The 108537-nt window shown below is 41.0% G+C and overlaps 6 protein-coding genes across 10 annotated transcripts; 3 read left to right on the top strand and 3 right to left on the bottom strand.

Annotated features, from left to right (window-relative positions):
* Positions 1 to 5385: 5385 nt before the first annotated feature.
* Positions 5386 to 64109, bottom strand: CELF1 (CUGBP Elav-like family member 1). 5 transcript variants are annotated; one of them, XM_062494642.1, is made up of 16 exons: positions 64030 to 64109; positions 47781 to 47821; positions 30355 to 30542; positions 29496 to 29578; positions 29046 to 29094; positions 25780 to 25914; positions 25509 to 25588; positions 24944 to 25105; positions 23455 to 23536; positions 20397 to 20525; positions 14719 to 14721; positions 14377 to 14490; positions 14010 to 14195; positions 13012 to 13155; positions 11190 to 11358; positions 5386 to 5501 (listed from the first exon to the last, which is right to left on the bottom strand). In XM_062494642.1, the coding sequence occupies exons 3-15, from the start codon at positions 30530 to 30532 to the stop codon at positions 11231 to 11233; spliced, it is 1473 nt and encodes a 490-aa protein (XP_062350626.1). In that variant the 5' UTR covers positions 30533 to 30542; positions 47781 to 47821; positions 64030 to 64109; the 3' UTR covers positions 5386 to 5501; positions 11190 to 11230. The 5 variants fall into 5 exon arrangements, with proteins under 5 accessions (XP_062350626.1, XP_062350623.1, XP_062350624.1 ...); XM_062494639.1 differs by lacking the exon at positions 14719 to 14721 and having other exon boundaries at positions 23455 to 23524; positions 25780 to 25911; XM_062494640.1 differs by lacking the exon at positions 14719 to 14721 and having other exon boundaries at positions 14377 to 14487; positions 23455 to 23524; positions 25780 to 25911.
* Positions 64110 to 64440: 331 nt separating this feature from the next.
* Positions 64441 to 66459, top strand: PTPMT1 (protein tyrosine phosphatase mitochondrial 1). Its single transcript, XM_062495119.1, has 4 exons — positions 64441 to 64611; positions 64687 to 64767; positions 65257 to 65448; positions 66263 to 66459. Exons 1-4 carry the CDS (start codon positions 64441 to 64443, stop codon positions 66392 to 66394), a joined length of 576 nt encoding a protein of 191 aa, XP_062351103.1. The 3' UTR covers positions 66395 to 66459.
* A 679-nt stretch (positions 66460 to 67138) lies between these two features.
* On the bottom strand, positions 67139 to 74610 carry KBTBD4 (kelch repeat and BTB domain containing 4). Its single transcript, XM_062494655.1, has 4 exons — positions 74486 to 74610; positions 71506 to 72126; positions 68890 to 68996; positions 67139 to 68314 (listed from the first exon to the last, which is right to left on the bottom strand). The coding sequence occupies exons 1-4, from the start codon at positions 74502 to 74504 to the stop codon at positions 67454 to 67456; spliced, it is 1608 nt and encodes a 535-aa protein (XP_062350639.1). The 5' UTR covers positions 74505 to 74610; the 3' UTR covers positions 67139 to 67453.
* An 81-nt stretch (positions 74611 to 74691) lies between these two features.
* On the top strand, positions 74692 to 78898 carry NDUFS3 (NADH:ubiquinone oxidoreductase core subunit S3). The gene is made up of 7 exons (XM_062494656.1): positions 74692 to 74747; positions 74824 to 74886; positions 75655 to 75752; positions 76010 to 76159; positions 76915 to 77040; positions 77331 to 77450; positions 78660 to 78898. The coding sequence occupies exons 1-7, from the start codon at positions 74699 to 74701 to the stop codon at positions 78825 to 78827; spliced, it is 774 nt and encodes a 257-aa protein (XP_062350640.1). The 5' UTR covers positions 74692 to 74698; the 3' UTR covers positions 78828 to 78898.
* A 4815-nt stretch (positions 78899 to 83713) lies between these two features.
* On the top strand, positions 83714 to 86862 carry FAM180B (family with sequence similarity 180 member B). The gene is made up of 3 exons (XM_062495362.1): positions 83714 to 83780; positions 85718 to 85785; positions 86416 to 86862. Exons 1-3 carry the CDS (start codon positions 83714 to 83716, stop codon positions 86860 to 86862), a joined length of 582 nt encoding a protein of 193 aa, XP_062351346.1.
* A 3014-nt stretch (positions 86863 to 89876) lies between these two features.
* On the bottom strand, positions 89877 to 90989 carry C1QTNF4 (C1q and TNF related 4). The gene has a single exon (XM_062495695.1). It carries the CDS (start codon positions 90978 to 90980, stop codon positions 89877 to 89879), a length of 1104 nt encoding a protein of 367 aa, XP_062351679.1. The 5' UTR covers positions 90981 to 90989.
* Positions 90990 to 108537: the final 17548 nt, after the last annotated feature.

Below are 108537 nucleotides of genomic sequence, written 5' to 3'. Positions count from 1 at the left end.
AATTCTTAAATGTCTCTCTGGTTGTAGGTGGTAGGATGGAAACAAGATGCAGATCAGTCCTCATGGAAAGCATTGATAATGGTGAGGCCATTCAGATTTCTAGACTTCAAGAAGAGGCCAGGAAAGCAGCCACTGGAGCCTGCTACATAACAGAATCAAGCCAGGATCCAGAAATGGGGATAACAAAAATTCTGGGTAGATCCGACTACTTTGAAAAATTAACCTTCCACAAGTGAGCTGCCTGTGACTCAAAAAACTCATCCTGAGATTCTTTTGGACCACATCGGCAAAGCACTGCTCCCTTCCCCACACAGCATAGCCAAAATGAAAAGAGGGTGCCTTGCAGCCTGACAAAACCCATCTAACGTGCGATGTGTTAGATGCAGTTTATAAACCTCACTTCGCCTCCTTGCTTTTGAGCACTATGAAACAGTGCTTATTTTCTTAAGAATCAATCTGTAACTCACCTGTTGAGATAAAAACACCCCAGTAAAATAAGGACTAAATCCATCAAGTTCAAACTGGTCATTTACAAAAAACCAGGAACATGCTATGATATGGAACATACCACTCTGAGCCCAGCTGCAGCTGCCTAAATATGGAGGGATAAAAAATCAACACTGACTGCCTGTGCTACTTCAAAAAAAGCAGCGGCATCCGTCTATGGCTCAAGACAGCTGTAATTCACACAAGATTCAGGTACAGCTTCTACAGTTTAAAATCCACAGTTTCTCCTCAGGAAGTACAAATCAAGGAGCCTGAATGGTGCTTGGCAACATCAAATTAGGGAATCTTACCTGTCATACATGCAGTGAGGCTCATCATGCACTCAATTCTCCAGAGTGACCACACTGACCTGCTTCTCCTTCTCCCCACTGCTCTTCATAATGTCTCTGGTGACTCCTGGCCGTATGAAGAGAGCAGAATGTGGTGGGTAAAGTCAGGAAGACTGGAGTCAAAACAAACAGTGAAAGGTGGAGGTGGATGTGAGAGGAAAAAGGTTTCTCCTAAAACATTCAGCATCAGGATTTCATCTACAGCTTTGTGTATTTCCTACAAATGCTGATAAATATAACAACTAATGTGAAAATGCTCATTATTTTCGGAGATTAATACACTGGCTCTTAGGTGTAATTTGATTGTATACTGATTGGTGGTGGCCTTTTAAATTGAAGAAAAAGTCTTAAAAAAATAAAAAAGCCACTGACCCAAGAGGGATCCGGTGTCAGTTCTGTAAGATGTAGCTTACAAAGCTATGGTTGTGTAAGACAAGGTGAGTGAAGCTGGAATCTTCCATTCTGCTTAAACAAACCCTTTTTCTGATTCAATTGTTTCTCTCCATCCTTGGCCTCAAGTTGTATCTAAACTGAAACCCCTCCAGCCTCTCTTCTCAACAGCTGCAAATTAACTGCAGGGATCCCAGCACAGTCTGTAACAGGTGGCTCTGTACCTCGTGCCGCAATTGGTGTGCTCAGGGTAAGGAATGCAGCACTGAATCCTGATGCTCTGCAAGTGCTCTCAGATTTACAATCATGTAGGATGTGATGGGGTGAAATAGAGTATGCCAGATAACACAGGAAAAGGACATGGAGGAGAAAGAGAGCTGTCCCATAAATGTTTGCAAGTCTCCAAGATGCATGACAGCAGAAGGAAGAAATAACATCAGGGAATTTTAGAAGCTTTCAGAAATGCAGCAAAATCATGGCCATTGTGGTACTTTCCTTATGAGAGAGGCACTGTTCGTGTCAAACTTGTGGCAGGTTTCTGAATGAATTATGCTTTAGCTATGCCAAATACTTTTAACTAATTTGAAATGAGATATCATAAAAGGTATTTTAGTTCTAAGAGTAAAGCAGGTAGCCTTTGCTTATCACTAGAAAGTAATCCAAATCCATTTGCAGTTTCCCTGTGTACCAGGAGAACTGGGGGCTGCAGGTACTTCGATGCTGTAGAATCAGGATAGATTCAGCAAGCTTGGCTGTGTTCCTGGAAGGGGAAGGAGGCGGTGGCAAGTGCCGGACTTGTGAGAAAGGCATCAGCTGGTGCCTCTCTAATCCCACACAGCACCACACACTCTGCTGCTCCTGCTGAGCTGAGGGCTGCTGCACTGCCCAAGGTATTGAGCCCCTGAAACACCCTGAAGCACAAGGGCATGGGCAGACAAGTGGCTGCATGGCACCAGTTCCTACTCCTCACTCCCAAGTGTTGCACATGTTTGTGTTATCCAAGATCCTCAGCTTTTCTGTATCTAAAGGTGACTTGACTGTCAAATGACCCAAAATGGAAGTATATCAAACATAAAACCTTTTCCATTTCTACTCAAAAGTAGCTCATCTACACAGAAGTAAAAATCCAGGGTGATACTGTACATCCAGAACAAGTGGTATTGGGCCATGAATATTTTTGTGCCTCACAGCTAAGAAACTGTAAAATAGTTCTCTCATCTCTCTCTTCATCTTCTCACAAATGGACCCCAAAAAGAACCTCATGTGTAAGACACAAATACAACACACAAGGACTCTTCTCAAACAGTTTAATAGCAAATAAACAAAGGAAGGTACCACACTTGGCATATACAAAATGACTTGTTGTCGGTGTGTCTGTGCAATTAAAACAGCTTTAAGTTGCCCTTTGGGACAAGAAAAAAAAACACACACACACAAAAGGAAGAAAATTCCTTTAACACATACTCGCTTGTTCCAAACTTGTAACAAATCTTTTCATTTTTAAATCCACTACACAAACTCTGTGATCAGATCAGAAAAGCAACACGCGCTCCTCTGCTTTTTAAACCATTAAAGTAAAACCTGTAATTCTCTACAGAGTACAACACAATTTCACACAAAAAGACATTTTGTTTTGCAAATCAAAACAAGAAAAAAAAGGAACAGCTCAAACAAGGTAAAGAAAAGCATTTCTATGACTGAACCACGACTTCGAGTTGATTAAATCCTGTTAACTGCAGAACAGACTCTACATTTGGTCATAGTGGCAATTTGTTTTCTCATCACATTGTGAATCACTTTACATTGTTTTCTAGTAGAAAAGGCAAAAAACTGTACAAAACCCCTAGTGTTAAATACAATGTTTGTACCAATAAAAAAGCCCACAGGTTTGTCTCCAAAATGTAAATTTTCTTTTTAAATTATTCACAAAAAGCAGCCAAAAATCAGAAAGGCAGCTGCTGCTCCACTGTCTCAAATCCATTAAAACCACCACAGAACAATTAAAACAACCAAAGGAAGAAAAGGAAAGAAAAAAGGAAAGAAACACCCAACATTTGGCATTTTGGTTTTCTTCAGATAATTTTTCCACAGGTTTCCCCCAGGGTTCCTTATGGAACCAAATGCACACGTACAGAAACGTACTGGCAGTTCCTCCATACACTGCAGGGTATCAGTGCCCCCTGGCACATGGCCCTGTGCATTCAGACTGTGGGACTAACAGCAGCCAGCCCCCAACCCTACTTCCCAAATAAATGAGTCTCTACCCTTTTTCATTCAGCCTCACAATTCACTCCCAGGTACATCTACCATATTCAAACTGTTCTCTTTTGTAAGCAGATTAAGGACTGTCTACACAAGTCTGGTCAATACCTAGTGAGAATACAGTATCCTCAACCAACTCAGAAGTAGGATAGAAAACAATCTTTGCATCTTTACATTATCTCAAACACTGGACAAAATTAAGATTTCTATCCAATCAAACTCTACTTGTTTTCTCAGCAAAAACCCTTCTCCTGGAATTCCATTTCACATTATTTCAACTGTTAAGATACCTACACTAGCTTGCTGCTGCTTCTGACTGAAACTTCATCACAGCACACACTCTTCAGGTGCCTTCATCTAGAAGCTACTTCCCAGTTTCTACCTGTGCAGATGGTACATAGGGCAGGGGAAGCCTGCTACCCAGAGAGCAGTAACCTCTTCTAGTTCATCCTGCAAGCCAGAAAAGCTGCTCAGCTCATTACCCAATTAAAAACTAAACAAAAACTAAAAAATCTCCGCAGAGATTCCCCAGCTAAGGCCCTTGAAAAGAGAGCTGGGGATGGTACCCTGTTCAGGTAACAGCTTCAGAGGCTGTTGTATTGTGCTTGTCATTTGGGAAAGAGCCAGCAGTTTTAGGACCGGTGTTACAAATGCTTTCTCTGGGAAATTTAAAACACTTTATTTCATGAGCTAAACTAGATCCTTCCAGAATCCTGCCACCAAACTCTGACTGATGGTATTAAATTGGGGCTGGACTTCACAGAAATGTGCCCTGAGTTGTACAAAATGCTCAGTGTTTGAAATGAGCCCTAGCTTCAGATAGCTTTGGAAACAGAAATACTGTGAGTTCCCACACCTTCCTGCTCCCAGCTATCCCCTTCCATTGAATCTTCCACTAGGGGAACAGTGTAACCAAGCACCCTCAGAGCTTCTGACAGCACTGGAGATGGAGCAAGGACCAGGTGCTCTGTCAGGCAGACAGTCTAAGTGCACAGGTAGATGCCATCAGGTGGCTTCTGACCAGATATTTGTCATACCAAAACCACCAGTTTAAAGGATACCTTTGAAACCCATTAAATTGCTCAGTTTTTGCACAAACTATAGAAAACAGAGAGGTGAAGGTGATATATACGAGGGTGTGAAGAAAACAGCAGGAAACATGCACAACATTTCTGGGCACTATCTTAGTTTGAAAGATTAAAACAAAAACATCACATTTTGCTGAGGAGATTGTAGTTACAAAAAAACCAAGCATGCCAGAGCTTAACAAAATACAACATCAACTTTGATCAAACTTTCACTGCAGACTGATAATCACACAGGGAAGCAGGGAAAAAATAAAAATAATAATAATTAAAAAAAAATCAGTAAATGCCAGGGTAAAAATGTAGCTACAATCAGAGGAAAACATAGTTCAAGTGTTTTCTGTTGATGCCACTTCAAGTCACAAGTTTGAACTCATAAAAACACATGCTGTCTCCTCAAGCACAGAAACCAGATCAGCAAAATGTGACTAGGAAGTCTCCTGAAAGATTGAGTCACACCATATAACTGACTTTTTCTTTGAACTGTGTTTTTAAAACTAAGCACACAGAAAAAACTAAGTCTAAAGTGATTGGCTGTATGTTCACAGAAATACAAATACTCCACAAGGTATGCTAGCAAGGCTGCTCTGAAGACAAATTACAAAGAATCAGATTCACAAAATCAAGTGGTTATCTTACGAAGGTCTAGAAAAATAGAAATTCTTTTATATTCAAATGCAGGTTTAAATATTCCCCTTCAGCAGTCTTTCTAGCAAAACCAATTTGGCAGCACAAAAAAAAAAGAAAAAAAGAAAAAAAAAAGAAAAGAAACAAACATAATAAAAATACACATCAGCATCAAAGGTCAACACAAGGTCAAAGGTGAGAGTTCAAGCATCAGAGAAGCTGAAGAGACAAGGATTTGGACGATGTACTTGAACGCCACATCGACATGCTTTAGGCACAACGATGAACAAACGGCAGGAATCTAGAAAAAAAAACAAACCAGAAAGAGGGAGACCCACTGAGTTACACAGAGCAGTACATCCAAACACGGAGAGAGAGAACAAGAATGGGCACTGTACAATGAGATCTCCTGGGGAAGGGAGTTGACAGGGAAGGGCAGCACATGCCAACGATGGACAAGTAAAAGTCAAAGTACATGAAGGACACCAAGTAAACATCAAACTGCCAGAAACCAAATGGAAGCAGAGGCCTGGATTTCCCTCTCAGCACCCAGTCTGTGGAGCATTCCACAGCCTAGTGACACACTGGTTAGCATGTATTCACCTTCCCCTGTGCCTAGCATGCCTACTACCTCTGTTTAGAACAGAATTAAACTCCCTCCCCAGGAGACCGATTCCAAAAAAATATGACTCCAGGGCAAACACTTGCCCACAGAGACTGAGACCATGAGAGACACGACAGAGAACACAAGGGATTCACAGGTGGTTTGACATTTGAGACTTTTCTTGCACTCTAACATGGGAAGTTCTTAGGCAGTAGTAGCCCAGGAGATCCACATTCTTTCGTTTAGCTACAGCTTCTTCTCATTCCCTAGGAGCCCATGCAACTAGCGAGGGGGTGTAATTTGGAAAAGGGGAAAAAAAAAAGATTATACAAGACAAAAAGCTCACACATCAGAGAAGAATTCCTTAAGACTCGACTGCAAGTTAAGACTTGTCCTAGCTGAGCACTTGTCATACCATTAGACCTGCACAGGGATTTTCCATTCCCAACCTTTTATGTAACAGCCCTCAGCTCCCTGGCTTCATGAGGAGGAGATTCTGGGCTCTGAAAAGCTCTACAGTCACTGTTGCCAGCTTGATGAGCAGAAATAATGTGTTTCCTGAAGAGTTTATAAAAAATAGTTCTTATATTAAGTGACATAAATACCCCTGTTTCCTTCCCTCACCTTGTGAGCTGCAAGAGACAAGGAACATTTTGGGATGAGAGTGGGAGGCAGAGGAGAGAGGAAGCGGTTTGTTTTCTTATTCTGCCTCTCCACACCTCTAACTCCCCTTAAGATCCTGTTTGTGGCCTTAATCTTCAGCACATCTCAAAGCTTTTGGTTACAGACTAAAACAAGATGAGATTTGCATATTATTTTACATAATTTGAGAATAGCAAGTGTTGCATTCTCATTTCAAAGCAACAAGAAACACATTGTCTACTAAATCAGCAACACCCCTCTTATTAGAACTGCTGAGATTAATTTGCTTTTCATACTTTCCAATAAAGGGAAATTACTTGAGTACAGAGTTTAAACCAACTCCAGCAAACAGAGTACAATGCAACTCTTGCACTTATTTCTGTATTTCAAGGAATACTCCAGACAATTTGCAGACAGGTGCAAGATTTCACTCTTAATCCAGAAAAGCAAATTCATCATGAACTGAGGCATGAGAAACAACAAGAAGCATGAAATAAAAGTGACATCTTAGCATACACCACTGAAATCCTCTGCATGATTTGTCTGGGGATTTTCTTGATATGGATTTTTCAAATGTTTCACTCAGCTATGTTGAGAGCAAAGACTGAATTTTATCAAAGTGCCATGGAAAGACTGGCCTATAAATACAGAACTGTGAGATGCTGGACAAGATCTTAAATGACTTGGAGAAAGTTATTCCAGTTTGTCCTTGTTTTATTCTTACAACAGTAATAATTCTGCCATCTGTGTTTTATATTTTGTGGCAGGTATGCTAAGGTTATCAATCATCTTTAGGTTTACATGTCTGCAACAAGAAGCTTTCAAAGCATTTTACCTGTTCAAAGTTGCACCCTTCCTTTGCAATTAGCTTTATCCAAGTTGTTTTTAGGTATTTCCAAATAAAATAGGAACAACTTCATTCTGCTTTGTTGTTCTTCCCTAATCCACAGCCATTACCAGTTCAGTTAGATTCAGCTTGCACAATAGAATTACCATAACATGTGACTCTCAGCATTCAGGTGAAAGGCTTCTTCCTGATAGATGCAATTGCCAGTGAGATTTTTCTAACCTGGAATTTTTTAATAATGCCAGCTTTGTATTAAAAAAAAAAGCTGAACTACAAAGAGCTATCCTATTTTGGACTGTTGGCTATCTAGGATTGAAGAAATGATGATTTCATTTACTATAATACTGACACTAAGCAGTATCAGACTAAGTTCATAATTCTTTCACCTTATTACAGCAGTAAAATCACATATCTCCTGAGAAAAAGAATAAATTTATGAAGTAGACCATTTCCACCTTGTAAGCTAAAAATATTAAAAATATTTCCTGGTGGCACACATAATAAGGAATTCTATTTCATCAGAAGTTCTTTTAGCTTTCCATGTAGAAAATCAGGTTCTTTGGTTTTAAGCATACAGCAAGCATACTTTGTCCACATGGCTGCTTCAGCCAACCTGCAGTTTATTTGAACTCCCCCAAATCTTATCTTACTATCCAGGAAATCGAGCATTTGACACTGATTTGATTTGCACTTAAATGAGAGCATTATATTAACTAAAAATTTAAAGGTCCCAAGTCCCCAAAATCCCAGACTTTCCTGCCAATAAGTGAGGAAGAAAACTGGCTTAAGACTGAAAGGCAAGAGCAGCCTAAATCCCAACAATCAGCGGCAGCCACCAAACAGACACAGAAATGTTGACTTTATCTGATCAGTTTTGTTATCAGAAAAAAAAATCTGCCCAAGTCACAAACTTGATGCATTTATTAACTTTGGCAACATACACATTGATACACCAAGAAAGGGAAATCTGAAACAAATACACAAAAAGGGCAACATCTTCAGCTGGTGAAAACTGATGCCGCTCTACTGCGTTCGGAGAGCTGAACTGCATTGATTCAAACCATTTGAGGATCACATCTTTTAAAATTTAACCTGCATAGATTTATTTCTTTTTTTCTTTTTGGCAATACTTATAGTTACGCCAGTAAGGCACAAGAGCTAGCCCAAGTTAGGTGTCTTAAGGTGATTATGTCTGGGAGGAGTCACTGATCAAACTAAGCCACAGTGTAAACTGGTGAATCTCCTAAAGTTAATAGGAGTTACACCTATTTGCAACAATGCCAAGCTTGATTTGTAAGTTACAGTATTGAGGACACACTATAGGACGAAGAAGCTAAAATATCTAATTTTGGGCAACTGAAATGACTAATAAAGAGGCCAGAGCATCAGGTTAAAAGAAAAACAGGACAAAGGTATTGGATAGTACAGTGGGGTAGGGTGCAAAGAAGGTAAGAGTGACTGTAGAGACCCCAGAGCACAGTGCTCTCCTCCACTGGTTCACAGCATTCATCTTCCTTGTTTAGCAGTTGTTGGGCTGCAAACAGGCCACTGAAAATCAGTAGTTTCAATCATGCACATCATTATGTGTGTAAAACAATCACATTCAGGATTCTACAAAACCCTGGCCTTTTTTCCAGTGAAATAATTTAGGTAATAAATATTCTCCACCCTGGAGCGGTATAAAACTTCTATAAAAATAGAAACAACATTCTTGGTACAGCAGGTTGCACTTGGAGCAGTTGCTCCCAACTATGGTTTTTTATGTTTTTTTTTCTTTTTTTTTTTTTTTTTGAAAAGTATATAATTTATATATATATATAAAAAATCCCATTATCACCCTGGAGGCCTTCACACTCCAACACTCTATTCTCAGAAAACCAGGACACATCTTTCCTGTGGTGCAGAATTCAAGTGTACATGGTTCACTTCAGTGTATGTTTACTTTTCTAGAGAGATTCAAATAATTAACATAGAAGGGTACCACATGCCAGCATAACTGGGAAATTTGGCAATCTGGCCTTTGAAACTTTGCCACCACAAAATTATTTAAATAATACTGACAGATTTACCTGTCTGCCATTAGTATGGACAGACTGACATCAACTGTTTGATTTTCAATCTAAGAACTCCCCTCGGATGTTACATATCAGGCTTTGTTCTAATTCTGAGGTTTGAGATTCCGGGGTCCCAGTCCCTGGAAATGCCCAACAGATTACGGCACACAAGTGGGGATTCAGACCTGAGCTCTCAGGTTTGATGGGTTTAGTGCTCCTCCTGCTGGAGCAGAACACAAAGTCCTGACCCTACGTCTGACCCACACATGGCATTTAGCAGCTGGCTCCCAGACTGCAGTGTTAGCTAGAGCCCTGGGAAACAGCCTTATAACCCAAGAATACAGAGAAAACAAGGAAAAGGAGATATTATGAGGTAAATTGAACTTCTGTTAAAGACACAGAAATTGTAAACTTCCTCTTGTGACAGAGGTGGATTTTGGTGGTAATAAAATGGAACTCTACACTGATTTCTTGAAACAGCTCAGGCCAGAGTGTCAAAAGTCCTTTGAGCCCCCTAAAACCAGTGACTATTAAAGGCCCTTAGCACTGCACTAACAATTCCACTGGTGTGCAGAAAAAGCGTGTGTTCAGTTAAGGGGTGTGTTCAATTTTCCTTCAATATAAAAGATAACATCTTGTACCAAAAGACAGAAAAAGACTGAATGGCTCAATACTCTGATTCTGCAGTTCCTGGTTTAGCCTGTTCTGCACTGGTACACACCACCTTAAAGGAAAACTGCAGTAGAGAGATACACCTAATTATTAGACCAAGTCACTGCATGAGTTTTGTTCATTAAAAAAAAAAACAACAAAAAACCCCAACAAAACAGGAAGTCATAATTTCAATAAACAATCTGCACTTACACTATGCTCATGAAAAGGAATTCATAGCAATCTCTGCAAAAAAATAAAAGACATTACTCCACAGTAATGGGGAAAATGATCAACTGTTAAGAAGAAAAATTGTCAAAAATTTCTGCAGGTTACCAAGGATCTAAAGTTTCTTGTTTCCAGACCCAGATGTATTCATCCAGACTAAGCTGCCTTTACCTTTCCACAAAACCTAGATGAAGTACATATGTTTTCTTATACATGGAGAAATTCACTGCATCTCAATTAATATTCCACTGTAGACAGAGTGAAATTTTCTGGGCAGAGACATTATCTAATAGTTTTATAAAGTGCTGTGTACATTCACACTGCTATATAAACACTAATTTATATACAGGAAAGAAAAAAAAAAATCACTGCAGTTTTCCTTTGGCTGGTTAATGTGTTCACCCATTTAGCCTGTCTCCTGCTTTAGAGATGATTTAATAAATCCCCACCATGGCATACAGTTAAGGAAATTTCAAAGAGTAGATGGGGCATGACAAAGGCTACATGGACTTAGTTCTTTCTCACCCAGGACTCTGTACTCCTTGCCATCTTTGTTTTCATCAGCTATTCTGTGTTATTTCTGCTTTCCCTTCTCCTCTCTACCCAAAGCAGCGTGGTGTCAATTTCTGCTGCTTTCTTTAACCTTCTCTCCCCACCCTCAAGGAGCTGGCATTGGTCCTTCTCAACACACACTGGTTACAAACACAGCAAACTTCAAATAAGGGAAAAAAAAACAAAACTAAACAAAAAAAAACCTCAGCGATATGGCACCTAAACTCCAAAGTAAAACACTGGAAACAAAAGCACAAACTTGTCCTCCATCCGAAGCGGGATTCTCAGCAGAGGCTGCAGCAGAGTCTTCAAGGGAAGATGTGCCAGATAGAAGGCATGGATCAGCTTCCAGGACTGTAAAAACACAGCCTTAGGGCTTCGAATCACTAAGTGCGCTCCTCTCCAACTTACCAGAAGATCCTTCTCACTCCAGTCCCGGAGGGGAGGGGTGCTCAGTATGGCTTGCTGTCGTTCTTGGAGCGCTTGAGCTGTACTTTCAGCCGCTTCATGCCGATCTGGAAGCCGTTCATTGACTGAATGGCAGCCTGCGCAGAGACGGGATTGTCGTAACTTACAAAACCTGAGGAGAGGAGAACGCACAATTACCCCGTGCCACAGCTGCCCACAATAGCTACTCACAACTGGAAGTGCAGGCACTCACAAGGTCAGAGGGGCTTGCATGAAGTAGCGTTTTCAGAAGCTCACAACCATTTTAGACTCCTCATAACAACTTCTAAAGGCTCTCAAACAAAGCACTGTTTGCTGACATATGAAACTTTGGCCAGAAGTTATACAGAGAAGTTAACATTTTCTAGTCTATAAACAAAATAAGTACTGCTATTTATAAGAACTCATACCTGGGAGAAAACCGAACCTGGAAAATGTTCATCCAGATGCAAAAGCTCATTAAAGATACAAGACTGAAATCACCCTCATGATATTATGGGAGCAGATTTGTTTGGAGTGAAACAGGTGCCAAGGAAGGGTAGCACTGGTACCACTATTGTGTTTAGGTTGCTCTCAGATGGCAGGTTGCATATCATTCCTGGAAAAGATTTTCCTGAAAATAAACTTCTCCAGTGTTTTGAAGGAGCCTATTTTACACAACTCCACTCAATGTCTGGAGTGAGAATAATTCCCACTCCAGTCAATGGCTACGTGTCCATAATAAGTAGGTATTATAGCTGAATGATCAGCATATTTCTATGTTCTCACAAAGCATCAGATTGTCCACATCTTTTGGCTGAAATAGGAAAAAATTCAGGATTTTATTCAGACACAGTGTTATCAAAACCATAGAGAAAGGCTCACCTCTCCTATTCCATCACAAGAAATCTCTATCTATCAAAACAGTCACAAGAGCTTATGGCACTACAAAAATGCAATATGGTACCCACAATAGTTACTTATAAAAATATTAAGAGAAAAAAACTCATAATCATTATGTACTAAGTAGTATATACAAATTATTACTGAAATTATTGAAAAGATAGGAAGAGGCAAGAGAAATAATTATCGCAGGATTACAGTCTGCAAACACAAATAATTATCACAGAATTTTCTGAGTTAGAAGGGATCCACAAATATCAAGGAATCCAACTCCTAAGTGAATGGTCCAAAGGGGGACTGAACCCACAACTTTGGCATTATTAGCACAGTGCTTTAACTAACTGAGCTAATCTCAGGGAGAATTAGCTAGAGCCAGAACACTGTCATAAGGCACAATAGTATGAAACTGCGAAAAGCAAAAAGTCACACTGAAAATCAGGAAAATATAGTTTATTGCTGGAAGTGTTTGGTTTATTTATTTTTTAGGAATATATAGAGATTCCCAATGTACTTAGCAACTAGACTAGACAATATACTGAAAAAGAGATTACTATAAAAGCCACCTTTATACAGATAATGATTTATAGAATGACAAAATATCCTCAGTTGAAATGGATCCACAAAGATCACTAAAGCCCCTGCACAGGACTGAGAATTACACTGTTCGTCTGAGAGCACTTTCCAAACACTTCTTGAACTCTGTCAGGCTGGTGCTGTGACCAATTCCCAGGGGAGCCTGTTCAGTGCCCATGCCCCATCTGGGAAGAAACCTTTTCCTAATATCCAACCTAAACCTCTCCTGACTCAGTTTCAGGCCTTTATCTCCAGTCCTGTCATTGGTCACCAGAGAGAAGAGATCTGCCTTACTCTTTCCCCTTGTAAGGAAGCTGTAGATCCAACATACCAAAACACTTGCTTAGATTGGTCTGCTTGTCAATGAAAACCTTGGCAGAGACGACATTTCCAAATGGCATGAACATCTGCAGCAGATCCTGATCCCCAAACTCCTGGGGAAGATGGTAGATAAATAGATTGGCTCCTTCTGGACCTTCAAACAAGTAGGAAAATAAATTCAGAAAGAACATGGATACCACATACCCCCTGCACAAAAAAAAGGTGGAAGAGCCAGTCAAGACAAATTTTCTAGATAAAACAATGAAACTGCTATTTACAGTACTGCAGAGCACTTGATTCCAGAATAAATGAGCATGACCCCTTGCTGGGACTGATCACTCAAATAATTCTCGCTCTTTCTGTCCACTTTTGTTTGTACTTCACACATTGTACTAAAACTGGTTCAGGGACATTTGCTATAATGACAGCTGAACAGTAAGTTTGAGTGCTAGATGTTGACTGAACAAAAAATGGCTACACAAAACTTGTGGTCCCAAACGAACTAAGTAAATTTCCAAACAAAATATGAATAATCACATTGTTTGTAATCTGACAGATTCTCTTCTAAACATGCTACATTCTGCTGAAAACTTACTCCTACATTCTACATTACTTTACACTATATATTAAATTTAACCTGAATTTGAAGAGTGAAAAGACTGGCATAAGTAGCTGTTGGAAGAGGTGAAGGAACCAGAAAATAAAAATTAATAAAACCACATCTGATTCTCTGACAGTGGGATATATCAGGCTGTAGACTCTGAGAACATGCAGGAATATGATTAAGGAAGCACTTAAGATGAAACAAACCCCAGGAGAAACATCCTGTATAAAATCTACTTTGGGCAGCCCTTGGTAGAAAGATCCCACAGACCTTTTTTATCACCAGTAACTCCTGGATTCTAAAAAATGACACCAAATAAAAGATCTGCAGGTAAGGTAGGTGCAAGGGCTAAGCTTGCCCTTTTGAAAACCCCTTTCAAGTTGTTTCTACAGCTTTCTGCCTACCTTCTTTTTGACTTCCTGCTGCACCAATACTCTGCTGTGTTAAGAGACTCTGGTTATAGAGTGTGGGCAGTGCAGCAGCAGCATATTGCTGGATTCCAGAATAAGCCTGTGTGAGGGCTTCCATTGTGCTGCCTGTTCCATTTGAGAGACCACCACTGCCAAGTCCTCCATTTAAGGCTGCCATTCCTGTATAAGAAAGAAGAAATAAAAGATGGCTGAGTGCTTCCACTGAGCCAGATCAATAACATTCCAAAGGCTCTGCATGATTACAAAAAGGAGGGTGCAGAAAAAATCACCCCAGAGACCTATCACAGGCTGAGGAATGATAATCAGCTATTCCCCCAAGCCACCACTACACACAACTTACCTGCTAAAGAGCTAACGTTGAGACCAGCTGTAGCACCTGCCAGTGTCTGCAATGCTCCAAGAGAAGCCATTGGATTAACAGAGGAGCTGCTACTGGAACTAGGTGAGGAACCTGCTATTAAAATAAAACAATTAAACTTCAACTAATATTTTTTTGTCCTGATAATTCAACTTCTTCATTATGTTATTCCAGTAGAAAAAACTAGTAAGGAACAAATTCAGGCAACACAGGATATTTTATGTAAAAAAAAAAAACCCAAACCCACACAACTTGATTAATCATACTGCTTATATGTTCTAAGCCCTTCCTACATTTTAAAAAATTTCTACTTCATCATAACACCTACTCTTTGTAGCAGTAATCATGTCAGTAAGTGTAAGACGTGTAAGATTGAGACATAATATAAATGTTGGCTAAATTCTGTATCTCAGCATAAGGTAACCAGCAGCGATGCCCTCTTTCCTGCTGCCTAAAGTAAGAGTCACTTGCTATGTATTAACATTTATCCTTGAAATGTCACTCAAGGTGAAAAAGACCTGCAACATAGATACTAGGGACATTAAAGAAGGCTGAACATATGGTTTTCCCATACTGCCACACGCCCAGATTATTTTGACACATTAAACAATTTTCTATTAAAAATCCTGCTGCCACAGCTGGGGCTAGGACTGGGAAAAGTCTTGAAATGTACATCCAAAAATAAGTAGTCTGTCCTCTATTCCAGCAACATCTTCAACTATATCGACTCAGTAAGAGAAGTATACCAATATAGTACCTAGGACAGTAACAGCTTACATAGCCCACCAAATTCTACACGAGGTGGAGTTAGTTCTACAGAAGTCAACATCGAAATCACGAGAAAAGAAGTTTTCAAAGCTCGTATGTCAAAAGAAAAAAGATCACATTGAGGTCAACTACAAAGATTTATGGACATGATAAAATAAGAAATGCACAGTATTTTTATGATTATTATACAGCAGTGTTTTTTCTAAAAGCTTTACTACTACTACAGAAGAAAAGCACTACTACAGAAGAAAAGCTATCTGTATTGCTATTAATCAGGAAGTTTATATTTGCTGCACAAGATGCACTAGAAAATATTTATGGCTGCTAAAAATTAAAAGATACTGAAGACTGATGCTATAAGGGCATCTTGTACTCTGCTTGCAAGAGGAATTTATCAGTTTGACCAAGGAGGTAAGAGAAGAACTGAATTTGAGGCATTTCAGTTTTCCTCATGTTTTTGTGATTCTTAATTATGCTATATACATCCATTAAAACTTATAAAACAATTGTTAGCATCTTTCAAGAAGTTTCACACACACACACAACATATTTACCACTTCATGTTTGTGGCACAGTCTCTGCTGGGGTAGGATACTGGAACTATTTAAATGAAATACAGCCTAACAACCCCCTAAAAAAAGTAGCTGTATCTAACCAAAGCTGAGAGCTGCACTTCAAATCACTTTTTGTAATAACAGATGGAATGACAAACCTCCCCTAACACATGTTAAGACAAACTCTCCAACTAAGTAAAAAATTGAAAGACAATGTCCCAAACTATTTTAAGATGCTTACTTTGATGAAAAGGAGACACTTTTTGTCTTACTATCAGTAGTATATTAAATGCTGGGAAAAACCAGAAAATAAGTTACAGTATAACCCTCAAGCTGGTAGAAAAGTTAGCACAGCTGGCTGAATAAAAGCCAGAGTTCAGAATCATACAGTTACCTTGATTTTAGAGTATCACTTGTTTCTGCAACATTTCATTGCTGATCTTTATAATTCAAACAGACACCATATTTGACAGATGAGACCACCATTTAAAAGCCCTTCCAAATGTATCCCCAATAAAATAGCAGCAGATAAGGATAAAAAGGCTAGAGAACAAAGTGAGAGAGAAAAAGGATACCTTCCCTACTTTAAAAAGCGGTGATTTTAAATAATTTAAGTTAAACCACTAAAAAAGCTGATCACACAGTTATTTTTAGTTTGGCTCTTTTATCAGAAATTTCTTTAGGCAAAACAAGAAAGCTTTAGTAGTGAAAATGCCAAAAAAACTGAAGACTCATCTGTATTTTCTTTATCCTATGTACCTAGGAATTGAAGACAGCATCCCATTTCTGATGATGACAAAAGGCAGATAAGTAACAGTAGAGAAGAAATAGAGGGCAGTTACAAAGGAATGCCTCCTGTGTATAACCTATATACCAACAGAGCCATTTGTGAATCCAGGATTTTTTCAGCCAAAATCAATGTCTCTGTAAAGTTACAATTTTCATTCATTAATTTCAGTGCAATGTGAAAACCAAACTGTTGGACTCCACTATGTTCTAAGGCACAACTTCTGCAATTTAATAATGCACTATGCTAAGAAAAATCTGGTTTTTATTTTTAAATTATCAGGTGACAATCTGATATCCTGCAATTCTGTTCTTGAAATATCTAATGACTATTTTTTCCCTATTCATCTTCATCACAGCAGTAATGTATTTGTAGGTCATAATCATATCCTTCTCCCATGTCAGTCTTACATTTTTCAGACTATTCCTAGGGAAGGAGTTCTACCGTTCTAGTCAGCATTTCTGTTCTTCTGTTTTCCTTGTTATATTTGAGATCAAAAAAGAGAACAAAGCAATGGGGATGGAAAATCAATATTATTTTATATGTGTTCTTGATTCCATTCTTAATTCTTTACATTGTTTCTATGCATTTTTTTGTGGGTTGCTGGGGTTTTTTCTTGCTACTAAGGCTATGTTTTCTTAGATCTATATACTGAATAATATCTAGTAAAAAAGGTTAACTCTAACAGAAGTAGCTGAAAATACTTAAGAAGGTTTTTGGCAAAGTTGAATATGTAATTAGGAACAGCTTTGTAGAAAGATACTGGAAGACATATTATTAGCAAGATAATGAAACTTTGACACAGACATGAAGTAACAACTTGTGGAGGTAGGTAAACTGAGAGAACAGTAAGCCTGTCCTAATTGAATCACATAGACCTGAAGAAAAGTTAAAATTCAGGCAATGAATCTGACCGAACTGTACTTGAACTAGTTCCAGTAAAACAAGAAATGCTCTGCAATCTCTGAAAATAATTTTGCCAGAAACACATCAAGGCCAGGAAAATCATCTAAGCTTTGTTGGACTTCCAAGGTTGCCTTTAGAAGGAAGAGAAATGGAAACACACTTCAGTATTTGCAACCATTCTATTTTGTTCTGCCCAGGTAATTCTTCTTGGTGTTCAAATCAAAAAGATGGCAGACAAGACATTCCTTGTATCCTGAGATACAGTGCAGATGAAAGAAAATCAAAAAGGCAACTATGCAGAAAGACTGTCTGGATTTTTCCACCAATTATGCAATTTGAGCAGAGATGTCCAAATAAGCATCAGGTGAACATTTGGACGACAGATGGAGAGAAGTCAAGGAGTTAGTCACCTCACCTGCAGTTAGGTTTTAAGAGGTTATCACAGTAGATGTTGCCATATATCCCTCAGGCACTTACTCACACATGCTACTGAACTGCTTATATACTGGGCTTCTTCAAGGTCTGGGTGTGGTTCAGGAGGAACAGATGTTGTCTGTGCAGTGCCCAACAGCCTTCTATGTGAATACATAGATTCCTTGAAGACTAAAGAGTTAAAAACCTGTATAATTACAGGAAGCATCATGGGATCGAATGTGTCTGTACACATTGAGGCTTCCACTAATCCCAGTTTGAGTGTAGTTTTAAAAGGTGAAACATATTTATACCTCCAACAAAAAGCATTGGAACTGTTTCAGAATTTGGTGTCAGTGACTACTTATAGACTACATGCTCTCCAAAACTTTTTGTTACTTTTGAACAAAGCTAATCTTTACTCTTTAAAATTGTAATGAAATACAATAGTGCGGGCTTCATGTTACAAGCTTTTAAAGAGTTAATTGATAGATCTGTATAGGATATAAATACAAATGATCCATCATGATAACTGAATTGCTGACACACAACCATTTATTGATATTACTGATGATCAGAAGGTTATTTGAATTTAGCACAGAAAGCATTGACAAATGGGCTGCTTCCCACCCCGTAGCCTCTCCGTGAGCATGAAAAAAACGGAACAGAGTCCAGAAGTGTATCTCTCATCACAGAAAAAGGAACCTGCATAATTTTGTGGAACAGCCAAAATTCACAGAGGGGAAGCCAATTCCAAAGAATCCCTCAGTAACAGCATAACTTCATTCGAAAGGGACCTCTGTGGATCATCCTGTCTAACAGTCTGCTCAAAGCTGATCTAATCTGAATCTGAAAAAGTCCTTTCCAATTGCATTTCTAGTCTCTGAAATGATGGAGATTTCACAGCCCCTCTGGAACCTTGTTCCTGAGCTTGATCACTTTTGCCATTAACTTTATTTTGCTATCAAATCAGAATTTTCTCAGCTGCAACTTCTGTCCATTGCCCTTGTCCTTTCACTGCACACTTCCAAGAGGGGGCTGTCTCTTCTTTTTCTAGCACATCTGACATTTGAACTTTACAACTTTTCAGCCCTCGTCCACCTCAACAAAACAGAGAACAAACTTGATGCAGTCATCAGACAAGAGAGCCGAAAAATGCCAGTCACAACAAAATGTAACCTGACAAAGCATGAGGAAATGCAGGAGAAACTGTCAGATATATTCACTTTCACACTTCCCTTATGATAAAAAAGCATTAGTGGGTTACGAATGCAGCTATTCTGTAGTCTGAACTCTTCATAGTTTTTTGTTTCCTTTATTTTCTATTAAATTATGGAATAGGATACATAGCTGTTAGTCAAGATAAATTTTAGTATCTCAATCTTTTAAGGATTGCAGACCACAATGTTTTTATGTAAAAGATCTCTTGCAACAGAACACTCCTTGGACTAATTCTTTCTTGGGTATTTCTTTAAGTGGAAAACTGTGCAAAGCACCCATGGTTTAACTCCCAGTCATGTGACAGAAGGTTTTCTCAACAGCTTTTCCTTGTAATCTCTTTATAATCTCTTGTCCAGGCTCCTTGGTCCTCCTACGCAATTCAAAAACTACCTGTGGAAGATTAAAACCACCTGCCTCCAACCCTCTTTGGTCTGTCACAATCACAGGTGAGGATGCCAACTCCGTAGGACAGAAGCCAGAGATACTGGAAAACTGACATCCTGAAAATACAGGGTTTCCCTTGTATGCCAGGATTTAGTAATAACTCAAAATAGGATAGAAATAACTGAGTGGAATATGGATCTTCATGTGTAATAAAACTTAGAATGCTTGCCATAACCATAACCGAATTTATTTTTAGTTTTTTGCTTGCTGCATTTAATGATCACATTTAGCAGTAAGGCAGCAAAAGAATGCTACCTGGACATTCTAGTATCTCTGGTTAAGGTATATAACCTGAAGTTAACAAAACCCAACCCAAAACAAACAAAACACAAAAAAGCAACACAAAGGGAAGATACTGATTTTTATGTGCGACACATACACTAAATTCTAGAGAACTGCTTCCCAGGAAAAGTGCTAGGTGCCTGTTTATTCTACTTTTATGAGGAAGTTATAATATTCTTGTCTTCACTAATGGAATATAAACTGTACTGTTCTAGTGCACAGAACACATTACCTCATGCTAAAGACATTTTCTGTTTCCATACTGAGAGGAACAGGGTGTATTTACCACAGTGCCTGCCTAAAATGACAGATAAACCAAATATGCGATGAGATAGTAAATGACACGATTGGAAGGAGGTCACCTACCTTTCTGCTTCATGATGACCTCAAAAATTCTTTTTACTCTAAATTAGTCTGACCATTTGGAGGAAGAGATACAGCAGGTAAAAAAGCTTTTGCTGGTGGCAAAGATATCTACTCTAAACAGAGGCCAGTAAACTGTTCCTCTATTAAAGACCAACACAAAACAAATACAAAAATGCCAAAAAGGGAGAGACAAAACAGGTGACGTGTCCTGAAAGGACTTCCAGGGCCATGCACGTCAGGCTACAGCACGGGCAGTCTCTTACCTGAGCTGGTGAGCACACTCAGGGGGCTGCTGGAGGAGGTGAGCGCAGCGGTGCCGCTCGGCGTGTTCTGAGCTGCGCTGGCCGCAGCTGCCAACGCAGCCAGGTTCTGTAACTGCATCGCATTCAGTCCTGCAACACAGGGAACAACGCCGAGTTTCTCCTGTCACAGCCACCATCACCCAAGTGTAACAGATCCAGAAAGCTCATCACAAGGCACGGATGGGAAGGAGCTTAAAAGCAACAGGCTTAATACTAGTTTACCAATCTTTTCTACATTGCAATTCCTTGCTATAATTGAAAATCTTTTTCCCTGCCCAGACTGATGTGATTTGGGAAAAGGCCAGTTAGTCATTATGCCAGATGGAGACTCCAAAGTACAGGAATTTTCAAGCAGTGTTCGCTCCAATCAACAAAAGCATAGGAGTTAAATCAGGGTCTGAGAGCTCCTGTGCAAGCTAGAGAACTTGCCCAGACACCAGGCCAATAACTTCTCCCACTCTCAGGTCCCTCCACACTCTTTGTATGGGGACAGCAGTAGTGGCAAAATTCTTTCACGAAGGCCTCAAACCACAGAGGCCACAAAGTCATAGCTTCAACCCACCACCAGCTGAGCATCAGCACGTTTTGTTTGGTCCCCCTGGCAGCCAAGAAGCAACAGTCAATTGTGAGACAACTGTTAAGTGGCAGCTCGTGACCACAGGATCAGCCAATGTATGTGTAGGCTGGTCAAGCTCACTGGCAAGAAAAACAGGAAACTTCAGGCACGTTGTGTGTAGGGAGCACAGAATACTGCAGGGGGAGGAAGGGACCCCTGTGTTCATGAATTTTACTGGTCAATTTATTAATCTGACTCACCTTCATTTTGAGCCACCATTTTTGAATGAAATTATTTGGTCAGTACTGACAGTATTTTGCCTCTTTTTCTGCCAGATGATTCATTAAAATGGATCTCCTCCTGAATTCTGTATTCTAACCATCCTTTGGTAAACTAGCTCCATTCTTTCAATTCTGCCTCCCTTCACTTTTCTCTTATATTCCATTCTTTGTCTCTACCTTTGATTATTTTAACAATTCCTCCTCTCTTCATCTGACTTCAGAAAATCTCTTAATACTTATTCCCAACATAACTAAAAACAAAACTAAATCAATCACCCTTCATTTAACAACATCAGAACATCCTAAGCAGAGGTGCTACCTCATCTTTTGGATACTTAGTAAGATCTTGAGAGCAAAGCACACTAATTATTAACTAATTATTTTCTAAAGTACTTTTAATACCTTTAGTATAGTTTGTTTGGGTTTTTAAACTCTTTTTCAACTGTTTTTTGTTTGTGGCAGGACCTGTTTTCTTTGGCAAATTCAGTTTCCAAAACACGTGTATTCTGCCTTTATTTAGATTCTCAAGATTCCATTGTAACATAAAAGCATGAAGTTAAAATCAGAAAGTTTTCTAATTTGCTTTTGTTGTGCTACAGAGGGTTAAAAGTACAAGTGTTGGAGGTAATGAAGAACAGACCAGCTTGTTCCTTAGTGAAGCAGTTTGTCATGTGCACACTGCACCTGTCCTTTCGTCATCACACTGTTTTCCCATCTGCTTTCAAACAGTGTCGAGATTAAATTTTGTCTACAAAGTCTGATATAGTTTGGGATCCAATTACCTACTTAATTTTTCTTTCTATGAATTTCAAGAAAGGAGATCAGCTGAGATATTATCAAGACCTTAGAACTACAACATTTTTGGTAGAGAATCACAGATTTGGAATAACCATGCAACATACTACCTGTATGTCTGGTTTCTCATTTTTTAGGGTTTGTTTGTTTTCTTTTTTTTTTTTTAAATAGTGAAGACAGAATTACCCTGGGAACTTCTAAATCTCAGCTAGTTATGCCCTTCCCTCTGCCCCCAGTCCTTACTGCTGTACTTTCTTCTTTATTACATCTTGTTTTTAAGCAGACATGAGAGGGGGGAAAAAAGGCAAGATCTTGTGCATAACAACAGGTCATCCCCACACAGGATATTAGTGAAATTTAAGAAATAAGTGAAGTTTTTAAAAAAATTGCTATTTGCAAGAATCTTAGACCTAACAGCTCTGAAGAGATCTAACATAAAAGTCAATGTAGGAGGATGAATTTAGAACCAACTTCCAGTATACATCAAAATTCTTAAAAATGAAAATATAAGTTTGCAAATGCTTGTAATTGTCACTGAGGGATGCACCAGCCAACACAAGTCAGATCTACAAAGACACTTTTGGATGAACTTCTGCACAGAAAGGGCACGTGATATTGGCAACCACCGTTAAACTCCAGGAGGCAATTTGAGAAGTTAAGTCTTCAGTATTAAAATCAAAACTATAGCTTTTTCTGCCAGCAGAAGAATTTGGAGAATGTGGTGAATGGAGTTGCTAACATGTGTTTTATTATTCCCAACGGTGTGAAGACAAGTGGGACAACCAATTTTCAGCCCCAGGACTGCTATACTCAGTGAATATTCTAACTAGCAGACCACAGCAAGGAATTTGGCTCATATTTGTGAAGCTGATTTTCCCTAATAGTAAGGTATAATTAACTGTAATTCAAATTAATGAATAAAATAATCTGAATCACTAGCTCACATTCCTAACAACAGTGTATTTCCAACTTAAATGCTTTGTCCTTAAATGCATTGAAAATGGGAAAACTAAAAATCCAGAATCACTGAAAACATGTGTATTAGTAAGTGCCTATTTCACAACACAGCTCTTCTTCACATATGCACTTATTTGGATGAAAACAAATACAGACAGCATTCTTTTTGCTACCCATAAGGGAAGATAATTTTAAATTCCAAAGGCTGGGGAGATACCACCACTTACCTTGGGGACAACAGTTAGCTAAGATTAAGAAGGAACATCCACACTTGTAAGCAGAGAATTCCTGTCATTTCAAAGGAGTAGGCAAACTCAGGACTACTTATTCCAAATGAGATTAAAATGCCTACAAGTCTTTTGGCTACTTTGTCTACCCATGTTCACTATTGTTTGGCACTGAATCTGTCTTCTGGTGGAAGAAAACTCACCTCCCATTGGGTGGAGGCTGCTTAGTGTGTTCAGGTTCCCAGATGAAGCAGCTGCTGTCTGCTGAAGGAGCTGCAAATAAAGCTAGACATTACACCAAAAAACAAAACAAGAGTGAGAGTGAGGGCTGGCTCTGCTTCTGGGAGAAACTGCATCACACCACAGCCAGAGCGCCGTCACACATGAATTCCTGCAGCCCATGCACCACATCATAGCAAAGCATTAAGAGAATTCCCCAAACAACACAGCCAGAGCACCACCACAGTGAAGCTCCCTGTAGCCCATGCAGCACACTACAGCCAAAGCAATAACACAATGCTTTCCTCACTCAACACCAGCAATGCTGAGGGAAAATTATAGCCAACACATCAAGACAAAACCAGCAGAATCAGAAGTGAGAGAGAATTCTTATTCAAACCACTTAAGGCAGGATTGCCATCTCTAAGGATATGCTACCTCAAAAAAGACTTTACAGCTATCACTGCCAGCATGGGACAAATGGCAATGCCATGACAAAACCAAAGAGCCACCAGGAGAGGAAACCTCCTCTACTTTCCTTATGCACAATAGACATAAGAGACATTTCAAGCTTTAGCTCAGAAGGCTTTTAGAGATTTCCAATTCCTTCTTCCGTTAGCTAGCTGTTATTAAAAAAATTATAATCTACCAAAACTAAAAAAGTAGTAAGAGAATTTCCCCATTCCAACTATACACTGTACCAAGAATGAGACTATATTTTCATTTTCTCTTCCTCAGACTTTATATTGCATGAATACAGTTGTCAGAGCTACTCTGGCAACCCTCCTGAGTCACAGCACATCAGTTTTTGAAAAGTTCATCCTTTAGGGACCCAGCAAAATCAACTGAAATGAAACTGCATTCTACCCTCTGTTACATCATTTTTGTTAAGACAATAGCTTCTCTCTTTTTTTCAGTAGGGTTGGCTTTTAATTTTTAATTTTTAAAAAACTTTTAAATTTTTAAAATTTAATTTTTAATTTTTTAATATTACTATTTTATATTGGCTGTTGTTTGGGTTTGATTTACTCTGCTTCCAATCTGATAATCTTTTCTATTTGGACAGCACCAAGTACTGTTCCAGGTTTCACTGGAAAAGGATGACAGAAATAAAGGAAAATTATAAAGGAATACAAGAACTGTGTCATCAGATAGACAAGAAAAAGACATTTGTATGGTAAACGTTGAGGCAATACTGTATAAACAAAAAACACATTCTACAGAATGCAGGAGAAAAGCCCAAGGTTTCAGTAATTAGGGCTACTGTGACTGGGGTTGAAATCTTCCCATAAAAGTATCCCAACTAACTGAGAGCACATAATAAAATTCCATCTTTCTCATCTACAAAATGGGGCTTAAGAATCCAACTCCTAACCACCAGGAGCCTTCTAAAAATTAATATATTAAACACTGCAAGACAGTCAGACACTCCAATCCCTGAAAAGATGAAAAGAACCCAAATGAGAAACTCACTGCTAAGTACTGGGGTCCAAGTGTGTTGAGACCAGCCAGGTTTCCCCATATTGAGGCAGCACTGATCTGTTGCATTTGTTGCTGAAGTTGCTGAGCAATTCGTTTCTGCTCTTTGTCCTTCTGCGTGTCTGCAAATTTTACAACAATGGGAGAAGAGCAACCCTGCAAACAGCAATTCAAACAATTACATACCTGCTATCCCCAGCAGTCACAAAAACACTGAATTAAGATCTAGTGATTGGAAGCATTCCCCTCCTTCTCTAAGCATACATACAGACATATATATATATATATTTTTTTTTTTTTTTTTTTCAAACAGCACATTTCATCAAAAGGCTCCAAATCTTATTTGCTTTTAATTCTATTTTGTATTGTGGTATTTTCTCTGCAGATGAAGCTTCTATCTCAAACTCTAAAAATAGAGCAAAACAAACACAAAGGTCCAGGAGCAGTTTTTGTGAAGAAACACCAACTTGTCTTTTTCTCTGCTCTCTAGTCCCTGAAACTCCATAGTGACTGCCTGACAAATTACATCTGCTCCTGACACCCACTAACTTGTTTTTACCTCCATGGTTTGTGCTTGGTGCATTGCTTTGATTGCTGTTTGTGCCATGGCTCTTGTTGTAAAAGTCACAAATGCACAACCTGGGAAAGAACAAAAAGGATCAAGTTGTTCACTACCTCCACAATTATTGCGATGAATACAGGAAAGAAAATGTAAGGGCAGGGAGGGGGTGTAGGTGGGAATCACAGAAAAAGCTCAAATGCCAGGTTGATTTGCAAAAGGCAGCATCCAGCATCCTCAAACTGCCAAAGAAGCCTTTTGCTTTGCTTACCTCGGCTCAGGCCATCCGGGCCCCGTAATATCCTGCATTCTTCAATCTGCCCAAAGGGGGAGAACATCACTCGAATATCATTTTCATTGCACTTCTTGGATATCATTCCAATAAACAACTTCCTATCTTCTACTGCTAAGGAATTGAAAGATAAATAGTATTACCAGAAAATATGTGCTTACTAGATCTTAGGTCTTCTCCATTAACTGCAGTTATTTCCCTTGTATTTAGGTATGGGGTTATCAAAACCAGATTCCCAGTAATGGACTGTGTCTTCAGTTCAAGAGGATGAATAGGAGGTACTTCAATGAACCTGAGAGATGTCTGTTTTATGATTTTATGTTTATGATTTTCTGACTAATTTTAGCTTGTGAAGTCTGTGAAAAACAGGAATAAAAAAGAAAAAGGTATGTCAGATTCAGCATTTCCCTGTATCTCCTCAGTTCTAGGTGAGAGAAGGCTTAAATGTGGTTTATTGGACTATTTTCAGTCTTTCCTCTGCTTATTCTACTTTTAGACTACCAACGTATACCTAACTGCGTATAAACAAGAAAGTGAACTGCAGAAAGCTTCTTTTTAGCCTCATGCCAATCACCTAAATTTAGATATGCCCACTTCTTCATGCTCCTCTCTCAACAGTAGAAGCAACAGCAGTTGCTGAAACAGAACACTTTTACTTCTGTTAGTGATATGCCCATTCTGATCTGCACCAAAAGCACAAAAATAACACCTCAATCCAAACCACAGACTGTGTGGTACCATTTCTTGGCTCTAAACACTGATGCTATTAGATATATTAGAGTTGAAGAATACCTTTCAGTGTGCAGACTGTTTTAAAATAAATGGTTCAGAAAGACATTTCTCTCAAGTTTTCAGCTAGCTGTTATCAATATCAGCTGAGGGTCACTTGAGTGAGTGGGGCAAATTTGAATTCAGAGCATAATTTTATACTCTTGATTTACTTATTTAAGGATGCTAATCACCTCTGAAACACTTTCTTTTAAAGGATGAAGTGAATTATTCAGAATATCATTTGCAAATATAAAAACAGTTTAGATATACAATATTCATCACAGTATAAAATATAGTATGATGAAGGCTCTAGAACACTTTGAAGCTTCAATAAAGTCTTCTCCTATTCAGTGCTACAGGTGAGGGGAAATCAACTTATTTGTTGAGTCTTCTATGATGCTGGAAAGAAACACTCCAAACTATTCCAGCAGACATGACATGGCTTTAACTGGCCATTAAATCTTAACGTTGTACCCAATTCATTTTCTGGTCTTAGAGCAGGAAGCTGCTTTCAAATTCTTCCAGCAGTCCATTTTAGTTCAAGAGATCCAGAATCCCTTGTCTTGGTGGCAAGCTCTAATACTTTCATAACTAATGCTTTCTTGTTTATTGTTGCCACCTTCACTTTTTATTAACACCAGAGTTAAATAATAGCCTCAGAATTACCATCCTAAAATTCCACTGAATACTTTTTTCACTTTCCATTATTTTCCCAGGATATTTGTATGTGTGTTTGTATGTAATGCAAGATCAGTTCTGGTTTGGAGAACATATTCTGCCCTTCTCCCAAAAATACTTCAGAAGAATTACTCCTTTCTAGATATATTTACACAGGAACATGTCCTGTATACCCAAGGAGGAATCTGCAGATGGAATTGCTTCTACTATATGTTACCCATACATTCCATCTTCTGTTTTCAATTATATTAAAAGGTAAGCTTTCTCAAACCAGGACTATCTTCTCCATGATGCAACACAAACTACTGCAAATGAAGAAAATAAAATTTGGCTGAGCCTAGAAAGGCTAAAACTACAGGATGGTAAACACTTTCTTTGCTTAGGTTGCAGCTATACAGATACACACATATTTGAACATGCATGTGTGTATGTACATAAGCTCACAAGGAAATGCATGGGTAAATGATCATTTACCCAGTGGTAGGTGCTAAATTCTTAATCCATCTGAAATGGCCACTGTGCAGAAATACTCCGTTTTTCTTCTCTACTGAACTGCTGTTAATTCTCAACCTCTCCTTTATGCTACAATAAGTATTTTTGACTCCCACCCTAGCTGCAACAGGCCTTGTTGCACATCGGACAAACACCTGAAAAAGCATTTCTAGATTTCATAAAACCATAGAACAGTTTGGTTTGGAAAAGACCTTAAAGATCACCTATTTCCTCTGACTAGACCAGGCTGCTTAAAGTCCCATTCAGACACTTCCAAGGATGGGCACCCACAGTTCCTCTGGGTAATGTGTTCCAGTGTCTCACCATCCTCACAGTAAAGAATTTCTACATAAAATCTAATCCAAATGTCTTTCAGTTTAATACTGTTATCCCTTGTGCTACCACTATGCTCCTGGATAAACAATCCCTCCACCTCCTCCTTGTAGGCCCCCTTCAGGTACTGGAAGGCTGCTAGAAGGCCTCCCTGCAGCCTTCACTTCTCCAGGTGGAACAGCCCCAACTCTCTCAGCCTGTCTTCATAGGGGAGGTGTCCATCCCTCTGATTATCTTAATTGCGCTTCCCTGAACATGCTTGAGCAAATATATGTCTTATGCTGGGGGTTCCAGAGCTGGATGCAGTACAACAGATGGGGGTCTCATGACAGCAGAGAGAGAGAATCACCCCCTCAACCTGTTACTCCCTCCTTTAGATACAGCCCAGGATATGACTGGCTTTCTGGGCTGCAAGTGCACACTGCCTGTTTCTATTCATGTTTTTCAGCCACCTAGTCCTTCTCTGGGCTGTCCTCAATCCACTCATCACTCAGCCTGTATCCATGTGCAGGATTTGGCCTTGCTGAACTTTATGATGTCGGCACAGGCCCACCTCTCCAGCCTGTCAAGGCACCTCTGGATGGCTTCCTTTCTCTCTAGGGTATCAACCCCAGCACTCACCTTGACATCACCTATAAGCTTGCTGAGGATACATTCAATCCCACTGTCCATGTCCCCAACAAAGATTTAAACCACCTTAGTACAAAGAAGAACTCACTGGATGTTTCCCTAACTGACAACATGGTTCTACACAAGCAGCAGCAGGGGAGATACTCTGAGTCATGGAATTTGAGAGACATCACTCACATTACCTATTACTGAAAATGAACCCTTCTGTTTCCATTTTTTCTTTTAATAAAACAGGCCACCAATTCAAGACTTCATAAAAAGCTGTTAAGCAAAAGGGAAACCCTCAACATTGCTGAATAGCACAAGGGATGACACCAAACTGGGACTTTAGTAAAGCTTACCATTACTCTTTTCACTGTCAGCTGGTTTCATCTGGATAGGATGGTGCATCTAAAACGTAAAAAGATTATTTAATCCCAGATACATTCAGTTCGTACTATATGAAATACATCCCATAAGAACTGTGAAAGAAAGAAATTATAGTCTAAGTTGCCTCTAGAGAGGTGCATATATAACACTACAAAAATTCCAAGAAGAAAGGCTTTGCTAATCATATGCCATCATTCCTCCTCAGAGTATTATAAAAGCCATGCCCACCCACTTCACTACTGTATCATTCTTTTAAATACTCCAAAATTCTCCTAATATCTGTTATCATATAGCTCTCATATCACCAATCTTTTGAATAGAGTTTTACATTATTTTAGGTCAACATAATGTGTTTGTGCTTCAGTGGTGCTGAAGCTCAGAGAAATAAGACAGTTGTGAAGAAAGCAGGGCTCTGCTCTTACCCCTGGGAGGATCTTCATGTTGTGAAGAGCATTCTGTGCTTCTAGTGCAGCTTTACGGGTATAAAATGTAACAAAACAGCACCCTGCAATTGAAAAAAAATGTTACCCAGGAAAGAACAGTCAATCTTGGAGTGCTGTACAGAAATTGCAAGTCCCACTTCAATCATTCCAATGTAAAATGTATGATAAATAGAAGAAGTTAGGCATTGAAACAAGTAGGTGCTACTATTCGTGACAGTTTAAAAAAAAAGATTTGCAGGTGTAATACAATAGAATATGTTTAGAACTGACCCAGCATCACTATTACACCATTAAAACAAATACTTAGATACATCTGTTGGCTAGTTCATTTTCAAACTCAATTACTTCCTAGTAGCAAAACCACACCTAGCTTCATAGGAAATACTGAATATAACTGAACTGCAAATCCAGGCACAAAATTTAGTAAGGATTTAATTCAAGTATTCAATTAACACAAACAACTAAAACCCCAATTTCATATTTATCTGAACCTGTGTCCCATCCAGCAACATTATGGTCATATCACAGCATCGCAGTGATGTTCTGGAGCAAGAGTATTATTGGATGCTCTGATTTGCAATTATAATCCACACTCCTCAAGCACCTCCATCATGCTGAGCTCTAAAAGAAATTATGATTTTTCTGAGCTCATGTAATAACTGGTTCACAGTTCAAGTACAATTAGACAAACACACCTAAGACTTCATGAAGGCTGGGCCTGCATGCACACCTGGTCACACAGAGTTCCTATGGGGCTGCATGAATAAGCACACAGCTAAGAGTGCAGCTATGTCAAAGTGGCTGAAACCCCAAGTCTCACAAGTACAGAAGTTCTCACCTTTGCTTTGAGGAGGGTTTTGGCTCCTGTCCCGCAAGACATTGATTTCATAGACAGCACCATACTGTTCAAAAAGTTCTCTTAGATCCTTCTCACACCAGCTCCGTGGGACTTGACCCACAAACATTTTGATAGCATCTAAATCAGGTTGGTCTGGGTGGTCCAGTGTGCCATTCATTTTCTTTGAGCTACAAAAAACAAGAAAGAACTTATGGTTTATATCTTCCTACAGATTCTAAACAAAAGCATGCTTACAGCAAAATTAAAGAAAAAATTATTTTCTGCATATAAAAATGTGTATGACGAAAATATACACACAAAGAGAAACTCTTGCACATTCCCATTATGCATACCAAAGTACATTCACATTCATTGGCAAGCTGTGTGCATGGAAACCAAACACACTTACACAGCTGTTTAAAACTTTGTCCCCATAATGAAGTCAACATCTGGAATTCAGGATATAAATTTGCTGAAATAACTGAAAAATATCACTAGTGCAACCACGTAAAATTTTACAGAAGAAACCAGAACCATAAGGAACCTAAGCTCAGTCTACCTACAAACTACCAAAGTTATCAGCAATCACTGAAAATCAGAGAATGTTATTACAACCTTTTTAAATGAGACTAATTGTAACCGCTTCCCAAGGTGAAGAGCCATCTTAAAACAGAGAAACAGAATCAGTTGATCCAGTGCTAAGTTTCTTCAAAGGTTTACAAGGCAATACTTCTTTGTGAAACAGGTTCAATAATGTCAAGATTCTAACACAGAAAAAAAAAGTCACTTCTTAGACTACAACAGTGAAGTTTTGAGTATGGGAATATTAAATAGGTTTCAAGGCATTCTGCCAGGCCATATGAGCAATTTGCATCTTATTCATAAAAATAGTGTTATGCTCCACCCAGCTGACAAGTCCTATACTGCTCACTGTATTGACTCCTTATTATTTGTTAGGTGCAGCATGATGTCTGTTATCAGTACTCCCAGCCTGGTTCACCCGAGCACCTCTCCCTGCAGGAGTCTGACTGTAATTACATCCTATTGTAGCTATAGTGATTAGCTAGTTAAAATTGCTGACCAATCCCTGCATAATCTAGAAATGACATGGCGAGTGGAACAGCAACTATACAATGATTCCCCCTACTTCCAAACTCTTTGTTGAAGAATACAGGTGGTCTTCTTCCAGAGCAGTCAGTTCTCTTGTTCTCTGCTTTGTTGTTCTGAAGATAGTTTGAATAGCTTATTAACTACACATGATAGTAAACAGTATTCCTCTCATTGTCCATATGAAATTGTATCTCTCCCCCTCCCCCCAGAGAATTAAAAACAAAAAAATCCAAGCCCGGTACTTTTTAGTACTTTTCCCCATCTGCTGTTAAGAGCCTAAGGAAAAACTCATTTTAGGGAAAGCTCGCAATTTTACACCTGTATGAACAGACCTGAAAAGCAACAAAGCTTCTTACTAGAATAGAAGGGAAGGGAATCATCATAAATCCTTTCATCATCTCCACCTTTCCACTCATAAAAGGCCAGCACCTCTCCAAATAGCCAGTGGAAACAACACCTTCTACAAAGATGCAAACTTACGTTTCAGTTAAGAACAATTGGAAATTGTTTACCCTCTCCAATAACAATTTTCAGCCCTGCCTTCCATGGGTAGCTTCAAGAGCATAACATGGCTCCTGCTAACTGGGCAACTCTTAACATGACCTCAACAGTATTCAAGGAATATTTTACTCCAAATTAAAAGATTTAGTCTGGAGTCATTAATAGAAAAGAACAGAAACAGTTCTTCCCACAAGTGATTTCAATAATCCAGTTTATAATATCAGCACCTGTAGCATACTATGAACAATATATTTAAGCAGCTTTATTCCTCCTTAGTCCTTATTGCCACAATTATCAGACCATTTCCCCCCATCTAGAAACCAACATTCATCTTCCATGACCACTAGGATTTCTTCAAGAAAACAAACTGCAGGCTCTCCTATCTCTCCTTCCTGTCCCCTCTCTGTCCCAAAAGACAGCAGGGGCTTGAGACAGCATTTCCAATTATCATTTTAGCTATAACTTAGACATGAAGAGAAAATACTTACACAGGGCTTGCATTCAAGGAGCAATGGTCCACCATCATCTCTGGGAGAAAATCCAACTTGAACGCGGCCATCACCTCAGCCTATGACAAACTACTAACACTAAATCAATGTACTGCCTAACCCCCAAACAACACCACTTCCAAAAGTCCTGCAGGTCTTAACTCTCAGCCACACAAAAAACACTCAAACCACAGAAACAGAAGTTCAGGGAGACCAGCAATAGACACCACAGAAACAGGCTGGACTGGGAAAGGGACATGGAATCCCAGATTAAAAAGGGGATGTGACCATGTGAAGGGAGGCTCAGCTTAATACACAATGAAAATGCTGATGCACTAGGCTTGTTTTGTGCAATTTTCCCTGGCGAAGCAGTACTGAGTGCACTGTCAGATAAACAGAGTGTCAGATCCATGAAGATAGCAATGGGTAACAGAGCAGAAAGAATACAAGCTCCAGTCTTTCCACCCCCAACTAACTCCTTGTCTCCCAAAATGGCAGACCAAGACCTTGAAGTTCAGACAAACACTTTCCAAATCGTCAATACTAAGATGTGAAGTCAAGAGGTTCCTTCACTATAAAAATTTTTAATAGCCGATTTCACTCTCTTCACCTTGTGCTCTACTATGGACACTCTCAACTTCCATGGCAAAAAATGCCAACTACAATTTTTCTCCAAACCTGCCAAAAAAATCAAAGCTAGGAAGATCTGATTATTCAAAAATTCATTAAGAACCTCAGAACATCAAAACTTTTATAGAAACAAAACATGCACTGTTCTTTGTGAAACAGTACTTTGTCTAAAAATCCAGATATACAGAGTCTATAAATGACCAAGAAAGGGAAAAAACCCCGTGATTACTGAAAACCATTTTATAATCTTCGAGAACACTGATCAGAACACCTCAGCTGCTTCATCATTAAAACAGACATAGCCTGTTGATCAAGGAACTGTGAGATGCATTTATATATGCAATACAGGCTTCTTGTTAAATCTCCAATCCCCAAACTAATGGAGACATAATCTGGATAAAACTGGATACACTGTGAAATGCAGAAATATTTGACTGTGTGGGGTGAGTGCTGCAGAGGCAGCTGGGTGTGTTGGAGCACTCAAGGAGGAATGGTTAATTGAGTCCAACATGAGACCAGAAACCTTTATATATGGTTCATACAACCACAAAATAACCTCTCAGGGCACCAAGGACTGTATGCTGGAGCAGCTGTGATCACATATTTCTCCTCTGTCAGTGACTGCAATACGTACTTGCAGTTACATATACACAGTCAGTATAACTGTTCAGTTATACTGGCTGGCCAGTATACACAGCTCCATTTAAACTTGCACAGTTAGAGCATGTCAATAGTTTTCTTCATAAATAATGTTTCCAACCTCTGAAAAAAAGCTTAAAAAGAGAACATTTCTTATCTTTTGCCAGCAGTGAGGTTAATTTAAAGGAGCTAGGCCTTGTAATACAAAGAGATATGCAGAAACTGCAAAATAAGAGAGGACATGAATTTCTCACACATCAGATATTCAACAGTAACTCCTTCATGCATGCTCTTACTATGTGACAAATGCAAGTAAGCCTTCTCTTTAAAGAAAAAGGTGTAAGCTATCAGCCAAGCACCACTGTTAGGAGCATGCAAATAAGCATTAAGGAACACAGGTCAATTTTTCAGCTTTCAGTAAATTAAATTATTCTATCTACCTTAAGACACATATTACAGGCTTACCACTTGAAAAATGCTATGTTGAGTAAAGCCCCACCATATTCATCATATTCAAATGTTAAATTGATCACAGAGCCCATTTCATGCATTTGTCTAAAATTAGACCACAGAGAAAAACTTTTCAGATTTATATGATTAGAACAACAGATTATAGGGTATGATTCCTAGATGATACGAATCTATAGATCAACACTAAATTCTAGCCCTATCCAGGAAGACCAGAACTCATTCCTTCTGGTCTTTCACTCATCTTTAGCTTTTTCCAGCAGCCAGTAGAATGCCCCACCTGCCATGCTCACAGTAGCTTCGATGAAAGACAATGCTGGCAGCACAAATCTAGAAAATGGGTTTTAAAAATGTTACTGAGATTGATTAGTTTGCTGAAGAAAATCACTACACCATTATGATTTGATCCTGTGCCCATCCTTTCCCTATTTCTCTGCTCCTCAAAATCGAAGTCCTATCTTCTTGTTCCATTAAGACAAAACTTCAATGTTATAGGCACAATTTGTCAGAAGAGTCAATACTAGAATGGTGAATAAATACCTGCAGATATGCTAGCCAAGACTCAGTGCCTCCGGGTGCCTTACTTCTGATGTAATGATAGCAACCTCAGTGACAAAACTGTATGTAAATGGTTTTGGTTTAGTGCTATTTAGCTGAAGGCTTAAAGTTAGTGAACTGAAAAGACTTACAGACTTCACTTATGAAAATATCAGAAAGAGTGGAAAAAGATGGTATTTCACTACTGTACAGAAATAAGAAATGAGGAAGAAGTGTTTCTTTAAAATTAGAAAAAAACAAAAATCATCCTAACCATTTCTCACAAAAGAAAGAAAAATAAGCGAGCAAAAGACACTTATTTTTTTGCTCAGATGTCAAATTCCTGCTGGTTTCCAGATCCATTCTTTTACTGTTTCTATTCAAAGGATAATAGAAACAATGTCTGAAATTCCAAGCTCCATGGACTGTAGCTACACATTTAAATGTGGTGCTCATCTGACAATATGAACATTAAAGAACTTCTACATACTACACATTAGATCTCAATTTTTACACCTCTGAAGCCCTAGATGATGCTGCAAAATGTGCCATTATGTTATGACATACTCCTCAGAGACTCCAGAGGTCAAATGTTGAAAGTTTTTTGCTTTTAAGTTTACAGAATTACATCACATCCTAGGGCAAAAGAATCCCAAAAACTCACCACAAAATCAAATATCCTGTATCATATTTTCTTTCCTAAGAAAGCCCAGTTCTAATGAGCAGTTAACTCTGAAAGCTGAAGATAATACCATCTTTTATTTTATACATTCTGTACTCAGACAGCATACACAAATCTGAAGCTAGGGGACTACTGGCATGGTGAGAGCAAGCTATGGGAAAGGATGTAAGCTATGGGGAAATCAGACACTGTGAAGCTCTGAAGGAGACAGGTCCTAGAATAAACTTCCCCTTGTATTATCTGTGCATATCCAGATTCTTACAGTGCTGCTGAATTGCAGTTTTGTTTTTAAACTGATAACCCCTAGGTTACATGCATCAAAATACAGTAGCTGCTTGTCAATATTTTGTTGTTTCATTGTTGATGGTGTAAACATGTGCTCAGAATGTTTTCTGCCTGTGCTGAAATCCAAACTGTCTCCCCAAGCCTCACTGGGTACAAAAACCCCATACCTAGTTGCCAAAACTGCAGTTTCTTCCTCTGCCAATCTTTTGACTGTTATGCACTGTGGGTACACAAATCTGACACATTGAGAATGCTGAATTTACCATCAAAATACGTGAAGTTCTTGGGCTGCCTGCAATTCAGATTAAATTAATTGAAAAACATTTCTATTTATATAAACTTTTACAGAAGTTCCCAGGTGGAGAAAAGCGATCGGGGGGGAAGACAACTGCCTTTACCTTGGAAATACTGGAGTTTCGCAGTGCTCCCTTTTACATGTTTATGTGAGAGCAGATGAAAAACATCTATATGCAGATGGATTTTTATAAATTAGGTAAGTACATTTAATTCTAAAAATAGATCCTACTATAAGCATTTTTCCCCATCACCTTCCTCAAAATATTTCTGGGGAAAAAATTTTTGAGGTACATCAATACATTCTTGATCCACTTCTCTGGCTTATGAATGAAGGCCTGTAGCTTCTACTTCGATTAATTCTGCGAAAGCTCAAAAGGAATCAATTATGACCTTTCGCCTGGCTGAAGAATTCCCAGGACTCACAGCTCTCTGCCAGCAGATGAAACAGCAAGTCACACAGCCTTCTGCCTTACAGGATGAGGCTTTCTCTTCCTAAGTACTCTTAGAAAGAGAAAAATAAAACAGCAGCTAAACATACCTTTGTTTGGTAGTAAAGACAAATTAACAGTAAATAATATAAAAATTATTTTTAAAAGTTAGGCAATTTTTTTCTTGAAAAATTAGATGAAGCTTTGCACCAAAGTGAACAAATTTGTTACTCTAATAAATTCTAAACAGTGAAGCTTGTAAAAAGATAGACAAGAAACACATACAGGTACATTTTTCTCTCAAACTGCTTATGGGCCTCCCCAAATACATATGCTTATCTGTTCTTCCTGCTATGCAACATTCACTTCACACAGAATCTCCTTCCCCACAATTCACAAAGCAGTTGGAGTTTCCCAGCTTCATGGGAGTAAAACAGGAGTCTAGGCAAACTGAAGCTGTTAAGAGGGAACACTTCTTACTAAATTCTTAGACAAATATTTAGTGGTGGTGACTTTTGTAATCCTGCCAAAGCTTGCCAAGGCTTGAAAAAAATTTGATGTATGCAGGAATATTTTCTCCACTTTTATTTACTGCACATATATAAAAACCCAACTATTTTTTTAGAACAGACAACCCAGGGGCTATCTGCCTCAAAATACTGCATATAAGAATTACACCTTCTAGTAAACATTAGGAAGGAACAACTAAGTAACATCATCTTTCAACACAGCCTAATCAACAAAGATTTTAGACCCGTTTGTCTAATGCACATAGTACTAGGCATTATCAGAAAGAAATCAAAAACCAGAATATGTCCAGTCTGGCAGTTCTCAATGTACCTAGTCACAACTTTTTACCATTCTAAATCAATACATGCAGCACAAAATCTTCATATGCAAATAGATATGGAAGACAATGTTTGAATTAACCACACAAAAGTTATTGCTTCTCTGTAGACACTGATATCACAACTATGAGGTGGCAAAGGAGTATATAAAGTCCTATACCTCTGTAAGCCTGTTGGATAAAGGGGTTCTGAACTAAGCTGGTCAAGAAAGACCTGCTGCTTGAAAATGCTGTTTCAGAGAGAAATCAAGGGATTGAAAGCTGTGGTAGAAGAGAAGGCTTTGTTACCAGCTTTGTACCAACTCTGCAAAAATCCAAGCAACTTTCCTTAGTTCTTCAATTTCCAGACATCACACAGGCAAACCAGGAAGCAAGTGATGCTTTCGTTAAGGAGAGAGAATTGAGAATACTGTTTGCTATACAATAAACCCATACACTAGAGAGATGACCCTTAACACAAATATGTCAATCATTACCAAAAGAAGAATTTTTTAAAAAAAGCTCTTCCTATGGATATGTCGTACCTTCTTAGACTAAATCCCATATATCTCAAGATCCTTCAGTGATTTCTCCCTGTTTATTTATAGACCACAGCCAACAGCCAGTCCAGTTCAGAGCTACTTGCACATTGACGGGAAAAGATCAAGAGCTGAATGTTCTGTTTTCACTTCCCCTCCACTCAATGCTGAATTATTAGCAACTTAATGCCTTGACACATTTATTGGTCTGACAAATTAATTTGAATATGAACAGTGGATCTAAGTGTTTTCAAAAAGGAGTCATACAATTACAGAATTGTAGATGGGCTTGGGTTGGAATGGACCCTTAAGCTCAGTTATTTCCAACACCCCTTATCATGGACTGGAACATCTTTCACTACACCAGGTTGCCCAGAGCCCCATCCAACCTGGCTTTGAACATCTCCAGGGATGGAACATCCACAAAGTCTCTTGGCAACCTGTTCCAGTACCCCACCACTCTAATAGTAAATAATATTTTCCTAACATCTGATCTAAACCTACTCCCAGTTTGATGCCATTCCCACTCATTCTGTCATTACATGCCCTTGTAAACAGTCTCCCATCTTTCTTGCAGGCTCCCTCTGGGAACTGGTGATGCCAAACAGTTCTGCTTTGACAGCCATACATTGTTTGGTCTGAATAGCCTAGGTGTCCCTCTTGCTTTTACTTCAAACAACAAGAAGTGAAGTGAATGCATGTGACTGCACAGATTGTCAAAGGGCATGTGTGGCTATTACTTTAGGCAGCTTGTATCTCCAAACCAACTTTTCAAATGACGGCTAAGAAAGCAAAATCATAATGACTGATACAACAGCATTCCCCCTCTGAGAAAGAAAGAAAGAAGATGTGTTTCACACACAGGTTAGTACCTTTCTGGAACTCCTTGGCAGGATAATGCAGATGCAACAAATTTATGCGAGTGGAAGCAGAGACAAGTACTTGGAAGAGACCCACGAGAGGCTACCAGACAAACCACAACAGGTGAGGTTCTGAGCTTAAAACAGCCTGAGAGACCACTGAGTCAGTTTTGTGGTGATAACAAACACTAGGGGTTATTAGCCTCTGTGAATAGGAATGATAGGCCTAGAACATGCCAAAGAGCAGGAATTTGCCTATGCATTTGTGTTAGGACAAAACAAACCACACTACATTAAAAAAAAAAAAAAGAGAGAGAGAGAGAAGAGTTGTCCTGTTAAAGCTACTGAAGAACTGAACTATACACATATGATGCAAATCCTCATTAAAAATATCCTGCACTATTTCTTTAGTAAGTAACACTAAACCCTCCCCAATAACTCCCCCAACACCAAAACAAAAAAATCCAAACCCTACACTTCTGGATATCAGGAAATGTGAAAGTACATTCAGCAACCAGTATATACACTTTTCCTTCTTTTTAAAATGCCTTGCAATTGCTTTCACTATGCCACCACATAACTGATGAAGAAATTCAATCTGTGATATACTCAATATCTGTCACACTCCTGAGGACAATTTACACCAAGTGGCAGACAGTAGCTCTGCAATATAAGAGCTTATCTACCAAGAAACAGGTTACAACATCTGTTCAAATCTGAGAATTAAAAAAAAAAAAAAAAAAACACACCCCAAACTGCAACTAGGTCCCGCTCTGCCAGTAACTACTACTGACAGCATATCTAATGAGAACTTGGAAGAAGACGAATTACCAATTTTAGGACCCTCTTATAACACACGAATGAAGTCCACAAAGTTTAAGGCAGTGGCCTACTGACTTGTTCTATTTTCCTTTCATCTTCTGATGCATCGCTTCCTCTGCTTGCCTGAGAGGGGACGCAGGATTGTGCTGTGAATATCCTGATGGAGCTGTGTGTACTGAAATTCTGTGATGGGAGCAACCCACAGCTCTGCAGACAATGATCTGCTTCTCTAGGACAGAACAGCTGCACAATGCCACCCTGAGCTTTAGTGCACAGCTGTCAGCTAACACAGTAGCATGAGGTTCCTAACCCAGTGCTTGACCCACTGCAGCTGTGTCTGCTGCTTCAGTGATGATGCTACAGAGGCTTGCACAGGCATTACCAAAGACAGAAAAATGGAGTAGCCTGGCCATGAGACTACCTCCTGACAGGGACGTAAAACACCCATCTCTAACTATAAAATTTTTCATTACCCTGTTGTTGAAAGCTGATAGCTTCCACAGCATTACCTTGAGGTATATCCAACTGTTCTTTCCAGAACCTGTATCTGTTTAATTATTTTTTTTTACATAAAAAAACCTTCCAAGAATTTCAAACACCTCAGTCTGCTACAGTGCTATGTATAGAGTGAGAGACAACTTCAGTTAGTATATGAGGATTTTTCCAAAGGCACGCAGTATGGACTCACCCAGTTTTCAAGGAGAGTAGTTGTGCATCACTAGGAGAGTAGACCACTACACTAGCACAGTGAAATAAGGATGAAATATGCCTATATGTAAGTAAAAATCTTCAAATTAAGACCATTTCATAGAAACTTCATCTTCTCTTTGGTGTCTAATTATCTCCTTCATATACCCATTCCTCAATGATATATTACATATTTACATTAATCTTCATAGAAATATAAGCAGTGGTACCTGTATTGTTTTCTTTTCCTTATATTGCAATATATTTTCTTTTGTTGCTTTAATTTTGTCATTAAAGTTCTCAATTGTTAACTTCAGAATAGTGATCTGAAATTTATGTTACATTTCTGTCATTCCCTGATACATTTTGTTTGTTTTGCAGATTTCTGTATCTTTTTCAGACTATGGGAATGCAGAGGGAGTTGAGAATGCAAATTGTAGCTGTGAATTTAAAGCTAAGGCACAGGACACAGGAAAACTTAGTGTGATGCAAAGAAGACAGCAAAGGTCTGGCTGAGAAGACACTCTATTAAAAAGCATATATGCAAACAAACTACTAAAAGACCAAATAATGAATTTGAAGCAATTAATGCAGGACAACCCCTAAGAACACCAGTACCTGTAGAGGAGATAACAATAAGCCTTAATGCAGGTTCCCTATAAAAATTACTTTTTTCAAATCACAGACAAGGAGTAAACATCACATAAGCCTCTCTGCAAGACATTTTACAATTAATAATTGATGTTAGGAAAAAGCATTGATGCATCCCAGGGCAATTGCTTTTAAAGCAGGCATGTACGGGTTTCCTCCCCTCATTCTAGTATACAAAAGACAACAATAACAGAAACAATTTAAAAAATTAAAGCTCTGTACCCTTACCTCTAGGTTTTTTATTTTTTGGTTTGTTTTTTTTTGTTTGTTTGTTTGTTGGTTTTTTTTTGTAAATAGATGTGAAATGTCTATTTCAGGTACTGCTTAAGCTCTACAGTAAGGTATGCTTTCACTTTAAAATTTTATTTTAAAATTTAACTTTAAAATTTTATTTTTAAACATACGCAAACATGCCAGTGGTTTGATTTTGAGAAGCATTTTGAATTTTTATAATCACAATCCTAGAACATAAAAATCCTTGCATTTTGCAAGAGACAAAAAAACTATGTAGAACTTAAGTACTTAAGAGAGTTTGGAAAGACCAGTAGACACTGGCACTGCAGACAGAAAAAAACTTCTTGAGAAAGTAGGAAAAGTGGCTAGGTCACAACAATAATAAGAGGAAATGAAGGCAGCTGTATGACACGGGAGACAAAGCAGGAAATTAGTATAAGTAGAGAGGACACACATTTCTACCCTGTAGAAGGATAGGGGACAGGATGGAACATTTAAGGCAGCAGCAAGGTTTGAGTTTTCCCCTTGTACCCTTTTCGTTTATTGACTGAATTCAGACCCTGAGACACAAAAATACAGAGGACAAATCACACTTGCACTACAATGTTCAAATCTTTACTGTAAGAGAATAAGAATATAATGCTTGCAAGCAATCTTGTGCTGAAGGAAAAGAACAGTTCCCACTTAAAGAGTGTCTTTGCTCTCTTTCTCTCCCCTAAATGTTGCCTCTGAGTTTGGTTTGTTTGTTTTTTTAACGATAGAAACAGCTGAAAGTAAACTTCTGACCATCTTTTTCTGCAAGAAACAATCCAGCAAGCAATTCTACAGAACAGAAAACTTTAAATATGCTTCGACTTTTTTACCTTGTCAATACAAACAAAGTACCTATTAATCTCATTTCAGATATCCCTGTATTTTCCTGTACTTTCCTGTATGACATGAATCTGCAGCTCTGTACTTAAGTCAAAAAGATGCACTGGAAAGAAATGTTTCGCAACCTCTACAATATTCTCCAGATTTTTAAGGTCCCATATACACGTTTTAGGTCAGTCTTCTGACACTGAAACAAAGCCAGAAGTCATTCCTCTAGTAAGGACCTGGAAATCCAGTCATTCTTGGAAAGCTCTCAACAGTCTGCTTGTCCTCAAGCCAAACATGCCATAAAGCATTACAGCAGGCAAAGCAACCACATTTACATAGTGAAGGCTGTGTGGTCGAATATTGGACCCAAGGGGAACAACAGAACCAGCTGTACAATTCCAGGACAATATCATGTACAAAGATTGTTATATTTTTGTATTACTTCTATTAAATAATATTTTTATATTATTTCTATTATTTCTGCCGGAGGAAAACCTCTGAATCAAAAATGCCCTTAAATTTATGGCAAGCAATGCATCTTGTGCATATGTAAACTAAAACCTTAAAGAACTGGCCAGTCACTTTTTTTACTTAAGAAATGTAATATGGTATCTTAACTCAAAGGAACAAGCCACAAATTATTATTCTTCTTACTGAAATGTCTTAGAATAGCAGTTAGACACATCTAAATTTTTTTCTGATAGCCTTTTTTCTTTCTTCTTCTAAGTTCCAAGAGACCTTTTGGACTAAAAGCAACAAGTCTCAAGTTTCATTGTCCTTTGCAGCCATCAGAACAGCTGCACAAGTCATTTTGAGGAGTCCTTTAATCTCAAATTGTTTTTATGAATAGTACCAGACACAAACAATAATCAGTTAATAATATACTACAAGAAGCCACTATTTCTTTCTCATTTCATTTTAACCAAAGGAAAGCTTTTTGTTGCATGTTATCTGAAGAAAGTTCAAATGTAACCTAGACAGGGGCTCTCCAGGAGAGTTCATTATGCAGTTCAAATAGTAATTGCTGCAATAATAATTTTTATGTTGAACACCAACTTAGAACACAGTAAGGTATCATTTCCCCTTGGCATGAGGCTACACAGGTATAGCTCCAGCAGTGTCCACAAGAAGAGTGGAATGGAAGTGGGATGTGATGACCCTGAAAAGACAAACAGTTCAACCTACCACATACACTGTGAGGTAAAAACAAAAAGCAACAAGAGAAGTTCCAGGATCACTCCTGGTGCAGAACAAATGAGATTGATTAAGTTGTTATTTTGACTCTTAATCAAAGCTGGGACTCCTGCTGCCTATTTTGGGTAAGAGGCCACGTGCAAAACTTCACTAGCTTTTAAGCTACTCAGGACCACAATCTAAGTTCCAGACAGCATATTTCTGAAAAAGTATCTCTAGAGTCAAAAGAGAATCTCAGTTTTTCTACATATCTCAGTTTTTCTAATCAACTAAGAAAATACAGCCACGTCGATTTAAACATTTACTCTTTAATAAGATCTAAAGAACCATTAGTAGGCTTCAACTTCAGGAAGAGCTAAGCCCAGAAAGAATGAAGAATACTACTCTGATCCAGTTCCTTCAAACAAGCAAATAATTCTATCATCAAATGAATTTATATATACTTTCCTAAACTATAAATGGCTTTAGAAGTATTGAAGAAGAATTAACTTTTTACAGCAGAAGAACCAAAATGCCTTCTAAATTTCCTGCAGGAATTACAGCTTCTCTACCTGAAAAGGCAGCAGGATTGACAGCCCAACTGAAGTGCATCTACACCAATGAAACTCACTATCGCCAGCCTTTGTTCTTGTGGAGGACTTCAACTTACCAGATGTTTGCTGGAAATAGAACACAGCAGAAAGCAAACAGTCTGGGAAGTTCTTGGAGCTGCGGATGGTAGCTTCCTGACACAGTGAGGGAGACAGCAGGGAAGGCATCCCACTGGACCTGCTGTTTGTGAGCAGGGAAGGACTGGTGGGTGAAGCTGGAAGCTGTCTTGGGCATCACAATCACAAAATTATAGTTTTTGATTCTTGGAGAAGTAAGAAGATAACACCAGCAGAAATGTCACCCTGGATATCTGGAGGGTAGACTTTAGCCTGAGGAGGAGACTGGTTGATGGAGTCTCTTGTGAAGCAGTCCTGAGGGGCAAAGGAGTCCAGGAAGGCTGGACCTGCTTTATAAGAAGGAAATCCTAAAGGTTCAGGAGCAGGCCTACGTGCTGAAAGATGAGCCAGCGAGGAAGAAGACCAGACCGGCTGAACAGAGAACTTTGGCTGCAACACAACAGGAGAAGGAAGGAGTGTATCACTTTTGGAGCAGGGGCAGGCAATCTGGAAGGACTATGAAGATGTCCTGAGGTTATGCAGGGAGAAAATTAGAAGGGCCAAATCCCAATGAGAACTTAATTTGGCTACTGCCATAAAAGACAACAAGAAATGTTTTTCAAAATGCATTAGCAACAGAAGAAGGGCTAAGGAAAATCTCCATCTGGATGCATAGTCCCAGCTTACTAGAAGTTAGCAAATGTTACACCACATCTACATGAAGGGTTGATAGGAGGATCTGGGAAACCACAGACCTGTGAACCTGACCTCTGGGATGGGGAAGGTCATGGAGCAGATCATCCTGAGTGCCATTACACAACACACAGAACAAGCAGGGGATCCTGCCCAGACAGCAGGGGTTTCTGAAAGGCAGGTCCTGTTTGAGCAGCCTGATCTCCTATGTCAAGGTAACTTGCTGAGTGGGTGAGGGAAAAGCTTTTGATGTTGTCTACCTGAACTTCAATAAAGCATTTGACACTGTTTCCCATAGCATCCTCCTGGATAAAGTGACTTTCCATTATGTGAATGGGTGTACTCTTTGCTGGGTAGAATTTGGCTGGATGGCTGGGCCCAGAGAATGCTGGTGACTGGAGTTCATATCCAGCTGATGGTCAGTCACCAGTGGTGATCCCCAGGGCTCAGTATTGGGGCCAGTCCTGTTTAATCTCTTTATCAATGATCTGAATGAAGGGATCAAGCAAGTGTGCAGGCAACACCAAGTTGGGTGGGAGTGTTGATCTGCCAGAGGGTAGGAAGGCTCTGCAGAGGGATCAGGGTAGGCTGGATCAATAGACTGAGGCCAGCTGTGTGTGTCTCAACAAGGCCCAGTGCCAGGTCCTGCCCTTGGGTCACAACAGCCCCATGTAGCACTACAGGCTGGGGGAAGCAGGGCTGGAAAGCTGCTCAGCAGAAAAGGACATAGGAAGGTTGGTCCACAGCAGCTGAACATAAGCCAGAGATGGCCAGGTGGCCAAGGAGGCCAATGGCATCCTGGCCTGTATCAGCAATAGTGTGGACAGCAGGACCAGGGCAAGGATTGTCCCACTGTACCCAGCACTGGTGAAGCCACACCTTGAGTGCTGTGTCCAGTTTTAAGCCCCTCACTACAAGAAGGACACTGAGGGGCTGGAGGATATCCAGAGAAGGGCAGTGGAGCTGGTGAAAGGTCTGGTGCACAAGTCTTATGGGAAGAACTTGAATGAGCTGGGGTTGTTTAGACTGGAGAAAAGGAGGCTGAAGGGAAACCTTATTCTTTTTACAACTACCTGAAAGGAGGCTGCACTAAAGTGGGGGTCAGTCTTTTCTCCCAAGCAACAAGACCAGACAAAATGGCAAGTCATACCAGAAGATGTTTAGATTGGATATTAGGAAGAATTTCTTCACTGAAAGGGTTGTCAAGCATTAGAACGGACTGCCCAGAGAAGTGTTAAAATCTCCATCCCTGGAGGTACTTAAAAAATGTGTAGATGTGAGCTTATGGACAGGTTTAGTGACAGACTTGGCAGTGTTAGGTTAATGGCTGAACTCTGATCTTAAGAGCTTCTCCAACCTTAAAGATTCCATAACTATCATTTAACAATCTACAATCTTTAATGCCTATTTTTATCTCCATGCCAAAGAATTTCATTTTGGAAGGGGCTCATATCTGCAGAAATTTTATTTGAACACAGACATGTTTCATCGTGGTTAATGTGTACATGACAAGAGTCAATACAGAGGTAGGACTGACTCCTTATCTAAAAGCAAAACTGACTCCTCATTTTTATTCTCTGTACCAGATCAGAAGCAGAATGCCATCAGTTTTATTCTGATATATCTCTGTCGAGTTAATCATGATGAGGCATTTCATACTGGGATGTACAGAAACAATTTTACATGCCATTATTAGATGTTCAAGAAAAGACTCCGTCCTCTTCCATTTGGACGCCTTTCTTATTCACATTTAGGCAGATGAATTCAACTTTATTTCACTCTTAAGATGAGAAACCACAGATCTTACACTGAATCAAAGTGACTTACTTCCATCAACCAGAAACTTGGTGATTATCTTGCTATTTAAATAATCTGATTGTTTTATTATTTAAATAATCCAAATATATCGATTCTGGACCTGAATTTTGCAACTGGAGAATGCCATGAGCTTGAAAAACTAGACCTAATCAGCTAAGTCTGTCTCAGAATAGGCAAATCCTTCATAAAAAAGCCACAAACATAACGATCAGTATTCTTTCTTTCTTTCTTTCCAATCCTCTGTATGGACCTAATGGACAGCAAAGGAGAAGGAAGTACAAAGTGCAGAGCACCAGTCATTAGAAAAGAAATTGAGTGTTTTGCAACCCGCACAATGCCTGGAGACAAATGCCCTCAAAACCAGTACTTCCAAACACAGAGGTCAATCACCAATTCTCTAAAAATGAAGGTGTTCCTGGATTTCTTAAACCAACTTTAGATCTTTCTACCCTGATGAGTAACATATGGAAAGACAGGATATCCTGCACTTGAAAAAACAAATTTGTTTTTCTTTCTGATATGGACATAACTAAATCCTTCCCAATGTGTTCATGAAAACTGCAGCAAATGCCTGTCCATAGCAGAAAGCAATTCTTTCCTCAAGACAATATAAAAGCTCAATTCTCCCTAGTTGTCTACAGACCAAAGCAAGCCTTAAATATTTCTGCCATAGAAGAGGTGATTCCCTGGAAGAACAAAAATCACCAAACTTTGGTTGTGGTGATACTGATAGTGTTACTTAACACAGCAGTTACAGGTCAATTGTCTCAGAAGTGAACTGAAACTCTTGAGGTGCCCAGTACGAACAGTCTGATATGTTCTTTTGTACTCCTCTGACCACAGTGTAAATCATTCCAACTTCCTAAACCAGACAAACAACTAGATCACAGAAGAGTTTTTTACTGGGTTGTCAAGCTGACTCCATCTATAATGCAAGCTACCATGAGAACCAAACATAACCAAAGGACACAGCACTAAACTTTCAGCTGGAAACTGAGATGGGGCAATTGTCTCAGCTGTCACATGAAACTACATCTGTACTGGACTTCTAGCGCTAAGATAATTGCAGCAAAAGATCCTCACATTTGACTCCATACATTTTCATACTGGACTATGTTCCCCTTCTGCTGCATATAAGCAAATTTGTCTCAGCCCAGAAGGAGTTTTTCCACTAATACTCACCTTTAGGGTTTCATGTATTACAGAATACTGCAGATTTTTTCTGGTCCAGAAATTACTATGAAGACATGCATTTCTACCTTGCAGTTATGCTTCTAAAATTATTAAATTACAGATGGAGTTAAAGATGTCTATTGACTCAGTACTCACAGTCCTGAACTGTTAGCACTCCCAACCCCCTTTGGCAGTACAAAGGCAGGAAACTGCAGAGTTTAAGGTTCAGGGAGCACTGCTCACTGCAGTGGAAAATGACTGCTTTCATCACTGAATGTAAAAACAACATCTCTGTAAACCTTTGAAAGGAAGCTCTAGTACGCAGCTGAGGGATATAAACTTTAGTTGGCTCATACCTGCAGCTATGCACCTCCCTCCAGCCGTTCCAGTCTTCACTCTAAAAGATAAGGAAAAACACACATTGAGGATTCCAGAGTTAACATCAGATAATAACAATCATCACATGAACTCTACCTGCTAAAGAACTGAGGACTGGGAAAGCAAAGCATATTTCTACTATCAGAAGTCATCATGAGGTGGTAACAACCCTCAATAGAGTCAAAACTGAAGCTGCGTATTTCAAATACACAGGGTAAATGAAAAGGTGCACAAAAATGGACTGCAAACACAACATGGCTGAAAACAGAAGTCTTGGAGCTTCCCAGCAATGCTCAGTGGACTTATGCCACCTATCTGGCCTTTTGGCTGTCACAACAGAACCAACTACCAACAGCACTAGCCACAGTCCTAAACTCTGTGTGACATTATTTTGACAGCTGCAGCACTAACAGATGACCATGAACCTGTAGAGGGGAACTCTCATGTACAACTGCATAAATAAAAATGTATCAAAAAGTGCTGAATTAGGGAACACAGAAATGAACAACACAAGGAAAAAATGCTTTTTCTACATCTTGAACAAATCAGCCAGGAACCATACAGATTTTCTGTACTAGCACCTCATAAATACGGGATACTACTTCATGATTCAGAGTTCTCTTGCAAACTCAGTAACAGACTCTCAACACAAGCTAGTCCATATTTAAAAACAAACTTGGGATTTTTTATTTGTGAGGTTTCCTGACTTTTTGTCCCACAAAATAAATTCTTCTCTGCCTCCTCCTGTGTTATTTTGCAGAACTACACTCATGTCAGTCTAGCAGTATTTTAAAGAAAATCCAAACCTATTTACTTATCTACAGTTACCAAACTAAGAACTGCATCCACCAGCAAAGAGAAGAATTATAGAAGGCTATCTGAGCTCCCATGTTTTGACTGCTTTGCAGGTCCCTACTTAACCTTTGTTCTATGTATTTTTTTAGTAAGTGAGAATAAGTGCGCCACATCCTCTTCTAACTTGCCATGTAATATACTTAGTTATTTATCATGTACTCATGCTCTCTTTTTCAAAGAGAGATCTCATGAGAATTTTCAATTCTAAATTCTTCCTATTTGTTCAATTTATTTAATAATGTACTAAAGCTTCTAAAGGAACAAAGAATCCCAAACACAAGAACAAAATTAATTTTCTTGTCATATTTGTTGAAAACAAAATCCAATCCATGAATCCTGACAAACATAATGCAGTTAACTGAAATGTGTATTTTTAAAATTATGAATTTTATTTTCCTAGAATATTACTCAAAACTGACTATGGTTCAGGGAGCACTTTACATATTTATTTTTGTTCTGTTTCACAGTAACATTCTGGATTATGAAGCTCCAATTAGTGATAGAGACGAACATTACCTTAAAACACTTCTTCCACCTCAGCCAGATTCCTCTGTTTATCTGAAGTTTAACTACAAAGTATTTGTTTATGGCCAAAAAAAAGTCTCAGATTCCTGCTAACAGATGTTCTTCATGCCTAACTTCTAATGTCTTCAAAACAACATGTAATATAAATTTTTTGCTTATATGCCAAGTTATACTCCTTTAATAATCAGCTTTCAGAAAAAAAATTAAATGTACAGCTACTTGATCTTGTGAATACTTAAGAATATCTACATAAACAACTTTTTGATGTTAAAAAGAAAATCTTCAGTTTGCAAATGTAATTGTAACATGCTAGTGAATTAATTTCAAAACTTCAAAGAAACCAAAAGCACAACTAACATAGCCAGAGGAACCCATAATTCTTGGATACCTTTGGGAAAAAAAAATGCACTTCACTGAATCAAAGGCAAAATCCAAGACAATACAAACTTCAAAAACCAAGCATCAAAACTGACAACCACTCATAGAAAGCCTGGGAGAGCACACTTAAATCACAAATTGTTTTAGTATGGTTTATTTAATTGCATGCAGAATATAAATACACAGAACAATTTATCCCAGTTTACACATCAGACAATCCTGGCCAAAAGGCCAAAGAATATGGTAACTGAGTTTCTTCTCAGGAAAAACTGGGTTTTGGATCCCTCAAACTAAGGTATATATATCCATATAACTGAGTGTGCTAGCCACATGTGCAGCATAGTCACTTTTGTAATTAACTGATGGGGCAGTAAGCTCTTCTGCAAAGTAGGTTCTCCCCAGCCAGCATTTGATGCTCACAGCCAACTGCTTTCATAGCTGCATGAGTGCTCTTAGAGCAGTCAGCAAAACAATTAATGGGGTAAATTCAGATCTCTCATCACAGCATTTACAAAATTTTTCCTGAAGTTGTCTAAGGTGTTGCAGCCGAGTACAGGCATCACTTACAACTACTGCACAAAACTGGGAGGAACTAAAGACACTACCTGAGTAATCCATGTAGAAAAACAAAGGTTTAACACTTAGATTTAACAGCCCTGCCAGATCTAAGGGCGGCAAAATATACTTTCACTGATAAACAGTTGCAACTTTTGCTATAAAATATAATATAAATAGAACTGCAGCTGGTAATGAAAACAAGTGGCTCTACCCACTAAGTACTAGACAATGCATATGAGCCCAATAAATCCAGTAATACTGCTTTTCTACTAAGTGGTAAAACTTCTGTCTCACCAGCACCCGGGACCATCTAAGAGAATACCAGATCATTTAATGGATTCTGATCAATGAAACTACTGTCTTGGTCTAGACCTGTTAGTTCTGACTTCTCATTACACTTTCCAGGAACTAATGTTTATGGGATGTCAAGGTTACCACTGGCAATTAAAGAGGCCAACAGATCAAACAGACCACATAGCTCAACCTCAGATACATCCTGGCGTCAACAGTCTCTCATATAAATCAGCATTCAGTCTGGACTCACTGCAGATTTACATACTTTAGGAACCTGTGTGATCAATAATGAAAATTTAAAAATAGAGAAAGCAGTATGTCTTTGGAAGAAGTACAGGAGGGAGATAATGATGCATGAAAGAGCTAGAGAGCAAGTGCAAGTGCACTACACAGATTACAAACCCAGAATCCTACAGGAACCAGAGGAAGTTTCAATGGCTGCACAGCTCAGGCCACAACCCACAGAAAGAGTCACTGTGTAGCAGCCCTCACTAAAGAGACAACACAACAGAGACAGCAAGGGTAAACTCTTATGGTATAAAAACCTCACCAGAGAATATGCACTTTTTTTATGTGAGAAATGCCCTTCTACTGCAGTCTTTACACCACCCAAACCTCTCAGCATCAGAAGCTACTAGTTCAATGTGAGGCCACAGCTCAGTCACTGCGCCTGCTCAATTTATTTTGGCAGACAGAGCCATCAGATACTGTTTTTTCCTCAGTGCTGCCAGCACAAATACTAAAGGATATACAGGATAGCAGACAAACTACACAGTTAACAAGTTGAATTACTCACGACAGTATGTTCTACTATAAGAATGTACATTTTTTCAGCTTCAGGAAGTTAATAGTAATAGGAAGAACAGAACGAAGAATAGAAGAGGTGAACATTTTGGGACCACCGCAGATAAAGATTAAAATACAAGAAAACATTTAAAATGTTATGTTTCAAGTTACTCTAACCAGGACATCGAAAAAATACTTAAGATTTGGGATGCTGATCATATTTGCATCCAGTCAATATTTACAGTCCAAACACCTCCAAGATTGATCATTGAGTCTTACAAACCGAAACAAAGGCATCAAAGACACACTTTAACAATACAAACCAATCCTGTGATCTACTGTTGAAAACATGGGACTGGGGCTTAGAAGACATAACTTCTATTGTTAACTATGTGGCTGAATAGTAACTTTTTGGTCCTAAGAGTTTCCATTTGTACAACATGGACAAACATGTACAAAGAAATAATAATCTTATTTCTTATTTCTTTGTGGGAAGATATTTTGAAAATTAGTGACAGAATGTATTTAATCAGAGTCAGGAGTATCATCACATTGTTACAATTGCATCTCAGCTGAAAACCTCCCAAACAACTTCACCAAAGAAAATTTCCACAAAACATCTGCCTGCTACTACAATTCACATAATCTCACCAACAAAAGATTTTGCCTTGCTGTCTCTTTCCAGACTATGATATTAAGGGACTCTGAAAATACACCAGGAGTTTCATATAGATAAGGTACAAGCTAAACCAACATTTCATTTATTTTTTGAATTAAGCTCAGAAAGCATGCATTCATGTTTTGCTTTATGGAGACTCTACATGCCACAGGAAGATCTATCACTTACAGCAGAGTTTGGTCTCCTTTTGGGTAAAAGATTGAGTTTTAGTGAATACAAACAATATTCTCAGTTTAACCACTAGGTCTACTCCTAGAAGCAACAGAACGTTAACAACCTCATCCATCTCAGCCACAAGATTCAAACACTACCACTTTAGACTTACCTATCTTTAAAGGCAAGATAAAAAAAATCTCAATGGGGAAAACCACCTCTGTGCAATGTTTAGACAGACACAGCTTGCAGAACTCTGTGTTAAAAAATTCAAGATACTTACACACCTTCTGTACAAAAGGGAATAGATTTAAAAGCAAATAGAGAATAAAGATGTATTGCAGGTCCCCCACAAAGATCCTCATATGCAATCACTATTCTGTATTACCACACCTAAAATGCCAAAGGAGGACACAGTGTACATGGCTGTTTTTCAGCAGCTACTGCTAGCTTCAGGAAGAAAATAATTTTGAGGTGTCCCAATTTTGAAAGATCAAAATTGAACTGTATACAAAATTCTGAGTAGGTCTGAAATTGTGTACTTTTAAAATGTTTAAGCAGAAACATATATATTCTATTTCAAAGAAGCACAACTAAGAAAGACTGATTTACCTGAAGCTTGTATGTGTCTCGACTGGTTTATATTAGACAAATACTTGCCATGAACTCTACCGTGCAGAATCTGCCATTGCCACGCCTGCAAACCAAAGAGTAAAAATATGCTCAATTATTTTTATCTTTACTTTGTAACAGGCACATGGTAAATCCTTTGCAGAAGTAAATGGATACAAATTACACTCATTTACATCTGCAAAGAACTGGAGTTACTGCTCCATTATAACCAATGAATACTGATTCAAATCACTTTTAACAGCAAACAGTTTTCATTAACACTTGAAGAGATTTAATATTGGGCATACAGAGCTGAAACTTTAAAAAATATTTCATACTATTCCTTTTTCTCCGTCAGAGGCAAATGCTGGCATTGCTGTGGGAACATCCACTTAAGAATGTCCCTCTTTTGCTCTAAAACACAAATTTACTCCCCTCTTCAGTATCTTTATATGGTATCTGAAACATATAACTGTAAACAATACAGAAAAACTGTATTTAAAAAAATCTGCATTCATTTACGATCTACTGAAAACACATGAACACATGCCACGAAGCACCATTTTTGTGTGACTACCAATCACAAATGTAATGCCACACTTTAGATGAACTTTCCTCTGTCTGAAGAAGTTTTCATTCCTAGTTATAAACATTTGAATACAACTAATAGAATGCCTTTCCTACTGGTATCAGCAGCCTTTTATTCCACAAACTCCCCTCATAGTCCATTTGTGGCCCTGACACACCCTCTCCAGGCTGCTCATCTCCAGGGGTTGATGCTCACTGATTCCTGTGTCAGCACAGCAAGCTCTGCTTGCTCCACTCTCTTCCCAGGGCCTCAGAAAATGTCCCTGCTGTACAAGGCTGGACCCATAACTTGATGTTGGATTTTAGCTGGATGAGTGGAGAAGGATCAAGAGTGTTAATGTACTTTGCCAAGAACTAGAGGGTCAGTACTTGCTTGAAGTCTTATGCACGTATTTTCAGATGTTCTTCACTCATGCACTTATCCATCAATTCATTTCCATTCTCTTTTACTGGAAGGCACGGTATGACACCCACTAGCAGTTTTCCAGTGCTAGCAGGAAGAGACTCCACAGACTTTATTGCAAAAACAAGTGCTATAATACAGCTTTGGTTGCATGAACATGCAGAATAGATATAAAATAAATACCTTTCAGGATATACCTGTACCTCATGCCTAGACCCTGGAGGCATCTTACACTTCCAAAACCTTACATGTGACAGGCTATGTGGCACATAATTTCCTCTCCGTCCTCATATCAGAAAAGCTTACCATTTTTTTCCCAAATGAACAGCAGGCCTTCTGTAGAACTGCATCCAACACAGCGTGTACCCAATATTGCATTCATTAAGAAGTATGTTGAGACAACATTTAGGATTTATCTGTCAAGAACAAAATTATATGTGCCCTAGCAGGCAACACAGGCAAATAACTGTCACTTAATATTTTCAGGTTATACAACTGAGAAGACTGGATATGAGCTCTCCATCAGCATTCAATAAAAATAGGGAAGAAATACAAAGGAACAGAATGAACACAAAGGAACTCCTGCTACAGATCCAGTTTAAGCTGGTGCTCTTGCCAAAAGAATAGTGAACAACTCTTTCCTCACCAGCTGTCCATACCCAACCACCTCTGTGTAACAAACCTGAGAAAGGAAATGGTCAAGGTGTGATCTTGTCCACCACCAACAATAGGAAAATAAGAGTTTTAACCCAGACTTGCTCCTAGATTCAGTTCACTGCACAAACACACAGATGTTCTTGGTAGTGCAAAGGAAAGAAGAAACGTGTGAAAAATGGCACAAGCCTCTTCCAGAGCAATACTGGCAGATGCTCATTTAAATTACTCATGGAACAAGATCATCAGATTTAGGTACTGAATTTTACACAATTAAATCTCTACTAACTGATCCTTTTTAAAGGCTTCAAGTGATAAACAAGGCTTCCACGGCTTCTGTTAAGAAAACACTAGGCTTGGAAGAACTACATGCATGTCCTTCCATGTAATAATCTTCACTGTTCCAATTCTTTGTCAGTGGACTGCCTCAGATATTAGAGACATGTCACTAATATCACAAATATTCTTGATTAAACAATATGGTTTAACTTCTTAAAATCAGAAGTAAATGTTTTCCAACTTTCATGTATTCTTCCTGGAGTTTAATACCTGCAATTACTTCACAATAGCAGTTTTAAGTTTCATCAATTTGAAAAGCACACTGGACTTAATTCAAAATTCCTGTAATGTTTCCTTATGCCCATCCTTAACCTAACTTTATTATTCAAGTGCATAATTATAATATTTTTTGAAAGGGCTTGCTTTTGGGGAAAAAAACCCGCAGCAGTAGGGCAAGAATAAAAAATTATGCCTTCCTGTGCAATTTCAGTACCTTCAAAGGACATCAGACAAAAGTTAATTTTTCATTTGTCTCCCACCCTGATTAAACCTTTTCTGCAGACAGGGTAACAGAGTCAAGACAGAATGGATTATTGGGTATTCTCCCTTAAACACAAAAGTCTATGCGGCAAACAAGATTTCCTGTCTTGACAGCTTGGCTTAGCTCTGAACAATGTCACTTTCTCATATATTGCCTTTAGGAAGATTTTAACAAAATGGTACAACTGAAATTCCCCAGTGCCTATTTATTATTTATTCAGAGTTCTATCCATTCATGATGCCATCTTTCACAGAACAGACATGCATATTTTTAAACATGTAATAGTGTACTTCCAAGAGGCCTTTGAAACTGCCTAATCATATTCCTGCTCCAAGACTACTCAGGGGAAAAGGTGAGTATGCTACAAGAAAACACTTGAAAGCTGAGGAATCATGAAACTCCAATCACTGTCCTCAAGCAGCACAAAGAATTGCTCTTAACTGGTAACTCATACAAATGAAAGGTTGTCAGCTAGGGAGTCAGCAAGTGGAAAAGTGGGAAGACAGGTGGGCAGAGGACCTAATTCTAGCAGAGATGCCAGAATTAGGCAAAATATCAAGACACTTCAGGTAACAAGCTTAACATCCCACAGGCTGTGTATTTACAGTGAATTTCACAGGTTTCCCACATGAAGATGGAAAAAGCTACTGCAGTGTGTCCCTGTTAAACAAAGAATGATCAGAAAACAGCCACACAAATAAGTTGCTAGAGTTCAGTCAGTTCAAGATGACCCTCTGTCACACATCAATCACAGGTCTCTGCCTACAGACATCAGTACAATGCAGACATTGCAGGCAGCTGAAATCCACCCATTTGTCTCCAAAACATCCTTCTTCCAAATTCAAGAGACACACAGCTTTCTCAGGAGGAAATACACTGAAGACACTGCAGTGGTAAGAAAGAAAAATAATTAAAACTGAGTTTACCGAACATGGTCCTCAAGAAAAAAGGCAGACTCTTGCTAAAATCAATTTCAGAACTGAAACAATGTTTTCCTCTCTCAAATTCCAGAAACAAAAGGCTGATGCCTATTTGCATAGATATTCAAGAGACAGCAGAATTTTTAAGGGGACAGTATTTCTTAAAATTCAGAAGTACCCTATAAACAATTGCGCTCTTTCTCCCTCTCAAAAAATTATTGCCACAGTTAATGGTGTATTCAACCGCTGCCCCTACTTTGAGCACCTTTCTGCTACTCAAAGAAGATTGTATCAACAGTTCACTACAGTGTAGCAACTAACAGCCTTTCTGCACTATATGTACATCTGGTCTACTATTTAAAAAGTAATTGTAATAGTCATCCCAAAGTGTGCAGGGCCTTAATACAAAGTTTACACAAGCACACAGTCAGGGAAGCCTTAGCTGCAAGTTTCCAGCCCTTCCTAACAAGGTATTTCCTACAGGCCCCATCCCAGAACACCAACTCCTGATTCCAAACTAGGCAGGCCAGGGTCTAGCTCCTCATTAATCCCCATTGCCCATAACAAGCAAAGACAGCACTCAGATCTTCCAGGAAAGGGTCTAGCCTTCATTAATCTTCAAGGCAGACAGTGACAACAGACCTTTTATGGAAGGATACAGGCCTTGGCTAATCACTCCCCAAAGCAGGAAGGGAGATTAAAATCCTTATCCCAGAAGACAACAGCTCCTTTGGAGGTAAAATCTGTGTCTTTCTGATGCCACTGCCACCCACTACAAACTATGCCCACAAGACAACTCCTCCATTTCCAGTCCCTAGACTCCCAGATTCGGATGAACTGCATTTTACAAAAAAGACAATATCCACGAAGAGATCACCTTTCGCTTGGAACACCAGTTATCCCCAGAGATGCAGAGACAGACAGACAGATAGATAGACAGACATAACAGACTGTAAGCCCTGGCTCTCAATTCTGCTCAGCAAATGCCCACCAGGCCTGCCACACTGCCTGGTGAGCCAGTGTGCTCTGCTGGACAAATATAGAAAGCAGAAAGTGGAACAAGCCCTTCAGCAGAAGGGATTCTGCTCAGCTCCCCGAGAGGGAGGAGCAGGAGCTGAAGCAGCCGAACTGCTTTACCCATACATGGTCTCTGAAAGAGACCATTGCTAAGACAAGTTCCTTTACACACGCACACCCTCATTCACTGTAACACTGTGCAAGGAAAGAAGAGAATTAAAGCGTACAAACCTAAAGGAGTTACTGTTTTGAAAAGAGTTCCAACTCCACTTTGCTTGTGCCCACCTTAATAATGCGCAAACATCTAACACTATTCACCAACAAAATCTGGGCAGCAACTCAGAAACAAGATAAAAATCTTCCTCCCAGGGAATCCCCACGTCCACCAGCATTTCAGTAACTACTGAACTAGTAAAGTCTTCCTTGTTGCTTCTGGACACACACATTCACATAATAAGTTCTTGGTTTGACCTTCTCCCCCCCTCCAGCCCAAACTGAATTACAGAAATCTTTTTAAATCCTTCTCCCTTCTCAAGTATTGTCCTAAACCAGGAACCATGACCTTTCTCATTGGTTGATACTAATTACTATGGTGACCTGTCATATCTTGTCTGCTTTCCCTGTAGTCCTTTTTGCCAGTGTTTAAACACTAACTAAACCTTTTCCGATGCATTCTTCTTAAAAACAGAAGAAATGCACCATGCAGCACTCCACCCCTTCCACATTCTGGCACGGAAAGAGTGGAGTAAGTGTAATTGAAAAGCCAAATCCCTAGGCCTTCACAGAAAAAAAGGTTTAAAGAAGTGACACAATCTATTTATTTTTTTTTTAGTACACAAGTAAAACAGTTTGCAAACTGAAAAGTAGCTTCATTTATATAAAAAAGCATCACTTTTCACAAGAAATTTATTACCGCATGCTGCTGTCTATTCTTTCTCTTTTGTGTATCCCACATTTATGTGGTGATACCAAACTGCCTAACAGGAGCTACCAGAAAATTTCTTTCATCCAAGTGGAAGCTGCAACTTCCAGCTACATCAGGAATGCAGCAGCCAATTCAGAATTCAGAGAAGCATACTAGTCAGGTAGTTTTGTTAATGTCATGTGCAAGTAGATACAAAAGTGCTGGCATTCAAACCAACAAACCTGATATTTTTTTCAAATTTCTCATTACTGAGATAATGGCTTAGGCTCCCTGCAAATTCAGGAAGACAACAGCATACACAGAATTAGTTCTACACTGAATAACAGCCTGAATTATTTTCCTTACAAAAAAGGAACAAGAATATGTGTCCTAGTCTTGCTCCCCAAGAAATGCCTATTAAACTTAGTCTTGAATTAAATGGAAAAATAATTTTAAACCCAAAGAAATTCCAAAGTAAATTCCACATCAAACAATTAAGTGTTATAGTAGTTTTTACACTGTGAAACACAGACAGTACCACCTACAGCCAGTCTCAGATAGTGATCAAATTCTGGCACTGAATAACCCAGGCTGTAACATGGGTGGCTTTAGTCCATAAATATCAGAATATTCCCACTTAACTTTTCCTAAGTCTCCTATGCATATAATCATGGATTTCTGAGCAGTCAAAACTGCTTTAGAGAAGTGAATATACAATCCTTTTTCTTTCCCAAGAAGATTTCACATACTGATATTTTCAAAGATAACAAACACTTCTAATGCCACTTAGGACTGTACAAGGAATTTTTACTGTTTCAACTCATGCTCAATTGTGCTACACATTGTACAGTCATTGAATAATCAAGTGGAAGAAGAAACGACCAACAAAAAACCAAGGAGAAATACAACACATCACTAAGTTGACCTGTCACCCCAAGTATTTTTTAATTCCGATTTTAAGTGAAGAATGGAAAATTTTTGAAGACTTACAACAAGGAAATATGGGTAAGTAGGCAAAAAATATCTTCAGACGGCACTCTGCTTTGGAATACAAAACTATAGAGAATTACTTTTTCATTGTATTGTACTTGCACAAACTACAAAAGCTAGATGTGATGTTCAAGATACATTCTCTCTTCCTGAAAGATCAATATTTCATTGCCTTCTGAAGAAACATTTATCAAAACTCTGTCTTGTAAGATTTTGCGGAGATAATAAGATGCCTGGTGTCCATCCTGCAAATCCCTACACATATTAAGAAAGATGCTATCGTTTTTATATATAGACTTGGACATTGTCTGCTAAGTGCTTGATTTGAATTACAAACTCCTTTGCTTTGGAAAAAGCAGACATGAATATTCCCTTTCCAACAGAGTCTAAAAAATTTGTGGATTGCATGCCTGCATTGGAATATCTTTTGAACTGCATAGTTTGAGACAAAAATAACAGAGAATATGTATGGGTTCAGTGAAAGCCTGAATTTTAAGTGATAAGATGTTTGAAGGACAACAGTTTTACTCTGACATGTGAAATACTGAAATCTAGTGGATGACAACTACACTATTTTTCTGAAAGGTGCCGTACAAAACAGCCTGCAGACAGAACTGAAAGCTAGGCGGAAGAACAGTTTTCATACTGGTGAAAAAAGAAGTCAAGGTCCTGAAAAACTCTACAATTTAAAGTAAAAGTCACCTGCGTTCTTATATGAATTGGGAGAGCATTCAGTTCTGAGAGAATACAAAGCATGCAAGCATTAAAAAAAATGCTCTGCAAAGGAAAGCCTGCCAGATAGTACACCAGCATGACACCAGATATTCAACAACACCCATCCTCTCATCCACGTGCTCACTCAGGACCTCCTTGAGGTGTGCTGCTGGAAAGGACAAAGAACCCAAACTGCCTGCTCATTTGCATGGATTTCAGCAATATTCAAGCTAGTTATTCCATGCTATATTACAAGCAATTTAGTCAAACCAACATAAAAATCCCAGAGCTATATGGTTTTAAGCCCAGTTTACATAATCTTAAATCTGCCTGGGACTTTAGCACTGCAAGCCAAGCCATCAAATAAGTTATAAAGCTACTCTAAATTGGCAAAGACTCATTATCAAAATTTGCACTTTATCAGTTTGCCACTAATACTCTGCCTCTAAGAGAGCAACCAGTAAGCTGCACTTTTTCTGAAAATCTTTTTTAAAAACAAAACAAAAAGACAGACCATGCTATACTAAGCATACTGAAGATACAAGAGTAACATGTGTACCCGGGACAGACAAGACAGCTTGTGGACAAGGATTCCTCTTCTGGCATAAGGCTTTCACTTACATATAGCTGTGACACAGCTGCATCATCTAAATTTAAATTCTTCACTAAGAGTTGGAAACAACTGAAGATTTCTGTTCAGCCAATCTAGCTGCTCATTGTTCATCCTGAATTCAGCTAGCAATTTTAGCACAGAGCTAAAACAGCTGGAAGTCTGAAGCTATTCAAGATGGCAAGGATGACTTCCTTTCCTTGGGATGATGACTGCTGCACTCTATTGCTGTCACACAAATAAGCCTGCTCTGTCCCTCACCGTTCAGACTTGTGAGCTATTCCTCCCTACAGCAGAGCACTTGCAGACTAAGTGACACTGCAGCTTTGACCCAACTTATATTTTAGTTCTACTTGCTTGAGTCTCTCGTCAGGTGCAAACAAGACAACATTCAACTGATGTTTGGGAAATCTCCTCTTGAAATATGAATGCTAAAGCTCTCTCTTTTCATTCTTTGGTCCCAAACACAAAGTGTCTTGGCATCTTTACAAAACAGGCTAGAGAGAACTATAGCAGAAAATGTTGTATCTTGCATTCTTGCATTTATTTATATAACAAGTATCTCTGACGACTGGAGGAAGGGCACTAAAACTACTAGTTACTTCTTCCAATCAAGATAATCTCTCTTGCCTCAAGAAATCTTGTAACAGGATCACCACTCAAGATCCTGTGCTGTGATACTTTGAGAAATACCCATCAGAGGCCCTAGATAATTTTTCTCACTTTACAATTCCCATTCTAATAAATACTGAAATATTTGCATCTTCTCTTCTTCTATACTACTTTTATCATCAAATTCCTGATCAATGGATAAAAATCTTATCTTCTTGCCTGAAGGCAGTTAGCAAGACACCAAATAACGCTGCACATAGTCTTGAAGGACAAGCAATACTAAACATGTCCAGATTGAAATAAAACATTTCAGACATTCATGGCAAGACTGAAATACAAGGAAGCAGAAATACAGAGTTGAGTCTATTTGATTACTGTGGCTGTCTCAGTAACCAAACTCACATGATGACTTGGAAAACTCTTGGAAATCTGTTCTTATTTGCCTAAGAACAGTCTCCAATTCAACAGCTAGAACAGTGGATTCACAGATCTTAGTACTAAAGACTAATAACGAGGAACTCTCAAAAACTATGAGAATTTTGTCTCACTTCCCACCTATTCTAAAACAGGCAGTAGCGGAAAAATCAGAGTGGGTTTTCTGAAGAGATTTGTGGCAGATGACTCAGTAACTGATAATCAATAGTCACATTTCAGAAAAATATGCAAGAAATAATTAAGAAACAAGCTGTTCACAGCAAGGTTTCTCAGTAAGTTCAATTAGACACTGGATTTCAGGTAGAATCTCACTTTAATCAAAGTGAGTCTAAATATTTAAGAATCACATAAGCATCTACCTTTTATGAAATACAACCAATTCAGGATACTGAATTAAATTAGAAGAACATTTACACAACATTATAAATATTTCCCTTATTTCAAAGCATCATATCTTGTTTCTGCAACTGATGTACAGGTTACTTGGCAAGCTATAGATTTATTATTAATGAGACAGACAACTGTTGTATATCGATGATCCTGCCACATTTCCTGCTTTCCCTTTTAGAGAAGTAGTGCCAAGGAGCATGTTTTCAGAACCCCCACTTGTAGCAGAAGAACTAAAAGAACCTTCCCCCTGCCATGCAAAGATAATCTTGTAAGTGGATCAAGTTTTGGAAGCCTAGCAGAAACATGGATACAGTAAGAAGTACACAGTAGTACTACCATGGATTTCTTTAGCCTATCACCCATAGTGAAAGATGGGTGTGCTCTTCTCACTATGTAGGTAATCTACTTTCAAAACAAAACTACCTAACACATATATCTTCATGTTTTAGCGTTCACTACTTTAGAACAGTCATTTTTCAATGGCCTGCTTTTCTATAGATGCCACGTTCCTGCTTTATTGGCATGTAAATATAATGTCCTAGGCCTGCATCAATTATTTTGTTACCTATTAAAAAAAACGATACAAAAGGGGAAACATGTAACCCAGCAGTTAAGGTTCAGCATTGATTTATCCCCAATGTAACATTAGAAACTAAGACAGGGAAAGAAGGGCAGAAAAAACACAGTCCTGCAAGAATGATCATTCAGAAAAGGTGAATACATTCTTCAGAACAGCATACACCGTCCCAAAATAAGTATCAGCAATAATTTTGAATGTGAGCAGAGGCTGGAAGAGAACAGCAGGCAGCTAAAGAAAAAAATATTTCTTTACATCACCGTATTTAAAATTCTTATTTAGGAATTTTAGTAGCATATACATTTGCACTCATATTTCTGAGCAGATATAAGATTAGTGCTCCTGTGCTGGGGCCTCTTCATCAGCAGGAATGCAACTGAACACATTAAGCTGCTAGATGCAAGCTGTACCCACCCTTACATTTCCTAGTTCAGTCTAAAGATATGGATTAATTTTTAATATCTACCACAGCAGCAGTATTTCCAACAATGCTGTTTCTTCAAGACTTAGGTACAGACACAATTCTAGGAAGATACAGTAACTCATATTATGCAGAGATCCCAAGAACATAGCCGAGGGGAATGGAAAAAAGAATAAAAATGTGATAGGTTTATTACGGCTGTGCAATGCCAAATCAGTGCAGTAGAATCTATCTGATAAACTAACCTAGAGAAAAACAATAGAGGAGACAACAAAAGACACTAGGAGAGAGTTCAGCAATTTTTGTAATCACTGGTGCACAGAGTAAGACCGAATGGACAGGCATACACAAAAAATAAAAACAAGATAGTCGGAAAACGCAAGCTCTTGTAAGCCAGAAGTCAAGCGTGCTTCATGATATAAATCCCCACTAAATACTTTTCTAATTCCAGCGAACTGGCGAAACACACCCAACGACCACACTCAAGCAGGACATACGAGAAAGCTGCAATGCTTGAAAAATGTTCCCCGACAACTTCTGGCAGAAGAGAATGCCTGTGCCTCTAAAGGTGAAAATGTCTGGGCCACAATTTAGGAATTCAGGAATTTAAAGGAATGTATTCTAAGGTTGCCTCTCAACTTCCTTCTCCTAACAGTCCTATTAAAAAAGCAAGCTGTTACCAACCTTTACTGCTTCTTCGTGTATTTATCACCCATTTTACACTTCGTCGCTCCAGGCTTTTATATTCCTCTTCCTACTTCATTCCAGTAGTGTCTGTCACGCCCTCTCATACTTGAGGACTGCAAATCCTCACAGTGCGCTGAACTCCAAATTCCCTGCTCGTGCTTCTCGTATGCTGACTCGCCTCCACCCCCTGGTGCACCAGCACGCATTTCACTGCTCCAGCGGACAGACACCCACCGCACCGACAGCAGCAACCGCACCCCAGGTTCCTCTAAGTGCCCGGGGCGCCGCACCCGGCATGCTGGCGGCGGCCGAGCCCGGGGCAGCCGCTCCCCCGCCCCGGGGTCCGCCCGGCCTCGCCGCAGCCCCCCCGCCCCCAATGGCGCCGCCGCCGCGGGCCGAGCTCGCACCCGCAGCGCCACCGCCACCGCCCGCGGCGCTGTCAGCGCTCGGATCACAGACGACACCCGGCAGCCTCCGGCTCCGGAGCCCGGAGGGGCTCCCGGCGGGGCGGCACCGCCCCGGGATGGCGCGCACGGGGCGGCGGCTCCCCCGCGGGCGGGAGCGGGGCGGCCTCCACGGCCCGGCACCAGCGGCCTCGCGGCGGGAGCACCGGGGAACGGGGGAGAAGGGGCAAGGAGCCGTTACCTGCGCGAGACGGATCGCGCTTCCCGCCGGCTCGGCCCCGCGCCGTTCCTGCCGTGCCGTCCCTGCCGTGCCGTGCGCGGCCCGAGCTCCTCCCGGCGGCGCCGCCCTCACCTGCCCCGAGATCCGCCCGCGCCCCGCTCCGCTCCCTGCGCCGCCTCGGGCCGGCTCTGCAAGATGGCGGCGCTTCCGGGAGAGACCACGGCGGGCGCGGTGTGGGGGGGCCGGGGCGGAGCGTCCGCTCCTCCCGCTCCGCCGGCCCCGCCCCGACCCGCTCCGGCCCCGCCGGGCGCCTCTCGCCCGCCGCCCGCCCCCGCCGGGGGTGTCCCCTCTGGTGAGGCTCGGTGCGCGCCTCCGCGGCGCCCTCCCGCCCGTCGGCCCGGCCCGGCCCGGCCCGCTGCGGACCGGACGCGCATGGGGGTGGTGGAGGCGCTGGGCGCTGGCGCGGCGCGGCTGCTCTTCTACCCGTCGCTGCTGTACACGGTGGCGCGGGCGCAGCTGCCCGGGTCCCGCCGGCCCTGGTTTCACCGCATCGACGAGGTCGTGCTGCTCGGCGCTCTGCCGCTGCGGGGGCGCATCCGCAGGGTAAGGCGGGCGCAGCGGGGCGGGCCGGGCCGGGCCGGGAGGAACGGCGGTCCCTGACGGTGCCTGTGCCCGCAGCTGGTGGCGGAGGAGAACGTGCGCGGCGTGGTCACCCTCACCGAGGACTACGAGACCCGGTTCCTCTGTTTTTCCCCCCAGGTGAGCCCTGGGATTGCTGGTGCCCGTCGCTGTCTGTCCCGGAATAGGCGAGGCTTTAGCCGCCTCCTGCCATCATCCCGGCAGCGACCGCCAAGTTTTGTGGCAGCAAAGATGAGACTACTAGTACCTAAGTCGACTTTAAAAACTATGCGACAAACCAGTAAAACGTGAGCATGCAAGTGAACTGCAGCCGCAGTGGCGGGGAAAGACAGGGAGCATAGAACCCACGTACATCACTATACAGGAATGCCTTTGGGTTGTGACAGTTACCAACCTCCCTCTTTTCCCTTAGCTGAAACACATTTTTTCAGTCCCTTTTAAGTACTACCCTTCTGATGACCAGCACTGACGTTTTCATACAGCTGATCTGAAGGATTGACATTCAAAGTCTGTTTACAACCTCTGAATTTCTCAGTTGTCTCAACAGGTTCTGAGTTTCTTTCAGTAAAAAACCAAAAGTTCACTGACCAAATCTGCTGTCTGTTACAGGAATGGGAGGCAATGGGAGTGGAACAACTGCGCCTCAGCACTGTGGATCTAACTGGAGTCCCCACCTTGGAAAACCTGCAAAAGGGCGTGGAGTTCATCCTGAGACACCGAGCCTGCGGTAACAGTGTCTATGTGCACTGCAAGGCAGGGCGCTCCCGCAGTGCCACCATGGTGGCAGCATACTTAATTCAGGTCAGGAGTCTCTGCTAAATGAAGTTAATTTTCATTTAAAAATGGAAACAAAATGCAGACAACCTTTATAGTTAACCCTTGCTCAGGAAACCTGAGCATATACAGGTTAATACTCCATGATTTTACAGAGCTTGGAGAGAGGCCATTTTAAGAGAAGCTTCAAACTTACCTTGTTGTTTTGAATGCAATTTTTTAATTATTCTGCTTTGATTAATTCTTTCTGTGGAGAAACAGATTGAGGTGGGAATAACAAGTCACTCATGAGTGTAGGTTCACTGAGCAGATAAGACATCTGTGTTCGTTGTTCATATTTTCTCCTTGGTTCACTGGAGTAGTGAACCTTCCTACGCTTTTTCATAAATACAATTCAGGATCAAGAGAACTGACTTATTTTCTGAGTTCCTTTACCAACCCAACTGGGGAAGCCAGCACTAAGAACAAAATTCCACCTGTGGATTCTTCCCTTGATGTTATTAAGCGCTCCCTGGAAAATTTTCCGTTAGTGCTGAAGAGAAAATTTGCTCACTAGGTGCTGAAATGCAATGGTAGTACCAGTGGAGTATTAAAAAAAGCAAGCTGCACTTGCCTAGTGGGACTAGGACAGGAAGCTATTCACAACATGAAGGAAGAGCTAGTGAGACGGAAAGTGGAAGGCCCAGGCAGCTCTGAGAAGAACATCAAGTAAACCTAAGGGACAAAGCAGCAGCAAGCTTTCCAACACATCTCATATTGCCCTCAAAAGCCTCCAGGAGGGTTCCATTAACTGCTGCAAAGATGGAATGGATTTTCACTTGCTGCGTTTCTCACTTTTCAGCTGCATCACTGGCGCCCTCAGGAAGCAATAGAGGCCATTGCCAAGATTCGTCCCCACATCCTCATTCGACACAAGCAAGTCCAGGTTCTGGAGAAATTTCACAGGAACATGATCACTGAGAGAACTGCATAACTTAGTAAGAACTATCAAAATCCTCATCTCAGCTGCTATAAAAAAGTTTTTATGATCTACCAGAAGCTTATGTGTTTTCGTTCTTGACTATCAATAAAGAACGTTTTACACTAAAGGGGAAACGGGGCTGTTTCATTAAAGCTTTCTTTCCTTATGGCTAATATAATACTTCTCTTGGAGCCCCGTAGTTCTTTTCCACACATTAGTGCTGAGCGGAACTGCAATCCACAGGAAGTTCAAAAATACTTGTATTTGAAGCAAAGAGAAAAAAAACAAAGTATTTTGTCTCAGTAGAGACTTTATTCAGATTCTTACCCAAAGGGTTACAGTACGAACAGAAAGGGGTAGGAGGAAGTGGTCTTATTTCTGTCTTTTCACCAACACTATGTTATAATTACAGGTGGGGATTTCCTGTACAGTAAAGGAAGCCAATGCTCTAAAACTGACCTCCCTCTTTATACTAGGTGATGACAGAGCAGTAAGCAAGTACTCAGTTGGTTACCATTCATCTAGGAGAAGTGCTAAATGTAACCTAAGGGTCCTGGGGTCAGTTCTAGAATCTGTCTGCCAGGCCCTACTGCAGTAGGACACAGAAATGTTTAAACAGGGGCATCCCTGGGGGACACAGTGCATGTCTAACTCTGTAACTGACACAGCAGCAATACACAGTCTCCTAGGCAGTTAAAACTAGCAGTCTGGGCCAAGGAGAATGTTCTCCATATGCCGGATTTTTTTAGTGGTGGATTGGTTCCAGGCTAAAAAAGCCATTTGCTGCCATTTGGGCCTCAAACGCAAGCAGCTTACCATCAAGAAATCAAAGTAATAGTATTTAGTCCATCTGAAATCTAAGATACAACAGTTCAATATGGTTTTGATAGTGCTACGTAGAAGAATAGGCCCACAGTCAGAAAGCCTGTACTTCCTCTGCACAGGCACAGAGGATGGGGTCGTTACTGGGTGTTGTGAGCCTGTAGTAATTGGGACTGGTGCTTGAGGGTTGCAGGTGTCTTTGAGCTGCACAGCAAGACACTGTTGCTGTCTTTCTATCACTGGGCCTGTTTAGGCCAGGACAAACTGCAGGTTAGTGAGCAGCACTTTGATGCCACTTGTGACTGTTACAACAGAGGTGGCTGGGTTAAGTTTAAAAGTATTTGCATCGCCCTTTTTATAGCGGTCACGAAAGACATAGATGCTGCCATTGCAGCTGGCAATTTTCCAGAGGGATGGTACTGAACTCCAGGCATCAGGGAGGCATAGCCGCGTGAAGCTATCCAGCAGGGGATTGTAGCACAGCAGTGAGTCCCCCTCGGCCACAATGAACACCACATCCTTGTGCACAGCAGCGTGCATGCGCCCTGCGAAAGGCAGGACGTATGGCTTCACGTGGCATTTCTCTGTGTTGGTATCATAGCACTGAATGAGGCGAGAGGGCTTGGTGAAGAAGTCTAAGTCGTTTTCCTCCCCACCCAGCAGGTAAATGACACCATTAAGGTTCACCCCTGCAGCTCCAGAGACTGCCACTTCCAACTGGCTGGTCTCTGTCCAGACGTTGTCTCGTACTCTGTAATATATGACAGCATTAGAGAGAGTGTCCTGTAGAGTTTTCCCCCCCAGTGAATATATTGCATCCTTGCTTGGCACAGAGACAAGGGTGTGCTGGAGCCGGTCACGGGGCAGAGGAGCACACCATTCCCAATCTATAGTTGCATTGTTGCATTTCCACATGCGTCGTGGAATGGAGCCACCAACGACGTACAGGTCACTACCGTGCTTGCAGGCCGCGGTGATCTGGTGACACAGGCTGTTCTGGCCACTCACACTGATGGAGTCATCGTCAGCACAATGCAGAGAGACAGCGAGGGAATGTGTACGTGATGACTCCTTTCCAATCAGGTAGATGTGAACATTTTCTCCAATCACCTGAGCAAAAGTAGAAGTGTGTCAGCAGAATTGGATCTGTTCACACGTAAGTAAAGCTCGAGACTGAATTTTTCAGTTTGGGACCCACCTGTGGGCCTGAGGTATACGACAGGTCCTTCCCAAGTCCTGCCACCCTAGAACGTTCACAATACAGAGCCTCAAGGCCTTTTCAAGAAACCATTCATATCTGACACAGTAAAATAGCCACAGATATTGGAACACAAGTGTTCACGGTTTAGGTAAGAGCCAGTTACATCACTGATGGAGTACAGTTGTTACAAAGGGAATGCCAAACATAGATTTCTGAACAGTTTATTTGGTAACTGAGGTGAAATTAGTTATTTGTGGCACTGCTCCAATCACCAGTGAAAGCAGCCTCAGGTTAAATGAAAAAAAAGCTGTGAGTGGGCTTGCTATTTATGACACTGAAAGTATTCTCTCACAAGCACCATGAATTTCAATGACATTTGTGTTCTGTGACTTCCAAGTCACACTTGTGAGCAGAATACCCTGCCCTGAGAAGTGTGAAACCAGCAAGTGCTACATCAGCCCCAGAACATAAGGTCTTTTTATACCTTCAGGCTAGATCGCAGAGTCTCTGAAAAGCCCGCCCGCTCCTCCTTGTTGAAGTTGATCCAGGTTTCTATGGCAACTGTTGGATTCTGAGAACATGGAACGCCATCTGCGGTTGGGGGACAGAAAGGCATTTATGATATCTAGACAAAGGTGTATGTACTCATGAACACCCTTGTCCTGAGGCTGCCTCCCCTGACTCCCACCACAAACCCTACTTTCTAGAGAGGAAAAATAGTCACAGGTGTTTATAGATTTTATCAGGCACGATCAGCACTGCCAGCTAGCCAACTACATAAAATTAATTTGGGTAACTATAAGAAGACAGAGCTGCCGGATCTTAAGCACTTTGGATGAGTTTTGGCGATCTATTCAAGAATCTATGTGCAAGAGAAAGAGGACAGGAGACAGAGCTTACATGCTGTGTGGCAATGACAAACTTTCTTATTTAATAATTTAGGCAACAAGATTCTGTTACTGAGAATCTCAGCACCTGTCTTGCTTTCTGGTAGATCCTAGAAACCTATCTAGTAAAAGTCATCTACACAATGTGTCTGAACACTGTCAGGCAGCTGACCCTCATGACTGAACATCTGGTGCTGCTGCTATCCTCTTAACATTTGGAAATCCCCAATGAGCTACTAGAGCTTTTCTTAGCTGTGTGACAGTAGGAAACACTCCACAGACTGCATCAGATTTAAATCTCTTTCCAGACAAAACTGCAAGTTTTGGTTAAGCCACTAAGTCTTGCATCATTATCTTCAGTACATTACCTGAAAGATTTTAGGTTATTTCCTTCCAGTTTGAAAGCCAGCAATAATAACTGTGTTCATTGAGAAGCCTCCCTACAAAGACTCTCTGATTTTGTAGTCTGTTCTCATGACAAACTCTGAATTCAATGATGCTGAAGGCACCAAACAAATCCCAGTGCTCTTCTCCATAGTGGAAGGGAGCAGAAAAAGTGTGGCACAAAAACAGGTATTTCAACTCTATTTAAAAGGATTCCCATAAGCTAACCATCACATGTAGTGTTTAAATGGAGAAAGATTGTTTTTGAAATTGGTCCTAGAATGCAACAGAAGGTAAACTCAATAAATTACCATTTCATGAAAACAATTTTAATCCTTGCCACTAAAAATTTCATCTATTTAATTCTCTATGAACTAAATGAAGAAGAAGAAAAGGCAAAATAAAAGGATTTTTTCTGACAGCAGTAGGGAAGTATTTCAGATTTCAATCCATTTTATGAGCGAAGTTGTGGTATAAATGCAAAGTAATGTGATTCTACATATGAAAATAGATAATGCATGGAAAAAAGTTATACTGAGCAATTGTTTTAATTTAGGATAACAAGTGCTGAAGTCCATAGTCCTAAAACTGTTTTTCATGTGGAATCTCTAGGGAATTAGAGGTGATTGACCTCTACAGTTTTATTTCACGATTTTAGAGGGTTTTTTCCAAATTAACTTGCAACTTACCTAAAACACTTTAGCTAGATAGTTATCAAAATTACTCTAAGTTTATCACAGTTTTTGAGCTATCTGTACATACACTCAATAGGTTTTTGACTGTAAATTTCTTTAGATGCAATAGAGATAATTTAATGCAATATCTTTAAAGACTCTCATATGCATAGCATCAACTCTAAAGGCCAGTTTAGGTCTTATGGATAGATTTGCCGGTGTTCCAAAGAAGCCAGTCATGATAGGTTTGTTTTTGCAACTGCATATAAAACACATGACACACAAAGTCTAGTTACTTACTCAGTTACAAAGAATAATTAAAAGCATGAAAGAGGCACATTTGGATGTATGAGCTGCTCTTCTACATTCTTGCTTCCTCCAGCAATGATACATAACTGCAGAAGAATGGACTTGTGACTGCAGCATCCTGGAGAGGTAACAAGCACTGACTGTACATATTAGGGCAGCAGATCTTTTAAAGATTGGTGGAAACTGGACTAAGTTGTTTATGTGTTGACATGTCCTTTACAACTCTGAGTCATGGCATCCATTACTGTGGAAGGCTATTACCTTTACAAGAAGGGCAATTACTGTATTACTCAAGATGTTACAATGCCTGTATTTCAGTTGAGTGCCTAAGTAATCTTAACAATTATATACAATTGTAAGTAACACTGAAATAGTCTAAAAATATGTGCTTAAGCCTTCTTACAGATGTTGAGTTGTTGCATTACTATATTAAATGATTATGAGCTAAAAGGATAAAAAAGCCTTTCATAATATGTGTATTTTTGGCAAGGCTTCTTCATTGTACTTTTAATGCAAACAAAATTACAACAAATTGTTGGAAGTTGAGTTTAAAAAATGTGTAACCTGTGTTCTAACCTGTTGACTCGGGAATTGCTGTGAATTTCCGTAATCCTGTATGTCCCTTTTCTATAGCTTAGATGTTTCATGTCCAGTAACAATTAATAGTTTGGGGCTTTTTCTGATAAAGGTATCCAGAATGTTTTGCTCCGCCTTGCTCAGCTAAGTCTCTGAATAGACAGTGATTATGAAAGTTTGTATTTTTCCATCTATTCCATTCACTACTTGACCAGACTCTGTAAGTCTCTTTCTACATCCATATCCTAGGTAGTTTCAAGAACCCCTTACCTGTAAGGATGTCTGTCAGCAGGCGGAGAGGCAGGTGTAGGAACTCCTCTGTCTCCTGCAGCTGAGCCAAATGTGACTTTGCACAGTGTTTGGCAGCTGTGTAGAGCTCCATGTCACTGTGTTGATCTGCCAACCACATGACCTGCAGACAGTTTCTAACCTGCACCGTACGGGCCAGAAAACGGGAGCACTCTTCAAAAAGGGCAGTCAGTTGGTACATGTCTGCCACCTCATAGGTTTCCTGTAACTCCTCTGCCCTCAACTTTACAGTTCCATGGTAAATGTAGTCCACAAGGAGCTGAAAGACACTCTCGCTAACATCCTGCAGCTCAATCACCCGGTTGTGGGCCTCCTTTAGGTTGGAAGTGAACATAGAACGAAAAAAGCAGCTCTGAGCTGAAAGGACCAAACGGTGCAGCTGGAATTCTTTGCCTTCCACTGATATTGTAACATCAGCAAAGAGCTCATCCTCCAAGCACAATTTCATAATACCCTGGGCCACGCGGCCTGAGTGGGAGCGGTCGGTGAAGGTGTAGTTCACAAAGTAGTTTTCTTCTGCAGAGGAGCCTCCAGTCTCTTCTGATGAGTCCATGGTGCTGCACAAATCAGACCTCCAGCAATCTGTAAAATCACAATAATTACAGGGCTTTCTCTCACCACTAACAAGATTATGCAGTACTTCAGGGTACAGGGAAAAAATAAACATATTGGTAAGAGTCCAGCATATTTTAGACTGAACATAAATAGCACAGCCAGAGACTCATGCTTGAGCTTCAGGATCTCAAACAGCAAATGAGAAGCTGGCATAATTAATATTATAATATATACCAAACTTCCAGTACAGTGAACATTACATCCCAGCAAGGCTGGGAGACGTGCATATCTTTTCACCACTCATTTCACTGACACAAAGAAATGCAGCAAGTTATTCAAGTGGAAAGTCCAGCAACTGCCCTAGGAAACTTGCAAAGCCAGAAAAAGCAGCAGCAGCATAGCTGGCCTAGATATGAAAAGGATTACAGTATTGTATTAAAAAAGAGCACAGGCAGCAGTTCATATCATCAGGAGGTGTTAATTACCATCCAAACCCAATGATGTATAAAGGTGAAACTTGTTTTTACCAAAAAAGATGCATGAGATGTCTGCCAGACATAACCACCAGTCCTCAAGCTAACCAAATGAGATAACTGATGGTTATGCTGTTTGTAATGCACCAGTCAACTTCAGCATCCAAAACAACATGTTAGATGTTGTTACTCAATGTTTCCCAGGTGGAGGGAACAAAATTTAAAACAAAACACATCTTAGTAGGTACCATGGATGTTTGCAGATTTCAGGCTAGTTTGTGGGTCAGAAAAGTTTCTGAAACACAGGACTACTACAGCAAGGAGCTCTTTTTTTACCATGGCTCTTGACAGCATTAGGAACAGTTGCCTATCTGCATTCACTTTAGACTCAGTTTTATAAATGAACTACCATCCATCATGTCTGGTATCAGAAATTTCTTCCATTAATAATGAACATTATTTTAAGTACGTTTCACAAAGATGTGATTTTTTTTTACCAAACAGATTCATAGTTAGCCTTCCATAGTTTATCCTGTCAAACATGCATTTTCTTACAATTACTCTGCTTGATCAGGAGGGCTTCAAAATTCTTTGCTCAAATTCTGTTCATGGGAAGTAGTGTCTATATCCCTAATTGGCTGGACAAGTTCATCTCATCTCTGGTGACAGCCTGTCTTAATTATACTCTTTCTAGATTTTACAGTAGTTCTGGTCTGTCTGAAAAGTACCTATTCATTAGTCTGTAAGAGGAACTGCAGTCAGCATAGAACATATCAGTACTATTTTTCCAGCTCTACAAGGTATGAGCTTGTCCTGCAAATTGGCTTCCACTTTGGTTAAAGCTCTTTATCCTTACAAGGTGCTTAGGAGCTTCAGCCCAGAATGCAGAAGAGACCACAAAGAGCACCAAGATAAGAACAGATGAACTACTCTGCCCCCGTGGCACGGCAGAATCAGCTGCCCACGCTGCTGCGCACAACTCCCAGAGGACTGATGCCAAGTCACAAAAGAAATGCCAAGAAGCAGCTAAAGACTACATAAATCTCACATCTTCCTTGCAGACACCTAGAGAAAGCTCCCCTTTGCGCACCACGGTGCTATAAAGAAAGAGGCACGCAGGACAGTTAACTTCACATGAAGCCAAATAGTATCCACTCCATAGGCCAAGCAATCAGTGTCAGTGGTTTCACCAACACCTAGTACACCTCCTTCACAGAACCGCAGAATCACTTAAGTTGGAAAAGTCCTCTGAGACCATCGAGGTCAACGTATGGCTGAACACCACCACGTCAACTAGACCGTGGCACTGAGTGCCACATCCAGTCTTTCCTGAAACACCTCCAGGGACAGCAACACCACCACCTCCCTGGGCAGTCCATTCCAGTCCCTAATCATCCTTCCTATGAAGAAATTCTTCCTAATGTCCAGCCTAAATCTCGCCGGCTGCAGCTTCAGCCTGCGTTCTCTCGCCCTGTCGCTGGTTGCCTGGAGAAGAGGCCAACCCCCACCGGGCTACACCCTCCTTTCAGGCAGTTGGAGAGGGTGATAAGGTCATCTTTGAGCCTTCTTTTCACCAGGCTAAACTAACATAGCTCCCTCAGCCACTTCTCATCGGGCTTGTACTCCAGATTCCTTCTCTTCTTGCTCCCGACAGGGTCGCGGATGCCACGGCGGCGCCCGGGATCGGGGAACCGCTAAGCACAACCGACAGAGACCCCACGGTCCGGGGCGGGGAGAAGGCAGGAAGGGAGGCTGATCCTCGGAGAAACGCGGATTCCCACCGGGGCCGCGCTGACGCCGCGCGAGGCTCGGCGCTGGCTCAGCCCGGGGCTGCCGGGGTCCGCCGCCCTCCGCTCCCGCTCCTCCCGGCGCTCGCCGCTCCGTCCCCGGGCCGCCGGCCGCGCGGCACCCACCTGCGGCGCCTCCCTTCATGCCGCCGCCCCGGGCTGCCCCAGCGGCTGCTCCCGGCCCTCACCCTGCGCCAGGCGCTGCCGGGCACTCGCCGATTCCGCCCACCGACCCGGAGCCGTCCCCGGGAAGCTCTTCGCGCGCTTCCGCCCCCGGGGGTAGAGCGGCGGCGCTTTCCGCTTCCGCCCCGTGCCCTTGCCCGTCCGTGTCCCGGCGGGATGTGGGCGGCGGCGGCGGCGCGGGGCCTGGCGCGGGCTGCGCTGCGAGGTGAGGCCGCGGGGGCTCGGGGGCCGTGCCGGGCTGTTGGCGGTGGTCGGTAAGACGTGTCCGTTTCTCTCCCCAGCTGGCGCGGCACCGGCGGCGGCACGGGCCCGGCTGGCGGGGAGCTCCGCCGCGGACACTCGCCGTAAGTGCGGGGCCGGTCTGCGGGCGGTGGGCGGAGGGGGCCCGAGCCGTGCGGTTGTGGCGCTGCCGGCGGCGGGAGGGCCCCGAACCCGCCCCACGGACGGTCCTGGGCGGTGGAACCGCTGTAGAGAGCGTGTCGGGAGGGGGTGGTCCGGTCCCCCGAAAACCCCAGTTGCGCAGGAAAGTGGCTGTGCTGGCTCCCGTGCTTGCTCTGGGTTCCTGTCTGCGTCCTTTCTCAGATGCAGGGCAAAACCTGCTTTTTCTTCGCAAATCTGTGCCTGGGTAACAGCTTCATAGGCCCTCATCGCCCGGAATCTTGAAGACTTTTTAGTCGTAACAGCGAAAAAACCCACACCAGCAACGTGAGTTCCTAGAGTGTTTTGATTACGAGGAGCTTGCTTAGATTTTGGCACATCCAGCAAACCCAGAAAACAAGGCCCAGGTTGAATGACATGAGCAGTTCCTAAGTTCACATTGTTCACATTGTTCTGTCGTCTCTCCTGCCCTCTTTTTTTTATCTGGCAGTTTACTTCTCCATCATCTTGTTGGACAATTAAATTGGCTGCTCTTTACACTCGACAAAATTTTAGCACTGACACAAATTTCCTTCATTATCAAAGTGCCTAGTTCCACTTGCTGTGTAACACAAGTATGTTGCTGTAGTGTAGTCTCTGACAGACAGCTAGACTGATTAAAGGGAGTTAGTACTCTTCTTTCTGTAGCTTTCTGTATTCCCTGTCATAATCTTGGAAACTGTTTTTCTTCGTAGCTACTGTTAGACCAAAAAATGAAGTAGAACACAAGCAACTATGTGCTTTTGGGGAGTACGTGGCTGAGATTCTGCCTAAGTATATCCAGCAAGTACAGGTAGGTGCTATTCAAGAAATTGTTCTTGTGGCAAGACAGGATCCAGTAAACCCACCACTTTTTTGTTACCTGTTCGGAGAAGTTGTACTGGGGAAGAAAAATGGTCAGAATTCCAAGAAAAGTACTGCTGTTGTTAAGCCCCTTGATCTGATGCATTTTTGTGTCTGATGTGTCTGAGTGTTCTGCTGAAATCAGCATCATGTTTGGTCCTGTTGGTATTTGTACTCATGCCCTTCCCACTGTTCTGTTTTCATCAGGTGACCTGTTTCAATGAGCTGGAACTTCTGATCCATCCAGATGGGATCATTCCTGTCCTGACCTTCCTTCGTGATCACACCAATGCCCAGTTCAAATCCTTGGCTGACCTGACTGCAGTTGATGTCCCGTCTCGGCAGTACCGCTTTGAGGTAGGAACTGCTCAGAGATGCTGTACTTGGAGGGCTTCACAAGTGCTGATGGCTGTGGGTGCTCTTGCAGCTCTGACCACTTTGTTTGGTTTCTGGCAGTGGGAAAAAAATTTTGAGTGTTGTAGATAGAATTCTTTAAGTCAAAGGCCTCCAGTTGCTGAAGAAGTGGAGTATTTTTTTAATTCAATATTTTTCTTTCAAAAATCAAGGTAGTACATAGAGATAACAGGCATATATACTCTAATTTATTAATTTTTTCCAGTCACCAAGGCAGGATCAAACAAGGCTTTAAAATTCCTTACAGATTTTTGGGAATTTTTTTCAGTCTGTTTGTAGTATGTATTTCCTCTCCAGAGATTATAACAATCCTCATAAACAGCCTTTGTACTAGACTTCATCGCCATAGATGTGGGAAATGTAATTGCAAGAGTGATTGATGGCCATTTTCTTTGAGACAGACCATTGTCAAGTGTTTTCATCCCTCCAGTAGTTTCTCTTTTAAGATTTAGTATCTCTCTTTACTTCTTCGTCATCAGTCATGATGTCTAAGTGTCATAACTTTTGTCACACTTCTAAGAACCAAAGTGATAAGCTACTGGGACCTCAGTCATGGGAGTGTCTCTTAGTGGCCAGCTCTGAAGTACTGAATGCAATCCTACTCATAAAGAATACTTGAAGAAGTGCTTGTGTGGCTTTGCTTAGGCAGTGGTGTACTGCAGAGAGGTCCATAAATGCTGCCTGTTCCTCTGCTTCAGATTGTGTACAACCTATTGTCCCTGAGGTTCAACAGCCGGATCCGTGTGAAGACGTACACTGATGAGCTGACACCTGTGGACTCAGCAGTGCCCGTGCACAAGGCAGCAAACTGGTATGAAAGAGAGGTGAGTGCTGGCATGCTTGGGAACAGAGTCTTTACAGACATAGGCTGTGCTTTCCCAGTTAAAGTGATTCCCCAGTGCCCTTGGGAAGAAAGAAAGAAGTGTTTCCCTGGCTGTCTTTTCAGAGTAGAAGATGAAACAGTGTTTGATTTGCTTTTGAATTAATTCCTCCATCAGTTTTGCTGGCACTGTACAAAGCCAAGCATGTAACTGAAATTTTATGGACATAACACATGCAGGTTTTTGGGTTTTTTTCAAATACAGTTCAACTAACTTGGCTCCCTTTCATTTAGGTTTGGGACATGTATGGTGTTTTCTTTGCCAACCACCCTGATCTAAGGCGAATCCTCACAGATTATGGGTTTGAGGGCCATCCATTCCGGAAGGACTTCCCACTCTCTGGTTATGTGGAGGTAGGAGATATAGTCATGTCTAAAGTTACCAAGTCTCTCCAGTTTTCTTTTCTGAGTTCCAGTACAAAAATGTGACTGCTTTACAATAAGTTGTCTGTATTCCAGAGGAGTTGTATAAATCTGCATAGAAATTTGAATTATCAAATAAAATATCATCCATAAGAAAGCAGCCTAAGGCTGGAGAAATTGAGTAAATATTATGTGCTATATACCAAAGATACTTGTCAGTCAGAGAAGGTGCTTCTGCTTTCAGCACATTTTCTGGAAGATTAAAGTTTCCACTGCAGAACTGAGATGTCTAGAATGATAAAGGACTGAACCATTCTTGATTCAGTTGGAATTTCAGTTTGTTGAGTGTTTGTAGGCCCAGATTATAAAACTCTGATTAAACTGACTCTTACTGTTTATTGTTTGTCTCTGTATGCCAGCCACAGGTGAAATGAGAGTGTTTGGCATCTGTCTAGTTTCAAATGACTGCCCTGCAGAAGCAGGTGTATTTGGTGCAGTGTTAATACTGAGTTGAGAATCAGAAAGGAACAGTGAAATTCTACAAAAATGAGGCTGTAGTAATGTAGAAATAACAAAATCCTGCAAACAAGGATAAGGCAGCATCTCCTGGGGTTCAGAGATCTGGGCTGGCACAGTGAGAATAAAGCAAGCCAGTCAGAAGTGTCTGGTACTCGCCTGCATTCCATCCTGGTTGTCTTCTTTTTCTCCCCTTGTTCTGAGTGTTATGCTAAAAAATAGAACAACTAAAACCACACAGATGCAGTATTACAAAGATTCATGGGTGTAGTCCTCAGCCATGATGATTGCCCAGGATGGGCAATCTTATTTCAGTGACTCAGGAGAAATTTTTTTGTCAAATGACAAATTGTGTTATTGCACGTGCACTTCATATGGACTGTTAAGGTGTGTGGTCCTAATTCTGGGTGCTTAGTCATGACACCTGAGAAGCATGGTAGCAAAGCAAAGAGGAGGGTTTTCTTGTACACTACAGAGATCTCAGTAGCATCTGAAGAGCTCTAGTTGAGTAATGAGGAGACCTGAAGCTGTGGCAGAGGCCTGTGGTGCTGTGGTTTTTCCATGGGTAAGAAGGAGTTGTCTGCACAGAGGGTGGTCTGGGTCGTTACTGGGTCACTGTGCACAGCAGACATGCTGCTGGAGCAGGGTGAAAATGACTGGCCTGTGTCCTTTGTGCTATTCCAGGTGCGGTATGATGATGAAGTCAAACGGGTGGTGGCAGAGCCTGTGGAGCTAGCTCAGGAATTTCGGAAGTTCGATCTGAATAGCCCGTGGGAGGCATTTCCTGCCTATCGTCCAGCTCCAGAACCCCTGAAAATAGAAGCAGGAGCAAAGAAAGAAGATGCCAAATAGCAGCAGAAGGAAGTGGATGTGCAGCACCATCCTTTCTGTTCTAATATAGTATTTATAATAATAAAAATTGATGTGAGATACTTGCCTGTTGTGATCATGTGAATAATGTTTTGATGAAAAGCACAAAGCCCAGGAATGCTCATTTACAATCCTTATGATCCAACTCATACATGTTTATCTGGTGCTTTGAATTGTAAAATGGGGGATTTGTCCTTTTGGTTTGCAAATTGAACAGAGTGCAGGTATTGCCTGTGGCCTAGTGTTTCCTGAACAGTACTACTGCCAGCAGTCCCTGCAGGTAAAAATCAACCTGAGCACCTGCACTGAAGCAGCTGTGGAGTTTGAGCAATGGGACAGCAGTTTCTTAGCTCCCGGATAAGTCTTGGGAAGATGGTAATAATATGGCAAAAAGAAAAGGCAAAGCCTATGAAAATGGTTCTAATACAGTTCCTGTCATGACAACACTAATGTACATGGGTCCAGATCAAAACAATTAGGAAATCTCTATTGTTTCCATGGGAATTAGGTCAGTGCCTTTTCTCCCAGCAGGAGTTGCAGGTACCTTCTGATGTGATGCTCCTTCTGTCTGGCTTTTTCTTCACAATCAAGCAGTCTTTATTTTCTCCAGCATCTTCAGAGTGTGGCTTTTTTCCTGCAGCCAAAAATATATCCCTCCCTTGTCTCATAGACAAGAGTCTGTGTCTTTTTGTCAGTATTCCAGTTATTTTGAACTCTATGATACAATAGCATTACCACTTTCTTTGCTCTTGTAGAAAACCCTTTTTTTCCAAAAAAGCTGGAAAAATGCTGTGGTTCCAGTCTACCCACCACCTGTTTGAATGGGATTACATTACAGCAGTCATCAATTAATAATGTCCCTTGTCCTTGGTCCAGAAAATGCTTGATGCTCTTCTTCGACAGAAAGCTGACTGACTTAACTAAGATCTGAAAATTGTTGTATAAGAGATTTCATAAAATAATTCACAAGCAGTTTGTAGAGATTCCCTGAATTGATACTTAAGCTTTTAAATTGTAAAAGCACAAATTAAAATAGGGGTTTGGGGGAGGGTAGGGTATGGGATGGAGGAAGGGCTATAACAATAGTAAATTCAATTAAGAGAAAAAAACTACTTGCTGTGACTAGAATGTGATCACTTTTCAAGAATAAAGACTGAATTGTTGTGCAAACCCAAACTATTACAATTGTATTCTAAGAATTTGGTTTCATATTTGTTTCCATCCCAGCCTTGTAAACATGGGCTGGTTAATTATTTTTTTTTTAACATATTTTAAAAATTTTGTTTCAGCTGCTGTGGCCAGCAGTGTTTGGGATGTGACTCAACAGTTTATATATTACATATAGTTTATATATTTTAAAAAGTACATGTTTCCCAGTGTGGTAAATCTGACTGATGGTAGCAGGAACACTAGGAAATTTGCCTTTTAAAATTAATGTTTGTGCAGAGGGAGAATTTGACCGACATCAAGAAATGTCAGACATGATGCCTGTCAAGTTAGACCATATGCAAGGTTTGCTCAAGAATGTGTATACTGGAAAAGTAGCCAGCCCTGTGGGAACAGGCAATGGCTCCAGCAGGTATTTAATATGTGGAATAGTTGCAAATGTACCTGAATCTCTTCTTATTAGTGATGCCTGGGAGATCAGGAAGGCTGCAATTCATTCACTTAGGCTCATTATCCCAGGGCACAAGAGGTTGCACAACCTCTCTGAATACTTGTGCACTCTGCTTCCTCCACTGCTCCTGAGCTCCAGAGGCCATTTTGCTCATGGAGCCTGCTCACTCTGGGTTCCTTGTGGCTGGTGGACACTTGCAGTGTGCTGGACAAGGCTGTGGTCAACTTGGGCCAGGCACAAAGCTGTATTCCAAATCTGTCCCTGCCTGTTGCATACTGCCAGCTTCTGCAGGGTTTGTTTGCCTGGGTTGGATTCCCCAACTGCGGGAGGATGTGGGATGAGACGTTAAGTCAGGTGTAGCTGACTTATAGACATGCTATACAGGAGAGAGATTTTTCTGGTACTGAAGGGACAACAGACTTTAGGCAATGACTCACAGTCACCATGTTGAGCTTCTCTAGCTGATTAGGTTTTGCTGGTGTTTTCCAGAACTCTGGCATTTCTCCCTACAGCCAGGCAAGCAGATTGTCCTCCCTCCCTGAGGATGTGGCTATTGACAGTGTCAAGGTGTCCACCCACCTCACGTGCAGTAGGTGCAGTGGGATGAGGCCCTCCTTGTCACTTTCACACAGCTCATTACTCCTTCAACTTGTACGTGCTGCTCACAAACTGAAACAAGAAGACAAGGAAAGCATCCTCATAAGGACTGCAGCACCATACCTGGAAAATACCAGTATTAGAGAGGCCCTGTCTGGTTACAGTCAGTGCTTCACTCCTGCTTCCCTCAAGGTTTTATTACTTTTTCCACTCCAGTAACTCAAACATCGCCTTTTCTGGGAGCCATATATGTCCTTCTTCCTTCCCCTCTTTCTTCTGTCTTTCTCCCTTCCCCAAGCATTTGCCAGACAGCCCCAGGCTGGGGAGTAATCTCCCCACATTCTGGGTGAGATGATAGAAAGTAATTTCTTCAATTCTATAAGCAGAATTTCCCTTTTATGAATAGGCTATCTCCCTGAAGTCCTACTTCAAAGAAACTTCCATCCTAAAGAGGCTCTTCTAATGCCACACCTTGTGCCTCAATCAACATCCAACCAGTTGCTGCAGTTTTGGATCTCTCTTCTCTTGTTCTCATTTCCCATGTTCCTGCTTCAGGGGGTCATGGAGAAAAAGAAGAAGCCAGTCAAGGTGTCCCTGCATAAACCTGGCTTGTGACATTTTGAAACTGCTCCAACAACATACGGTATGGCCAGGGGAGTGCAGAGTGAGTGCTGTACTCAGCTGTGAGCACCTGGTAAGGACAAAATCCTTCAGGAGGAACAGGTGCACTGCCTAACATTGCAGTCATACATGCAGGGACTTCTTGCAGCTGTCAGAAAATCAGCCTTGTTTCTGTGCAAATATTGCTTCTGTACAGTCAGCTAAGGAATATGTTTATCACTCTGAAATTACCTTTCTTTGTAGGATAGTGAGGTAATATTATAAAATTCCTCTAGCTCAAGGCAGCATCCACACTGATGCTTGTCCCTCATCTGCCACCATGTCAGTCACCTGAGCACAGTCCCCAAGCCTCCTCTCTTCTCCCTCCTACCAGCGTGGCTGTCCTCCTCTAGGCACTTAGCTGCAAGCTGTTCCTAGGAAATTCTCCTGTTGACAAAATCATGTACAGCTCTCACAGATGTTGGCCAAAATCCTGTTGGGCAATCCTCTTCATGTCATGTGCTGCAAGTTAAAGGGAGGCTGCTTCATGGCCCACAAAACACGGGGGTTTTTCCATAGTGGCTTCTAGACAAAATCATGTGTATAACATGACATAAAAAAGACTCTGGCACAAAGCAGAAGGCACATTAATCTCACTGCACAGATGGGCCATAAGTGCCTGCCTCTTGGGTAGCTTGTGATTCAGTTTAATAAAAGAAGAAAAGGATGCAACTGAAGAGTAAGCATCAGAAAATAATGAAAAACGAAAGCAGTGCAGCATGACTTGAAGATACCTAAGGCAGTGACAGAAACACAGTTCTTGCTTTGAATCCAAACTGAGGGAAAGAGTGGCTCTGGATATTGTGGGCCCCTCTGTGACTCTTCCATTATGTGCTGCTTCTCCTGACTGGTGTGAGTCGAGGTATTACCAGGTACAGCTACAGATCCTGAAAGTTTCAGAAGATTTGGTCCTTTGCACACAGACAACTTACGGATCAGGACATCATCCCAGCCCTTAGTACACTATCTGATGGCAGTGTGTCCTGACAGATGTGCCTTAACTTGCTGAGCAAGGGATGCATTTCAGCTTTACCTTCTCTCTTTTGTAGGCATACTTCTTTCTCCCTTTAACCTGAGGGAGATGGTATTAGTCCTTATTTCTACATATTACTGCATATTTGTGTAACTTTGGCATCACACAGTGTGCCATTCAGAGTAGAAATACGGATCAGTCTGACTGGGGACTTGCACTAATACATGTGTAAAGAAAGATATGTAGAGATCAAATATTTGCTGTAAAGTGAATCAAATGATGTTTTGTCGATGTAGTTTAGAACATCTAAGGTAGACTGGGCTCATTGTAACCCAGAAGTCCACTCACAGGAGAGGACAATGAGGTGCTAAAGCCTGAGCCATTTTGATACTTGGCCTTTGTTAGGTCACTGTACTGAGTTCTCCCTCCAGGGAGTTTGATACAGAACAGAACCACTGACATTTCTTCTGCCTGCTTGTATGTTTTGGCTGCTACCGCCCTTCCATGAATCTGCAGTCCGCTAACTTTTATCTCTTTGTGACATTCCAGGATTATTTTCATATTTTTGAACCTAGGAAAAAGGAAAACTGAAAATGAAGCCAAGGAAGGGAGCAGAAGGGTCGCAGTATGTGACAGAGGCACTGTGCAGAGATGGAAGGGACTAGGGGGTAGTCCCTTCTTAAGAGGCAAACATTTCTTGGAATTTCTTGCAACTAGCAACTTTCTATAACCATTGCAGTGGAAAGTCGGTCTTTGAAAAGCAAGCTTAAACAATTCTGCCAAAAACATCACAACAAAGTTTTCCAAGTTTCCAAAATATGATGGAAAATATCCCTCGGGGTCAGCAAGCTGAACTGCAAGCCCTTCCCAGGGCTGTGACCAGAAATACAGAAAGATGGATGCATTCCAGGAGAGGCTGCTGGGATCCGAAGCAGCACGGGAAGACGCCCCAGCGAACTGCTGCGGCTTCGAGCGCGGCAGTGTCGGGGAGCGGGTGGCAGCTGCTCCGGCAGCGCTGCCATGGCCAGGGCTCAGCTCAGCTCCTGGCTGCTCCTGTGTGTGTTTGCTGCATCCCAGAGGCTGACAGGTAAGGAGCACATCTGTTAGCGACGCGGCTCCTTGGCTCGGCGAACCTTTGCGCAGTGCAATTTGTGTGATGCTTTGCCGCTCCTTCAAATGTGGCCCGAGGGCTCAGGCAGCTGCACGGGCACGGGAGCGAGCTGGAGTCCAGCTGGGTGCGGTTTGCTGGTGGGGGCACTGGTACCTGCTTGCAGGTTGAAGACCTGCTGCTGTGTTTGGTGGCAAGGATTTTATTTGGTCTCCACTGAAAAAATAATCTCCTGCAATACTGTTTGTAGATTTTCTATATGCTTGTTGGGAAACAAAACCCCACCCAACCCTGATGACTGATAAAATAAGTTCCCTTCCCCAGAGGATATTTACGTTATTATTTCAATGCATTATTTGTTATGCTTTGTTAAGTTTTTCTCTACTTAAAAACCTACCACTGTGTATATTTATGAGGCAGTTACAGCAGTTTGGCACCTATTCAACAAATGCACTGACTTTGCAGCCAGTCAGACAACCCTCAGGAGAGGGATCTGTGAACCTAGAGGATCGGTTACTAGAGACAAGAGGAGCAAAGAAATAAGAAATTTTCAGATGATTTTCCAATTTTCAGAATGCTTTCACCTGAGCTAAAAGCCTTGCTGGTACATCTATGGAGGAGTAGGAAAGAGAAGCTACATCCCTGCTAACATTCCAAAGCGACAGCTGGCTTGGATCACAGCTGCCTGCAGCTGTGTATAGAAACAAACCTCTGCAGCCTGCAGGCTGGCAGTGCACTTCTCCAGACAGCTCATACAACTCCCTGAAAAGGTCTAATAAAAAATGGAGATTTGGAAGTGTCTTTTGGTGGCAGTCATCACACATGCTTAATATTAAATAATTTTTCTACTTTTTATATGCGCCACTTGAATTTAACTCTGGAGTATTCAATGTAAATCCTCACCATATAAATATAAATATAAATATAAATATAAATATAAATATAAATATAAATATAAATATAAATATAAATATAAATATAAAGCCTTCATCCATTTAAAAATGACAAAAAAAAAAAGAAAAAAGTAACCATAGTTGTACTGAAGGGCTTACTATTTCATAAGAGCTTTTTCCATTTCATGTTTCTTAACCTGAAGGATGAGTCTGTAAGATGTTTAGAAGTAGAAGAGGGTCTTGGCTACATCATGACACTGATAACACAGAAGAGGGAGGGGATGCACCCTCTCTCACAGTCTTCAACCAAGAGTGCTTGTGTCTCCTTTTTCACACACACACAAAAAGAAATAAAATAAATACAGACAGTTAAAGCTCTGTATTGGGAAATGAAAACCAAAACAATTCTTAGGATAAATGTGACGTTCATATTCAAAAAACTGATGTTCCCCTGGCCTCATATCCATTTTCCCCAGATTGCATGATATCATGTGTCCCAGCAAGTAATTAGCTGGACATCAAATGAGCCATAATGGATCTGATAAGGTTTCTTTTATCCTCACACTTCTCCAGCAGCAGAAGCTTAGGGAAGAAGTAGAAAACCAGGAAAAACATCAGTTTATGTTTCTAGCAGCAGCTTGAGGAGCCTGCCAGCACCCTCCTTTCATTGGACAGCATTACTTTCTCCAGCAAAAACTGCCAACCAAACAAACCCCATCCACTCGAACCCCATCCATTCTCAGTGTGAGAGGCTTCCTTGCTGCCTGTCAAAGCAGTGCCTTTGCTGCTGTACGCTTCATCTCTGTTGGCAGGATTAAGGGCCATGATATCCAAAACCTCGCCTCAACCACTGCTGCTTCTCTTAAAAATCTTGTTTTGCTTATCAAAATCCTGTGGTCAGCATCTGTCTTATTTGGCAAGCTGTGGTAGCTCAGGAATGTTGATGATGTTATTGAAAATCAAATGGCAAAAATAGGAAGCAGGAAGATCTTGTGCTACCAAGCTCTGTCTGATGTCTTGCAGACGAACATCCTCACAGAGGCACCAGCACAGCCCGTCGTGGCCCAGAGGACGCTGGCATCATGTTAGAGGTGTCCTGAGCACTGGGGGCTCTGGGCCGAGGCACTGTCCGTGCCTATGCTCCCACCGGCCCGCACGTAAAAACTCACCTGTTCTCTTTGTTCTCATCCCTGATGGATTTCAGGAGCCCCTGGAGTATGCCTCGGTGATGCCTAATGGCATTTGTGCTGCCTCCCACTGCGGGCTGCAGCCCGAGGGGGCTCTGCCCCACATGGCGGCACATCAGGGGTGTCCGCAGTGGGACAAGGGACCATCCCAGGATTGGTGACTGCCCCCCCGGGTTTGGTGACTGCCCCAATGGGTTTGGTGACTGCCCCAATGGGTTTGGTGACTGTCCCAATGGGTTTGGTGACTGCCCTGGCTGAGGTGGAGATGCTGCAGCTGGGACTGGGGAGGACCGCAGGGTGGGAGGCAAGAGCTGCATGGGTCCCACGGGGAAATGAGGTGTGGAGCTGGTCAGAAACCGGGTGTGGAGCTGGCAGAGCAGAACATGAAGCGGGACTGGGTCAGCTGAGAGGGAGCGGCCGCCTCTGGGCTCGCCCGAGGCTTGGCAGAGCTGCAGAGGGCTTTGCTTTGGAGCGCCTCCATGAGGGATGGAGTAGAGCTGGGCTTGCCGTGACAGTGCTGCTCCTCTCTTCCAGATGCTCTGGGGAAGGCTGGATATTCAGGCCAACGGGACAATCCTGCTGCAGGATGAAGAGCTGGCCTCCCTACGCCCGGCACGGCGGTTCCTGCAGATTTTAGAGGAGGAAGTTCCCAAAACACCGGCAGAGATTGAGCAGCATCTGAGATACTATTCACTGACTGATACTCCCTTGTCTCTGACAGAGTTTGACCGTCTCCTTTTCACCAGTGTTTACAGCGCCTATCAGGTTCGCTCCATTCAGGGTCTGGATAAAACTCCCTGGATTGGCTTTTTCTCTCAGCTGGTCGATGAAATCTTTCGTGACCTGTGCAAGGGGCTCTGCCCTGCAAATACCACTCTTCTCCAGGCTTCCTGGCCTTGGAAGGAGAAGCCTTCACATTTAGCATCCCTGAAACATTTCTATCGCTCTAACCTGGCCAGGACCAAGAGAGACACCAAATGAGGTGTCCCACTGTCGGAAAGGGCACACCTGGCTTCAGCTGCTTCCTTGGTTATTTTCAATGCTTTCCACAGCGTGCAGGACTTTGTGTAAATATGCCACACCTTTTAGTCCTGCTTTCTGCACTATGCTGGCAACTCTCTCAGGACATATGCACAAGCTTTTATTTTTAAATGAAAAAAGGACAAAACTGTAAAGTGCATTTCTCCCTTTCCTGATTCTTTTGTTAATCAGGCTGTGCTGAAGGGGGCAGTGCTATTTAGATGTCTTATCTATCTTGATGCTTAGGAGAGATGACTTGGAAGTATTTTTCCAGGATATTATGCTGGTGTCATGGCTGACTTCATTTCAGATAATTCAGTTCACTCTCCTTATATTCTCCTTGTGGTCTCAGACAAAAACAAGACCTTTTTTCCAGTTTTTGTTGTGTTTCATTATATAGGTCACATATTTAATTTCATTTTTCCCCTCATGTGGCATTACATTTTATATGTAAACAGCAATTTCCCATCTCATGTATTAATTTTTCTTTAAAAAGCCACCTGAAAATGTATGTATTCCGTGAAGCTTTCTACTATTTGCATATCATATTTACACGTATACATAGCTTTGTTTCAGTTATCATTTTGGAATGTACTTCCTGAAACTCATTTAAATTCTGAAGGATCCTGACCTAGTTATTTCTTCAGCAAATTTTGCCTCTCTTCTATAAAGCTGTTTTTTTTTTCCCTACAGCCATGGCATTTTACAAGCAAAACATAATAAATACATAGTCTCAAAATCAGAAATACAATTATTTTATAGAAAGACATAATTAACAGTTGTCTGTCAGAAACACCATGGTTGGGAATTAAATAAATGTAATTATCTCCTCAGGAGGGTTTTGATTTTGGTTCTTGTTTCTACCAGATTTCCTGCTGCCATTATAGGTACATCAATTTTGAACACTCATTGCATATGTTTAGATGATGGGATCCGTAATTCCCTTTCTAACAATATAATTCTTCCATGTTCAACAAAAGAGGCATGTGTGACTTTCAAAGTGGGAACTGCTAGCTTCTGACCTAGTTAATCTTATTCCAAGCCACTGTAGCCCAACAGATAGAGAGAAATATTAAGGCAGGAACAAGAAGCCTGGAAGCAAAATGCCACAGACTGGTTTTAGAGGTCTGCTTAGGGTTATGACAGAAGAAGATAGATGTAAAGCAGATTGTTTGTTGCTGGATTTTTGTTTTGTGTGCTTGTTTCATTTTGGTTTGTGCTTCTTTTTGTTTCTTTCCTTGTTTTTCACCTCAAAGGATATAGGAATTAAAATTAGAATTTTATTTGAAGTAAAACTTCTTGTCTCACCTAATATTCTATTATGCTGGTTTTTTTACATACTTCCAATCTTTACCCTTCACCCTTTTGCCAAGTATGCCCCCAGTCTTTAATGTCTAGGACATGTATGGAGTGACAGGCAGTGAATGGTTGCATTCAAGTCCGGTTTGAGCAGAGTATCATCAAAAAGCTGGGCTGAGATGGCACTAGCGCAAAAAAATCCTGTCTTGATGGAGAATGTACAGCCTGAGCCATACGAATATATGGAAAAAGGCTGAGTGGGTTGGCTTGTGACTCAGATGCCAACACACTGCTTTGAACTCAGGATTTTATTAGGAGCAGTTTTAGAGCATTGCTGCCTGTTGAATGGATTATAAAGTACACTGAGGTGATGCCATGAAGCTTTCTACATGCTTAACACGATGCCCTTTTGCAGTTTACGTCTTTTGGGGATACAAACCAGGGTTTAGCTCAACTGAAACAGCACCAGCGGTGCTACGATGAAATCTGTGCTCCCACCACCTCCCCAGCGGATGCCGCCAGGCACCCATCCATCTGTCGGTCTGTAGGAACACAGCAGCGTCCTCTGCAGCCACAGCAGCCTCTCCACAGGACAAGCTCTCAGTGGAACTCGGCACCTAGGAAACCACTGGAACGTGGATGATGAAAACATCACCTGGCGGTTCCTGTGACCCTGCCCGCAGGAGGCTGTCGGTGCAGCACATGGGGGGTGAGCAGCACCCTTGCGTCCAAGGGGCTCATCCCTGGGGAAGGAAACGCCCGGCAGTCAGCAGTGCCACTGCGGGGCACAGCGCTACTCACACTCAGCGCTATAAGCCTGCTCCTGATTCAGATCTTTAGAGATTTAAAAATACATTTCTTGTTCTTCTTACTTACCTTGCTTCTGGGCTTTCAGAGCATGGTCCATTCATAGAATTGAGCCTTTATCTTTCACTACAAGAAGCCTGCTCTTTTGTTTGTTTCTAAATGTATTCTTTACATTAAATGGAAGCTGGGATTCTCAACCACAGATTCTTGACTTCATCTACATCAGATAAAGAAAAGCACAAACCACTGTGAAACTTGCAATAAAATCACAAGAGGTACCAACCGTTCACACATACAATTGATTAAAAAGAGTGTACACGGACAGAACGGCTCAGAAACACATCCTCAGCTCACACAACTACCATGCCTCTCTCACACCTGAGCTGGTGCCTCAGCCAGCGACAAGCACACAAGTCTCACAAAGTAGCATAAATTCCAAACTGAGGACATTCACATCTTTTGTATTTTTATTACATTCATTTTCATTACAATTATTCCCCCCCACCCCAGATAAACAAGGAAAGTCACCATGCCCTTTGCTCTCTGGATGCTGGAGATCTGCAGTAACACGACTGCAGTAGTTCTCTGATCCTCAGCATCTCACTACACTGCCCCACCCCTGCCCCTGAACTACCTCATGCTTTATGTTAAATCAAACACCAACACGGGACACACAGCTACAACCTGGAAGGTCTCTCTACAGATGAATGGCGCACACAGCAGTGGCCCTGCAGACAGGGCACAAGCGTGCAGTGTACGGAAAGCACTGGACACATGAGAGCATGCTCAAAGTAGAGGATGAGATTCAGAGAAGCTATACCCAAGTTCATGGCACCTTGGCTCTTCTTATGCTCCTTTCACGTCTGCATTTAATTGTTTGACCCTTGAGGTAAGCTGGCACCTGGAGGCCACTTTGGCTGAGCCTCTGAATAGATGAGGAAGCCTGTGAAGGTGATGTACTTGCCATGGTTGCTGTAGGCACCATAGCCATCGTGCTGATGGCTGTAGAGCCAAACAGTGTCCCCATACTGCAGAGGCAGCATGATGCTCTGGCTCTGCATCTCCCGCCTCTTGGAGTGGTTGTCATCATAGATCATGGCCTGCACCTCATTGTGGTTCTTCATCAGTTTCACTGACATAGTCTTAAAGGGCATTTTGCCAATGGTGAAGGAGAAATAGTACGCACCAGGTATACGGCATGTGAAGATGCCAGTGGAGGAATTGAAATCTTTTCCAATATTCACAAACTCTGTATCAAATGTGATCGGCTCATGCTGGGTTTGCTTCTCATCTGTCCCCAGGAGACTTTGTGTGCGGGCAACAGAGAATGCAGAGCGAGGGTCTTGTACCCTGTTTGGCTGGTCAGACAACATGTGTCGCTGTGAAGCTTCATTTTGCTCTCTGGGAAGTTGCTGAATTGTGTGAGGGTGTGGCCCGAGCTCTTGAGAGCTAAGAGCATTCTGGAAGAAGGCAGAAGTGTCTGGATAGATCAGGTAGCCATTGAAAGTTGTGTAGGGGCCCACATTGCTGTAAAGAGCGTACTTGGGATCTCCATGTAAACGCAGCCAAACCGTGTCCCCGTAGTCAAGCTGCAGCATGGCACTCTGGCTGGCCACCTTCCGTTCCTTGCGGTGATGTTCATCATACACAATTACCTGCACCTCATTCTTGTTTCTCATCAGCATGACAGACAAGTTTTTCTTTGGGTATTTCCCAACAGTGAAGGAGAAGTAGTATGCTCCTGGGATTCGGCAGCGGAACAATCCAGTCTTAGGGTCAAAATCATTGCCGATATTCACATACACTTTGTCAAAGGTAATTACCATCTCAGAGCTCCCTTCCATGCTGCTGGTTCTGGCCACAGAGAAGGCAGAACGAAATTCAGTACTGCTGTCTGCTGGGAAGCCATCTGTAGGAAGAGAAATCATGCAGCAAAGGAGGCCAAAGATGATCTGAACGCTCAGTGTCATCATTGTATCTAGAAGAAAAAAGAAGCATATTTTAGCAGGAGTAGCATTATTTTTCAGCTCACACACCAGTTGAAATCCAGACCTGAATATTGCGAAATAAACATCAAGATTGATGTCCAAATATTGAGGAATTTCCAATGTGATCTCTGAGCAGTGTGGGACCACACTGTAGTTCAGATCCTAGCACCACTTTTATATTTTCCTAGTGAGAGATGGACCTTTTAAAACCTGTAGTCCTGGAAAGAAAAAGAATCTTCTCCATTGAAAGCCTGACTATCCTACAGCTTGTCTGCAAAACACCATGTTGCTCACATTGCAGAGGGACCTCAGAGCCTGCTGAGGATTTGCCAGAGCTCCCTTTTATTGTGCCTTTTTTATTTGTAAGACCAAGGATGAAACAAAGCCCTACATAAACCCTGTATCATACAACTGAGACACAGCTGAAGGGCAGGGAGAAGAGGACATATGCTCTAGAGATTCCCATGCAGATGCCATTGCCTCGCAGTGCAGTAACTGTTTCACAGGATGTGGAAGCTGGAAGCCAAGTACGTTGTTAGATCCCATTATTCCAACACGAACCTGTAAAAAGTATAAAGAAATATGAAGAAGGAATGTTTAGGGAAGGAAGACAATGGAGAAAATTACTGAAAAAAAAAAAGAAGGAAAACAAAATGGTAATTTAAAGGAGAGACTCCTAAGTGTACAGTTCTTGAGAGAGAACTGAAATGCCAAAAATGGGGAAACAACTCCCTAAATGGATAACAGACCAGACAAAAACTTCTTCGACCCCTAAGAAAGTTAGGAGCTAATAGGATTTCTGCTTCTATTTTCTGTGAAATTGTTTTTTGGACTGAGGCCAAAAATTATCTATTAGTGCTTTCAGGCTGGAAACAAAACTGCCAGTCATTCCAGTGAGAAGCTTCTCTTTCTGTCACCTCTCTGTGCTTATTAAAATATCATTCAGGCTAGGAGGCAACTGCCTGGTTTGCAGTCTGCTCCATCTGTCACCCCAAAACTGGTGCCTTGCCAGCCTGCAAACAAAGAATTCACAGACCAGCAGAACAGAAGCAAAACATGCAACTCACTGAGGGGGGGAGGGTTGAAGACAAATCCTGCATTAAAAAGGATAAAGGGGCAAATATTTGAATCATCTGAGATGGCCTAGTAAGAGAAGTAAAGCAGACAGAATGCACACAGACTGTGAGGTGGCAATGGGATCCTGTTTTGGCAAGATGTGATTCCTAGAATCACTCAACAGCAGGAATTCAGCTTGATCCCTGCTCTTTCACACTTGAGAATAAAACTGAAATCTGAGGTGTAGCTTTAATACTTAAGAACCCAAGAATAAATTAGATTCTCAATTAAATGAAAATGGCACACTAGCAAAGACTAAAATAAATATCCACCCATGTCCCAATTTTATGTTAGATCACTTCTCTCACAGACATCCAAAGCAGAGCTCTCAGCCTAAGCAGATTTGTATGAGGGGCTGAGCAAGGAGAGTTTGCTGTTCAGTGGAGCAAGGACAGGCTGCTGATCAGTGATAACACTGAGCAAGGATGACTGAATGATAACACTGAGCAAGGATGACTGAGTGATAACACTGAACAAGGAAGAAGAATGCTGAGATCAGCTTGACCAAACTCTCACCCCTGCCACAAGGACATTGGGCTCCCTGACTGATGCTGGGAGCAGCAAGGATTTGTAGGTCCTGCTTTGGGAGTGAGGGTCGGAAGTGTTGAAGAGAAGAAACTAAAAAGCCGCCAACACATTTTTCAGCATAAAACATGTTTTGCTGAGTAATCATGAGAACACATAATCTAAAAAATGTCTATTTTGAATGCATATTAAAGTAAATCACTTTATGCTATAAAAGGCTAGTGTCACTTTTGAACAGCAAAGATTTCTGGCATAGCACCCTAAGGTGTGTGAAGATCCTTCCCTTCAGTGGGGACACTTCTCAAGGTTATTCCTTGAGGCTGAACAAAGAGATTTTCCCAGCTGTTGGTGTGGGTAAGTAAAATCAATATCTGCTTAACAATTATTCTGCTGCCTTGAACATAATTGCTTTAATATAATTTCTCCAAAAACACTGCACTAAATCAGTAGTAATAGCGATTCATACTGTGTGGTAAATAATTCTGATTAAGCTTTTTCCCCACTAAGCATTATTGCAATATATTTAAATTATTAATTTTATTTATATAAATATATTTGGTTTGCCATCCTTAATTCTGCAGGACGAAGTTGTGTAAGAGCTCAAATACACCTGTGTAACTCTTTAGATATAAACCACTAACTAAGTCTTGGGCTAAGATTGTATCCAGTTGTACCTCAGCACCTCTCAGAGAGAATTTTGAAAGTAAGGGAGTCCTTTCTATACCTTGCGGCTTCTGTTTGTGAGGGGAGGGCTTCTCTAATAAACTTTGAAGCTCCCATTCTGCCTGCAACATCTCAGCATTTTCCTCCATGTCCCTGAATTCAGAATGTTTTTCCTGACCTAGCCTGCTCCTCCAGGCCCCCAAGGGCTGCACTGAAGGTTACTGAGAGAGCTGACTGATGTTATTTTGAGGCCACTCTCTATCATCTTTGAAAGGTGATGGAGATCAGAGGAGGTCCCTGGTGACTGGAGAAAGGCAAATGTGGCACCCATCTTCAGAAAGGACAAGTGACACCTGTGAAACCAGGCAGTTGTTGGTGGTTGAACCACCTGGTCACAAGGGTTGATCAGTTAGCCACTCACTTTGGTCCCTGGGAAAATCATGCAATGTTCTTCTTCTTTCTAGTCAAAGACATGCAATTTAGCACATACTATTTAACTGAGGATAGATTACTCAAACTGATTACCTTATTGTGGGAAGAGATCAGTGGATGTCACCTGCATTTTAGCAAGGCATTTGTTTCAGTCTCCCAGAGCATTCCTCTATCCAAATTATGATGTAGATAAGTGGACTACTAGAAAAGTGAAAAACTGACTCAATTATCAGGCTTGAGAACTAGTGTTTAATGTTTAATTTCAGATGTCCTCTTCAATATTATTTATCAATGTCCTGAGAAGCAGAAAGAATACCCACTGATCAAGACTGCAGATGACCAAAACAGATGGTTGACCAGTATACTTGGAGGCACAGGTGCTGAGGGACACAGACAGACTGGTGGAATGGACTGAAAAGAAATTCAGTGATGATAAATGCAAAATACCGTACCTGGATGGGCTAACCTGTGTGTTGGTACAGACTGCTGACTGACTGGTTGGAAGTCTGTCTGTAAAGGAACTGAAAAGGATCTAGGTGTCCAGGAGAACAGTAATTTGTACCTGTGACAGCACTGTGCCCTGAAGGCTTACAGCACTCTGGGGTGCAGAACAGAACACAGCCAGGAACCAGAGACTGTGATTATTCCTATTTAGCTGGCACTTGAGTGACTCCAGACAAGGGCAGCCAAGATGGCTGAGGTATGAAGCACCTGCCCGATGAGGAGAGGCTGATTGAACTGAGCTTGTTTAGCATGGAAAAGAGAAAACTTTGGGGGGGATCTTGTAGCCTTCCAGTGCCTTTAGTGGTTCCTGACAGTGCAAGGTACTGCACTGATGAGCATGGTGGAAGAATAACAATGGTCTTAAAATCCAAATGGGAAGACTCAGACCAGTTATCAGCAAAGTAAGTCCATGATGAGGCAATTAAGAATGTACTGTTTACCCAGAGAGATTGTGGGATCTCCATCCTTGGAAGTTTACAAGTAAGACTGGATGAAGCTGTGAGCAACCTGGTCTGCACTGTGTCAGCCCTGCTTTCAGCAGGAACTTGAACTAGAGACTTCCTAAGTCATGATTTCTGATTCTGTAACTGAATCCCATAGCTACTGCCTTTGCACAGTTAAAATTCACTCCCCAATAACCCTAGTCATGGCACTTACATGGAATTAACCAGCCAACAGCAGGTCTAACAGACAGATTATTTTCCATCCGGAAAATTGAAGTATTTTCAATGAAACTTAACCCATAGCTCAGTGTCATGCATCTGCTTTCATGCTGTCCTTATTTTTCCTTACTTTGTAGTTTATGTGCTCCTCAGGGTAATGACTGCCTCTCCTCCCATGTCTGTACAGCATCTGGCTACTGCTGCCATTTAAATAATACTAATAGACCCCAATATCCCACCAAGAACTAAATCCCAAACTGTCACACTTATGAGCTCAGCTTCTGGTTCAGCAGTATTATTTTTGCAGAGTGCTACATCTAGCATGGCAGGCTCATTCCAGCTTCCAGCTTAGAAAACCAAGCCCTAAAGGCAAACTTATAAGGGCTATTAGATGTTCCTGATTCATACTCATTCATTGTTATTCCAGTGATCACCATGGTGTGGCTGCATGGAGAACCAGGATGCCTGTGACACGGCTGCATGCTCTTGAGACAGCAAATGATAGGAAAGGATCTGGCATTTGCATTTTTAGCAACAAGCCTGCTTCTCTGAAATGCTGCCTGTGCTCCAGACCTTGTTCAGCATATCCAGGGTTAGGGTGGATACTGAAAGCACATCACTGCTGGCCAAAAAGCACAGAAAAGACAAAACAGACAAAGCTTAATGAAGTCTGTAGTGAATCTGACCTCACAATCCTTCAAATGACCACTATCCTTGTTTCTGTTTGAAAGCTAATTTCTCTATAATAAGGTTACTTACTAAACATTGGATCACTCAGTACAGTTGCAAAGACCCTCTGCTGATGCTGTCCCCTATTTATCAGCTCTTTCCAAAAGCAAGTTATTTAAATAAGGCAGTTAATTATGCTGCGCTTCCATTAGCAAGTTGTTTCCTTGACAGCTCCCACTCACCACTTTCAGCACTATTTAGGTTCCTTTAAAAATAATTTAGAAAGTATCTAATAACTGCCTCTCACACTAAACCAGTCTAAGAATAATTTGCCAATCATTAGGAAGACACATCCAGCTACAGGGGTGCCATAAACAGAGGCAACTCGTGACAGCTTTTGGACTTGAGTATTGTCATAGTAATTCTGAAAGATAAAGCTGCCAAAATGCCCTATTCCTCCCCCAAAAATTGTTTCTGATGCCCAAGTCTCTTTTACTTGTATAGTGCTGTAAATATTCTTCTGGTAGGGAAGAGAGAGCACTGGGGATGTGAAGCTGGCCATGGACACTGTGTCATCAGCTGTGAGTTCATGCTATGATCGAAGGTTTAAAACTGAAGAGTGAGGTGAAAGACCCAGGGTAGAGATGGAAAATGAGTCTTCAGCATGCGGCAGTGGTGTTATTCTCATTACATTTACACACAAATCAGGGCCCTTTGTCCCCTACTCTGCCATTCCTTATTGTCCCAACACCACAGAAGCATGGAATGAAGCTACGCAGACCCAAGGGACAGACTAGGTAGGCTACTGCTTTTACTTTAGGCAGCACCAGCAGGGACAGCAGCCCACAGAGAAGACATCAAGAAACTAATTTTGGAATAGGAGGCACAAAACACATGATGCAGCTAAACAATTCTCAAAGACAGTGGCATTAAATTAGTGACCTGAAAAGAAGTAGCTAAAGTGGTACTGACTCACATAGTAGAACAAGAGCTGCAAAACTTTCTTGAAAAGAAAGTCAGAATTCACCATTTGCATGACCCAGGAAATTTTAATAGCTTTGAGTTTGCTGGAGGTGATTTTTCTGTCCTGGAACAGAATCAATTCACCAGTGAAAAGACAATTAGTTTTACTCTCCTATTGAGACACGTGGATTTACAAAAGGACATTCAACAATAGAAAGGTCACCCCATTTCTACACTTGCAGGACAGACCTACTTGTGAAACCCACAAGGGTTTTCTTTTTATTCCAAAATATTAATTATCTAGATTCCCTAGTCCTACCTTATGCAAGAGTCCTTTAATTTCTGCAGGAGTTTTGCCAAGAATATCACTGAAAAATGAGATATGAAACAAAATCGAAGCAGTAAAGTTGGATCAGCTGTTACTAAAAGGTTTTTTTAAATCCTGTAAGCTGCAAGAGCAAAGCCCTGCTCTCCCTAGCTCTCACCCTAATATTTAAGGACAGCTGCAAGTGTTTCAATTATTTGAATCAGTGAAAGCCTGTGTAATGAATATCCTTCTTGGACTATAGTTAGCAAGATTTCTTTTCCCAAGATACCACATACTGTCTGTTCCACTCATCCAGTACAGATTAAGAGCATCAGATAATGATGCAAATTCATCAGTTCTTCCAACATCAAAGAGAAATTAATTGTAGCACATCCTCAAAATCAAAATCTGTATAAGAGTACATGAGTAACAAAACCAGTGATTCACTCATGGCTCTGGCCTTTCTCTGCTTTTAATGAATGTGGTAATTTTTTACTTTATTTTTTTAAAACTCTGGCACAATCCTGGGAGGTAAAACATTGTCTGAAGCATTCAGGATGCCTTTTGGAAACTGTAAGTCACACCTTGAATGACAAACATGTATGGCATTAATAAAGAAAGTGCTTAATTTTGAATGTTTCCCTGAGTCAAGGGAGAGTCCTTTAACATAATAAACCAGCTTCTGTGTACTTAAAGATCTGTGAAGAGGCAAAAATTATTTCCAAGTGCTTCAACTTCAGCCATACTCGGAAAAAGGAAATGGAGAGACTTTTTTTGGCAAAATCCACTACTGTTACCCTGCATTTCAGAATATGATGAAACTTGCTATTTCAACCAAAGCCCTAACAACTCTGTTTAAGCTCAAATGATGTTATGTGAAATTATGTAAATTCACTGACCACAATAAAAACCATGATAGCTCTGACATTAAGATTTTTGTCCTTTTTATCATTTAAGAAAATTTGTCATACACATTTGAAGTGCCAGGGTGACACACTACATCTGTCATTTTGGCTACCACTATATTTTAAAATATATTAATTTAGACAAAATGGTGTTTTAGCACAGAAGATGGCTGAATAAATCCTAGGTGGGAGCAAGGAGTTATTCTAGCAAACTAATGCTTTAAGACATAATAATTTTTACATCCTTTTCTAAACGAACATATTACACAAATCCAACTCTTCACCATGTACACACTGCTCAAGAAAACAGAACTAAAACCCCAAAGCAAAGAAACGTACCCTAACACTGGCCAGAAGAGGAAGAACAGAAAACATTGCTAGAATATTTGAGTTTAAACGGTAGTTCATACAATGTGTTGAATACTGTAAAGTTGTTTTGCACATGCAGTTAAACCAGCTGTTGATAAGCAATCACTGAAAGTATACCAGCAATAAACAGTGAAAAAAAATTAGCCACTGATGAGAAGGAGTTCAGTGACAAACAGCTTCTGTGAAAGCAGAGGCCAGAGGAGACTGGAAACCACATCTTGAGAAAACCAGAAGTCTGTTGCTGTGCAGTGTTTATTTAACACTGCTACCTTTAGACATAAAACACTGAGACCATTTCAACAGTTGGAATTTTCACATGGATCCCATTACAGTTACAGTAATGCCAAAGTTAAACTTGCTTTTCTCACCCCCAAACGTAATCTCCTTTTTTAACCTGGTTTATGTGTGCATTTCTTTTTCCTGGTGTGCATAAGAGATGCTGAGACTGTGGAATAAGGCTTTATTGGAGCATTTCATCTCTCCAAGCAGGAATTATATTGCTGCACCAGAAGGTAGGTCACACTGGCATAAAGGACTAACAAACAGTCTGGCCTGGAACACCAGGAGGCATTTTGATAGGCAAAAAAAAAGTATCTGACACTTTGGCTGAGAATACCATAAGGATCTCAGTTAAGAGAGTGAGAGAGGAAGGCCCCAAAGGCAGACTGCACACTGCAGTCAAGTTCTAGAGAGAGAGGACTCAGACAACTCAGAGGATGGAGTAGATGGCAATTTCATTGGTCCAGGTGGCTTGGCTAGAAGCCATGTAGCAGGAGAACTTTCCCACAGAAGTCCTGTGTTGTTTTTTTTTTTTGCCTGTGAAGGTAAAACCGTATGAAGCAAAAGGACACTGCCAGAGAGACTGCAGCAGCAACAGACATACTGGGGCGACAGACACTTTATGAGAAAGAATGATGAGTATAAGCAGTACAATTCAGGCTATTCCAATGCAAAATTATTCTTTAAAAATGAGCAAGACTTATTTACAAGGATTTTATTTTAAACTTCTCACCTAGCTTAAGATACCTAGTATCACGGATATGAAGATGTCTGCGTAATTCCTGAGGAAGGCTACAAAGATAACCAGAGTGCTGGAGCACCTCTTCTATGAAGATTAGGTGAGAGACATGGATTTGTTCAGTTTAGAGAAGACAATGTCTCAGGGTGACCTTACTGCATCCTTCCAGTACCTAAAGGGTTATGAGAAAGCAGAAGACAGACTTGTCTCAAGGCCATGCAGTGACAGGACAAGGGGGAATGGCTTTAAACTGAAAGAGCACAGGTTTAGATTAGATATTTAGAAAAAGATCTTTCCTGTGAGGGTGGTGAAGCACTGGAATGGGTTGCCCAGATAGTTGTGGATGCCTTTATCCCTGGAAGTGCTCAAGGCCAGGTTGGATGTGTCTTGGAGGAACCTGGTCTAGTGGAATGTGTCCCTGCCCATGACAGGGTGGACTGAAACTGAATTATCTCTAAGGTCCCTTCCAACCATTTCATGATTCTAAGATTCTATGAAATAAAATGGTTTTATTTCATCATCCGGCAAAATTGGAATGAACAAGCAAGACCCAGTTAGTACCACAGTAGTGCCAGAGGAGAAGGTGAAGAGGAAGGCAATGACTATACAAATGACAGACTCTTAAGAAGCAACGAGGAAGAAAATTTAGAAGTGTTTACAAAAGACTTTTCTAGGTTGGAGACAACAGCTGGGAACCTAAGGAAAATGCAGATGGTTCAGCATCCCAGACTACTGCTGTAAATTTTGTCTTTTAGTACGAGTTTGTACAGGAAAAAGATAAATAATTTTTCACAATAACGTATGAAGCACGGGCTTCAAAGGGTTCGTACAGAAAGAAAAACTGTTTGGACAGCCCCACTGATCACAAGCTTGTTAAGGCTTTCCTAAAGTGGCAGGATAGTTCAAATCCTTAGAGACATTTAAAAAAAACCTAAATCTCTGCTTCAAACTCATTTGGGTAAACTGAGCTGTGAGTGACAAAGTGGAAACACTAGGTAGGCAGAAGGACACTGGAACCAGTATTCTGGAATCAACTCAAATTCTAACCCCTTTATTCTTTCTGCTTTATTGTTACACATCATAGCTTTTTTCTAGCAGTTTTTCTACACTACTTCCTTCCAGTGAAGTTTAGCTCTCAGGAAAATTTCCACTCCCTCTGCTAACAAATGAAATTCCAGCAACAGTTCAGAGACTATCAGCAGTAGATGTTTACTATATGTAAATATACCTACAGTATAGGCAGATATTTGACTTTTTTTAAATCACACTTTCCTCTATGGACCTAAGGAACAGTTTGCTTCAGTGCAGCTGAATGAATATTTTCATCTTCCAGTCACGCTCACCAGAACAGGAGGTTCCTGTGCTATTCTCAGAGCTGATGCCGTATTCATCAATGCTCTTTAAATCCTTAGTTGTAATAAATACTTAAAGACATTAAAGTAAAGGTCATCAAGATGAGAATAAATATTCCAGTTAAACACAGGCTTTCCTTCCTGTTCCCTTCCACTTTAATTCACATTCCCAGTCATCCAGCAGCACACTATGGCACCATCAGATGGGAAAAATCTTGCAGTGATTCTTTCATGCTCTTCTCTCATTTCCTCCCTAAGAATGAAAACAACTGTTAATAGTAGGTTTATTTGTCCAGAAACTAATAGGAACCTGTGGAACCCATGCCCCACAAAGATGTAGCAAATAGGAAAGCAATTTTGGCTGTCTATACATAACAGGAATTGCAACTTCTGTGTTACACCTTCCTGTTGAAGACTGTTGTCCTGGAAATTGTGATGCAATTACAAGAGATACTGGAACCTGTGGTATGCTCTCAAGGTTTGTTCATTGTCCTCTCTGTAATGGTTTTATATGCTCAATTTTCCTTCTCTGAATTTGTGCTCCCACACTTTGTATCAGCCAATATAAGATTTTAATTTAACTGCAATGTAAGGTCATAATCAAAGAAAGAACAAGTTTCAGATTTTTCTTTTTTGTTTTCTTTTATGGCTGCATAGTCACACCTTCTCCCTCTTTCTCACTTCAATGGGCAAATAATAATCATTTTTTTCCTGGAACTCTGCACCTGCAGAAGTTGTTTTCAAACCCTGCCCCCACTCACTGGAATGCTGCCCTCCAGTCATTTCTCTAAGACCTGCCACATCACCCACCTGAATAAAAGCCAGAGGGAATATGCTGGTTCTTGCTGGTTAATCAACAAATCTCAAGTTAGGATAAACCGGTGGAGTCCAGCAGTGGTCCCCTATGGGAACAAATGAACAGCTGGGTGCCAGCTGGGATTACATGCCATGACAACAAAAAGCATTTTTGTTTCATCGTTATATCTGAACTCACTGTCTGCTATGAGCTGATTTAGTGACCCAAAAATTTTCACAAGTTGGGTAAATCTGGTCTCCATCCTGACTACCTGCAGTCAACAGAAAACTTTCAGAAAGGATGAGATTAGTTTTACTTTGCTTGATAAATCAACTTCTAATGCTGCATTTTATCAACTGAAACATTGCTTTGGCCATTTTATCCATCAAAAGCTAAACTATGGTATACTTTGAGAAAATGTGACATGCTACTGACTACTGTTTTCTGACAGTAGGCTTTGCAAATCTGTCTGAAAAAACTCTCCATGTGCTGGGGCATTTTCCTACAGGAATGCTGCTTTCCTTGTGAGTTTTTGAGCGTGTCTTGACAGGTCAGTCAGGAAAACACGCTGTCTTTTAACATCTGCCATCACATTCAGCCAAAAACCCACATTAATTTCTTTTCATGCCCTGCTGTTTCATTAGTGTAAAGAAACTCAGAGAACACTGAACTGCACTGCAGTGTTGCTCTAATCTGTCAACATGCAGCAACATCTCAATTTGGAAATTCACTGAGCTCTAGTTTAGTGAAGAAGGTGATAAAAGGCATTAAGATCCATTTATCTTTCATCTCTGCTCTGGCATTTTCATTTCTGCCCCTCCTTCTGCTGGGTCAGGACACAGACCTGGAGCCAGAGAACAAGCATCATGCACTCAGCAGAGGTCAGTGCTATTCCAGAATGAAAACTCCGTGTGGGGAAAAAGGGGTGTCAGTCGAAATCACAAATGCTAATGAGTCTTTTTCTGGTCCTGGTCTCCAACTGTCCAACTGGATCATAGAATCATAGAACGATCTGGGTTGGAAGAGACCTTAAAGATCACCTAGTTCCAACCCTCCACCATGGGCAGGGACACCTTCTGCTAAGACCAGGTTGCTCAGAGTCCCATCCAACCTGGCCTTGACCACTTTCAAGGATGGACATTCACAACCTCTCTGGGCAATCTGTTCTGTGCTTCATCACCCTCACAGGAAAGAATTTCTTCCTGCTATTCATGATAATCATGTTGCTTTTATACCCAGTGAATTGGTAGACAGATCAAGAAACAATCATCAAAAGAATAATCACTGCCTGGGACTACCCTCATTTTTGTCACCAGTCATTTTTGTCACCCTGAGACAGAGACTTCCCCTGGAATGGAACAGAAGTCCTTGATGTACACTAAAAGCAATCTATATCGAAGGTCATTATATGTATTGAAGAATTGTATCAATGAATCAGGTTTATCCAACACTTGTCCCACTAGCATTCTTTCTTTTACATCTACAGATAAACAATTAAAAAAAGCGAAGTAAATCAGCAGGGCTAGTAATTGTCATGCCTATTAATAAAAACACTTCACAACCAGCAATGTGCAGTTCCCTATTTTCAAGTGGTCTTACCAGCCAAATCCCTTGTGACCAGACCTCTCTGAGGAAGATCTATAGACAGCTGGAACCTGAGCTCTTTCCATTTTTTAGCCATTTTACCAGCAATTATTTCTCAGAAGGCTGCTGCAAATGAGACAACCCAAGGCTGTGAATTGATATTTGATATGTTCAGGAAAACCACAGTTTCTGCTCCCATTTTATAACATTGAGTATATTTTGGTCCATCGATTTAATCAGCTTGTCATCTTTTTCAACAGGGAACTGTGAAGTTCCTCCCCAACACCCTGCAAAAGTCAAGTTTTCTCTTCACAAGTTTTTGAACCTGGAGTTTCCTGTGACAATCTGACACAGAGGTGCTGCTGCCTACAAGGCAGAATCTACGGCCCTGGATGGAGGGACAGAGAGAAGCATTCCTGAACAATGCCCTCAGTACACACATACCTTTACGAGGTTTTTCCAGGATCTGCTTTCTAGCTTTTATATTGCTTCCAGTATTTAAAAAATATCATAATGACAGTAGAAATGCTTGTGTGCCTATTTCTGTAAAACTCCATCTGCACTGGGGAGCTGCTGGTAAAAGGCTTTGGCATTGCCATCAAAAAGCACTGCTGGGCACTGCTGTTCACTCACCAGCTCCTCATTCCCAGTGAGGAAGTGCTCAATGCCTGTCAAGTGCTCACAGATTCCCAGCTCATCTCTGTGACCAGCCAGTTTCCTCCCAGGAAAATTGCCTTCAACAGCTTGAAGTTGATGCCTCTGATCTTGCTTATAGGAAAAAAAATTGTTAAATTACTGAAATAACAACTGCAGTAATGCATTGGCAGGTTTTACCTACTTTTACCTACTTTTACCTACTTACCTATATTATGTCCTACTTGGACATAATATAAAGAACATGAAGGACATGGCTATGCAGATGCTTCATTTAAAGCAGGCTTGGATATCATTACTTTGCCTTAAAAACGCATCTCACACTGAAAGAAGGGCCATTTGCAACAGCCTACACAATTTCCTCACAGCCACACTGAGAAATTCTAGCCACACACCCTAAACCCAAACATTCATATTCAGTTCATATTTCAAGACAGTGCTTCCTCTATTCAAATTCTTTCATTCCCCTACCTTCCTTGTAGCTACTTCTGTCTAACACCTCTCCTTTTAAAGATAATTATCAACATTTTCCACCAGGAGAAACGTTTACCATCTGCAGAACCCCCTCCAGCATGTTCAGTATTTTTCTGCACAGCCTGTCTCAGATTTCCTCCTAAGTTTCCTGGAGAATAACCCACTCACCTTGTTGTCTCCTCCTAACAGTAAAAATAGTTGGTTTGTTTGTTTTTTTTTTTTTTTCCATTAGCTATATTTGCTCTATCTCCTTCCAGAACCAACTTGCTCCAAAGCTGAATTTCCTTCAGCACTGGATCACCGTAAGCCTTCTTTTGGATACCCTTTGTGTCTCTCAAATAGACTGTTTCATACACTCATCTGAGAAGAAAAGACAGTAAAAGCAAGGATGGGAAGAGGAATGATTAAATAAGCTCAGGCAAAGTGGTAAAAGCTGATGTCAAGCACTGCTCAGTCCTTGGGTGGAGGGGATGTGAATTCACTTTGAAATATCTGGGGCATCAAGTGACTGGCTTTGTAAGCATATAATTATTTTTCCCAAGGTGTTCAAGCAGTAATGGAAGATGGGGGGAGGGGGAAAATCCATCACAGCTTACACAGTGTCATGGTTTGTGCTCATGTGTCCCAGAGTAAATAAAAAATGAGGATTTCCATCTATTTATGGATAATTCCAGTATAACACTGTCTAAATTGCAAGATTATTATGCTAATATGTTCACTGAGCAACAGCTCCATGAAAACAGGCTACTGAAAAGCGCAGCCTAACTCTTCATTTTCTCCTTGTCTTGCTCATTCAACACAGATTGTTTCCAGCAATTGCTTTGCAGCCTTTCAGTCCTAGAGACTACCTGTTTTCATAGAAAAAAATTTCCTATTGTCTGCTTGGTATAAAAACACTTCCACTCCTCCCAGTATGTCTTTAACTTCTCTAAGAGCTTTTCTTTTTGTCTGAGTGAAAAGGTCTAAAGCCTGAGGAGAGAGAAAAATCCCTCTCCCTTTAGAGGATTAAAAAATTATTTGGTTGGACTCAGAATGTGTTGCATTCAGGATCTTATGTGCAGCCCAGCACTTCAGAATCTGAAAGTGTTGATCATTGCTCTCCTTTTTTCTTTCTACCTGTCTCCTCACAGAGATCCACGACTTTTCACCATACACAGGGGACTGTCTGTTCCATTTATATTAAACAATATATGTTAAACCATGAATACTACAGGACCTAGATTTTCTTTCCCTGGATAAATGCCTAAAAATATAAATCATAGGACTATGATCTATTTTATTCCTATTCTGAATTCCATTATTTTATTTCATTTTACCTCTAAAAACCGTTCTTGGACTACAGCCTTTCATTCAAGGAATAAAATACTAGAAGCGTTTGTATTTTCAGTTCAGATAGTTTTACAAACTGCTAATCTTAATTAATTTGTCTTCTTCCATTATCATTGTTTTCATCATTCACAGACTCAATCAAGAATCTGCTCTCGGGAAATCAGAATGTCCCATTCCTTCCATTTTCTTTCAAAAAGAGAGACCTCTTATAACTCTTCTTTCAGGCTCTTTTCAGAAAAAGCTGGCCTGTGGTCTTGGTGATGTGCTACCCCTGGATATCAGACAAACAACAGAACAGGGTCAGTAGACTTCTTATATTTCACTCACATGAAATTACTGCCTTCATAAAATGACAGAAGAATGGTCTAGAAGAGAACTTAAGACATTAAACAGTCCAAGATGTTTTTCCATTATAGGATCACTAGCCTTATTTGATTCTTCACAGATTGTCCAACCCATTCCTAAAATGTCTTCAGAACCTCCCTGTTTTTATTATCCCAGGTCCTAGAAAATTATTCTTGTTGTTTAAAACAATCATCCTTTCTGCTGCTTCTTTCTTTCTGCTCCATCCACTCATGAGCTCAAAGAAAAGATCATTCCCTCCTCTATTTTTTATCTGAAGTCTATTATATTCCCCTGTCAAATTTCTGGTTTAAAAATTACAGTTATTTCAAATAATCTTACAGGTCACATTTTTCTGACGTGTGATGAGTCCTGCCACCCTCCTCTGGACTCCCTCTGATTGAATTGCACCTGTCTCAAAGTGCAACAACCAAAACTTTGCACAGCCCCCAAGCTGAGGCTTTGGCCTCAGAGCAAAAGGATTGATTCATGTGTTCCAGGCTTTCAGGTCTTTTACATATGCTAGCAAGATGTTTGTCTTTATTTGCAACAGCATGACATTGACTCATGTTCAGTTTGTGATCTATCATAACAGATTCTTTTCTGTGGAGTTGCAACCTAGTCATTTACTTCTGGCTTGTGCTTATTGTGGTTGGTAATTTCTGCCTTATTGTTGTACCTTGTATTTATCCCTACTGAATTTCATTCAGCTCTTTTCCTAGAAGGTCTTCCAATTTATTGGAAAGATTTTGAATTCTAGTATTTTCCTCCAGTGTATTTCAAGTGTCACAGTTTTATGCTCCCTGGAAAATGTGATATACCCACTCCTTATATTACCTTCCAGGTCCTCGAAAAAAACACTGAGCAAAAGCAGATCCAGGACACCATGTGCAGCTACTGTGACAGTGTTAAGCACCTTCTAGCCTCTCTGAAGGACTGGCACATACTAAAATCATATAGAGCTCTGAAACTTCTGATATTATTTAAAGAAGAACTGCCTGTTCAGATAATCATGTTTACCCAGTTTATAGCCTCCTTCACCTGCTATGCCCCATGCCTCACCAAAACAAGTATTTTCATTAATGGGCAACCACAGGCAAGAATCTCAACTTCTACATTAAAAAAGCCCAAAACTCAAATGAAATCTCTCTTACTCTACAAATACCGTTTAATACATAAACTGAAGAGAAGCCAATTGTGTTAGAACCTTCTAGAATACTGACAAAACAATTGGGAAAGATGTGACCACTTCTCTTCATAGATGTAGGGATATGATAGGAATGCCCTAATTTACTACATTCACTGTAGTTACAACAGCAGCACAGGTTTCAAGGGCAGCACCGAGGCAGCTGGTTGATTTCAATGGACTGAACATTTCCTTTGCATCTGTCCTTGACCAATGACTGCAGGATCTGTTCCTCGGAGCTTGAACACCAGCCATGACGGTCACAAGCAGGCACATCACATACAGTAAGCCTTTGTGTACATTGGAATAAAGATGATCTGGTATTCCTCCTGACAACAGAGGCTAAACGCTCTCGTCTAGCCCTGACTCTTATTCCAGTAGTCATCACCACAGTGCCCCCAGATTCCTTAACCCAATATGGACAGATTTCCTGGCACTATGGCTGAGGCCCTGCCACAGCAGAAAACATGCATGGTGCAAATTAACCAGCTGGAGCATAAAGAGGGAGACTTACAGGGCTTTATAAATTTTCCCTGTTTTCCAGTGGGGCCCTAGTAATCAATTATTAGCCCCTGGAGTAGTCACTTACTGCTTGCTTTGTGATCTCTGATTCTGGCAGGGTTACCTCTGCTGGAAACCTCAGACCTTTGATTAAATGCAGCAGGAATTCCTCCTTTGTTCTCTAACCTGTTTGGAGGAAGCACGCAACTAGAGAGAAGCTCTAAAGGGACAAGAAAGAACTCAGGGATAGGCTTGGTATTCACAGAGCACCAGAGCACAGCAGCTGTGTAGTACTGGCTTCTCTCACTTGAACATAACAAAAATTTCCTTATCTAGAAGAGGGTCAAAGCAAAAGCTATGGAAAAGCTGAAAGGAACAACAAACTCCTGACTTTACTTCTGCTTCGATTGGTTGGCCAACGGGATCTGTACTAAATTTCTGAGTGCCAAACGAGAAGTAAGAAGGTTTTAATTACTACTGGGTGAAAATCAGAGCCAGTGTTTCAAACATTGTAAAACGAACTATCAAATTGCCAATCCTTACTGGGTCTTCCAAGACAGCACAAAGAACCTCACCCCTATAGACTAGACAGTAAACTGGAATTCAGTGGAACATCAATTTCCTTAACTGCGCACCTTGGAGTAGAATGCATGCTTCATACTTTGGTGATTTAAAAAGGTGGATTCACGGAAGAGTTCAGGAGTAAAACCCACCAAATTCTAACATCTGACCTCAGAATCTGGTAACAAAGCCCTAGACTTCAGTATCTGTAAGACTATAGCAATTTTAAAGCCTACTTTTTTTCTCCAGTCTTTTGCCTAAAAGTCAATGCAGTGATGAGCATGTCTTGGAGGGAGACGTTTCTCTGATGAAAATATTATATTCTCAGAGGCACTCACCTCCTCGGAAATCTACTGTTACTACTAATATCAGTTCATTACAGTGCTTTCTGCCTATAACTAACCATAACAATGGGTGAACCTCTGGCACAATGACAGCAATCACTCAGGGGCTCACTGCCTGTCCACTTTCTGCTAGCACTGGCCTCTTTTTCTGTTGGTCTTTGTATTACAGGGTGATCTGCACAGAAGGTTCAAACTATCTTCTCTCTTTACACCTCTGACATACCATTTTTCTCTGTGTGCCTGTGTTCATCTAGGTTACTATTTTATACAATAGTAAGTCTTCCAA

Source organism: Cinclus cinclus, chromosome 6 (genome assembly GCF_963662255.1).
Source record: "Cinclus cinclus chromosome 6, bCinCin1.1, whole genome shotgun sequence".
NCBI lineage: Eukaryota > Metazoa > Chordata > Aves > Passeriformes > Cinclidae > Cinclus > Cinclus cinclus.
This window is presented reverse-complemented; position numbering and strand designations above follow the sequence as displayed.

Coding starts and splice junctions, on each gene's coding strand:
- C1QTNF4 (XM_062495695.1), bottom strand. CDS start 90,980: ATGATGACACTGAGCGTTCAGATCATCTTTGGCCTCCTTTGCTGCATG.
- CELF1 (XM_062494637.1), bottom strand. CDS start 32,524: ATGGCCGCGTTCAAGTTGGATTTTCTCCCAGAGATGATGGTGGACCAT. Junction 29,579..30,354: donor AAACCCTCCTCAAAGCAAAG/GTGAGAACTTCT, acceptor TTTCAATTGCAG/GGTGCTGTTTTGTTACATTT. Junction 25,589..25,779: donor CCCGGATGGCCTGAGCCGAG/GTAAGCAAAGCA, acceptor GTTCTTTCCCAG/GTTGTGCATTTGTGACTTTT.
- NDUFS3 (XM_062494656.1), top strand. CDS start 74,699: ATGTGGGCGGCGGCGGCGGCGCGGGGCCTGGCGCGGGCTGCGCTGCGA. Junction 74,887..75,654: donor CTCCGCCGCGGACACTCGCC/GTAAGTGCGGGG, acceptor TTTTCTTCGTAG/CTACTGTTAGACCAAAAAAT. Junction 76,160..76,914: donor CTCGGCAGTACCGCTTTGAG/GTAGGAACTGCT, acceptor CCTCTGCTTCAG/ATTGTGTACAACCTATTGTC.
- KBTBD4 (XM_062494655.1), bottom strand. Junction 68,997..71,505: donor GCTGACAGACATCCTTACAG/GTAAGGGGTTCT, acceptor CCCCAACCGCAG/ATGGCGTTCCATGTTCTCAG. Junction 68,315..68,889: donor CTCTGCGATCTAGCCTGAAG/GTATAAAAAGAC, acceptor ACTTTTGCTCAG/GTGATTGGAGAAAATGTTCA.
- FAM180B (XM_062495362.1), top strand. CDS start 83,714: ATGGCCAGGGCTCAGCTCAGCTCCTGGCTGCTCCTGTGTGTGTTTGCT. Junction 83,781..85,717: donor TGCATCCCAGAGGCTGACAG/GTAAGGAGCACA, acceptor GATGTCTTGCAG/ACGAACATCCTCACAGAGGC. Junction 85,786..86,415: donor ACGCTGGCATCATGTTAGAG/GTGTCCTGAGCA, acceptor CCTCTCTTCCAG/ATGCTCTGGGGAAGGCTGGA.
- PTPMT1 (XM_062495119.1), top strand. CDS start 64,441: ATGGGGGTGGTGGAGGCGCTGGGCGCTGGCGCGGCGCGGCTGCTCTTC. Junction 64,612..64,686: donor TGCGGGGGCGCATCCGCAGG/GTAAGGCGGGCG, acceptor CTGTGCCCGCAG/CTGGTGGCGGAGGAGAACGT. Junction 64,768..65,256: donor TCCTCTGTTTTTCCCCCCAG/GTGAGCCCTGGG, acceptor TGTCTGTTACAG/GAATGGGAGGCAATGGGAGT.